This window comes from Taudactylus pleione, unplaced genomic scaffold (genome assembly GCF_031769625.1).
Source record: "Taudactylus pleione unplaced genomic scaffold, aTauple2 ptg000959l, whole genome shotgun sequence".
Taxonomy (NCBI): domain Eukaryota; kingdom Metazoa; phylum Chordata; class Amphibia; order Anura; family Myobatrachidae; genus Taudactylus; species Taudactylus pleione.
Window position 1 is genome coordinate 3,298,137 of NW_028285360.1, and position 144,179 is coordinate 3,442,315.

General features: G+C 45.5%; 2 protein-coding genes across 2 annotated transcripts; one reads left to right on the forward strand and one right to left on the reverse strand.

The window, feature by feature from the left end:
• Positions 1-3,486: 3,486 nt before the first annotated feature.
• Positions 3,487-67,413, reverse strand: SERINC2 (serine incorporator 2). The gene is made up of 10 exons (XM_088459969.1): positions 67,104-67,413; positions 45,516-45,677; positions 42,217-42,395; positions 33,967-34,046; positions 31,954-32,091; positions 18,097-18,266; positions 8,990-9,080; positions 8,467-8,605; positions 7,964-8,170; positions 3,487-4,827 (listed from the first exon to the last, which is right to left on the reverse strand). The coding sequence occupies exons 1-10, from the start codon at positions 67,140-67,142 to the stop codon at positions 4,689-4,691; spliced, it is 1,344 nt and encodes a 447-aa protein (XP_088316095.1). The 5' UTR covers positions 67,143-67,413; the 3' UTR covers positions 3,487-4,688.
• Positions 67,414-129,626: 62,213 nt separating this feature from the next.
• On the forward strand, positions 129,627-143,275 carry LOC148473175 (cAMP-dependent protein kinase inhibitor beta-like). Its single transcript, XM_088459987.1, has 2 exons — positions 129,627-129,771; positions 143,193-143,275. The coding sequence occupies exons 1-2, from the start codon at positions 129,627-129,629 to the stop codon at positions 143,273-143,275; spliced, it is 228 nt and encodes a 75-aa protein (XP_088316113.1).
• Positions 143,276-144,179: the final 904 nt, after the last annotated feature.

The window sequence follows — 144,179 nt, forward strand, 5'->3', positions numbered from 1 at the left end:
CACCTCCCCTGCTCTTCTATCACCCCCAGCCCAGTCTGCCCCCCCTACCAGCACGGCGCCCGTTCCCCCACCTCCTATTCTTATGCCTGTTCCCACCTCTGAGGTTCTGTCTAGCGGTACTCAGTCGCCTATGGCTCCTGAAGAAGTAGTTCAGTGCAAGAGACGGACGGTCGGTGAAGAAGGGATGCCAGCGATTGGCGCCCCTGCTGTAGCCCTGACAGACTGAACAGGCGACTCTGAGCTTCCAGGTCCGTCAGGATCCGCTAAGCATGCTGTTTCACAAGATTTATATGATAGTTCCTCATCTGACTCTTCTGCTAGTAGCAAATTCTCGGGATCCCTCAGGTGCCCGCGGAAATTGGCTAAATTAATTGCGAATCGCATTGCTAAAAGAACGGTGAAAGGCAAGGGACCGGAGGGCGTTTCAAGAAAGGAGGGGCCCAGTGTGCAGTCTCTATTCAGGGCTCCCTCGTTTCTCTCCTGCGGCCGGCTGCAGTGTGCCCAGAGTCTACACGCAAGCGCAGGTCCTCAGGAAAATGGCGCTGCAGCCATTTTCCCTACTGCACATAACACCGGGAAAATGGCCACCCTGCACCCATTATAGAAACCCCCCTGGACTGGATAGGTCAGTTGCGTCTGCGGAGACTGTTCAGTTCTCACATATGGTGCACTGCGCTAATACAGCAATAACTAGGGGTCTGAGAAAAAAGAAAATTAAGGAGAAAATTAAAAAGGGGAAGTTTGTTCATGTGTTCACCCTTACAGGGGATATGAGGCAGGCCTTTGATAAAGCTAAAAAGACAGGGGGTGTGGGTGAGAATTCTTTCCGTAGTTACTATCAATGGATTTGGGGAATTTTGATTTTTGCGGTTTCCTATTTAGAAAACAGACCTGGAGAGTACATGAACATGCTAAGTAGATTTACTTAGTTCACGAAATGTTCCTGGGCTCTCGGGGTACGTGTGGAGGGATTATGACGAGAAGTTCCGTTGGAAGCACGACGGGAATTCAGTCATGCCTTTTTAAGGATGTTGAGGTGTGGTTAGAAGTCACGCAGCAAAGTAAAAGTTTAGGAATCCTAATACATCTGTGAAGGGTGACCCTGGTTATGCGGCCAAGAGAAAATGTTTTAACTTTTGCCAAGGGGCTCAAGCTGCCGCTTTCAACACTCGTATCGTATTGCGAAGTCGGACATTCAGCCAAAGGGCAGAATTCAATTGTTTCGCCTATCTACACGCACAACAGGAGCTATTCAATTGTTGCTCCTGTTGGGCGGTATCTGCCGGCGCACCATTTCAGCTCGCACCCCTCAGGGCCGCCCAAACAGCACTTTTTGTGATCGCACCAAGCTCTTTGGTCGGGGGTAGCCATTTTACGCAGCTAAACCCGACCACTATGGGCGCGATCAGTGTGCAAATGGGCATCAATTGAATAGCACCCCTCTATCTCCTGTCACTTTAGACAGGAGATTGGGCGCGCTTAAACAATTGAATACCGCCCAAAGAATGTTGGTTCAGTGGAGGGGGTGCTCAGTCAGATCCGGGCGACAAGGGAGTTGCAGTCGGTGGTAAGACAGAAGGTGGAAGCAGAGATTAAACTGATGCATGTGTGGTCCTTTTGATAGGGAACCCGTGCTTGGCTTGTGCATTTCCCCTCTGGGGATGTTGCTTAAGAAAGTACCAGACAAGTTCTGCTTGATCCAGCATTTGTCTCACAGGGCAACCTGACGATATTGTCAGGTTCTGCAAGTACTGGGATGAGGGAGGGTGACTTATCATTCAGTGACTGCACCCTCCCTCATCCCAGTACTTGCAGAACCTGACAATATCGTCTGGTTGCCCTGCAAGTACGGGCGATATAATGAATAACAATAGGTTGCGCATATTGAAAGGGAAAGGATTTTTAGTCGACTCCATTTTTTGTTAAGCGGTATTTGGCTAGAGCTGGGTTCTGGTAGCGCCTTCGACACTCGTTATTTAAATAAGGGCTTGCAATTAATAAATACATTTCATTTGAACCAAAGCTATGGTGGTCAGTGTTTATTTTTTGAGGTTAACTTAGAAGTAAGATGGCTGTTAAGGTTTCGCAATAAATGTATGGACGCCTTATTAAATTGTCAGTGTTATTACCAGGATCGAATTGGCAGTAGACTTCACCGTGATTTTCCCCAGTGGTCCGGACCATTTTGGGGCCACTAAAAATCTTTTTTTTTTTCTATTTTATTATTTAAAAAAAAAAAAAAAAGATATAAAAAAAAACAATGTGTCCCGGCCAGCGCTGATCGGGAGGTGGCCCGGCCTCAGCTCATGTTCATTGTGCTGGAGATAGGCCCCGCCTCCAATCAGTTCAGCAGCCTCTGTTCAGGCAGCTGCTTGAGACTGACGGCCCGGCAGTCCCACCCAACTGGGCCACGCCATGCACCACACCACTCTCAACCCTGCTCCTGATCCTCAGCGCCTGCCTCCCAGATCCCAGCAGCAGCCGGCACCGGGAGGTGCTGCTGTGGCTTTGGACACTGGCACTACAACAATCCCAGGCAAGTGCTCCAATTCCTGTGTCTCCCCCTTCAAGCCCAGTGTCCCCCCCCCAAAGCCCCACAATCTCACTGACTCCATCCCTCCACAACCAGCCCCCTTATCACTGCCCAACCTCTTAAAAAACCAGCCAGCCCAGTAACAGTGCCCAACCCATTAGGCCCAGTGTTCCCCCTTCCCACCCCAATCTCACTGCATTCCCATCCATCCCAGTGCACCCCCATCTCACTGTATCTAGCCCTGTGTCCCTCTCATATATCACTCTTCTCCCCTTCCCCCACTCCTCCCATCCAGCCTAGTGTCCTCCCTCCCTGTGAACAATGCGGCCACCACTTTCAAAATCCTGATGCCAGCATCCCGAAAGGGTTAGGATACCGACCAACAGTTGTCAGTATCCTAACCCCCTCCCCCCTCCCTCTCAGTTCCTGGTGCCTAAACCTTACCTCTCCCCCTAGTATCTAAAGCTAACCCTACTACTTACCTGACAGGTGTCGGGATTCCGGCGCCGAAATTCTGACAGCCAGAATACCACATCCCGGACCGCTGGTAGGATTAGAAGAAAAGGTGCTGGGGGGCAGTAATCCTCAGCAAAACACCAATTCTAGAAACCATATGATTGACACAAATGGTACCAACTTAGCAAATATATTTTATTAATATAAAATTGTTAGACCAGAGAAGCTCACATTTTGCCCTGCCCCAAAACTTGTTACTATGTATTATCTGGTTGAATCCCTATTGCATGATGACACCATTGGCTTTATTGCTAGGCAATCAAGCGGCTTCCTGACCATGTGATCTGATAGGAACCATAAGGCCTGGTGCGACCACTTCTTGAAGTGTCACAAGTTCACAACTGTACACATCGTACTTCAAGATGTTTAATTATAAATGTATTCACTGTGGTTAGATTTTGCACTGGCTTGGAAAATTTAATATTGAAATTAAAATATGCCAAAACATTTACAGTTTATTTATAATGTTACAGACATCACAAAGCAATATAAAATATATTTTACAAAAGTAGATAAAAGCAGGAAAAATAATTTCTGTAAGGCTTCTGGTAGTTTAATTCTTCTACAGTTACACAATTGTGCATGTCAGTGTATCCTAGGGGCGGGCTGCAGCGAAGTGAGGGCCAAACTATAAATAAGTATGACAATATTATATAAAACGGATATTAACAAAAAAATACATAGCCATGTGCCTTGATTACAAAACAGGTGGTATGGGTGACTGGGTCAACAGGATGACCTAATCCATAGGTTTTCAAACTTGGTCCTCAGGACCCTAAACAGTTCATGTTTTCCATGTATCCTCACAGAATTACAAGTGAATATTTAGCACTACCTGTGGATCTTTTAAAACATGTTAAAGGCCCATTTAACATTGTATATTTGAGGTATAATCCCCGAAAACACCCATTTTCAGGGGGTTAACCACATATATTAAGATTCCCCCGGATGTTTGGAGGAGAGACCACAGCAGGTACCTCCGATACCTGCTGTGATCCCTCCATTCCCTCAGGCAGCCACATCCCCCATAGGTTTCTACGGGGGATGCTATGCTGCCAAATGTATCAACATCCAGAATGCGATGCATTCCAGATATTGGCCCCGGTAGCTAACGCCATCTGTACTACACTGCGCATTAATAGCCGTGGGAGGTTTCCTCCAGAACCCTTCCCTGCAATGGCGGCCATGCATGTGCAGTCAAGCATGACTGCGCATGCACAGCAGTCCCGGCAGATCTCCGGGACGAGCTCCTTTCGGAGCCAGTGTCCCTGCATGTGCCGGATGATACATTCGGGGAGCTATGATCGTATATTGCAATACGATCGTGGGCAATAAGGTCATGCCCAGATCGCATTGCAATAGTGATCATTAATAAATGGGGGCCTAAGTGAGTAATGAATACATCTGTGCACCTGCAAGGTGACCTGGAAAACATGAACTGTTTGGGATCCTGAGGACAGAGTTTGAGACTTAATCTAAACAGGACATGTAAGCAGCAGCTGCAAGAGCATAATGTTATCCAGGCCAGGAAAAAAAATTATACAAATGGTGAAGAATGAGGTATTTAGAGTGAAAAAAAACTAAACAAAAGAAAACAAAAACAAGCAGATAGATGTGAAGGGTTAGTTGCTTTATTAGATCAGCTGAAGTCCCTGTCAGAGAGAATCACGGGAGCAACCAATGTCCACAGGTAAAGGAGGAGTCCAACCCAGCTGGAAGTAATCTTCACCCACACCGCTGACCAAGGGCTGGACATGGAATAATCAGAGGACCCTGGCCTGGGGACAATAAACAAAAAGTGCTTGATCATTAAAATATAATAGGTATTAGTTTATCGGACTCAGAATATGCTGGGCCACCTCAATCTACGCCACCCCCAACCTCATCACTGGCTGGACAGACAACTTAAATTTCAGTTTGGACACACCCCTCTCACATATAAATCTCTCTGCACATTTTACATTTGCCAAACCTGTAGTGCAGCATGGTCTTACCAGTGCTACTTGCTAATTTTTACCTCAACTCAAAATCAGCCCCTTAGTACAAACAGACTACAGTAAATTAACAGTACCTGATTGATGGCCTTGTTCATCCTGCGAAATTTCATAAGCCACCAAGTTACACTGCCCTGTTAACAGTGTACACGCCGCTAGCATAAGTTATGGAAATATATTGTATGGTGTTTATTTGGGAATTATTGTTTCTATATGAGAACACTTACAACAGTCAATTTTGTGATTACCTCTAACTTCCTTTGTGGACTTCCCAAAAGAAAGTATACCCTTTGGCAGGGCGGCAACTAGGGGGGGGGGGCTAGAGGTGAACGTGCACCGGGTGGGGATTGCGCGGGGGGGTGGGTGAAAAAAGCTGACAGCCACCCGGCTGGCCGTCCGCATGGACTCTGCTGAAAACGGCCATCCAAAAATGGCCACCGCCAAGGAAGAGACAGATGCTAGAGGTCCTACGGGAACTCTAGTGTGTTAGCAGAGCGCAGAAGTGCCCGGAACGCTGGCCCTGCCGGGAGAAGATGCTGAAAGCTGTATCTTCTCCCATGAAATCCCCCGGCAACGAGCATGGCACCCCCCCCGGCAACGAGCATGGCACCCCCCCAGCAACGAGCATAAATCCCCTGACATCGAGCATGAAACCTCCAAGGCAATGAGCATGAAACCCCTGGCAACGACCATAAACCCCCTGGCAACGAGCAGGTAATTTTACAGTATTTAGAAGCCTTACTGTGGGATATAAAATGGTGTCGGGCAAATATGTAAGTGGCACTTTGGTAATAGGCATTAGAGTGCGTACACACTGGGCGATTAAAGTGGACGACTGAACGATATCGTTATCGTTCAGTCGTCCACTTTATCGGCCATTTTTAACACAAAAAAGATGAACGATGACGACGACGCGCGTTCCCGCAGGTCGTTCGTCATCCTCGTTCATCGGGCTGACATGCAGGCCAACCTGACGACCTCGTCAGGTTGCTGCATGTCAGGGAATGGGTGAGAGAGCCCGGCGCTGAACGATATCGCTAATGATATCGTTCAGCGGCTGTGCTCAATGTCATGAACGACATTGAGCACAGCCTGCCGGGGACACACTAGACGATATCGCTCAGGGAGCATATCGTCTAGTGTGTATGCACCTTTACAGTGTGTGGCATAATGTGCAATGGGCATTATGGTGTGTGGAATAATGTAAGTCACTATACCAGGAACATCTGAGTAGTGCACTGCCTTGTGGAGGAGCAAGGACAAAATCCAGGTACCGGAAGGGAGGGGGCGCAAAATTGCTGCCTTGCACCATGTGACGGATAGCCTAGTTTCGGCCCTGCCTTTGGCGCCACCCATATCCCCTAAATATCAATAAAGCAGGTAAGGTGTATTCTGCCAGACTTGAATTGAACATTTCCGATACCCCCCCCCCAAAAAATGGTGGTGTTTTATACCTCCCAAGTTTTGAAACTGTGGAATTAGAACAAAAAGTATACAGGCTGAGTCTCCCATATCCAAAATGCTTGGGACCAAGGGTATTTTGGAATAATTGCATACCATATTGAAATGTCTTAGGAATAGGGCCCAAATCTAAACAGAGAATGCATTTTTGATTCATATACACCTTATACACACAGCCTGAAGGTAATTTTATGCAATACTTTCAATAATTTTGTGGCTCAAACAAAGTTTGTGTACAAACATTCATTTATGTTTCTTATACACACAGCCTATAGGTCATTTTATACTTTTTTTTTTTATAATTTTGTGCCTTAAACATAGTTTGTGTACATTGATCCATCAAAAATCAAAGATTTCACCATCTCAGTCATGCCAAAAATATTCCGTATTTCGGAATATTTGGATATGGGAGACTCAACCTGTACTTGCCTACTATCGGGAGACTTTTGAATTTGAATGAGAGAAGACATCCCTCCCGGATTATGTCCAATTCTCCTGTGAAGTGGGCAGGGCTAAGGCCAGATGAAGTGGTTCGCTGTGAATCACATCATGGCCCCACGCCCTTAATGTATTGCCACAAATTGAAGCATTACATAATAGGGCCACCAGGATGAGATTGGCCATACTCCTCACACCTGAACTTCCCAGAGCTCCCGGAAAACAAAGTAGGTAAGTCTTCACATTTGATCTTCCAAGTCCATAAGCACATGAGACGGCGGCATGGTCACATTTCAGGGCTGTGACCAGTATACCACATTTCCCCTCCCTAAACCCGCCTCTTGAATACCATTCCATGTATACAATGGCAAGGGCATGCTGCGCGCAGCGTGCAGCAATGGTTTACTGCTCCTAAGCAGAGCAGTGATGGAGGGAATATACCCCCCATCCTTCCATATGAAGCCCACAATAATCTTGGCAACACACTTGCTAATTACTGGACAAATTGCATCAAATTGAACCCCCTCCCCCCATTCTCCCCTAAATTATCTGATAGCCAGGTGATGTTGGCAAATCAATTAATAGAGGACATTCATGTGCTTGTGTGGCCATTTGTTTCCAGCTTAGACAAGCCCACAGCTCTGTAATGACTTGCGCCAGCATCGGATATATTGAATGTGTCCACCTACAATTGGTCTGTGTGTCCACCTTTTACGACAGAATTTAAATAGAATTCAAAAAATATATAATCATAAGATTATGCGAAAATGGAGCAAAATTTTTTTTCCAGATTTTGTAATTAGTAGACTGTTAATTACATCTAACTCACAACAAAAAAACACATTTATTTCTCTTTGTTCACTGGATAACAATATATTTGTTTAAAAACCTGTAGACAGTCATATATTTACCTCTATTATCAACAAGCAATTCCATTTTCAACTTTGTTTCAGCACAGTTTTACCACATCACCTTTCAGTATAGTTTATAATATATCGGATGAGAAAAGGGATGTACTTACAGATACCAATTTGTTAGCGTCATCATGATGTAGAGGGAGGCGAGGAAAAGGCAGAAATGGAAGAAGCTGTAACTGTAGCACACACTGTCCTCTTCATTATCATATGCACGGTGCACTCCATCTTCAGTACTGTGGACCCCGCCATCTCCAGAGCTTTCCTCCGTTTGCATCAGCTTGTTCACTTGTTGGTTGTTGGAGGAGCGGAGGCTGTAAGCATATGAGAGATTGCACAATCAGAGAGAGTGGCGACATCACCCGAGGATTTGGCCAAGGACTGGCAATAGTGCATATGGATCCCACAAATATTTAGTGGTGTTCATGGTCTGGAGGGAATGGCCTACAATGCAACAGAATTAGGTGCAAAGGAGTCCTGGAATTTGGAAGAACATGTTAGTAACTTGGGTACCACCCAAAGTAATCTTATTCTAGCATTGGTCATTTCCTTCCTAGAAAGACAAGGTAGATAATACATGGGTCAGACTGATTTTTCCTATACAACTCACCTAATGAATAGAGTGCATATAATGAAGATCACAAGTCCAACAATGCTTGAAGCATCCCACCACTGAGCCACAGATGAAGAGCTAACTGCCGCTGTTCCGTTGTTCACAATAGCCAGCAATGTGGGATTGCAATATTTTTCTGAGATAGCAAACAGAGGAAAGCATCTGATAACTGTACATATTGCTTCAACATCTCTCTCAAAAATATTAAGTAACAATTGCTGCACTTCTTTCCCTTTTTTATGTAATGCATGCTTAGAAAACGTGGATCTCTGACACTACAGGAACTGAACGTCGCAGCCATTAGTGTGCCAGTAGTTGTACTTCAGCATCTGATCATTTGCCCCAAATTGCATACTACTATTCCTAATGGATTTCTAGTCACTTAAAGTAATGTAAATAAACAAAAGAAAAAAAAAAACTGACCAGTTCTAAATGTTCATTTCAATCGCTATCCCCAACACGTGTCTGCGTGTGTATTTTTGTTTGTGCCTTTGCTTTCATATAATGGGTTGTTGCTTACCAGGAACATTCGCCATAGCAGACCAAGTGACAAACATAGTGTACAAGGTTATAACCGATGCCTGTAACAATCCAGAGTGTGGCTGAACTTCCTAGAATAAGAAAGAGAACAGAAAGGCTAATTTAAGAATAAAAGACTGAAAAATAGTCTGTATATAATGGCTGAAAAATACTTTAAGAATGGCTGAAAAGTATTGGAAGAATAGTAGTGGTATAGATATGAAATTGGCACCTTGCATCTCATTATAATATAATATATATATATATATATATATATATATACATACACATACATACATACATACACACACACACACACACACATACATACACACATACATATATATACACACACACACACACGCGATCTGACACTCACAGCTACTACAAGTACCAGTAACGAGGATACACTGTCACACAGTAAAACACACGTCGGCACTCAGTCTGAAAAAATGCTAAGTACACATAGCTATAATAGCGACGTTTCAGCGCCTTTAATTAGCGCTTTTATCAAGCGTATTATACAAAGTGAATAAAAATTGCTAAGCCTAAATAGCTTACCCCATGCAGGCCAAACCTCCGGTGTGCCTCGTGTGCGCTGCCAAACAGAAGTCGCACAGGAAACACGTCATGCTAGGCCCCGTATGTAACCATGGTGATAATAATAACAACAATAAAGATGCAGCTGCAAATTTGTCAAAGACCATGTTAAAACACAGCGTGTGTAATCACACTTAGTAAGAGCAAATAAATGCATATAAAACGTGATAATAGCAGCTAATAAGAACAAAATAGCACACTTATAATAAATACAACGGTGCCAGTGTCCAAAACTATAAATACTAATACACATACTTACTACACATATAAAAAGACAAACCTATGAGACTACACACAACTTCAACACAAACAAATGCACGAGCGGAGATAACAACAATGTGAATTACATTTACATCATACGGATAGTACCATACAGCCTGAAGTCAAGATTAGAGAGACACCTTTACTGTAGGGTCCATCAGAAGCTCAAATCTATAATTAATTTCAAGGACAGAGTAAGTAGAATCATATGTTTGTCTTTTTATATGTGTAGTAAGTATGTGTATGAGTTCTTTATAGTTTTGCACAGTGGCACCGTTGTATTTATTATAAGTGTGCTATTATCACGTTTTATATGCATTTATTTGCTCTTATTAAGTGTGATTACACACACTGTGTTTTAACATGGTCTTTGACAAATTTGCAGCTGCATCTTTATTGTTATTATTGTTGTTATCACCATGGTTATATACGGGGCCTAGCATGACTTGTTTCCTGTGCGACTGCTGTTTGGCAGCACACACGAGGCACACCGGAGGTTTGGCCTGCATGGGGTAAGCTATTTAGCTTGTTAATTTTTATTCAGTTTGTGTTATACGCTTGATAAAAGCGCTGATTAAAGGCCCTGAAACGTCGCTATTATAGTATTATAACGATGTGTACTTAGCTATATATATATATATATATATATATATATATAAAATTTTGTTGGAAGCGGCACTCAACGTTTTACATAAAGCACAAAAATGGTAGCAAATAGGCGCCCTCCAAGGTCTCCCACGAAGTTGATCGTGTAGCCCAAATACAAGATCCAGCCGGCAGCGCTCAGAAAGAATGAGAATCATGGGTAAATTTACTAAAGTGAGAGTTTTTAGAAGTGAGTTTTAGAAGAGATGTTGCCCATAGCCACCAGATTCTACTTAACATTTAACTAACACCTTCTAGAACAGGGATGGGGAACCTCAGGCCCTGGGGCCGTATAAGGCCCCTGGAATAGTTTGGTCTGGTCCTCTGAGCTTTTTTTCTGCTAGCCTCATCTGACTAGCAGGGGCCTAGAATGGTACCCTGCAGCCAGAATCTATGCAGAAGTGCTGCCTGGGGTGTCCTTAGGATGCTTCAGACGGTCACACCGCTGCTCTTACAGCTCACCGGAGCATCCTCAGGATGCTCCAGGCATTGCTATAATCACTGCTGATTGTGGCCCCACCCCTATGTGACATCACACGGAGGGGGCGTGGCCTGCATCCAGCCCGCAAATAATGTTATATAGATCACATTGGCCCTCGGCAGAAAAAAAGGTTCCCACCCCTGTTCTAGAAGATAATAGCTAGAATCTGATTGGTTTCTATGGGCAACATCTCTTCTAAAACTCACTTCTAAAAACTCTCACTTTACTAAATATAGCCCTCATTCTTTGCCAGAATAGAGCATTGAAACGTTGGTTTATGCATTTTCGTCAGGATGCAAGAGCAACCTGACGAAAATGCCAGAATAAAGCATTGAAACGTTGGTTTCTTCAAAAGACTGAGTCTCATTCTTTCTAAGTGCCGCCAGCTGGATCATTAATATATATATATATATATATATATATACACACACACACACACGCACACACACACATACTGCTCAAAAAAATACAGGGAACACTTAAACAACACAATGTAACTCCAAGTCATTCACACTTCTGTGAAATCAAACTGTCCACTTAGGAAGCAACATTGATTGACAATCAATTTCACATGCTGTTGTGCAAATGGAATAGACAACAGGTGGAAATTATAGGCAATTAGCAAGACACCCCCAATAAAGGAGTGGTTCTGCAGGTGGTGACCACAGACCACTTCTCAGTTCCTATGCTTTTTGGCTGATGTTTTGGTTACTTTTGAATGCTGGTGGTGCTTTCACTCTAGTGGTAGCATGAGACGGAGTCTACAACCCACACAAGTGGCTCAGGTAGTGCAACTCATCCAGGATGGCACATCAATGGGAGCTGTGGCAAGAAGGTTTGCTGTGTCTGTCAGCGGTAGTGTCCAGAGCATGGAGGCGCTACCAAGAGACAGGCCAGTACATCAGGAGATGTGGAGGAGGAACAGGAGGAGCACTGCCAGAGCCCTGCAAAATGGCCTCCAGCAGACCACAAATGTGCATGTGTCTGCTCAAACAGTCAGAAACAGACTCCATGAGGGTGGTATAAGGGCCTGACGTCCACAGGTGGGGGTTGTGCCTACAGCCCAACACCGTGCCGGAAGTTTGGCATTTGCCAAAGAACACCAAGATTGACAAATTCGCCACTGGCGCCGTGTGCTCTTCACAGATGAAAGCAGGTTCACACTGAGCACATGTGACAGGCGTGACAGAGTCTGGAGACATCAAGGAGAACGTTCTGCTGCCTGCAACATCCTCCAGCATGACCGGTTTGGCAGTGGGTCAGTAATGGTGTGGGGTGGCATTTCTTTGGGGGGCCGCACAGCCCTCCATGTGCTCGCTAGAGGTAGCCTGACTGCCATTAGGTACAGAGATCCTCAGACCCCTTGTGAGACCATATGCTGGTGCGGTTGGCCTGGGTTCCTCCTAATGCAAGACAATGCTAGACCACATGTGACTCGAGTGTGTGAACAGTTCCTGCAAGATGAAGGCATTGATGCTATGGACTGGCCCGCCCGTTCCCCAGACCTGAATCCAATTGAGCACATCTGGGACGTCATGTCTCGCTCCATCCACCAACGCCACGTTGCACCACAGACTGTCCAGGAGTTGGCAGATGCTTTAGTCCAGGTCTGGGAGGAGATCCCTCAGGAGTCCATCCGCCACCTCATCAGGAGCATGCCCAGGCGTTGTAGGGAGGTCATACAGGCACGTGGAGGCCACACACACTACTGAGCCTCAGTTTGACTTGTTTTAAGGACATTACATCAAAGTTGGAGCAGCCTGTAGTGTGTTTTTCCACTTTAATTTTGAGCGTGGCTCCAAAACCAGACCTCCATGGGTTAAAAAATTTGATTTCCAATCATAATTTAGTGTGATTTTGGTGTCAGCACATTCAACTATGTAAAGAACAAAGTATTTAATAAGAATATTTCATTCATTCAGATCTAGGATGTGTTATTTTAGTCTTCCCCTTATTTTTTTGAGATAGAGATATATATATATATATATATATATATATATTCTCCAAATAGGTCCACACTCTCGTCTTCAATAATAAATTGCTGGGGTGACACACCCATATGGCATCACAATAATCCTCTTCATGCAAAAGTAGAAAAAAACAGAAGAAAAAGGGAGGGGGGGTAGCACTCACCAGTCTTCTTAAAAACATCTCTTTATTGCATCTCAGTAAAAATGTTACAACATTTCAAAATCCGACGTTTCGTCCTGTGCCATGGACCTTTGTCAACCTTGACAAAGGTCCTTGCACAGGAACGAAACGTCGGATTTTGAAATGTTGTAACATTTTTACTGAGATGCAATAAAGAGATGTTTTTAAGACAACTGGTGATCGATCTCTCTCGATCTCTCACTCGATCTCTCCACACTATGGACAAAGGTACGAAAGTATTTGGACAGCTGACCATTACACCAACAGGGACTGTAATGACATTGTATTCAAATACATATACATTAATATGGAGTTTGTCCCCCTTTTGCAGCTATAACAGCTTCCACTCTTCTTGGAAGGCTTTCCACAAGATTTTGGAGTGTTTCTGTGGGAATTTTTACCCATTCATTCTATAGAACAGGGGTCTTCAACCTTTGGCCCTCCAGCTGCTGTGGAACTACACATCCCAGCATGCCCTGCCACCATTTTGGTATAACATGCTAAAACTGTGGCAGGGCATCCTGGGATCTGTAGTTCCACAGCAGCTGGAGGGCCAAAGGTTGAAGACCCATGCTGTAGAGCATTTATGAGGTCAGGTACTGATGTTGGACGAGAAGGCCTGGCTTGCAATCTCCGTTCCAGTTCATCCCAAAGGCGCTCGATGGGGTTAAGGTCAGGACTCTTTGCGGGCCAGTCAAGTTCTACTACACCAAACCATGTCTGTATAGTCCTTGCTTTGTGCACTGGGGCACAGTCATGTTGGAATAGAAAAGGGTCTTCCCCAAACTGATTGCCCTTCACTGGAGAGAAGGGGCCTAGCCCAAACCCTGAAAGCCCCTTACCATTATCACTCCACCAAACTTCACAGTTGGCACAATGAAGTCAGGCAGGTAACACCCTCCAGACATCCGCCAAACCCAGACTTGCCCATCTTACTGCCAAACAGAAGTGTGATTTGTCACTCCACAGAACAAGTTTCTACTGCTTCACAGTCCAGTGTCGGTGTGCTTTACACCACTCCATCCGACGCTTGGCATTGGACTTGGTAATGTGAGGCTTGCATGCAGCTGCTCGGCCATGGAAACCCATTCCATTAAGCTCCCACTGCACAGTGGCTGTGCTTACATTAATGCCAGTGGAAGTTTTGAACTCTTCAGTTATGGAACCAGCAGAGCGTTGGCAACTTTTACACACCATGCGCCTTAGCAGTTGTTGACCCTGTTGTCTGAGTTTACATGGTCCACCACTTCGAGGCTAAGTTGCTGTTGTTCCTAAACACTTCCACTTTCTAATAATATCACAGTTGACCATGGAATATCCAGCAGGGATGAAATTTCACAAACTGTCTTATTGTAAAGGTGGCATCCTATCACAGTACCACGCTTGAAGTCACTGAGCTCTTCAGCGACCCATTTTGTATCACAAATGTTTGCAAATGGAGACTGCATGGCTAGGTGCTTGATTTTATACACCTGTGGCAATGGGGCTGATTGAAACGCCTCAATTCAATCATTAACAGGTGTGGCCAATTACTTTTGTGTATTATAATATATAGAGTATAATTAGTATAAATATATATTTTTTTTTTATAGTCTTTTGTTAAGCACCAGATGAACCATAAGTGATGTTTGCAGTGTTATTAATCTGCTCCACATTTGCAGAGCCGGCCCTAGGCATAGGCATTTTAAGCAAATGCCTAGGGCATTTGGAATGCCTAGGGGCATTTCACGGCTCTGCCGCTCCCCCTGCCGCCGCGATCGGAACTCTGCTACGATCAGACAGGGCAGCGGTCAGCTGGTCCAGAATGAGCTTCTGCACAGAAGCTCATTCTGGCTACATGAGACGAGGAAGAAGGCCGCGGCCACTTCCATGGTCCTTTGCTGAGCCGTGAGTCACCCACGGCTCCGTCTTCATGCATCAGAAGGTGCTGTGTGAAGGCGCAGGAGTGAGGACGGCACCAGCGACTCCCAGTAAGTTAGCTCAGGCAGTGCTGGGGCACTCAATGGGCAGAGAGGTGCCGGGCGCCCGCTGAGATTGGGTTACCAGCGGGTGCCCGGCGGTTCTCATACTGCTGCAGCCGGAGGATGGAGCTCACTACGGAGCTCAGACTCCTGCAGTGGGCGTTGGGAGAGGTGTCATGACGTTTCTCCCACAGTGCAGAGCGTGAGGAGCAGGGCTTCAGGTAAGGTAAGTATTGTTTGTGTGTGTCTGTGTGTGTTTATTTGTAAGGGACACTACTACAGTATAGGGGGCACTGCCAGTGCTACAAGGGCACTACTACACTATAGGGGACACTGCTACAAGGGGCACTACTACAGTATAGGGGTACTACTACAAGGGGCACTACTACTATGGAAAATGTATAGGGGGCACTTCTACAAAGGCTACTACTACTGTGGACAATGTATATGGGCACTACTACTGAGGGCATTGTATAGGGAGCACTACTACTGTGGGCAATGTACAGGGAGCACTACTACAAGGGACACTACTACTGTGGTCAATGTATAGTGGGCACTAATAATGGTGGCATTGTATTATGGGCACTTCTATTGTGTGGCATAATGTGTATAACTCCTGAGAGGGTTAGGGAGAGATATAGGTGTGGTATAGAAAAAAAAAAAAATTTATATATATATATATATATATATATATATATATATATATATATATGGCACAGGCTCCATTGGTATGCGTTCCCCACTGTGGAGCGCACTGGTGCACATGAGCGGTAGCCCATGGTTGATTTTTGACCATAGATTTCCTGTGAACCTTTGTGCTGCCTTGTCTCTCACACATGCCTTAGAGTGTGTCCTGATGAGGTTTCTGCAATTAGAGGTTAGTTCCGTAGTGACGAAGTGATGTCATCAGTGCAGCTCTTTTGATTGCCTGATTAACTGAGAGGGTGTGTGTGTGTGTGTGTATGTTTTTTTATATATATATATGCGCCTGGGAGACAACGTGTGTATAGTATATGCGGCTGCCTGTTTGTTTTTCCTTCAGAAAACTGTTGTACAGATGTCCCCTTGACAGAGGGTCCTGGAGGGTCCGAAATGTTGTAATGCCTTTCATGCAGTCTCGTGGACATTAAACTTTCTGGCATCATTTATCTACTGTACAGATTGGCGAGTGCCTTTCTCCCATTTGGGAACCTCTGGATTAGATACACAGTATCTATAGATATATCTTTTGGTATCCGCGTATAAACACTTCTGCCAGGTACACACTAGACGATATGTCCTCATCAGCAACATAGCAGGTACACACAGATATGTCGTCCAATCAAGCCAGATCGGACGACATATATTCTAGTGTGTACCCGGCGTAAGATTGGTGGTTGGATTATCTGCTAGGGGGGCACCAGCCAAAATCTTGCCTAGGGCACCAAATTGGCTAGGAGCGCCTCTGCACATTTGCTAGATACATAGTAAATCCTTTTAAAAGTATTTACTGAACACCATTTTAAACAAGTACATGATATGAAACAGCATCAGGACAATGTACCTGAATGGGGTGGTTTCATTTTTTTTACTCCCACCTTTACGGAACTTGATTTTCAAGTAAAATCAAGTGAGAGCTTCCTGTCATAATATCCCGTGCAGTGCAGGACTATATTAATATGACCAAATGAGTACTTTGGATGCTGAATCTGTAGATATTCTGTGTACACATTTTATGTATGACATTATCAATTATTATGTATGCTATCCATAGACAAATTTATAATGGGTGCAGAGTGTGCGGTGCTCACAACCTGCACCCAAAGGTTACTTCCCTCACTCTGGCAAGAGAGTCCCTCTTCCTCTGTGGCACCATCTTTCCAGTGACAGATTCAGGAAGCCAGAAAAGACTGGCACTGTGCCAGAGCTTTTGCACTGGAATGCGCATGAGCCATCTACATGAATAACATGAAGATGGCGCCGCGGAGGAGGGACCTGCTTGTCGGAGTGAGGTAAGCTGCCTGGTTGGGGGGGAGCCTCTGCTCAGATGAGGCGGGTCTGCTGCACACGAGCCCTCTTGGGTGTTACAACGCCCCTGCTGCTATCCCATGTTTGCTAATCCCATCTCTCTCTTACTGCAGCAGCAGAACTATGGAATATTATGGATTACTTTCTGTTATTTACTTAATCTTTCTGGTTGGCTGTCACACATACACTGGCTGTTCACTCTCTCTACAGCACCTTCCACCCCACCTGATGACCTCATCAGCTGGGATGTCTTCCTCCTGATGTTTGCCATGCCACAGAACCCGGCTCTCTCCCTCTCTCCCACAAGACCCTGCATACATTGGACTGCCATCATACTTTCCTGTGAGGGTACTGTAGGGGTTCCCTTCTAACACCATCATGGTGGTGGTATGAGCTCCTTGCTTTCCACTGCGCGTGTCAGATATCGGACAGACCTTCTACAATTATTATATAGCACCTGCTTGTAAAGCACATGTCCAACTTTAATTGCAGTGAGGAGAATAAGTGGCGATATAGAATACCTTCATATACTGGCCAACCAAGATCACTGTGTCTGTGTATTATTTATCTTATAAACACCTTGACTGATCTGCGCATCCTCCCTTGTTTTTGCGCAATAAAGAAACAATTATTGACAGGAGGCCTTTCCCCAAAATTAATGCTACTACCGAAGGCAATTTCAGCTGCACACAGTGCTCCCTAAATTGCACAACACAGTAGGGGGAAGGAGATGTCTCTTTTGATCAATTGCTTTGCACAACATTCTGTATCGCTAAGGTAAACAGTGATAGTGAAGTATTGTTGAAAACAGGAGAACAGTTAAATAAAATTATATGCACATTCAAAATGAGATATGCTTGTGCCACTTTTAAAGTCCCTTATGCTGATAATCACTGTATAAATGCTAGACATTTATCAATAATCTAGGAGTTGTCTCTTGTTCACATTGCTCATGATTCCATGTCAAAGAGGACAAATGTCCACTTACTAGGAGTTTCTTACCTGGACTTTTGGTAGAATTGATACTATAGAAACAATGACACAGAATATCAGGTTCAAACTAATAAACACTTTGTTGGGGGCACAAGCATCTGGTTTGGTGTAGTAAATATATAGGAAAACAATAGCCGTGATTGAGGCAGCATAGAACAGCACGGTACAGATCAGGAGACCTAGAGGCATTACAAAAAAAAAATAATAAAAAAATAAAAAAAGTAGTTATTTCATGATCAGTTAGACAGACAAATGATTACAAAAAGTGAAATCTATTCTTTCATCAATACAATGACTATGGAGGTGTGAGGTCAATTTTCCAACCTTTCAATTAAAATCAGTAGAAACAGCCATTCAAAATTAAAAAAAAATTAAAAATAAAAAGGTCCCAATTCTCAAAATCTGTGTAAAAACTGTTTTAGTAGATGCAGAGTCTGTAAACGAGTGGTTAATTCATTTCAAGACTGTGATTATGCTGAATATTAAAAAAAAAAAAAAAGTTTCCACTGCAATTAAAGTAATACAATTGTTTATGCTCAATATTAGAGTTTACAACTGAGTATCAATAAACTAACTTAAATCAAAACTCTAATGAAGGGGGAGGGGACTGGCCATTAGTTAATACTGCACGAGGTCTCCAGGAACATGAAATATAAATAATCAACTCACATCCCAAAGTGTCCATATGCAGGGTACATCCACACAACCATAGACATAGTCAATTATAAATCCATCAGTTTTTTTCCCAAACATGGTTAAAAAGAAAGGCACTCTTGGTGTGATGGATACTAATAATTCTGAGCACAAAGTGGTGCTCTTTGATAGGTAAAGTGTTGACTAGATTTGCATATTAATCAGATGACGCTGTTTGGTGCAATTTGAAGTTAAGGGGGGTATAAATGAGGGTTTGACTCAGCATGTATGTATATTGCCTGGGATATTGGAGTGTCATACAGTATGTACACAGACTGATGACTTTTGCTGTTATGTTGGAGTCTTGAGAAACATCGACAGACAATTACCTGGTCTTATCTTTGGTGAGTGCCCTCTCTTTACCCATGTTAGGGAAAAAAAACTGCTGGATATTAATTTATTTTATACAAAAAAAAAAAAATTATATTATATATATATATATATATATATATATATTTCTATCAATTTTGACACAGTCGGGATAGGGATCCCCTCCTGGGGTAGACGGACTCCCTCTTTACACACACCACAGCCGGAGAAACAGGACACAATAAAAATCTGGGGTTCTCGTACAAGCTGGTCAGAGTCAGTCTTTATTGTGCCAGGTACATAAATAAAACAAAACATAAACAAAACCCTAACCCATCTGGGTTCTAACTAGACAGTAAGTTCCCTCACTATCAGGACACTAAACAAAATCCCCACAGTACCTTCTGGTTTACAGCCAAGAGTGTCTCAGAGCAAGGTAATGGAGCATACACATGGTCAGATTATATATATTCCCCTGGAGGAATATATATATTCCCCTGGAGGAAGGATGCACTCTCCTGGAATACAAGAAGTCAATTTTATTTGCATTTAAGCACTCTGCTTGGGTGAACACGAACTTGAACAGGTTGCGGTCGGTCGACATTTCGGTTCTCACTTGAACCTTTATCAAGACCTCAATATTCAGATGCAACTGATGACAACAGTGTACAATGGTGAACAATGATCTGTGTGGTAAACAGAAAAAACCTGTGACTTGTCTAACAGGCTACAAAAGACACTTACAAGGGGATGCTATGCAAAGGTCAAGTGACTGAATAAACATTATGTCATCAAGTGACCTGATGCCTGTGAACTGAGTATTGTTTCCAGTACCTTCATTAGGTACTGGAAACAATAAGTCAAATTACATAATCAGAATCAAAATAGGCAATGCGGTCCATGCTGGAAGACCTGTGGGTAAATGCACGCATACCGTTATAATGTTCACAATGGCCAGAAAACACCCTCTAGCTTCCGAATAAGCAGGGCCAGATTAACAATGGGGCGGATGGAGCTACAGCTCCGGGCCTCCACATAAAATAGGCCCATCAACATGACAGCATGATTACCAGGTGCCTAACTGGCCATACATTCTAAGTAAGTAGTTTTTCTAGTTTTCCCCCTTAAAAAATAATTATGCAATTTTTCTATATCTATGTAGTTAGGGAGACATTGTGTCTAATAGTGTAGGGGGGTACACACCAATTTTGACTTTGTCCACACCAACACAGCATCGATCACAGCTCTTCCCCTTCTCAGTATAGGCCTTTGAACATTTTCAGCTCCAGGCCCATGTGGGCCTTAATCCGGCCCTGCGAATAAGCCTACCTTATCCCAGTTGAGGGCTGTGGAGCGTCTAGTCCAGTCTGGTCCAGTCTGGCCGTCAGTGTCAGGAAGCCGCTGCCGCAAGATGTGAGAGAACCGGCAGCGCTCCTGCTTAAATGTCATGTTCCCGGAAGTTGTCATACTTCCGGGCATGACGTGTCACCATGGAGACTGGAGGTGCCGGAGGTGATGCACCTCAGGTTGGGACGCAAACATAGTGCGTCGATGGAAACTGGGGGTGGCCGGAAGTGGTGCGCCTAGGCTTGGAACACAGGCCTGGCTGATGAAGTGGAACCTACTGGACGCTATCTATTGCCATGGCAGTCGGAGCACTGGCTGATGCCTCAAGTTTATGAGACATGCCGTAGGCTGAACAAATCCTTACAGTTTAATATTTAAGTGACTGAATGCATTAAAATAACTAATATGAAGTACAAAAAATAGATATATACAAAATGGATAAACATTAACATAGGACAAAAACAAATTACATACATCTGTATGATAAACATCAATGTATATAATGCATATAACATGATCGGGCGTCAGCCAGTGCTCCGACTGCCATGGAAATAGATAGCGTCCAGTAGCTTCCACTTCATCACCTCCGGTCTCCATGGTGACATCAGTCACTACAAGTCACGCCCGGAACTATGACCACTTCCGGGAACATGACATTTAAGCAGGAGCGCTGCTGGCTCTCACACATCTTGCGGCAGCGGCTTCCTGACACCGACGGCCAGACTGGACCAGATGCTCCACAGCCCTCAACTGGGATAAGGCTTATTCGGAAGCTAGAGGGTATTTTTTGGCCATTGTGAACATTATAACGGTATGCGTGCATTTACCCACAGGCCTGCCAGCATGGACCACATTGCCAATTTTGATTCTGATGTAATTTGACTTATTGTTTCCAGTACCTATGAAGGTATTGGTTTTCATTCAGTTTGCATTAGCACTTCATGCAGTGTTTTCACTTGTTGGCTAGAGATCAGTCACCATTACACACATACTCAGTTCACAGGCATCAGGTCACTTGATGACAATGTTTATTCAGTCACTTGACCTTTGCATAGCATCCCCTTGAAAGTGTCTTTTGGAGCCTGTTAGACAAGTCACAGGTTTTTTCTGTTTACCTCACAGATCATTGTTCACCATTGTACACTGTTGTCATCAGTTGCATCTGAATATTGAGGTCTTGAAAAAGGTTCAAGTGAGAACCGAAATGTCGACCGACCGCAACCTGTTCAAGTTCGTGTTCACCCAAGCAGAGTGCTTAAATGCAAATAAAATTGACTTATTGTATTCTAGGAGAGTGCATCCTTCCTCTAGGGGAAATCTTCGTTTAATTATGTGGCCCTTCCAGCCAATGGAAGCACCCCGACTTGTATATGATGAGAGTGCAGGACTTGTTTGTGAGATTGAGAGATATAGATAGAGATATATAGCTCAAATGAAGATGAACACACTTGTGAGATAAATTAAAAAACACTTTACTTATATTCAAGCTCACGTACATCAAGGTTAAAATCAGAAAACTTAGCCCAGATAGGTCACTTGGCCACCAGCAAATAGATATAGTAGCAGCATTGGATGTTATCCACAAACCAACACTGGAGGCAGCAGGTGAAGTCACAGCGTCCACGTCATAGGCCATGGCAAATGCATTTTGTCATTGAAGACACTGTCAGGGGGTGTGCCCATCTCTGTTGGTAATGCCTTATATACCCACACTGGGTATTAACTCCTTAATCAATTACATATGTAAATTAAGGCTTGATTGTATATCTGTAATTCAGTTAATCAATTACATAGCTCCTAGAGATGAAAACAACAGATACAAGTTGCTTGGATACAATTTTGATTCAATAGTGACAAGTTCTAACACTTCTATCCTTCTGTGTCATGCAGCCGTTTCAGACACAAAAATCAGGATTTTGGTACTTACCGATAAATCCCTTTCTCCGATTCCACAGTTGACACTGGAGTCTCAGTACAATGGGTATAGATGTGGGATAACCGGGAGCTGGCACTTTAATAAATGTGAATAGTAACTAGCTCCTCCCCCTCTATACCCCCCTACAGGTCAGTCTAAATAAACTGTGCCCGAGGGGAGCTGGAACAAAAGGAGAAAGATAGAAAAGCTACAGCATTCATGTAAAGAGAAGTAAATAGTGTTATAAAAGAAACAACAACATTCCAATCAGACCCTGGATAAAAAACAACCATCTGAACCTGGAAAACAATAAACTTATGCAGGTGGAACAGCACAGGGTGGGCCGTCCAGTGTCCCCTGTGGAATCGGAGAAAGGGATTTATCGGTAAGTACCAAAATCCTGATTTCTCCTTCATCCACTAGGGGACACTGGAGTCTTAGTACAATGGGGACGTCCCAGAGCTCACAACCCGGGTGGGAGAGCGCTGAGAACCCTGCAAAACTGCACGGCCAAACTCTGAAGCAGAGGCCGCAAAAGTATCAAAACAATAAAAGTATGTCTGCCTGACCAAAAGGCAACTCGACAAAGATGGTTTAAGGAGACTTCACGAGCAGCCGCCCATGAAGGACCTACCGAGCACATTGAATGCGCTGTAATGGAAAAAGGTGGTCATCTTGAAGCAGCCATATAAGCATGTCTGATAGTCAGACGAATCAATCTGAATGGTTTGTTTTGAAGCCGGCCAACCTGGTCGTGCCAGATCAAACGGAACCAAAAGTGCATCCGACTTTCGGAGAGAAGCAGTTCTGTCGACATAAATCCGGAGTGCTCTAACAATATCTAAGGATAGAGCCCCCAGCTCAGACAAGCGCCTCGCTGAAGCAAGCGCCAAAAGTAGAACAACCTTCCATGTTAAATACTTTATATCTACCCTCTGTAACGGCTCAGAGGAATCAGACAGTAGAAAAAAAACAGGACCAAATCCAAGTCCCATGGTGCCGTAGGAGGCACAAAAGGAGGCTGAATTCTGACTACTCCCTGTAGAAAGGTCTTTAATATCCGGCAATAAGCCTAAATTCCTCTGAAAGAAAAAGGACAGCACCGAAACCTGTACCTTTAAAGGAACCAAGACGAAGGCCTGCTGATAAGCCGGCCTGAAGAAAAAGAAGGAGGGGTGATATTGTAAATTCTGACTGAGGTGAACTGCAGCGTTCACACCAAGCTACGTACGTCTTCCATATCCTGTAGTAATGTTTAGACGTAACCTCCCTCCGAGCCCGAATCCTTGTAGGACTCACGCTGGACGGGATACCCTTCTACCTGAGGATGGGCCTTACAATAGCCACACAGTCAAACGACGCCACCTTAAGTCCCGATAAACAGATCCTGAAGAAGGAGGTCTGCTTGTAGAGGAAGTGGCCCCAGCTTGTCTATCTACAGACTCTGTATGTGGGAGTACCACGCTCGTCTGGGCTACTAGTAGCACCCTGACGTTTTTACGCTTGATTCTTAGAAGCACTCCAGGGATGAGCGGAAAAGGAGGTAACAGGTACACGTAGTGAAACGGCCACGGTGTTGTCAGCGCATACACTGTGGCAGCCTGCGGTTCCCTCGATCTGGAGCAGTAACTGGCAATTGGTTTATTAATCTCAAGGCCATGAGGTCGGCCTGATGTAGACGCCAATGCAGAGTCAGTTGGTGAAATACTTGTGGATATAGTGACCATTCTCCCGGATGAATGTCATGCCGACTGAGGTAATCTGCCTCCCAATTTTCTACTCCTGGGATGAAAATCGCAGAAATCGCCCCTGTAATTCCTCTGCCCAAAGCAGAATTCGGCTTACCTCCCTCATGGCGGACCGACTTTAGGGTTCCGCCTTGTCAGTTTATGAACGCCGCCGCCGTGGCATTGTCGGGCCGCACTCCGATTGCATGGCCCTTCAACAGGGGCTGAGCCATCTGAAGAGCATATAATACGACCCTCTCCAGAATCTTTATGGGCAGTACCGCCTCCAGTCGAGTCCAGCGGCCCTAAAAGTGTCTACCCTGACACACTGCCCCCATCCTCTCAGACTGGAATCTGTGGTGAAGAGAATCCATTCCCACATTGCAAACCTCTTGCCTGCCAGTAGGTATGAGGAATTCAGCCACCAAAGGAGAGACGTTCGAGCCTTGGGTGACAGTTGAACTCGCTGGTGAAGAAAAAAGGTGGGATCCTGACCCCCGAGAGATGAGGTCCAGTTGGAAAGGACGGGTATGGAACTCCCGTCTTGGATGGACTCTAAAGGTCGCAAACATATTCCCCAGAGGAGGAATACACAGGAGTACTGACACCCTGCGATAGCGCAGTATCAATCACACCATGTGTTGGATGGAGGTGACTTTTTTCCAGCGGAAGAAACACCCTCTGCTCCACCGTGTCCAAAAACATCCCTAGGAAGGCAGAAGTTGAGAAGGCTGTTTGAAATTCAGGATCCATCCCTGTTGTAACAGTAGATTCCGTGTTATCCGTCTGTCCTGCCATAATTGAATGACTGACGGAGCCTTGAGAAGTAGGTCGTCCAAGTATGGATAGTGACACCCTGAATCCGAAGAAAGGCCATCATTACAGCCCTGACCTTCGTGAACACTCTTGGTGCTGTTGAAAGACCAAAGGGTGAAATTGAGAGTCCCGCACTGCGTGCGTGAGGAAACCAAATAGGAATGTGGAGATAGGCATGGTGCCGTGACTCAGATGCGAACAGAGGTTGCTGCGGACACAACACAGAGTACGATCATGGTCTCCCTCTCGAGACCTGCCATGACAGACTGCAGGGATTCTATCTTGAACCTGAAGTTCATCAATTAAGGTTGAGATGTTTGTGGTTCAGAATGAACCGTCCGGCTTGGGAATTACAACCAAGCTGGCCCCCCGTCCTCTCAATAGAAGCATTGACCCTGCTTGTATAACAATCAGATTGTCCGTTGACGCTTGAAATTGTGAAAGCTAGCCCCCACCTTGGGGTCCCCCAGGAGAGATGGGAGCGCGTCATGCCGGAGGCTTAACTGCTGGGAGGATGTAGTGGCTCTACCCCTGCCTCTGGAATGACAGTCCGAAGAGGAGGAGCAGCAGCTGTGAGATAAGTGGACTTACCACCTGTGGCTTGAAAGATCCACTTGTTCCGATCCAAACAGTTTCCTCTGGGAATGGAAAAGCTTCCACAGCTCTTTTAGATTCAGCATCCGTCTGCCATTGCCTCTGCCACAGGGCTCTGCAGCTGAGAAAGCCAAAGCTGAGGATCTAGAGAAAAGATTACAAATATTTTTTGAAATCTCCCTGAGAAAGGAAGCAGACTCTGTAATCTGTTTCGCTAAAGGAACCAGATCCTCCACCGGAACACTAGTTTTAAGGCCCTCGTCAAGCTGCGTAGCCCAAGCTTCCACAGCCTTGTTGACCCAACAACTGACTAGTGCGGGTCAAGTTACAGTGTACATAGACCCTTGAACTCAGGTTGTCTGGGAGCCAGACAGATGTGCCCTGAGTTATTCCCTAGGTACGCTAAAATATGGCAGTGGCGAGAACCGCTCCTGCTCCCACCTGTACAGGGAGCACAGTCTCTTTAAAAGACGTGACATCGCATAATTTCCTGCACTCTGCAGGAAAGGGATAGTATGATAAAAGTTTACGTGTTCAGGGTGGTGTGGGCGTAGGCTTTTAAGCCTACAGCACCTGGTATTCCCAGGCAGTCTCCAAGTACTAACCAGGCCTGACCCTGCTTAGCTTCGGAGATCAGTCATATACTATAAAGGTGGCTGCTAATCTTTGCTTCTTAACAAAGATAGACAGCCTAACATTTGCAGGGTCCATTCTGAGACACAGGCTTTTGTCACCTGTCCCCCTCCTCTGTTGCAGGCATGTCGTCCTTTTCCGGAACAACTATGCCATGGGAGGGACCTGGGCTAACATATAGTGAGCCTTTCTACAGACCTGGCTAAAGACCCCGCCCAGTCTGGTTCAGAGAAGACAGACGTCTGAGATTTGGCAACCTTTCTTCTCTGTGAGAAGCTTCCAGCACTGCTGACGGGGCTGGGCATTAACTGATTAGGCTACAAGCTCCTGCTGTAACATGGCTGAGGTAAATTGATCAGCCCAAGTGTGCTGAGGTGATTACAGGAGTCTGTGCTCAACCTGTAACACATGGCATGTGTTTCTGCAATCGGCACTGAAGCATACTTTTCACACAACAGGGCAGTAGCTAACTGTCCCTGTATCAATTTCTCTGCACAATTTTGCAGGAAAAAACTTTTGTGCAGCCTAAAGTCATGCTACCAAATCACTGGCCACACACAGAGTACAGAGTGAAGGGACAGTGAGACACACAGAGACTGTTAGTGAGAAGAGATAAGGGCATAGAGGGATATGCTTTTACCCAGCCCAACCAGTGCTGATACAATGACCAGCACACTGTGTAAACACAATGTAAATGTGCTATACAGTTTTAATGACTCTTCAGTAGCCTGACCCCACTTAGTACACACATCCTGGGACAGGACAGTCTCTCCGTCTTGCAGCAGCATGTAGTACTTAAAATGGCCGCCAGCCTCTGGAAAAGCTGGGGTTGCTGGAAGGCAGGAGCAGAACTCAGCATTAGGCTCTGCCCCCCCCCCGCTATGGCACCCGTTTACAGCGCTGAGCGGGCTGCATTAATCATGCCCACCTTACAGTCTTCCTGGCCGCCCTGCTATTCATGGTGTCAGGAGTTACTAACCTTACCACTGCCAGGGCGGGTCCGCTAGTGGGTGACCGCGTCATACGCCGCATGCAGCGCATCTAGGTTCCCCCCAGAGACAGTGGTATCTGTAGCTGAAGACCCCAGCGCACACCGCAAGCAGCTGCGGTGGGGTCTCTCGGCAGCTCCAACGATGCAGGCAGGCAGGGAGCTGCCTGTCTTGTCCTCATATGCTGATCGAGGAATCGTTCATTAAAACAGAGAGCTCTGTATAGTGCAACCATCTCCCTAGGCACAAAATTTAGACTGACCTGTAGGGGGGTATAGAGGGGGAGGAGCTAGCTACTATTCAAATTTATTAAAGTGCCAGCTCCCGGTTATCCCACATCTATACCCATTGTACTGAGACTCCAGTGTCCCCTAGTGGATGAAGGAGAAATAAGGGAGTGGAAGAACTATTAATAGTCATAAAGGAAGATTTTAGAGACATGTCTCTACTGTTCTATCTGTTGGTAGGAGGTCACTGTTGCTATCAGCATTACAGGGAAACTCAACTCCTCCAGGTTAGCTGAGAGAGTCATGAATTGAAATGAACAATGATGGATCAAAAGGAAAAGAAAGTTAGAGGATAGTACTCATTGGAAAAAATACAATTAAGAGTCGTTAGATATATATAACCCGGCCACTTCTGCTTTCTGACGTCATGCATTCAAGTATGCATCTGCAGTCAGATAAGAGAGCGTCTAGGAAGTCTACCGGACAGAAATTCTAGACAAAAATGCATTTCTACTGTCCACTGAAGAACACAAAACTCCCCCGCTACCACAGTATTAGAAGGGGGCTTGAAAAATCAATCGGATGAGAATATGCACTTTCCACTCCGTACCTCCTGGTGTGCCATGACCAAGACTCTCCACTCTGGTACTGTGAGTACCTGCACCTCGTGGCATAATGTGCATATGCCTATGATTGCAGATATCATTTTGATCTTATGCTCACAGCACACCACTAATAACTGCAGTTTAATTAATAAATGCATGAATGGACATTTATTCTGCCAGCACTATGCTGGATTGGCAGCTGCAGAATTAGCCGATGATAAAACTATACATATCTTATATAATTATGTTAATTACTGGAGAGTTTCTCTAATTTATAACCATGATACCATCCATACTGTGTATACACTTACTGCAAGGGTCATATAGATATGTGCAGCTGTTGGTAGCAATTATAGGTACAGAGACATTACTGATATGTTTATTGGTGCATTAAGCATTGTAATTGAATTTATATCTTTGCCTGTGGTGAAAACTGTCACATAGTATATTGATAAATAAAGCACAGATTTATACTAAGTGGTGTTATACACAGTTTGTTACAAATCTTTGTCTCCTATCACAGATTATACTGCTTTTTGATGCTGCCCAAAAACAGTACTCTATTTTGATAAGAATAATTCATTACAGTGACCAAATTTATGATATACTTCTCTAATTTATTCTATACATATTCTCATCCGATTGATTTTCCAAACCCCTTTGTAATACTGTGGTAGGGGGGGAGTTTTGTGTGCTTCAATGGACAGTAGAAATGCATTTTTGTCTATAATTTCTGTCAGGTAGACTTTCTAGACACTCTCTTATCTGACTGCAGATACATACTTGAATGCATGACGTCAGAAGGCAGACATGATAGGGTTATATATATCTACCGACCAGTGGCGTAACTAGGGTCTTTGGAGCCCAGGGCAAATGTAAGATTTGCGCCCCCCCCCCCCTCCCCTTCGGCGCTTGCCAAAAAAATGGGCATGGTCAAACGAAAGCGGCGTGGCAACTGAAAATGGGGCAGGCCAACATGACACGCCACCAATTTCTTGTTAGTCTGGGAACATTCCTTTCTATTCCAAATGCACCTTACCTTTACAGTGGTTTCTCACAATGTGGAACCTCTGAAGAAATACATCCTCCCTGGGATGATGGCGTCTTCAGTCGGTATTCACTATTCATGCAGGTCACATCGTCCGGAAGATGCCCGTTTGTGTAGGAATACTAAGAAGGTCATCATCTACAATAGCTGTTCAACCAGACTCATTCCCCCTGTGTAACTTCCTTCCCCCTGCGTCTCTCAGCCACACCATCCTGTCACTGCATCATCTCTTAGCCACACCATCATCTCCATCCGAGTCATCTTAGCTACACCATCGCCTCCCCCCAGCGTCGTCTCTCAGCACACCATCACCGCCCCCCCCCTCCCCAAGTCGTCTCTCGGCACACCATCACCACCCCCCTCCCTGCGTCATCTTGCGGCATACCATCACCGAGGCACACCGCCCCCCCGTGTAGTCTCTCGGCACATCATCACCGGGGCACACCGCCCCCCCTGCGTAGTCTCTCGGCACACCATCACCGGGGCACACTGCCCCACCCTGCATAGTCTCTCGGCACACCGTCACCACTCCCCCCTGCTTTGTCTCTCGGCACACCATCACTGCCCCCCCTACGTCAACTCTCGGCACACCATCACTGCCCCCCCTGCGTCAACTCTCGGCACACCATCACTGCCCCCCCTGCTTCAACTCTCGGCACACCATCACTGCCCCCCCTGCGTCAACTCTCGGCACACCATCACTGCCCCCCCTGCGTCAACTCTCGGCACACCATCACTGCCCCCCCTGCGTCAACTCTCGGCACACCATCACTGCCCCCCCTGCGTCAACTCTCGGCACACCATCACTGCCCCCCCTGCGTCAACTCTCGGCACACCATCACTGCCCCCCCTGCGTCAACTCTCGGCACACCATCACTGCCCCCCCTGCGTCAACTCTCGGCACACCATCACTGCCCCCCCTGCGTCAACTCTCGGCACACCATCACTGCCCCCCCTGCGTCAACTCTCGGCACACCATCACTGCCCCCCCTGCGTCAACTCTCGGCACACCATCACTGCCCCCCCTGCGTCAACTCTCGGCACACCATCACTGCCCCCCCTGCGTCAACTCTCGGTACACCATCACAGTCACCGCCGGCAGCACCCGCAGCTCTCAGTATAGAGAGAATGGGGAGACTGCCTGGGACGGGCTGCGTGCTTCTGCTGCAGCACCAACAGGCACACTTGCCTGTTTGTTCTATTTTTAGTCCGAGAGCAATGGAGGTGCGGGGGGCATGATGTCCTGCCTGCTGGTGCCCCCCTTTGCTGGGCCTGCCACGGCGCCCAGGGCACGTGCCCCACTCGCCCTGCCCTGGTTACGCCACTGCTACAGACTCTAATTGTATTTTTTCCAAAGAGTACTGTTCTCTAACATTCTTTTCCTTTTGATCCATAATTGTTCATTTCAATACACAACTCTCTCAGCTAACCTAGAGAAGTGGAGTTTCCCTGTAATGCTTATAGCAACAGGGACCTCCTACCAACAGATAGAACAGTAGAGACGCATCTCTAAAATCTTCCTTATGACAATTAATAGTTCTTCCCCTCCTTTATTTTGTGTCTGAAGCGGCTGCATGACACGGAAGGATAGAAGTGTTAGAACTTGACACTGTTCTCTCTATTGTATCAAAATTGTATCCAAGCAGTTTGTATCTGTTGTTTTCATTTCTAGGAGCTAAGACATTTGTCATACAAAGTGTAGAATATACTCTGTCCTATATTAATATATGTTTTGCACATTTATGTATCCGAATCACGGTACCAAAGAGGAATGACATCTCTTGATGCTTACTGCTTAATTCCTTCTTTTTTCATATTGATTGATATTAAATCCACTCCCCTTTTTTCATGGATGATTGTACATAAGATATAGTGGATGAACACCAAATAGAATTATTGAAGGAGGTACTCCTGGGTGGAATTTTGAGATTTCCCTTTTTAGGTAGAGCATAGGTGATAAGTGTTAAAATGAACATTCAGGACTTATTTTTGTCGTCGCACACCTACTGCAAATAGCCTAATTGAATACATACAACCCAGACTCTTTTGGGTATCAGAAGGGAATTTGATATTTTGTATTACCCTCAATATTTAATACTTGTTTTAAAAATATTTTCTTTGATATACCCCCATTTTGAACACGGGAATATTTTAAAGGGGTAGTATCCAATAAAATTTCTGTTTTAATAAATATACTCATCATATTGTTTGAATTACTATGTTTGTGTGCCCCCTAAACGCAGTTTTTTTTTTTGTCTTCTTGTTTTCTGGCAAGAATAGAAAAAAAAAAAAAAAATTTAGATACTTAAAATTTGGGAGCACCACCAACCAAGAGCTGCACTATATGTATTGTGTCAAAACAGCTAATATGTTGGGATCTATTATATAAATTATGTCCTATTTGATCTTGTGCGGAATCAAGTTGTATATAGGAGCTTGGATATAAGTAAAGTGTTTTTTTTCATTTATCTCACGAGTGCGCTCTCTTTCATTTGCTATGTTTCTAGATCACTGACTCTTGTGGCTAAGAGACTGGAAGCAGCAGCACTGCATCAAATCATATAGTTCTGGACATTGATCTAAGACTGCACAATACTGATGTATATATTAAGAATAAATGATGACATCTACTGTATATATAGTATTTAGAAAAGAAGACACTCAAAAAGGGACATTGAAATATAACTTATCTTAGAGTTCCTGCTGTGTGTGTCATTTTTTTTTTAATTATTATTATACAAATCCACACAAAAACGAGGGGTGTGCGATTTGGGCAACATTGTAGACTTATAAATGTTAAAAATTTTCAGCAAATTTCTGTTAATAGAACTGGTAATTGCAAGAATCAATTTGCAAATCATAAATAAAATAGCAGTTTTTATCACAGTTTCTGCAAATTATCCTTATTTAGATGACCGCCATGTACTTTCCTTTGTAATTTAATAGCAAGTTTCTAGCCTTACCAGCATACCAGCACTTGGTGTTGCCATCTTCAGCCCGCTGAAGCCAGGACTCACTCCAGGAGTGGGCAAGGTCAATAATAAGTATGAGCTGTACAAGGATGAATAGGAAACCACCAACCGTGCCAAAATAATACCACACTGCATGGGAGCAAATGACACAAAAAGGAGAAAAGAAAAGGAGATTAAAAGAGATCAGCATGGGTGGGTAGGTACTGTATGTAGGTAAAAAGCTTGTCAAAAGTATGATGATTGGTCAGTGGGATGACTATTAAATGTAAAGGGTAGCCATCAAGGAGATAAATAGCTGCTTGTGAAAAAAGAACAGGTGGCTAAAAAGAAAAAAAAAAAAAAAAAAAATCATCATATAGGAGGGGAATGAGTAAAATAATCAAACACAAGGGGGCATATCCAATTAGCCCCAGTAATTTTTCTGGACGAAAAACAAGGATTTTTCACAGATTTTTTTTTCCCACCTTATCCTATTTGTTTAGGGTGAACAAATAGGATAATTCGCCCGAAACAATGTTGAATCCGTGAGAAGTTCACAAACCTATGTGCTTTTGCCATTGTAACCCAGGTTAAGGGTTAGAGAAATATACTGCAGTAATAAGAATGTATATATGGGTGTTTCATATATTTACACTTGAGGTTATTTATATAGTTAAAGTTGGTAAAAGTATTTTGCATATATTAGTAAAAATGTATGATACAGCTGAGAGTGAATTGGTTTCTGTCAGAAAGAGTCCAGTTTCAGAAGGGATGTAAAAGCTGACAGGGGAGACTGCATATCTCTCCCCCTAGTGTCAGCTCAAGCTGCATATGCCATCGTAGTGGCCAATTTATACACGCCCCTGCAACAGCGTTCAAAAGCACTGGCACGCCTGCGTTTCTCCGACTACCCCCCCCCCCCCCCCCCATTTACATCAAACGGTACTTCCTGTCAATCACTCTGCGATGGGTCTGCATACTCAATGCAATCGCAGTCCCGATTGCAGTGAGGCATTTGCGCACGCGCTTTGCGATGCAATCGACAGTCTGCGTACGCTTTAGCAGTTGCGATCCTTGATGAATCAGGTCCAGAGTATTGAGGATTTCAGATCCACAAGTCAGCACATAAAATTATTCTATGGGACATACTCAATTGGGGGTGAGAATAGCATAAATCCCGCACCTGCTAGGTTTTTCCTGCAACGGCAGGGTTTTTGCTATTCAATCAGATGCTGTATTTTTGCTATTCAATCAGTTGTGGGTTTTTTTTTCCGACTTTGAGCGCTGGGAGGTTTTACTTGCATATCCAGATAATTTTAGGAAAAATCAGTGGGTCTTGCTCTGGGACCCTGGCGGCACCCCGCCTGAAGACTAATTAGTCCTTAATTAGTTACCTTCCGCATCGCTGTCTTCTTCCTCCAGCAGCGGTAAGTACCTGTATTGTCAGTGTTTGTGAGTGTGTATTCGTGTGAGCATGAACTACAACTCCCAGCAGCCCTTGCTCCACCCACCAATCCCCAGAGCCTCCCAGCAGCCCCCAGGACTCCCAGAAGCCCCCTCCCCAGTGAAAGATAGAGGGGAAGCCACCGGAGACCCCCGGACAGGTAAAAGTTTTTTTGGCGTTTTTTTTTTTTTTTTAGAGGTGAAAACCCAGCGTCCACTTTCTTTATTGGATACTACGGGTATCGAAAACGTGCATGCCTGCGGTAATCCAAAATTAGGCCAAGGTTTTTTTACTTCGCTAAACCTCACGCCCAATTGAATATGCCCCTATGACTTCTTCCTCTGCTGGCTTTATGATACGTCATTATTGTACATAATGTATTGTACAGTTAAAATTTATGAATTGTTTTTCAGGACACATTAGGTTCTGAAAAAAAAATCAGATAAGTGGCGGCGTCGGGCAAGACTTCGGGGCTGATTGGATAGCCATGGGGGATTCATTAGCACCTGAATAATGTACGGAGTTAATTGGATACTGCCCAAGGTGAGATGACTGCCATACATAAAAGAATTAGATGTTACCTGTGGTAAATACTCCACTAGGTATAAAGAATGCCCCAACGGTGATTCCCACCAATATCAGGAACTTAAAAAACCAAAACCTGAAATAAAAAATAAAATAAAAAAAACAGCATATTAAATATATACAACAACTACAACAACAAAAAAAAGAATTAACAGCATTGAGTATGAACCATTCAAATTGGAGAGTGGAGCGGCTTTCAAATAAATTTAAGTTAGTACTACATAACTGAGAGCGAGACCTCAAGGTTCACAGGGAATAGTTCTTATGAAAATGTTGTTTATTCATTTTCATTGTGCATTATTGTTTACATGTGTTCTGTACATTTCATGTGAGCATAGGAGATTTATTTTTTTTACTTTTAGTCAACTCTTTTTCCATAGAGCCCCTTTAGAGCATTGGCTGGTTCACCCTAGAACACCACCTTTAACCATTTGTAGCCACTGATACTGATGAGTAGGTCAGGCTGCTGGATTATAACAGCCACATATTCTTGCTCATTTTGGTGCCAAATTACACACCTTTAAACCAAGCTTGTGTGGACCATACTTTTGGTTTAAGAGGAGAAAGAGGCTTAAAAAGTGTGGGCAAAATCACATAAAATGTACATATAAAAAAGGTAGGTGTTATCAGAAGAGGTATTGAACAAAAGTAGTCAATAGTCCAGAGGTTCCCAAACTCAGTCCTCAGGGCACCCTAACGGATCAGGTTTTAAGAATATCCATGGTTGAGCACAGATGGTTACATCAAAAGACTGAGGTACTAATTAAGTCACCTGTGCCCTAGCATGGTTATCCTTAAAACCTGGACTATTGGGGTGCCTTGAGGACAGAGTTTGGGAACCTCTGCAATAGTCCAAACTTTGAACTGGGAACAATAGGGTGTGTATATTAATGGCTGAAGTGGAAACCAATAAAGAATAATTCTAAAATAATAAAAAAAAAAAAAAAAAAAAAATATATGAGATATGGTAAGAACTTACCCTTGTTATCTCTATTTCTACGAAGTCCATAGGGTTCCACAGGATACCTTGGGGTATTGGTGTGACGTCAGTCGCTGGGCACCATAGAGTTAAGCTTTTCAGCCTCCCAGGATGCACTAGGGTCCCCCTCCTATACCCCGCCCCCGAGCCAAGGCACCTCAGTTAGTTATCAAGCCATAGGCCGGAGGAGGAGAAGGAAGAGAGAGAAAAAAAGATCTGGACACATACAAGAATCACATTCTCACCAGAGGGAGACGGAAAACCGGTGACCAGAGCAAAGCCCATTTGCAGAACAGGTGCGTCAGGGCGGGAGTCCTGTGGAACCCTATGGACTTCGTAGAAATAGAGATAACAAGGGTAAGTTCTTACCATCTCTCATATTTTCTACTTCAGGGTCCATAGGGTATCCACAGGATACCTTGGGGATGTCCCAAAGCAGTATCCTTTAAGGGTGGGGACGCTCCTGTGCAGAAAGGAGAATCCGCCGCCCGTATGAAGCATCCTGAGAGGCGAAGGTGTCAAACGCGTAATACCTCACGAAGGTATGGACAGAAGACCACGTAGCAGCCTTGCAGATCTGGACTGCAGAGGCACCACGTCGAGCTGCCCACGAAGGACCCACAGACCTAGTGGAATGAGCCTTCACAGAAGGAGGAACCGGTAGGCCTTCATGAAGATAAGCTTCAGAAATAGCCATACGGATCCAGGCTGCCAAAGTTTGCTTTGAAGCAGGCCAACCCTTTTTACGGAAGCCATAGAGGACAAACAAAGCGTCCGACTTCCTAAACGAAGAAGTGCGGTCAACATAAGTCCTTAAGGCCCGCACAACATCCAAAGAGGCCTCACCCACGGAAAGACCCGGTGAGTTAAAGGCCGGAACAACGATTTCCTCGTTAACATGAAACTGGGAAACAACTTTGGGAAGAAACTCAGGCCGAGTGCGGAGCACTGCCCTGTTCCCATGAAAAACCAAGAAAGGGGGTTTACAAGAAAGAGCCCCTAAATCAGAAACACGTCTGGCCGAAGCAATAGCCAGAAGGAAAACAGTCTTAGCTGTTAGCCATTTAAGATCCACTGAGCCCAGTGGTTCAAACGGCGGTCCTTGGAGAGCCCTCAGGACCACAGCCAAATCCCAAGGCGCCACAGGTGGAACAAAAGGGCGGCTGAATGCGGAGAACACCTTGCATAAAGGTGCGCACATCCGGGATTGTAGCAATCCTACGGTGAAACCAGACAGACAGGGCCGAAACCTGTACCTTCAAAAGAAGCAAGGCGAAGCCCATGATCTAGTCCCGCTTGCAGGAAGGCGAGAATCCGAGACAGACGAAACTCCCGCGGTGCATAACCTCTCGGTCGACACCACTGGAAGAACGTATGCCACACGCGATGGTATATCCTCGCGGAAGACGGTTTCCGAGCTCGCAACATGGTATGCACCACAGAGCTGGAAAACCCCCCGGACCTCAGCATGGCCGTCTCAACAGCCACGCCGTCAAAGACAGCAGAGTCAGGTCCGGGTGAAGACAAGGACCCTGAGACAGAAGGTCCGGTCGTAGCGGCAACTGCAGAGGACTGTCCACGGACAGACCCTGAAGGTCTGAGAACCAGTGCCGTCTGGGCCACGCGGGAGCTATCAACAGGAGCGTCCCTCCTTCCTGTTTGAATTTCCGGATTACCCGTGGAAGATGGGAGACCGGAGGGAACCGGTATGCGAACCGGAACATCCACTGGACGGACAGAGCATCCACCAGAGATGCCCCTTCGTCTCTTGTGCGAGACCCGTACACCGGCAACTTGTTGTTGTGCTGGGACGCCATGAGGTCGATCTCTGGAAGACCCCACCTGTCCACCAGCAGTTGAAAAACGTCCGGGTGCAGAGACCATTCCCTCGGATGAACGTCCTGGTGACTTAGAAAGTCCGCCTCCCAATTTAGCACTCCCGGGATGAAGACCGCTGATATGGCCGGAAGATTGCGCTCCGCCCAAACCAGGATCAGAGAGACCTCTACGAGAGTCGCCCGACTGCGAGTTCCTCCTTGCCTGTTTATGTAGGCCACAGTGGTAGCGTTGTCCGACTGGACCTGCACCGGGTGACCCTGGAGAAACCGATGTGCCTGCTGGAGAGCATTGAAGACCGCACGGAGTTCCAAGATATTTATTGGAAGCTCCGCTTCTGTCGGCGTCCACCTGCCCTGGAACAAGTGTGGACCCGAAACTGCGCCCCAGCCCCGAAGACTGGCGTCCGTTGTCAACAGGACCCAATTTGGAACCCAGAACGGACGTCCCTTGTTGAGGTGAGTCGTCTGTAACCACCAAGCAAGGGACAGGCGAACCTCCGGGGTGATCACAATCGTCTGGGACTTCAGAGACTGAGGCAGCCCGTTCCACTTGGACAGGATCAGGTGCTGCAGAGGTCTGGAGTGAAACTGGGCGAATTCCACCATGTCGAACACCGACACCATGGAGCCCAGTAACCTCATCGCCGAGTGTAGGGACACCCAGCGGCTGTGCAGACAACTGCGCATCCTTGACTGTAAAGCAGAGATCTTGTCCTCCGTCACGAAGATCTTTTGCTGTCCCGAGTCCAATAAGGCTCCAAGATGCAGAATCCTCCGAGACGGGATTAGAGTGGACTTCTGCCAGTTGATTAGCCAGCCGTGCCGTTGCAGCAGTGCAATGGTCAGGTCCAAGTGGCGTAACAGGAGCTCTGGAGATCCTGCCACCAATAACAGGTCGTCCAAGTACGGCAACATGCGAACTCCCTGCAGCCGCAGAGAAGCCGCCATGACCGCCATCACCTTGGTGAAAACACGTGGTGCTGTCACTAGGCCAAAAGGTAACGCCCGAAACTGGAAGTGGTCACTGCGGATTGCAAACCTGAGGAACTGTTGATGGGGCAAAAGAATAGGGACATGCAGGTAAGCGTCCTGTATGTCCAATGACACCATGTAGTCCCCAGGTTCCAGCGCCAGAATGATGGACCGTAGGGTCTCCATCCGAAACCCGCAAAGACTTGTTGAGTGTTTTGAGGTTGAGAATCGGACGATACGACCCATTGGGTTTCTGTACCAAAAAAAATTTGAATAGAAACCCTGGCCCCTCTGGGAGAATGGAACAGGCACTATAACTCCAGCCTGGAGCATAGTGTGCAATACCTTCCGCAGCTCCGTAGCCTTGTTCCGGTCTGATGGTAGACCCGTGGTGAAGAATCGAGCCGGGGGTCTGTGCCGGAAGGAGAGGGCGTACCCGTGAGAGACCACCTCGAGAACCCAAGTGTCTGTCGTAGTGGCCGACCAACACTGGGCGAACTGCAGCAGGCGGCCTCCCACCCTGGGATCCCCCAAAGGGAGGCCCGGACCGTCAGGCCGCAGGCTTGTCATCTGACTTGGGGGCCAGACGTCTGGTACTCCATGCCTGCTTCTGAGGCTTGGCCGATTTCTTAGGGCCAGCCTGTCGAGGAAACAACTGTGGTTTGGGCCTGCCCTGGGCCCTAGATGACCGAAAGGATGATGAAGGAACCAGAAGGAGCAGCGGCCGACGGGAGACAAGCCGATTTGGCTGCCGCCAGCGTGGCCACAATCTTATCCAGATCCGGACCGAAGAGAACTTCTCCGGTAAACGGCAACGCCTCCAGACCCTTTTTGGAATCTGCGTCCGCCTTCCAGGATCGCAGCCACAAGGTGCGACGAGCAGCCACCACAGCTGAAGAAATTCTAGACACCAGAGTACTAATGTCTAGGACCGCCTCGTTGATATAAGTGGCCGAATCACGGAGATTACCAATCAACTCCGCCTGTTCGGCCGGACAGTCGGAATCAAAAGAAGCCTCTAATGAATCCGCCCAGCGCTCCATCGCTCTGGCAACCCAGCAAATGGCCAAAGCCGGCCGTGCTGCCCCCCCCCGCAAGGGAATAAGCGGACTTCAGGCAGATTTCCACCTTGCGGTCCGTAGCATCCTTAAGGGAGGACATGGATGGCATCGGCAATGTGGCACTACGGACAAGACGGGTCATGTGAGAATCCACCTGTGGAGGGGATTCCCACTTAGCAAAATAATTATCCGCGAACGGATAAGCCACCGCCAGACGTCTCTGCGGCTGGTATCGTTTGCCAGGCTGTTTCCACGCCTCCTCTAAATGGTCCACTAACTGACCTGAAAGAGGAAAGACTGTGGCATCGCCCTTCACATCTTTGAAAAAGGCATACTTAGATTTAGCCGCTGGGGGAACTTCGTCCTCAATCACCAAGGCTGTGCGGACCGCCCGAATAAGTCCAGGAATATACACTTTGGACTTAGCATCAGCGTCCTTAGTATGGAGAGGTTCCTGATCGTAAGGATCCAGAATCTCCCCATCATCAGACGTCCCCTCGTCATCCTCATAAGGAGCCGACAGACGCCACCGGCCGTTTATGCGGCCGCATCACAGACTCCCCTTGCAACACATCCGACAAGTGCTGTACAGAACTCGTCAGGGAGTTAACCCACGATGGCTCCTGAGAAACCGGGAGCGGGGAAATAGGGAGACTGTGGGGTACCACCAATTGTCGTGGGAAACCCTGCATGGGTGACGACACCACTGACTGCTGGGACAAACCCATCGGTGTAAACGCGGGCTGCAGAGCTAACTGGCCCACTAAGGCTGTAAGCGCTTGAGCGAAACAAGCCCAGGGCGGCTCCTGTACCGGTGCTGTAACCGTAAGAGGCCGCGCCATGGACAAACACTGCCGGCAAAGGCCCTCCGCGCTACCCTCCCCCTCCGCTAACGGTACTTTACACGTAGTACACTGTAGCCGGAGAGGAAAATCACTTTCAGACATGATGGCACCAAGTATGTGACCCCTCTCACCAATTATATAGTAAATAGGCGAGAGACCACCCTGCAGCACCGCACCACAAGGGCTTAGCAGAAAGAACAGGGACAGTAATAAAGCTGACAGTTAGAAGAAAAGTTACAGGCAGCAGCGCTAGCACAGTCACATACAATGCAAAGAAAATCAATTCCTGCACTAACAGCGCTGATCACTCAACTACGCAGACACAGGGCCTGGTAGGACACAGCGCTACATACACAGACCTGACCACAGCGGAGGAGAGGTATGCGGGGGGACCCAGACCACTCTGCTTCCGTCCAGGGCATCCAGCAGCGTTCACCATGCGTCCAGAAGAAGATGGCCGCCGAGGAGCAGAGAGGAGGCTGGCCTGGGGGAGGAGCGCTGCCACAGGACCAGTCGGCAGCGTGCAGAGAGGGCTGTGTGCAGCGGGGGAGGTGCCGGCTGTGAGACAGGGAAGGCGCGCTCCCCTGGCATGCATTTAACCCCTGGGACGCCGCAGCGCTACCGCTCTGCTGCGGTCCGCTGTCCCAGGGGGTAGTGGAAGCGCAGGTTGGTCGCCTGGCTCCACGCTGCAGCCAGTCCCCAGGGAGCCCCCTGCCTGGGGACTTAGGACCATGTGACCAGCGGGGACCCACCGCGGGACCCCGCTGCTTACCTTTGTCCTCCTTGAATCCGGCCATGGTCCGGAACATCTGGGGTCACCGCTAGCTGTGACCCCAGATGCTCACCAGCATCCCCGGATCGGTACCGGCGTTCTGGTACCGGCGGGGGTGTAGGGAAGACAGCATGGACGTCAGGACTGACTGTCCATGCTGTACATCCAGATGTGCAGCCACAGCTGCATAAGAGAAAGCTTCAGGGGCTCTTCTAGCCCCCACTCCGACAGGTGCACCCGACTCCAGCCGGGCACCAAACTAAACTGAGGTGCCTTGGCTCGGGGGCGGGGTATAGGAGGGGGACCCTAGTGCATCCTGGGAGGCTGAAAAGCTTAACTCTATGGTGCCCAGCGACTGACGTCACACCAATACCCCAAGGTATCCTGTGGATACCTATGGACCCTGAAGTAGAAAAAGATAAATAATTGAGGTTCTAAATACCTGTGCTCAAGCATATATACATACTTTAAAAATGGACTAATAGTGTGCCCTGAGGACAGAGTTTGAAAGCACTGCTCTACTTAAATAATGGATAAGAATTGGTTACATTAGTTAGATTCTTACAGTTGATAGAGTTAGCTCGCTGGTGTGTCCCACAACACATTATAGATCACTCACTTTAGGGAAAATCTGCTAAAAGGGCGATTTTGTTTAAAAATGGAAACTGCCCAAGCTTGCCATAAGTAAATTGTTAATTAACTCACTAAAATCTACAAAAATAGGCTTTAAAAATTAGATTTGGGATGACTGTACTGTTCTCTGCTAAGCCAAACTGTTGCTTTTCCTATTCGAATAGGCAATGCATTATTGATCGACACAAAGCCTATTCAAATGCATTGTCTATTGAAATGAATGGGAGAAGCTCAACCAATCACAAACAATGTTTACATGCTTTGCTGCTAGAGACTAACCGAACTTCAGCCTCACTGATAAATTGGCATTGGCACAAAGCTTAAAATACTAATTTGGACCTGTTCCAGTGGGTACTTGGCTGCCAAGCTTTCTAGGGCATGAACATCTACTTTTCTCCCATTGTTTAATTGAGCATTTCTGGATTTAATTTCAATCAGCAATACCTTATTATGGACTTTCTGCCTTCAATGAAATTAATGGGAAATCTTACAGTTTTTCTGGCGATTTCCATAGTGAATTTAGACTTTCCTATTTAGTAAATTATCCGGCTGTATTTTTTATGTAGATTTGATTTAAAAACAATACAATTTGATCAACTCTCCAATTTGTAAGTAACTACATATCAATTTTAGGCAAGTATAAAAAATTTTTTTTAAAAAGTAGGAGTAGATTTAAGTCATTTATAACAAAGTTACTTCTTCTCCCAAAATATTGCTGTCAATCGCACTGTCAGAGAGCACGTTGATAAGCAGATTTAGCAAGCCAGGAGTGTGAAGAATATCAAGCTTATTTAATAACATTTGTCTAAATTTATGTTTATAAAGTTGGACATACAGGACACCTGGAAGTGGTGTGTACAAGGTGTCAGATGTAAGTCACTGCATTTCTAGCCTCTACGCTCACAAATGTGTAATTTGAAGTTCTGCTTTTATTAAATCTTTCATTGTCCGAGTCTTGTTTTGTGCTGTAAACCAAGCAGATTGCAGGATGAAGCAATAAATCATGAAATGAAAAACAAAATGTTACGCTACTGCGAAACCACCAATGTGTGTGTCATTTACAGTAGTTTATAAAAAGGAACTGAAACATACATAGTTAACACGATCTCAGACCACTGTACCTTAAGTTTTAGAATGAACACTCACCCATTCTGTATGTATGCTCTGGGGTCCCGGCTACTCCGTACACAAATCATTATTATGACAAAGAGGAAAAAAAAAGCAGCCAGTGCAAAACACATACGGTAAACAGCTTGGTGACCAACAATAATGTCACAATGCACATTTCCAGCTATGGATGTAGATGAGGTACAAAACCACGGAAGCTGAGGGTAGAAGAGAAACCATGACATACAGAAGGCAATATTTTTATCTATTTAAAAATATATCAAAGTAATACCTAAAAATGAAGCAAATAGGACTATAAATTGTCCAGCAGAGTGAGTTCCCAAGACAGAAGGGAACTTAAGGCATAGAATAAACTGTTTGATTAAATAGACAGACAATGTTTTAGGGTTCAAATTAAGATCGCAGATTTGCAAGGAGCCACAGTGCTGCGCAGAGGAGAACAGTGGGAAAACCAGGACATACTTAAAACAGACACACAAGCTAGACCAAATAAATGCAGGCATAAACACAAAAGCTTATATTCTAACTGGAAGAGGACACAGATGAAACAAGAAGAGCTTGTTGAAAAATGATGCCCAAAAAAAAAAAAAAAAACCACAAATCCCACTGGAAGCATATTCACAAGCCTTTGTGCAGTATAATGTGCTCTGTATTTTAATTAGCATTCCCATAGAATTACATTTTATTGTGCTAAACATTTACGATTGTGATTGAGTCAGGCAATGTTAAAATTAATAGCGTGCCAACATGCAGCTAAACAAGGACTTAAAAAATAAAAAACACAACTACTAAAAAAAAAAAAAAAAGTAAAATAAAATAAAGTGTGTGGACAACATGGAAATGTATTAGAGGAGATTGAAGCAGTTCATTGAGCTTTGTTGCCAAGAGAAATACTGTAGATGCAATCTTTGTTATTGCTCTTCCAAGTGTCAGTATTGTGAGAACCAGACTCTTAAGCTGACCATACACCAGACCAACTTTCCTCCAACCATCCAACTAGTTGATTGGTTGGAATGAAAATCTGGTAATGCATGGGAGCAAATGACAATCAGCAATTTGCTCCCAAACACCAGAAGAAAATATGAAAAAGGTCGTTCAGGCAGGTTGGTTAAATCTGTTTAAGTTAAAAAACGTATCTGAACAACAGCTTTCGTCCGTTTTTCAGGGTATGGGAGCAAATTGCTAATTGCCATCTGCTCCCGAACATTACCGGAATTTCATTCCAACCAACCAACTAGTTGAATGGTTGGAGGAAAGTTGGTCTTGTGTATGGCCAGCTTTAAGCTGGCCATACACTAGATCAACTTTTATTACATTACACCCATATGTGCTTGTTGAACATCTCATTACAAAACCACGGCCTTAATATGGAGTTGGACCACATTTGCGGCTATAACAACCGCCACTTTTCTGGTATGGTTTTCCACTAGATTTTAGAACATAATTGCTTGGGATTAACATCTATTCAGCCACAATAACAGTAATATCTGATACTTATTGTATGTTGGGTGATGAGTCCTAGCTCACAGTTGGTGTTCCAATTCATTCCAAAGGTGTTTGATGGGGTTGAGGTCAGGCCCCTGTGTGGACCAGTCAAGCTCGACACCAAGCTTGTAAACTATGTGTTGATGGACCTCGCTTTGCGAACTAGGGCATTGTAATGGTGGTCCACAGGAAAGAGTTGATATGTCCTATTAGTATATAACCTAGAAGGTTGCTAATAAGCACCAGTGGTATTGTAAAAGGAGTTTAAGCCACACATTGATCCTTAGCCAGGCTTCCAAGTTCATTAGGGAACAGCGGTAAATACACAGCTGTGCAAGAGACCTACAGCGGTGGCGATATTAGCCGTATATAAGGACGTACAGCACATATATATAGTCCCAACTCTATAGGAGCTAAGCAGAACTGTGACACTCAAAACAGTAATGGCACGGGGGGTAACGCATGCACACTAGTGTACTGGCAGCTATCTTGGCAAAGGTGCACAGTCGGAGTCACTGTAGGGTGGAAGCAGACTGCAAGGAGTGCACTTATCTCTAACAGAAAGATTATTCCACAAACTGCTGTTACAAAGTTGATAGCAAACAAACACCTTTGGGATTTCATTTTATGCTGTAGCATTAAGACTTCCTTTCATTGGAACCAAGGGGCCCAGGCTAAACCATAAAAATGCTCTAAAACCAATATTCCTCCTGCAACACCAAATAAGCCAACATTTTACACGGTGCGTTCAAGCTTATGTGCAACTACTCAGGAATGGAAACGCAATCCATGAAACGCACAATGAAAAGTTATTTGGCACAAGTTGCTTCCAAAGGCAGTCTGGAACTCAGTAATGAGTGTTGCAACAGAAGACAGCTCTACCAGTTGCTTGGGCAGCGATAGCAGGGCAGAAATTTGCCATACTGACTTGTTGGAAAATTGGCATCCTATGACAGTGCCTCATGGAGATCGCATGGCTTTATGCTTCTTTATATGCACCCATTAGCAATATGTGTGGCTGAAATGGGCAAACACACTAACTAGCAGAGGTGTCTAGGAGCACCAAAAGGGATGGCGGGACTAGTACTATTTATCCGCACCCCCCACTACTACGGGCAGGGAGAGAGGCTGCGAGCTGGGCCAGAGAGAGACTGCTGCGGCAGTCAGTTCCCTCTCTCCCTGCATTATATACATGGGGGAACCGGACACTGGCACCCCCCTCTGCTGCATGTTTTTTATTTTTGTAAGAAGGGGGTCTGGCCACACCTCCCTGGCGGCAGCCCTGGGGATGGCCACGTACTTTTAGTTTATTTTTGTGTATATATAAACCCCCTTCCAAGATAAAATCTGTGTAAAGCTATCTAAAATAAGCATGGGGTCACAATATCCAATTGCTCTATGGTAAACTAATCTTTAATAAGAGATTCCATCTATTTAAGGCAAATTATAGATTTTGAAATGCCTCAGGTGACCTATAAATGCCATGGCAAATACTTGGTGCTGGCTGTAGAAGACTCTGAGCACCGCCCCCCGACTCATTAGCATTTACATAACATACAGGAAAAAATAAATAATAATATACAGTATATTTGGTATAAAATAAGGGTACCATGGTATATTTCCATTGGTATGTTAAGTACCATCAGGTACACTGAAGTTTCAAGTACATATCTTCTTTGTCACCCGTCCATATATGATACTGTATATGGCTGATTGCAAGTGGCATGTACTGTACATGAGCATGCTGGAAATTTAGAAGGTAAAAGCTACACTCTAAAGGAGTCCATTACTGTTGGCCATAGCAGCTACCTTACACCGTCCTGTATATGTACCTTTTTAAGTCCATTTTCCACTCCAGGTATGATCATAATGCAGGCCACAAGCGTTCCAAGGAGTAGAAAGATGGAGAAGGTCAGACGGGTAATAGTCGAATTCTTGGTAGATGGGCAACATCCACAGAGGAGGCATGGTGCTGTACTACAGAGACAAGAAGCCTGCAGAATGAGACAATAGTGCAAGAAATACTTAGTGGGATAGATTGTGATGCATGTATGTTGGTAGAAAAATAAATAAAGGTACTAGATTAAACAATGCTTAATAAGCTTAGCACTAGGGTATTTAGACACATAACTTTCTGTAGTAGAAATCTGACACTTCCACAGTATTGAATAGGTAATGATGGTGAATGGGGGCCAGTTGAAGCACATGCATGGGAGGCCCCCAGAAGGAGAAAGGATACAATGATACAGGGAAAAAATAAATAAAAAAAAAGTGTGTGTGAAACTGTGAATCAATGTTAAGAGACTTTCAGGCAGAATGAAAACTAAAGCATAGAGCAGAGCAATGTTGGACTGGGGCATAAAGGGCATAAAGGGCCTACCCCGGGCTTGCAGTGATAGGGGCCCATACTTAGGGTGTGGCCAGCCTCCAGAGGGGGTGTGGCTAGCGTCCACATAGGCGGCTTGGCTAACCAATAGAGAGTGGATGGTCTGGGGCCTTTAAAAATAGAGATTATATATATATTTTAATTAAATACTGCTAGTGCATGCATGATAATGTACCAGATTAATAACAGCAATGCATTATGGAAAATACACCATAGTCCTGTTCAGTATAATGAAAGAGAAGTATAATTCAAGTGCACAGTCTGGAACCTGATCTCTAGAGGAGGGGGTTTGTCCTCAGGCAGTAGGGCCCACCAGGGGTTTCCCCTGTACCCCTGTGGGCCAGTCTGACCCTGGAGCAGAGTTTCTCCAATTTGCCAAGTTTGTGCATCTATCACTGAGTCAATTCATATATTATACCGTCAGATATATAGCAAGAAATCATAAGGAAATTCTTTACAGGAGGGGAAAGCTGCATATCCACTAGCAGATAGTGGAACAACAGTACGATTATAACATTGTAATCGTACAGTTGTTACTCTTCCCCTGCAGTGCATATGTCGTTCAGTGTAGGCACCAGAGGTGTATCTATGATGGGTGCATGGTGTGCGGTGCACACAGGTCCAGGGGGGCCCGCACCGCACACCCTGCACCCATATTACTCCCACACCGGGTGTCAGCACTATACAAAAAGCCAGAAAAATGGGGCCATTTTTCCGGCGTTTTGCACATGCGAAGTAGACTCCGGGCACACACTAGTGCCCAGAGTCTACTAATACTGCGGTGGCTGGCCAGCCACGTTAGTCGGCTGCTGGGAAGAGAGGAGGGGGCCCCGGACGGGGAATGCATACAGGCCCCCTCCTCTCTAAAGATGCCCCTGGTAGGCACCCTCCCTCATCCCTGAACATGGTCAACCTGTCATTATCAGCAGATTGACCAGCATGTTCTGGCGATGATTGATGTCAAACGACACCCGGGATTTTGTTCACGCGTCGGTACTGGGTGCGACCCGACTGAAACCCCTTTCAGACTGGAAGCCCGACACAGCACTAATGCTGGGTCGATAAAATCACTGCCATCATGTGGTGAGACGCTGCTTGGAGATGATCTCCAAGCGCCGGCTTTTCCTATGCAGTGAACGGAACCCGGATCGCATCGACTAAGGGTACCCGTTCACACTACACAGCCAGCCGGGTTGAACAAGCGCTCAACCCTTCTCATGACCAGAGTTGAACCTGTCCCTTTCACACTGCACAGTAACCCGGGTTGCTGAACGTTCACGTGCAATAACCCGGGATATTGTTGGTCTTGAGAAAGGGGTATTACTGGGAATTTGTGTTTTCTTATTTATGGTGCCCACACACTGGGGGGGCAGGGACGTATTTATAATGGGTGCAGGGTGTGTGGGGCCCGCACCGCACACCCTGCAAACTTACCTCTCCGGAGTCCCGCGTTGGCTTTAGTGTCTGCGGCTGGAAAATGGCCACCGCGGCCATTTCCCCGATGCATGCGCAGTACAGGGAAAGCGGCCACCGCGCCCATTTTCCCGGTGGCCTGTGTATACGCTAGAGACTCCGGGCACACTCTAGTGCCCAGAGTCTATAAGTGCGGCACTGGCATTGCACCGCTCAGTGCACAGCCGGCCCCCGGAGAGGAGGGGGCCCGTGTCGGAGACTGCACACGGACCCCCTCCCCTCTACGTAACGACCCTGCTGGGGGGGGGGATTCAATTAGCCACAGGGTTTACCCCGAGGCTACTTACCCGCGTAACACAGGGTAAGGTTATTCAATTAAATAGCATTTTCCCCATGCGGTAAACACATTCTAACCCATTGATTCCACGTAAACTGCTTTATCAATGGGTTTTCCCCACACGTTACCCCTAGAGAATGCCTTATCTCAGACTTTTTCCATCCAGCTCCGGAAGCTGTGAGGAAAAGTCCACCTATGTAGTTTAACAGGATAAAACCAGCTAATTCAATCGCCCAGCGCAGGTGATTAGCCACAGGGTAAACCCTAATTGGACTCCCCAGAATTACTGATCCTTTGGTCAATATAGTCAAATAATCCAATAACTGTGCAGTTTGAATGGCATTCTAAATAAAAAAAATCTTAAAAGACTGGATTTAAAAAAAAAAAAATTAAAAGTATAGTGTGCATCCAATTTCCATTACGCCTCAACTGTATTGTATAATGGCAACCTCATAATATATTTGCCATTAAGCTTTCATGCATGTCCAAACTGCTCAAAAATACCATTAAATTGTAATGTGTGACCAGTTTTAATAGGCCCGTAGAGAGCTGTGCCAAGCTCCAATACTTTTTGGGGGGCATGGAAGGCGTGACCATACCCCCTTAGAAAAAAAAAAAAAAAGGATTTTCTGCACCGCAAAGCTGAACAGGAGGGTGTTGTGAGTACCTCTGCCAGCAGCACATCCAAGTGTGATCGCTCCCCACCACCACCGCACAGACAGAGGAGACTGCTGCTGCTACTCAGCAGCAGCAGCCTCCGATGGCCCACTGTAGCTGGGCTGGGGAGAGAGGCTGCCGACAAGTAAGAGGGGGGGGGGCAGCGGCGGCAGCAACTTGGGCCCCCCACCGGACCCCTCCAACAAGCATCCCCCATCTCAGCTCCCCTGATTTTTACTATCAGCTTTAAAGCAGGTAGTAACAAGTACAGCTTGTTCTTTTGATACGCTTCTTTCTCTCAGGCACTTTAGAATCATCACACGGACCACACATGACTGTGGATTCATGTCAATAATTAACATGGTTAGAGATTCTGTGCCATCCATACAGAAATTCAGTTTCTAAACAATAGTGTTCTGCAGAATTATAAAACTGCCAAGAGGCAAAGTAAAAAATTTCAGCCTGGGTCATTAGGATGAGGGAAAACGTGTGCAAAAACAAACTACGGACCTATGCAAAACCTACAAAGGGCTCCATTTTATACAGTTAGTTAAATGTTGGCATATTATAATTGAAATACAAAATAACCAAACACAAACATTATCAGACACACAGCTGTATTCTTTGATTATTAGATAAGTATAGCCTTTAGACTCCTCACAAAAGTCTTAATTAACTACCAATATGATTAATACCACTTTCAGACCTAAATTCTCAGCTTTAACCCGACTCGGACCCGGGACACCCATTTTACACTTAGGGGAACGACCCAGGTTATTCCCAGGTCGTCACCCATCACAACGGACCCAGGTCTTGCAGTAGTCGGGGGTCTTCCAGCATCAGATCTCATCTGCAAGCTCCACTGTCTCCTGGTCAGTTTGTTTTAGGTGTGACCTGGGTCATCAAGACATGGGTCGCACCTTTTACACTTGAACCGGGTCGTTGATCCAGGTTGCAAGTCCTGGGAAAAGCCCTGCTAGCAAACAGGGACGCAGACCTTTCAGATTTATGCGAGATCCGGGTTGATGAACGTTAATGTGCAAACACCCATGTTTTCGGCTTAAGTCTAAAAGGGGTATAAACGATACAGCATATACTGTACTCAGATGTTTTTCTTGAGCATGACAAGAAGACACCTGCAATGTCCATGTAAAAACTTTTCATGGATGTAGAGTAGAACATCATGAATAGCAAGGGGCCAGGGCATAAGAAATGTATAGTAGTTTGCTCACTTATTATAAGGAATGTCTTTAGATTTGTTTGTAAAAGCTAGTCTGTCACAATATGCGCTTTCTTCCCTGAGATACTGGGAATATTTCCGGGACCTTAACTTGTGATTATATGAATCAGCCATTATATAGTACTAATTATCAGGTTTCAGGGTGTGGTGAACAGAGCTGGAAATAGGATACCTTCCATCACTAATACACCAAGGTAATAAAACACATATAGAGCCACATTTAAAACAGAGAACTAATTTTTCAGGAGAATGGGAGTATCACAAACATGGTTACCACTACTGCTCACTGACTCAAACTCATGACGGACAATACCTCCAATAGTTTAATGCCGGGTACTTGGCACCTTCTAATATGCGCACTGAGGCAGATGAAGGTTAAGGGTCTATTGGGTGTTATCCACACCCACAAGAATTTAGACAGAGAATAAAAAAAAAGAAGGAGACCCTCCCTTCTGCGCCACACAAAGAATATATCAAACAGAGAAGGAACTTATCTTAATTCTGTGAGTTCTTTAGATTCCCTATCAGATGGGACTCCTTCTAAACTCTTGCAACATTAGACACAAGTTCCAGATGGTGGTACATGTTAAAATACAAATGAACACAACCTAGTGCAGCACATTCATAGAAAGTATCATTTGTAGATGAAGCAGCATAAATAAATAACAAACATTACTGTAATAAACGACTGTAATATAGTCCAGAAAAAAAAAATCCAATTTAAAAAAGTATTTTTAATCCAAGGATTCCAGAAAAGGGAATCCGTATGATAACACAATAAAATATTTGCAAACAGCAAATCCCAAATTGATGAGGGTGGCTTCCTACCAGATTATGGAGTATAGGGATGCACATAGAAACTGAATAGATGTTGCAGATTCCCGGGAAAGCATCGGCTCCAAATGGGCAGTCCGTCTCCTCCTGGTCTGGTCAGGTACGCCAATCTTCCTCCTTTTCAAACCACTGCGTTTCGATCAGTCCTGTGATCTTTATCAAGGCATGGGATTAGGTCTCTCCCTCCCAGATATTTATACCCACTAAAATAATGGTCCTAATTACTGGGAGGAGCCATCTTCATTTACAAAATTTGTATAAATACATCAAACAAAGCAAAATAACATCCTAATAAATAGATAAAAAAGCCACCATGGCTTCAAGTTATAATGAATATGTTTATAAAGCTTTAAATAAAATTCATAAAACCGGAAGTGCCCAACATCCTTTTACTGTCCCCGCAGTTACTTGATGACTTTGTTCCACCCTTTGTATAGAAAACAGATGGTGATCCTTTATCACATGGGTCTTCAACCTTTGGCCCTCCAGCTGCTGTGGAACTACAGATCCCATGATGCCCTGCCACAGTAATAGCATGCTGTTATATCAAACAATGGCATATATATGCTACATGCATGAAGAAAACATTTGTAATGCATGCCTACTTTCACATTGTGCTCTCTGGTAAATCCAGATGTGGAGGTAAAAGGTGGGAGGTGTAAGACAATTGCATCATCTGTGCCAGGGCCGGCTCTAGGGGTGTTTGACCTGAGCGGTCGTAAAAGGGTGCCACCCATAGAGGGCGCACCCCTCCCCAATATCCCGAATTCAGCGGGACATTACTGTCGCGCTGCTCCACCTGTGGGCCGAAGTGGCCCGCGGGTGTTTAAATCGGGAGGTTGGGGACTCCCGATTTAACCACCCCGGAGACTCTGAATAGATGCTGCGCGTATGCGCGCGGCATCCATTCAGTGACAGGAGAGGGCTGGGGGAAGCCCACCTAGTGAGGCTCCCCCAAGCCTGACGTTATTTGGAGGCAGACACGCCTCCTAATAACGTCAAATAGAGGGCGTGGCCTATGGTAATTAGGCCATGCCCCCATTTTCGGTTGCACACACGAAGATAGGGCGCTCTGGAGGGGGCCGGCACAGGGTGCTCCTACCTCTGGAGTCGGCCCTGATCTCTGCGGCTGCAGGTCCAGATTAACAAAGGGGTGGATGGAGCTACAGCCCCAGGCCTCCACATAAAAATAGGGTAGAGCTTATTTCCCCTTCGTACTAGGGACCTGGAAGTGACATGAGAGGGTAGAAATGCGGTTCTATGCCCATAAAGGCCATCTAAAGAAGAAAGTTGTCCGCTCGCCAGGCTTCGGGCTCGGTGCGTATATTCCCCCTCTATGCCTACATGGATGGTAGGGAATGACGTTTGACAGTAGCTGAGGACGTCATAGTCCTCTCCGCGAAGGGAATCTAGACACTACCTAAAAATAGGCCCATCATCATGGCAGCATGATGATGACCAGCTGCCTAGATGGCCACACAATCAGCCATAAATCATAAGTATTAAAATTGTATTGCTATTTTTCTTCCATAATTATGCAAATCTTCTATTTTTATGTATTTACGGAGACATTGGGGATGATCTTGTAGGGGGCGTACATGCCCACATGGCACTGGTTACACCTACACAGCAATGGTCATGGCCCCACCCCATCTCAGAATAGGGCATTGATCATTTTCAGCCCCAGGCCCTTGTTACCCTTAATCTGGCCCTTCTCTCTTCCCGGTGTGGAATGCTGCGATTTGCGCAATAAAGCAACAGTTGTTTCTACTGTGGGATGGTATTTATATAAATTCTGACTAATGGGTAAGATTGCGGTTATATTGCAAATCTGCCAAGCTCAAAGCATACTATGTACGAACTGTAAACTATAGTCTGGACAGGTTTTTTTTTATCCTGACTAATGGTGCTTTTCACACGGTCAGACGTTTATCGTTATATCGTTATCAACCAGGTTACTATAGGGACGATCACGGGTCGTTATAGTTGTTTGGGGGTTGGTGGTGTGCTGGATGATCGAGCATCCAGCACGATCAGACGATATCGTTATCTGATCTGACCGTGTGTATGCACTATAAGAAAGATCTCCACAGCTCACAGCCAAATTGTAGAACGTATACAATTTTGTAAAAGTTATCAGTTTATCCCTTTCAAAGAAATAAATTGAAGCTTCCAAGGAGCTTACTCACACTTCTATTTGTGAGTCCTGTTTTGAGTTTTGATGCATATGGATTATTATGCAGATATAAGCCATATCATGCAAGAGCTACCCCTATGCATTAGTCATGGTGTGAAGGATGCATAACATCTGAATATTCCTGACTGTGGAACAAAAAAAAAAAAAAAGTACTGAATGTGCCTCTCCAGTAAAAAGAAGACTGCATTTTAAAAGGCTTTAATAAGTATACTGTATTAGTATTTGCTATTAAATTATTTACACAAGAAGGATATCAAAAATTCTCTCAGTAGTGACTGAGTAACTATTAACTGCAACTAATCAATATTCCATTAAACTTGTTACATAGTGGAATATAAGATAGAGTGTGTGGGACATTTTGAGGGCATCAGTTTGTGGTACATTCATGTGAACAGGTGAAAGTAATGTGTGGCATAACCATGTGTAATGGGGGCATCAATTTGTGGTATAACTATGTGAACCAGGGGCAGGAATAGTATCTGTAAAAGGTAAGCACTCATGTGAGTAAACTGATGCTGTAAATTGCTATTCAGCTAAATGTGGTGACCGATATTCTCTTACCTTTAATAATAATAATAATACCAGTTTTATTTTTTGATCCACAGATAGCTGCAGATGAGATGTATAAGGAGATGAAAATGGATGCAGTACTCAAGCGTTTGAAAACAATCTGTTAGGCACTAGATGAACCTTTTGGTAATGCATTAAAGAAAATGTATATCACTCTTTTAATGGGTAGTGGGTGCCACCCTCTCTTCATACTTGGGGCTCTATTTACTACAATCTGCATTTGTAATGTGATATTACCAACTGAACGCGAAAAAATACTGTGACAAGTGCCCTGCGCATGCGCCAACCGGCCGCCGCTACCCCCCTCTATTAATTACACTTACCGGGCCTCCTGTGATGTCCCTCTGTTTACTTTTTTCTTGCAGTGTATCAGCGTGTGGTCTGTGTAGACCACACAGCTGATCACTGGGGCCGGCTCCCGGCTCTGCTCTCCCCGTCAGAGCGGAGCAGGACCACACAATGATACACTGCAAAAAAAAAAAAAAAAAAAAGAGTCTTACCTGACTCCAGGGGCTGGAGTTCGGGGCTCCAGTGATGTCCTCTCTCCGGTCAGCTGGTCTCCCATGCTGCACTGCGGCCCGGTCGTCACCTGACAGGGTCCCAGTGCAGTATGGGATGTCAGCTGACAGGAGAACATCACCGGAGCCCGGATCATGCAGGTATGTGTAATTAAGGGAGAGGGGGGGAGGGGGGGGGTCGCAGGAGTGGCGAGGGTGGGTCCGGCACTTGTCATGGCATTTGTTTGCGAAAATACCGTGACTAGTGTGCGAAGGGGATTCACAGGAACAGAGCTTTCTAGCAAGCTATGTCCCTGAAGGGATTTGTAGTAAATCCCTGTGATATTGCCTGAATTCGCAATGTGAATTCAGTCGGTAATATCACACTACAATCTGCATTACAAATGCGGATTGTAGTAAATAGAGGCCTTGGATAGAGATTCCAGGCCTTGGCAGAGGTTAATGGCAAATTTGCAGTGTCCCTCAACAGTGTTCTTTTAGAACTGCTCAAACCATTGGCAAGCAGCCAGATACTAATGACAGGCAACTTGCAATGGAAATTCAAATATTTCCCACATTTGCCATAAAATAAAATATATATGATAGCTATGGAACTCTTAGCTTTTATTTGAGAATAAGCCCACACAAAATGTACCCAAACATGTGAGTAGCTAAGAGAATCTCTTCCTGCTGAAAGGAGTTTCTCCAAGCTCAAACTGATGAAAACCTGAGATCTACCCTACTATGGAGCATGAACGAATCAGTGGACTCTCCACTGGTAAACTGAGTACACACCGATATGATTGTATTAGGTGCTTGCGCTGTACCGTTGCAGGAGCGTTAGCTGATTATCAGCTTATAACACTCCTGCAATGGTCAGGAGGTGCTGTTTATTATTTGTCAGCCCGACCATCCTGATCCCATAGAAGCCTGTACACACTGTGCTATGTCTGCACAGTGTGTACGGTGCTCGCAGGCAGTTGACAGGGGGTCATGCTGGGGACACACTTCATGGCTGATTGAAAGAGTTTTACCCGATCAGCCCCTGATCAAAAAGGTGTGCACCCAACTGTAGTGTTAAGCATGTGATCTCACAACTGCTGTCATATGATGATGTATTGATGACTTTGCTGCAGAAAAGTCAAGGCCAGTAAAGCTGGGTATATACTTGTCTAATCCTCTAGTGATCCAACTCCAGACCAGATTGTTGACCTAATCACACTGGGGGTTGTATCTGCGACCAGGTCTGCAATCTATGCGGACACACGAGTCCAATTTTGCTGCAGATATCCAATATGCATCTGCTGAAACCATCTGCCAAAAGGATTGTATCACAAGTACACACACTTCCAATCTTTGGCAGACGGCCTGCCACTCAAAGGGATGACTTGGGAGAAGAATTGGACAAACCAGTCTAAGGAGTGTACACACTTCTAAATTGGTCTGGTGATTGGCGATTTATCATCAGGTGTAAAAACCTTTTGACAAGACCAGAAGACCAAGATTGGATAAAACCAGAGGTGTAAACATATACACACACACACACTACCAATGTCTGACCAACTGGTAGGTCGGAGGGTGTATTGGATGAGAATTGGACAAGTCTGTACCCAGTTTAAAAGTGGAAAGTCCACTAATTCATATAGGCTGCATTTAGGACCCAATTCAGACTATTTTTACTACGGTGCAAGTGTCCCTTACAACTCCTATGGCGCATACGTTACACAGAGTGTATGCACAAAGGCGCTGTTGCGATTGAGATGCACAGTAGCAGAAGTCTCTTGGAAAACTGATGCTCATTCCTGGGTGGTGTGAGTGACTGCATGTAGATGGTCTGTCTTATGGGCGTGTTATGGGAGTGTCGCTGGCGTGTCGGTGAAATTGCCGCTCACATAGGAGGCCATACACAGATAGAGAAACTGCACCTGCCACTGTTCACAATTGGTTCCACCCTGACCCAGGTAGAGCTCATTTCAGTAGCCTCCCACAACAGATATTACACACTACTCTTAAAACAGCAGCTATTACGGAGCTTGCTATTGCCACCTCTGCTCCTATTGTGGCTTGTTACAATTTGAAAGCAGATTATTATTACATTCCCTACAAGTGTGTGACTACTATCAGACATTGGAATTAAATGCACTGAACTTAAACGGAGAATATTTGTACATAATTATTTTGTATCTCTGATTTGGCTCCACTTTGTGACAGTTCCCTTTTTTTGGTCCATTATTGTTTTTTTATATGATAGAAAAATGTAATTATAATTCCATAAACCGAACCCACTGCCCATCCTGAACTAGGTGCGGTGTCTGAGCCAGTGCCCCGTGCTCGGGGCCAATAGCTGGGCTGAACCCGTGGCCTAGATTTACAGGCTGCGGAGGTCGCGATAGGCTCCAGGCCTAGGATTACAACCGTGGACCCTGAAGACCTCGTGGGGCAGTTCGCGGGACAGTCACTGCCGGAACTCTGCAGCGGCCTTTACCGGGCGCGAAACCGCGACATTAGAGTGGCACTTCTGGCTAGCCACAGCCGCCGGCATACACGCAGCCTTACCTCCTACCCCGGCTCCTGCTCCATTCCGTCCGGAGGTCCCCTCCTGCGGTGGTGAGATCCCCACTGATGGCAGTCTGCGGTAGGTGTCTCCTTGTGGAGTCTCCTACGTCCTGACTAAGAGGCAGCCGCGCTCATCACCTGACAGTCACCCGGTGCCCAGGCAGCCATGACTGAACAACTGAGGCTGCTGCTCATAATCTCCCCTCCTGGTTAACCAGTTGACTGCCCTCTTCTATGTGACTGTCCTGATTTGAGACCCGCAATCTCCCCCCAGGTACCTTGCTCCCTGTTTCGGGCCCTGGATCCGCTTATTGCCAGTGCTGACTTACGGAGCTGGAGATTGTCCGACGTCTTGGTCCCCTCTGCTGTGCTGAGCTTCGGTGTGTCTGCCGGGGTCCAAATCTGGGGCTTGTTTAATGCAGGTTGGCCCGTGCCTGCTGCTCTCAGTGCAGCTCTGCCCTAAGGCACTGTCAGAGGCTTAAGTCCTATCTCTGCCCTGCGTGCAATTGTCAGGTCCATAACCCTGACTATTTCAGTACAATGACACACTAAGTGGGCATGCCTCCCATCCCCTGGGTGCTTTGACCCCCTATATATTTTAATTTTTTTTATTTTATTTTTTTCTCTCTAGCCTATTTGTTCCCTGACATATTTACTGGCACTGGGTCTTTTTTCTCCGGCAACCCTGACACTGGTGGCCCACACATGCAGAAATCTACTACCAAAACTCCTAAACAAGGGGGAAGTGATATTTCGCAGCACTTCACGAGAGGCACGAAATCTTCTCAACAAAGGGGTCCCCCTTCCCCCCCTTCCATTGCCATGGGTAAGGATGGCTCTCACTCACCCGCTCCATCCACTAAAGAAGACATTCTAGCTCTTCGCTCCCTCATCACGGATTTTAAGGACTCTCTTGAAACCAAACTCGACAAAGCAGTTGCCTCTATCAAAGCTGAAGTTTAAACTCTAGCTGCAAGAACCACTAAACTTGAATCTCGCCAGGACGGCTTCCAAAAAGCCTTAAATGAGACCAGCAGAGACCTTGATCATATTGTTGCTGAACTTTCTGACCTACGTTCTAAAAACGAGGATCTGGAAAATCGGGAACGTAGGAATAATATCCGCATTCGTAACATCCCAGAATCAGTCTCTCCTGATGCTTTGGAATCATATATCTTTATAGACTTTTCTCTTTCCTACTCCCCGACCTTGGCTCACGTTCACTACCACTTGAAAGAGCTCACCGCGCTCTTCGGCCGAAACCCAAGGATAGCGACCCTCCTCGTGACGTCATTATGAGGTTCCTTAGTTATAAGGACAAAGAACTCGTTCTTAATCCTGCAAAGGGTAAACCATACATCCTATTCGAATCAGCCAAGCTCCAATTCTATCAGGATCTTACACCCCTGACGATTGCCAAGAGGAGAGATTTGCGAGACTTAACCAAGGCTCTTCGTGATAGAAGAATCAGATATCTTTGGGGGTTCCCCTTTAAGCTTATTGTTGACCTGAACGGCAAGACTGTTATCATCCGAGATCTTCGTGAATGTAAGGACTTGCTTCACTACCTAGAAGAATCGGGCCCCTTCCCGGAAGGGAACCCCGAAGTTTCGTGAGTGCCTTACCCACCAACGACTGTGCCTCGTTCCTGCTCTACTATTCTCCACACTTAAGTCTTAATTTTTTACTAACTTACAACCGTGATCTGATTACTGGTTTCCGCTCTGTATTCACCCTACCCCCTGTCTCTCCCACTTTCTTGCTCATCTCTCTTCTGGGTAATATAGTTGAGATGTAGATTGTTTATTTACGTCTTAGATATGGTTACTGTTTGTTACTAATATCTGGACAAATCTGTATTATGTTCTATATCTATTTTTCATACACATATCTAGCTGCTCCCTTCGTTAAGGTACTAGCTCATACTGCTCTGTTAGTATATTTACTGTCTATTTTTTACGAATACTAGAGTATTGAGATATAGTAGTGATTTCCTGTCTTTTTTCTCTTTGTAATGATAGTAACTTTTATGGTTATAATCTGTCGCTATTATTGGGACAGTTCTGTATTATGTCATGTATCCATTTTCTATATATATATATATATATATATATATATATATATATATATATATAATTAGCTGTTCTCTCAGTTTTGGTACTAGCTAATATTGATCTGTTATGCTACCTTACTGTTTATTGTTTCTATGTCTTGTTTTCTTTTTTATGATATTTAGAGCATTGAGATCTTGTAGTGATTCTCGGCCTTTTTCTCCTTACTACAATTGTAATCTATAACTTTACCCTATATAATGTCTCTTAGTTTTTTTTCTCTCTCTCCTTTTTCTTTTGTATGTCTCTCTAAGTCATGCTCCTTTTGTGATTATAACTACCAACCTGTCACTTCTTTCCCATCCCCGCTCCCTTTTGCACCCAGGGGATGCTCCTGCTCTCATACGAGTCTTTTTCTGTTCTTTTCCTCTCCTCTCTTTTAGGAGATTTATATATTTCCCTTACTGTGACGCTGTTAACATTTTTATATTTTATTTTTGTTGTGTTTTTACTTTCTTAGAGGTTCATCTGGCATTTTTTTTAGCCTGCTCCTCTTTGGATTTCTAAGTCCAACCTATTGAGTACATTCACCTCCTTCTTTGTAGGTAAGGTTTTCGTACTCAATCCCTGCTGTTGTTGCTGGCTTCCCTTTTTCTTTTTTTTTTCCTCACTTTTTTTTTTTTTTTCCCCTTCTCCCTTCCCTATCTTCCCTTGCGAGCTGGGACTCTTTTCTCCATTCTTCTGCTACTTCCCAGTCTAACCAGAGTTAACCTGACATGCCTCTCACTATCGCTTCAATGAATGTTCGCGGCCTCAATACTCCCCAGAAGCGTTCCCACCTATTTCGTACTATTCGGTCAATAAAAGCCGACATTGTCCTTTTGCAGGAAACCCACTTTCGTTCACCAAACCACCCTTCTCTTATCTCCAGAAACTTCTCCACCGTGTTTTATTCCTCCAGCACGTCTAAACATAATAGTGTGGCCATTCTCATTAAAAATAATTTACCTTTCTCTCAAGAATCTGTATACACCGATGCGGATGGTCGATACATTATTCTCACTGGCAGGCTTGGACACACAGGAGGTGACTATCGCTGCGGTATATGCTCCTAATGTAGGCCAATGTCGTTTCTTTAATTCATTTTTTAAAATATTGCATAAACGTCGTACTGGCCACTTGATTCTTGGTGGCGACTTTAACTCTGTTTTGGATCCGACCCTGGATAAGTCTTTTTCTAGGACCCGCCTCTCTACTTGTCCTATATCTAAAATTCTCAATAAACATATGAAAACGGCTGGTCTTTTTGACACGTGGCGTTCTCTCAATCCCTCTTTTAAGGATTACACATTCTATTCCAATCCCCATCATACTTACTCCAGAATCGATTTTATTTTATGTAGTCTCCCTATCTCTAAACACCTTATAGATGCGAGTATCATTCCTAACTCCTGGTCTGATCACTCTATCGTTACTTCCTCCCTCGATCTCTCAGACATCCTGGTCACTAGGCCCACTTGGCGGTTAAATGAGACCCTTCTTAAAATCCCTCATTTCCAAACTAAAATTACAGATGTTTTAAAGGATTACTTTGTTTCCGGCTCCGGATGTTCTCCCATGGAGTGGGAGGCTCACAAATCTGTCCTTCGTGGGCACATTATCAGCTTTGCTTCTCACAGAAATAAAGAACACAAGCGTCTTCTTCAATCTCTCACAGATCAGGTTCACTGTTTGGAGTCTCTCCATAAGCGCACGCCCACTGATGCTCTCTACAAACAACTCACTACTGCAAAATCTGCCCTTAACTCCATTCTCTCTGAAAAAATTGAAAAATCTCTTAGATGGCTGAATCAGCGATTCTATGAAAAGAGCAATAAGGTGGACACTCTTCTTGCCAATCGTCTAAAGGCTCGCAAGGTGGCTATGGCGATTCCTGCGATTAAGGATCATTCTGGATCTCTACAATACAGCCCTGCCAAAATCAACTCTATCTTTAAAGATTACTATTCTTATCTTTATAACCTTACGGATCACGATCCGTCTCCACCCCCCCTCCCTATTTCCATTACTGATTACTTGACCTCTTGTGATCTACCCCACATCGACGCATCCACCTCGGAATCACTTAATCTCCCTATAACTGAGGAAGAGGTTTCCTGTGCGCTTAAACATCAGAAACCTTCGAAGGCACCTGGTCCGGACGGTCTCCCCTTTTCTTACTATAAAACATTCCAGAGCTCTCTAATCCCCCATCTCACAAACTCTTTTAATCAAATTTTTGAAGGTAACTTTTTTTCCACTGATACCACCAGGGCTAAAATAACAGTTATCCCGAAACCGGGTAAGGACCCCCATATGGTAACTAACTATCGACCAATTTCCCTTTTAAATACGGACCTTAAACTTTTTGCCAAAATTTTGGCAAATCGACTAAACCCCATTCTTTCCTCTCTCATCCACCCGGACCAGGTAGGCTTTGTCCCCTCCCGCCAAGCCCTTGATAACACTAGGCGTACAGTAGACCTTATACACCACGTAAACTCTATTAGTCTTCCCTCTCTCCTTCTTGCTCTTGATGCCGAAAAGGCCTTTGATAGGGTCTCTTGGCCCTTTATGATTAATACTCTCCTTGGCTTCGGTTTTCAGGGTAGATTTCTCCAGGCCATTAGGGCCCTTTATCACAATCCATCCACTTTGGTTCTTGCAGGAGGTCTTCTTTCTGACTCCTTCCCTATCTCCAATGGCACTAGGCAGGGGTGTCCACTCTCGCTGCTGATCTTCGCTCTAATTATTGAACCCCTGGCTTGTAAGATCCGAGGGAACCCAGACATTTCCGGTATTCATGTAGGTGGTTCCTCTTATAAAATTTCTCTATTTGCCGACGATGTCCTGCTTACTCTTACCAATCCCTTGATCTCCCTCCCAAATCTGTTCCAAGAAATCTCCCTTTATGGACAATTTTCTGGTTATAAAATCAACAACGACAAATCGGAAGCTTTGCCCCTCCATATTCCGAGGTCATCTCTAGATCTCCTCCGTCTCAATTTTAATTTTAAATGGCGCTCGGAATCCATTAAATATCTAGGTGTCAATCTGACAAAATCTTATCATTGTCTCTACAAGGCAAACTATCTTCCTCTGTTTAAGGCCATAGAACAAGACCTCTCTCATTGGCGCTCTTTATTTATCTCTTGGACAGGCCGTATAGCCGTGATTAAAATGAATGTCCTTCCCAAACTCCTCTACCTTTTCCAAACCCTCCCTGTGGCAGTCCCTTCCCGCGTTCTATCTTCTTTACAGGCAAGTTACGGCAAATTTATTTGGAATCACAGAAGACCTCGTATACGTAGAGCAGTCCTTTTCAAGACCACTTCGGCTGGTGGCCTAGGTCTCCCCTCGTTATCCAAATACTACCAAGCCTCTAGACTTAGTCAACTAGTCACCTGGCACTCTCCCAAGGGAACCAAACGTTGGGTTGATCTTGAATCTGCACTCACCGAAACCCCATCGGTCTCAAACCTACCGTGGCTCACCAGAAAACTTAGACCTCTCTCTATCTCGCTGGTCCCATCAGTTACTCTAACTTTATCTGTATGGGACTCTCTCAATACTAAGTTCTCTCTGTCTACTCACCCCTCGCCTCAGACACCTCTCTGGTTTCACCCTTTTCTCCCTGGCCATTCGCCCCTCATGATCTCTACATGGTCGGCAGCAGGCATCACCCGATTTCACCACATCCTGGGAGATTTTGCCCCCCAATCTTTTACAGAGATGCGGGAGATACATTCTTTACCGCAATCTTGTTTCTACCAATATCTTCAGATCCGTCACTTTGTCTATTCGTCCCTTTCTTCGCTAGACGAATTACGAAACCCCACGGCTATGGAACGCCTTTGTATTTATAGACCCACGGAAAAGGGCTTAATCTCTCAGATCTACCATTCTATACTAGATCAGGATTGCCCACTCCTAGAGACCCATGAGCGTTGTTGGGAGATGGACTTTGGTACCTCTTTGGGAGAAGACACTTGGGAGGCTATACGCCTTAATATATCGAAATGCTCAATTAGTGTCTCCATTAAGGAAAACTCTTATAAAGGTATACACCCGCTGGTACCTTGTCCCGGAGCGTCTTCACCAAATATACCCCAACTCTTCCAACCTTTGCTGGAGACATTGTGGACAGGTCGGCTCCTTCTACCATATTTGGTGGTCCTGTCCATATATTGTCCCTTATTGGTCCATGGTCCAATCTACTATATCGTCAATGATTCCTCATGCTCTCCCTCTTTCTGCAGCTTCGTTGCTCCTGTGTGCCCCGGTCTGTCAACTATCCAATCATGAGAATAAGTTGGCCCTACACATCTCCTGTGCCGCCAAATATCAGATTGCCAGTTCTTGGAAACAACCACTCCCTCCCACTCATCAACAGTTTCTCAACCGCGTCTGGTTTGTGGCCAAAATGGAATACATCACGAGTCTCCAACACAACACGGTGGACAAGTTTAACGCAATATGGTCCCCCTGGTACGGTTCCCAAGGTGCGACCCCTCCTGGTTCCTCATAATTTTCTGCCTTTTGCTCTCTTTTCTTTTTCTTTCTTCTTCCCTCTATTCCTCAGTACCTCATCCTCAAATTTTTTATTCTATTCCCCCAGCTCGCTCTCTCTCTCTCTCTTCACCGCGCCTTGATTTTTTTTTTTCTCTTTTCTCTTCCCTAATATCCCCCTTTACATCATTCCCAAGCCTTTAATCTGTATTTATTTATTTACTTATAATTGTTTTTCTTTTTTCTTTTCTTATTATTATTTTGTTAAGGTTTCGCGGAAAAAGGGGAAACAACAAAAAGAAAAGTTCAATTTCAATGTCATTATATCGTTATACCTGTTGTTTATCTATTTGTATGACGATTATTTACTGTTTATTTTGTTCCTTAATCCCCCTTGGGGATTGATTTCTGCATTTCTTTTTTGCTGTTTCTCTGGTACTGACACCCCAATAAAATTATATGATTAAATAAATAATTCCATAAACCTTATATCGGTTTTATTTTTGGCTAGATGTTAAAATATTTATTAGAGCTCAAGCATATTTGATCTTTATTTACCGAAATGCCTTCTATATCTTTGTTATTTGCACCTGCCATAGGGCTGGTGCAAGTTTCCATGGTGTGTCTAAAGATACACCAATCGGTATTTCAGCGCCTACGGACGCTGACAATGGGCGTCTTACTCCTTGCTCATTTGGACGCACAGATGTACACCAAGCAAGTGCGACCGCCAATGGATGCAGTCATGTCACCAACCACCCTTAATGTTAAGGTTTTGAGGTTTTCAGTTTGCACAATATCTTTATTTACAGTATATTATACAGTCACTTATTTATATTTCTGTATTTACCATGATGTTTATATTATAGTTCTGTATTTTGTGCACTTTAACAATATACAATTTCAAAAACAGAAAGCTACATAGTAGTTTCTGTGTGCGTTTATGGGCACAATTCTTGATGGTGGGATTGGCTCCAATTTATGGGTCAGCTAAAATGCAATAAAATTACCCTGCAATTGGACTAGGGACTTCAAACAGGAGTATGCAAAAAAAAAAAAAAATACAGTTAAAATACCTGGTTTACATGCATTTGGTTAGATTTAGGTTTAGAGTTACATTGGAGGTTGGAGGGCAGTAAGACGCAAGCTCAAAGGTGCTAAACTATCCAATGCAACAAGCGAGTCTAATATACTTTGTGATGCGGGACCATCAACTGGTCTGTGTATGTGGCAGATATAGATTAGATCTTCTAAAAGGTGAGTGTCTCTAGTTAAAACCTGTGCGGTTCCTCTATCCTGCCTGGGGTGTTGCCCTCTGCTCTGGTGCTTCTAACACACAAACTGCTGTATACTGAGTGTGCTAGAAGCACCAGAGCAGAGAGCAACAGCCCAGGCAGGATAGAGGAACTGCATTGGTTGCAACAGGTGTAGGATAGTACCCACTGTACAAAGTACACACTGCAACAGGTGTAGGATAGTACCCACTGTACATAGTAAATAGGTACCCACTGGTAGTCTACCAGTGGGTACCTTTGTACTATGTACTAAGCCTTGGAGATAAAGTATCAACCAATAAGCTCCTGTCATTTTTGAAACAGCCTGTAAAGTGACAGTTAGGAGCTGATTGGTTGGTTGGTACTTTATCTCTCTCCCCCGACGGCAAGTGCTGCCCATCCACTAGAAGACAGTCAAAAGATTGCACGATTACGACATTGTAATCGTGCAGTCGTTTGTCAGTCTGTGATGTGCCTACACTGAACGAGCAGTGTAGGCACATCAATCACCTGCAAACATGCTCAACCTGATGACAGATGTCTAAAACGACAAGCGGGATTGCGCATCGCAGGTCGTTTTAGACATTTTTGCAGACAATTGAACGATAACGTTATCGTTCAATCTCTCATTTTAATCTTCTAGAGGATGGGCATTTAGTGCATAGACCTCTGAGACAGAGCTTAATTTTATTATTATATGGTCAGATTTACATGTATGGTATTCCACTAAACTTAATTTCACCTTGCAGACACCAACTCGCACCTAATTGAACTGACCAGAATATGGCCCTATTTATGAATTTTTTTACTAAAATAATGTGAAAACAGGTGTTTTCCTACCCATTTCACTGACTGTATTCGTGAAAACTACTCCTCCAAGTCCTTTAATTCACATATTTTAAGTTAGCAGATCGCATTTCCCATACTTGTAATGGGAAATGCGTTCTGCTTAAAATATGCCAAGGGGAATTGTGAAAAAATACCAGGGGGAGCCCTGCGATAACAACGCCATCTGGAGATGGCATTAAGCAGGGTTTTCCCCCCAGTTTCCCCGACTCCTGCTCTGCTCTCACAGGCGAAACAGAGCTTGCCCCTGTGATCACTAAAAAAAAAAAAAATTTTTTTAAAAACCATACACTTAGGCTGGATACACACTAGGACGATGGATGGGTCACTTAATCATCAGGCCGATGCATTGTGATTAACATCACAACTGGGCAGGCATATATATCTGCAGATATATTGGGCATCGGCTGTGCTGCACAGCCCACGCGATATATGTCTGAACTACATCATTCACAGACAGTCTGTATAATACACATCGGAGCTCTGTTCCTGTATGCAAATCTTCAAACATTCCTGTGAGATTTCCTAAAATTCACAATGCGAATTTAGGTGAAAATATCACGCTAGGGGCGGGATGTACTAAGCTGAAGACTATGGTAAAACCACCGAAAATGCAGTTTTGGGAGTTTTACAGCATTTTTCACATGCACTTGGGCTTCTTTTTTGGGACTCCCTCCTGAGAGAAAGGGATCCAATCGGATCCCTCACAGCCGTACCCGCAACGCGCGTATTCCTTCTGGGTCACACGCTGGAAGTCCCTCTATCTCAAAAGGACAGATCTTGCCGAAAGAGTAGTCTTTTGCGATTTTCTAGGTACTTACCAGCAATATTATCGCCGGTACGTACCCGATAATTGGCAGTATGTACGGCATCAATTACTACATCTCACCGCATTTGTAGTAAATAGGGGTCCATTTTAAATGTGGTGTGAATGTGATATTTTAAAATAAATTTGCAAAGCGAAAGAAAACATTTTTGCACTCAAAAATATCAAAATACTCTCGTCGGGACATGAGCCCAGATAAGATCCCATCCCAGCGAAGAGCTGGAGGCAGTGATAGCCTATGCATTCTAGAGCTTGGTACAATCAGACCGCTTATCAGCCCCTATAGAACCTTATGGGGACTGCTTTGCATTTGGAAATGGAGGGACCGTGACAAATATCAGAGATCTGCTGTGGTCCCTCCTTATTACAGTCAGTCTATCCCTAATATTTGCAGGTAACCTTGAAGACAGCGGTTTTCAGAGGATATCCCGCAAAGAAAGTGATGATACTGAACTTACATTAATGCAGTCATCACAAACAATCATATTCAAATCTAATGATATTAAGTATATATTACAACCACACTACAATGGGTTACCCAAGTTTCCTATTACATACAACCTGATTGCACAACAACATGTTGTAGACTGCCTCCAGGGTAAAAATAAACTAAGTAAAATAAATTAAATATTTGAGAGAATTGTTCACATTGCAGAGAGAACGGCTAATAAAATAAGTTTAATAATCAGTATTAGAGCTACATACAGCTTCTTTTTACAGTAAAATGTCCTAATACACTCATTTTAATCATTAAGCGCACATGTTTAAGTTGTATATAAGACTGCAATACTAAAATTAACATTTACATTATTAGTCAAATCAATGTTATGATTTGAAAGTCATTTCACCAACACACGAGTAACTGTAGAAAAATTTACATATACATTTGGAATGAACATGAAAGTTTATCATGTTATCTGATACATGCAGTTTTAACGGAGACAGAGGTATTTTTACATTCCATTTACAATCATGATTAAGTACAGAAACCACATGAAATATATATAAGGGAACATGTCTTATACAGACTCTGAAGTCAGAGTTGGGTATTATTGCAATGAAACTTGAGTCCATTCACAATGACAAGGCGAAACAAGAATACAGTCAGGAGAAAAAAACAAAATAAACCGAAGGGCTAAATTATTATTTGTTAAAAAGAGGGATGACAAAAGAAGATACATTACTTACACAGCTCAGCAATGAGCACACTCCCAGACACGCTCCCATGTTGGTGGTAACAAGTACTCAGCCCCAGTGTTTCCACTCCAAAATCTCGGATTTCCCTGTTTTAACCTGTTCCCTCCTTGTTTTTGCTGGTCAAAGTCTCAAATTTCCTGGTTTTCGTCCCTGTCCATATTTCTTGGTTAAAACACTGCACCTAATGTCAGATCTTACAATTTCCTTTGTTGGTACAGTGATCAGTGTACAGAAAAAGCTAGAGTTACTAGCCTCCTGCTGCTGCTTGTACTAACGACTCCACCCCTCCCTTCTCCATTGCCTTCCCCTTTTGGCACCAGTCTCAACTCTCCACCCCCTCCCCTGTGCTAAATGGCCATATAGAATGGATTAGAGCAGTGGTTCTCAAACTCAGTCCTCAGGACCCTACACAGTTCACGTTTTACAGGTCACCCAGCAAGTGTACAGGTGTAGTCATTCATTTTGAAAGATCCACAGGTGGAGCTAATTATTTCACTTGTGATTGGGAGCCCCATTTATTAATGATCACATTTGCAATGCGATCAGGGCATGTCAGCAAAATGCGATTATAGCGCCTAGATGTCTCCGGAGACCTGCCGGGGCTGCTGCGCATGCGCAGTCACGCTGACTGCACATGTGCGGCGGCCATTGTCGTGGGAGGGTTCTGGGGGAACCCTTTGCCGGCTAATGCAGCGTTGTGTAGCCATAGGCTACAGCGGCTAACGCCTTTTTCAAATGGCGTTAGCGGAAGGGGCCAATATCGGGAATGCATCGCATTTTCGGATATGGGTACATTTGGCAGCATCGCATCCCCCATAGAAACCTATGGGGGATGCAGCTGCCTGTGGGAACGGAGGGATCACAGCGGTCCCTCCTTCATGCATCCGGGGAACACTTAATATTTGATGTAAACCCACGAAAATGGGTGTTTTCTGGGATTATACCTCAAATATTCAATGATAAATGGGCTTATCTGTGAGGAGACCTGGAAAACATGCACTGTTTGGGGTCCTGAGGACCGAGTTTGAGAACTTGTGGATTAGAGAAGAGACGTACCCTCTCAAAATCCCAGAATTTAGTGATTTTAAAAAGAAATGCAGATTTTGGTACAACTGACATTTAGTTTTCATGGGTTTGCACTTTGCAGAGCAGTAGCAAATGCAATGAATGCAGGCATATTCTCTTGGAGGATAATACACAACTAGTCAAGAGCACATAAGAGAATACTATTGCACTGGCATTAAAGGGTCACTGAGTGAATACAATTTAGTTACCAGTTTGTTTAACATGTCAGTGTTTGGTAAACGCAACTGCATTGGCATAACAGTTTAGTACTTTCTAAAGGCCCCCATACATCTGCAATGTTTTGGGGACAATTCCCCAATCCCCAGACGCCATGTACTGGGCATCGGTGAAATACCACATTCTAAGCTAAATATTAATGGGATCAACAAATCAGCGATTTTTAAGATGAAGAATTGCACCGATTCCCCAACGAATCGGCGAACACCGATGGTTGCCAGTAGGCAATTTCGACTGGCTGTCCCAGTCCGATCAGGGAATTGGGGAAACGGACAAATAACTCGTGGGGTCCTTCCTACTTGAAAATACAATTCTAACAGTTGCACAAGCATGATCAATTAGCTTAAGGTACCAGAGGGAGGGCAGAGAACCACCACATGTTGACTCCTAGGGGTAAATTTACTAACCGTTGGTTTCGAGTCTATTTAAAAACCAACAGTCAATGATGGCTATCAACGTCGGATTGCAGTCTAAAATAAAACGTCATTTACTACAGATGTGTCCTCAAACATTCTTACTGCAGTCACACCAACTAGCCCCTTTTGGTGTGCCAGGTCCCGTGCTAATCTGCTAGCGCTGGGTATCTTCTTCACCTGAAAATGCATATAAGTCACAATGGGATGTACTAGCACGCACCAGGAGACTGCACTGATTAATTTAATATGACACTTGTATATACAGTATATGTGTCTGAATCTATATACAAAATGCTATGATGCAGCTGCCGCGCTCTTTTTTCCACGCCATGTTCTGTTATGCTTTGTACAGTATACAGACTAAGGTGCACACAGATATACAAGTGTTGCATTTTAAATCAGCACAGTCTCCTGGTGTGTCCTAGTCGCATCACTTTGTGACTAAGATGCATTTTCGGGCAAAAAATATCCAAAGAAGACGCCCAGATCTAGCAGAGTCACGCGGGACCTGGCAGCTCACTCGTGCCACATGGCGTATTGATACTAGATGTATGCACCAGTTTTGACTGCCATTTGAAATCCGAAGTTGACAGCTGTCGGATTTCAAATCCCTATGCTGCAGCAGATCATAGTTTCCAACTTTTAAAATCTCCTCTCCCGGATAAGCCTGGACAGGAGACGCAGCCTGTCATTGCAGGGACGACACCGGGCTCCTATGTCATTTAGGCCCAGTCACGGCAAGCTGCAGCGAATTGCGGGACCTTGAGGAGGGGCGGGACTAAATATGTGTTTTCGCTTCATTTAGCCCTGTCCCGCCAGACAGAGCCGTGACTGCCTGGAAATTATCCCCCAATCCTACCCCCCCCCCACTTGGAAGTGATTGGGATGTGGGAGACTACCCGAAAATTTGAGAGTCTCCTGCAACTTCTGAGAGAGTAGCTGAGTTTGCAGCAGATCTGACGGCAGTGAAGCACTATGCTTGGTTAAAATGTAAAGAAAAAAAAAAAAAGGGTTCACATTTTTTCAAAAAAATGCTTGAGGTTCCCCCTAAATCAGTAACAAGTCTCGGACCTCGAATGGTATTGGAAAATCAGGGTAAAAACATCATGGGGTTCCACATGTCCGACTTCCTGGGGCTGGCTGCTTGGGACTTGTTGGTCTGTAACAAACAATATTATTGTCCATTTTATTACTATTAACCCCAAATGCAGCGCCACTTGGGATGCAGGGAATAGTGGCTGGTTGTTCCTAAGGATAGTGGACCCCATTTTATTTTTAAGGTGCCCACTTTTCGAGTAATTCAAGCCCTGAATTGAACAGTCTGGAGCTGATTAATGGTATTGCAGGAGGAGCCCACATTGTGTGTCTCCTTGCAATGACATCAGCCTGGTGTTGGTCATTGGAAAATAGGGGGATCCCACACCATTATGTTCCCTGATTTTTCAGGTCTGGGGTTGGTTATTTATTTGGGGGGAAAGGAGCCCACACATTTTATTTTTTTTTAAGTTTAACCCTGTTTTAGATTTTAACCGTAGACACTCAACCAGTCAATCGTGTTGGCCCACCCAGCTACAGTTAGCAGCGTACAATAAGAATCAGTTTGATTCTTATTGGCTGCTGTGCCGAACTGAAGCCACAGCTAGCTGAAGCCGTGGCTGCCTCTGGCGACTGTCACTGTGACAATAGCCAATAAGATCAGGCTGATTCTAATTGGCTATGGCCAGGGGTGGGCTGGGCCGGGCGACAGAATGCAGGCATGGTGGGGGCTGTGTTGTGGGCTTATGGTAAGCTGAGACCATGCTGTCAGTGGCGTAACTAGGACAGGGCTGCCGGGCCACGGTACAGGCCTGCCCTAGCGGGGATTCAGGTAAGTCAGTGTCAGTGTTTTCTGTCTGTCTATCTTTGTCTGTCACTACATAGGGGGGACCACTACTGGCCGGGGGCACTGCATAGGGGGACCACTACTGGCTGGGGGCACTGTATAAGGGGGACAACTACTGGCAGGGGGCACTGTATATGGGGCACGGCATAGGGGGGACCACTACTGGCCGGGGGCACTTTATAAGTGGCCCTGTGTGAGGATACCGGGTGACCTGGGTATCCTGGGGTTCAGGGATCACACAGTGGAGCAGGTTATAATGAAGGAATGATGAATTCCTGTTGCTGACAAGCTTCCTGTATGAGACATGCAGACTGAGGGCTTCAATTTAAGAACACAGAAATGGGTCATGGGGTTAACTCTTTTCAACATGCAGGCAAGCAGTGGCGGGCTGGGCCGGGGGGCAGGGTGCTATGTGGCCCCCGGGCCGCAGCGTCATGGGGGGGCCGGTGCAGTCTGTGTCACTGTGACACAGACTGCACCGCGTGTGTAGCGCTGACCGGACGGAGTTCGGTCAGCGCTACACTGACAAACACACAGCCGCCGGCTCCGGCAGCTGTGTGTTTGTTGTAAGCAGCAGCCAATGAGAGTCTGTCAGACTCTCATTAGCTGCTGCTGCGCCCACTGCAGGAGCCGATTCTTCTTCCGGCTCCCCGGGCAGTGGGCAATGGGAGAGACGTCATGATGTCATATGACATCTCTCCCATAATGCAGAGCCGGCCCGGGAGGACAGACGGCGGAACAGATGGCGGCGGCGGGAGCGGGGATTCAGGTAAGTGTTTTTTTTTATTTTGTTTTTTATATTATGTGTGTATACTGGGGGGGGTCTGGCACTACTGGGGGCACTACAAAGGGGGGGACTACTACTACTGGGGGCATTACAAGGGGGAGGGGACTACTACTACTGGGGGCACTATAAGGGGACTACTACTACTACTGGGGGCACTACAAGAGGGGTGGGGGACTACTACTACTGGGGACACTACAAGGGGGGTGGGGGACTACTAGGGACTACTACTACTGGGGACACTACAAGGGGGGTGGGGGACTACTACTACTGGGGACACTACAAGGGGGGGCACTACAGGGGGGGACTACTACTACTGGGGCCACTAGAAGGGGGGGACTACTACTAATGGGGGCACTACAAAGGGGGGGACCACTACTACTGGGGGCACTGCAAAGGGGGGGACTACTACTACTGGGGGCGCTAGAAGGGGAGGGACTACTACTGGGGGCACTACTGGAGGCCTGCATAAGGGTGTTCTCTCCTGTGGCACAAGGGGGCACTGCATATGGGCACTACGACAGGGGGCTGCCCTAATCTTTATTAATACCTTACATTAATCCCATATGGACCCGCCTCCTCCCTGGAACACTTGAGGGGGGGGGGCACCATAGCACGCATATTCTTCGGACACCCTGGCTACACGCTACTCCTCTGCCAGGGCCGCCTGCATGCATTTGCCCCCCAGGCTAAAAGTTGCCAGCCAGCCCCTGCAGACAAGTCCTAGAAGTCCTTTTCCTTTGTCTCCTCACACCCTGCATAGGGGGGACCACTACTGGCCGGGGGCACTGTATAAGGGTGCACTACTGAGGGCACTGTGTAAAGGGCACTACTAACTGGGGCATTGCTACTGGGGACATTGCATAAGGGGCACTACTACTCAGAGCATTAAGGTGCATTTGTAATGGAAAGGAATGTTCCAAGAGTGACGAGAAAGGGGTGTGTGTCATGTTGACATGCCCCATTTTTCAGTGACCACGTCCCTTGTGGCATGTGACCATGCCCAATTTTCGGGCGCACATAGGAGTGGGGGGGCTCCATTTTTCATTTTGCCCTGGGCTCCAAATACCCTAGTTACGTCACTGCATGCTGTACAGGAAGAAGAGGCCTTGGAGATGTGCAGAGCAACCAGTGGATGCCGATAGCTACAGGTACTGCTCCTGGGATGTTACCATAACCTGTCCCACTATCCTACTGTCATGTACTGTCATGTAACACATCTATCTCCGGATAGTGTCCCATGCCAATACATAGTTGCAAGTCACAAATGGATTTTCATTGCCAGCACACTGGCCTTCATTCAGAGGCGGCCATACGGTCTACGACCGCCTCGATGTTTGTCAAGTGCGCATGCGCACGAGGGAGCCGGCTCCTTCGTGCGCATGCGTGAGACCCGCTATGACCGACAGCGCCAGTCGTAGCGGGTCTCTTTCCAAAGGGGGCGAGCTGTCGATGTTGATTGACAGCTCGCCCCATTTGGAAGGCGGGCCGGGGGGGTGGTAGCCCAAACGGAACGCCTACCGTTTGGGGGAGGTCCCACTGACATCACTGCCTAACGACTAAAACAGAGGCGGGCGGTCAGGATGCAAGCGGCCGCCCAGTTTCTGAGCGACCGCTTGCATCCTCCGACCGCCTCTGAATGAGGCCCACAGTGTGAATGGTAATGCTTTGTTATTTTATCTATTTTGAATAAAAAGTAGCAAGCTGGCAACAAAGTACCTGCTAGTAGGGTAAAAAGTCCCACAGTTCTCTAGCAGCTTGTTAAAGTTATATAAACAGTACCTATATTAAAGTGTCATCCCTCATTCCCCCTCCAGCTATATTCATATTATAGTCTGTGACCTGCACTGTATTGAAGAAAGCCTCATATATTTTTTTTCCTATGGGGGGCAATGTATTTAAGTTCTTTTAATGTGGGGGCCAATGTGTTATTTCTGCAGGACAATCCCCACGCCCCTTGCTGCAAGGTCACGTCCCTTTTGCATGCCACACCCCATTTTTTGGACTCGTGCCTACGGTGCGAGCAAATGTACATACTCGGTAGATCATGAAAGATTTTTTAGCTTTATAAGTAGATCACAAAGTCCACAAGTCTGGCCACCCTTGTTCTAACATGTTCTAAAGTCAAGCAATTGGTCATTTTTCCATCAGTTTTGCCTTTAGTAACTGGTCATGTTGCAAAAACACCAAAACCGACCTTATGTAAATTTAAACTAGTGAATATTCATACAAAATACAGCTTCATACTAAGGGCCTGATTCAGCTGAGGACACAGGAGAAGAAATCACGCAGATTCCTGATGGTTGGTAACCTGCGAATGTGCAGTATGGCAGAGCCGTAACTAGACTTTTTGGTGCCCTGTGCCAGAAAGAGCATTGGTGCCCCCCTATTTTTCAAATGGGGACAAATCGCACCTGAAAAAGGGGCAGGGCCTCATGGGGAAGGGCCAAGGAAAAGACGGGGATGCAGGGGTAAAATAAGAGGAAGCTACAAGTGAGAATAATTATAAACAGAAAATTGAAAGGCTCGAACCCCCTGCCCTGCGGTGCCCTGTGCGGTGGCACAGTTCGCACTACCCTAGTTACAGCCCTGCAGAATGGGTCTGCGATGTCGCACAGAGGGCCCAATTCAGACCCAGACGCAATGCAGCGATCGCACGCTATGCCCGATTGTTGCCCGTCTGCGTATGCGTCAATATGCGCATGCACGAACCACTCTGTCCGAATGGGAAGTGATCGTTCAAAGCCCGCAGACGGAGCACTACTTTGAGTGATAGATAGTGCAGGTTGTGGGTGGTAAGAGGGGAAGGTCCTTGAAAACGGGGAAGTGGATATGTGAACGCAGGCACGTCTGAGCATCAAAACGCCGTTCTTTGGGCATGCATAATTAACATGGAAGCGTCATAGTACACGTCACCTGGTTGTATTTCAGCCTGCAGTGATCGCAGTGGTTGCGGCGGGGTACGGTCTACCTCAAGGGCTGGGAGCAGCTCCGATAGCTCTCGATGTTACTGATTAATCATACACTTCCTGGAGATGACGTTTGCTTAGATTGAAAAGAGAGCGTCATTACACCGGCGTGCAATCACTCTACCATTGCTCTCTAAGACATAGAGGGCGTCCTTAAGCCTGGCCGTGCGATCATGGAATTTGCATATCCGCCCCCTGATGGCTGTGGGAGAGAGAACAGCATAGCGAACTGGGGGCCTGATTCTGACCCGCTCGCGAGCGCTGAGCGCTCACAAGCGGGTCGATGGTGCCCAAGTGCGCATGCGCAAGACGGAGGCGGCTCCGTCGCGCACATTCGCACGACGGAGGTGGCTCCGTCGTGTGCATGCGCGAGACCCGAATAACGATGGCCAAGCCGTCGTTAAGGGTATCCCACCAAAGGGGGCGTGCTGTTGATGGTGATAGACAGCACGCCCCCTTTGGTGGGCGTGCCCGGGGCGTGGCTGCCCAGACGGAGGCGTTCCCATGGGAACGCCTACCGTCTGGGTCCGGCCCCACTGAGATCACTAGTGATGTCCACAAGTCTGGCCACCCTTGTTCTAATATGTTCTAAAGTCAGGCATTTGGTAATTTTTCCATCAGTTTTGCCTTTAGTAACTGGTCATGTTGCAAAAACACCAAAACCGACCTTTTGTAAATTTAAACTAGTGAATATACATACAAAATACAGCTTCAAACTAAGGGCCTGATTCAGCTGAGGACACAGGAGAAGAAATCACGCAGATTCCTGATGGTTGGTAACCTGCGAATGTGCAGTATGGCAGAGCCGTAACTAGACTTTTTGGTGTCCTGTGCCAGAAAGAGCATTGGTGCCCCCCTATTTTTCAAATGGGGACAAATCGCACCCGAAAAAGGGGCAGGGCCTCATTGGGAAGGGCCAAGGAAAAGACGGGGATGCAGGGATAAAATAAGAGGAAGCTACAAGTGAGAATAATTATAAACAGGAAATTGAAAGGCTCGAACACCCCTGCGGTGCCCTGTGCGGTGGCACAGTTCGCACTACCCTAGTTACGGCCCTGCAGAATGGGTCTGCGATGTCGCACAGAGGGCCCGATTCAGACCCTGACGCAACGCAGCGATCGCACGCTATGGCCAATTGTTGCCCGTCTGCGCATGCGTATGCGTCAATATGCGCATGCACGAACCAGTCTGTGCGATTGGGAAGTGATCGTTCGAAGCCCGCAGATGGAGCACTACTTTGAGTGATAGGTAGTGCAGGTTGTGGGTGGTAAGAGGGGAAGGTCCTTGAAAACGGGGAAGTGGATAGGTGAACGCAGGCGCGTCTGAGCATCAAAACGCCGTTCTTTGGGCATGCATAATTAACATGGAAGCGTCATAGTACACGTCAACTGGTTGTATTTCAGGCTGCAGTGATCGCAGTGTTTGCGGCGTGATGTCAGTGGGAGTGCTTTTGGCTCTGATAGAGCCAAAAGCACTCCAGGGCTTGCGGCAGCGAGACCCTACCGCAGGGTCTCGTCGCAAGACCGATGGTCGCAATGGTCTTGACCATCGCGACCATCATTTTGGCCGCTCGCTATAGCAGGGACGGCCCTGATTCAGAGCGAGCACTCTGTCAGAGCGTCCGGCTCTGAATCAGGGCCTGGGTCTGAATGAGCTCCAGAGTCCGGTAGAAAACTGTCAGTGATTGACAGTCTGGTAACAACCAACTGGTTTGCGTACAGCTCTGAATCAACCCACTGCATGCTAAATTGGGCATGAATCATTTAAACATGAATGCATTAGGTCTAGGGCCCTCATTCAGAGCCGTACGCTCTGAGCAGAGCGCACGCTCTGAATGAGGGCCGGCCTCCATGAAAATGGAGCGTCCTCCTGGACGCTCGTATAGCTGTGGGTCACCACCCACAGGCTATACGAGCGTGCATTTTGATGGCCGCGATGGTCGTGACCATCGCGACCATCGAATCTGCGAGCCGGAGCCTGCGGTTAAGGTTTTCAACCGCAAGCTCCGGAGTGATTTTGGCTCTATCAGAGCCAAAATCACTCCCACTGACATCACTAGTGATGTCAGTGGGCCGGCTTCTGACGGGAGGCGTTCCCGTGGGAACGCCCCCGTCAGGGAGGCACGCCCCCGGCACGCCTACCAAAGGGGGCGTGCTGTCAATCAACATCGACAGCACGCCCCCTTTGATCAGACACAACGAGCGAAGGAAAGTCCTTCGCTCGTCGCGTCTGGCGCATGCGCACGACGGAGCTCCCTCCGTCGTGCGCATGCTCAGTCCAGAACATCGACCCACTTGCGAGCGGACAGCCGCTCGCGAGTGGGTCTGAATCAGGCCCTAGGTTTGGATAGTAAACTAAACTCTGTACTGTACCCTGTCAGAGCATCTGCCACTGCCAATGACACTGATTCTGCTGAACACTTGTCAGAGTCTGGCTGATTATCACCACAATGATACCAGGGCAGGCAGTCCATGAGAAAGGTATCATTGTGGCACTAACTCTGACGATAAAATATCTGATAAAAACAATTAAAACTTCATTTTATGGCTCAAAAATTCAGACCGCTTATTCTCAATCGGGAAAAAACTACAAACTGCCCTGGCTTCTAACTACCCTCTGGTACCATTATATTTTCCCACCAAGCATTTTAAAGAGGTTTTATTATTCTTTTGATGAGCTAAGGATCAATACATCTGTACACCAACTTACTGTATCCAACACAATGCCTTAATTCGCCAAGCTCACAAGCAATATTTAACCTACAGCTCCATATTGATTCAGTTTTGCGGGTGAGACATTTGCTCAGAAAAACCTTCACAAAGGCCTTGTAAGACATTTGAGATCCTCTGTGCTGATCACCTACAGAAACAATGTTCCACTACTACCTAAAACACTCCCATCTGACTGAAACTACTGTATCCCCTGAATTACTGTACAGGTACTGTGTGGTATTGTGGCCTAACCACAGCAATTGATAATAAAGAATGGGAAAATGCCAGATGCAGGACTGCAACATGTTATTTCAGTATAGTCGTAAGAAAACCATATACATTTTATAACAGTTCCCTGTCAGGTACCAAATATCACGTCACTGGAAAAAATTTATATCCTGCTCCCAACAAGCAGCATTTGATACTGGACATATATGGAATATTTGTCAAACTTGGGGTTTTATGTAACATGCAGTGAAAAGCTGTCACAAGCCGCCACACTGCGAATGCGGGGCAAGTTTTAGCCTACCTCCTGTCCATCATTCTGAGGATCAATTCAGATTGGCTCTACATCTATATCCTGCTGGTGCTAACGCTGCTGTTATAGAGTTCTCGTGTTTCCGATTCTGGCTATGTCTCCTGTCTTCCAGTTGAGCTCCAGTATTCCTGCCTCCTACATTATTGTGTATTGTCGTTTGTGTCATCTAGGCGGCACAGTTTTGCACATCATCTACCTGCCGTTTGAGTCATCCAGGCGGCACGGACTGTGTACTGGTCCCCTGCCATTCGTGTCATCCACGCGGCATGGACTGTACTCTGTGTTCATAGTGCGTATTACAGAGTCAGCTGCTTGTGTCAACACAGCGGCACAGGCCGCGCTACTGCATCAGCTGCTTGTGTTAACCTGGCGGCACAGGTCGCACTACAGCGTCAGCTGCTTGTGTCAACCCGGTGGCACTGGCCGCACTACAGCGTCAGCTGCTTGTGTCAACCTGGCGGCACAGGCCGCGCTACTGCATCAGCTGCTTGTGTTAACCTGGCGGCACAGGTCGCACTACAGCGTCAGCTGCTTGTGTCAACCCGGTGGCACTGGCCGCACTACAGCGTCAGCTGCTTGTGTCAACCTGGCGGCACAGGCCGCACTACAGCGTCAGCTGCTTGTGTCAACCCGGCGGCACAGGCAGCACTACAGCGTCAGCTGCTTGTGTCAACACAGCGGCACAGGCCGCACTACAGCGTCAGCTGCTTGTGTCAACCTGGCGGCACAGGCCGCACTACAGCGTCAGCTGCTTGTGTCAACCTGGCGGCACAGGCTGCACTACAGCGTCAGCTGCTTGTGTCAACTTGGCGGCATGGGCCGCACTCCAGTGAATGGGTGGTCGATTCCGGCTGGAATGACTCAGTCATGAGGGGTCTGAGGAGATTAAGGATATCTTAGTCCAGTATCCTACCCCTAGTTCTCTGGAAGACCTCATGAACCTGGTTATTTGCGTCGACCAGCGGCTCCGTGAACGCCGAGTGAAGAAGAAATTGCCTTCTATGCCTCGACGATTTCCATTATGGTTAGCTCCGCCCGAGTCTGAGGAACCAATGCAACTGGGAGCGTTTCATCTTCCGGCTGAGGAGAAATGGAGGTGACATTAGTTGGGTCTGTGCCTGTACTGCGGTGGTAGAGGACATATGGATCAGCTTTACCCACTGAAGTCGGGAAAAGGCAAGGTCTAGATGAGCTAGGGGAGGTACATCTAGGCCTTGCATCCGTCTTCCCGGAAAATTCTGTCCTTATTGCCTGCAGTCATCTCTCTTTCTAACAATCAAGTCTCCATTCCAGCGTTCATTGATAGCGGAGCTGCTGAGAATTTCATGGACGTAACCTTTTTCAAGACCTTGGGCCTGGAACCTGAGCCCTTATTCACACCTGTGTCGGTTATTTGTCTAGATAGGTCAAATCTCTCCAAGCTTCCAGTCGTCTGGATATTAGAGATGGCAAGCTTCATCCATGTGCGTTCTTTTCCAGAAAATTTGACTCTGCAGAGAGGAATTATGACGTTGGCAACTGGGAACTTTTGGCCATTAAGTGGGCCTTTGAGGAGTGGAGGCATTGCTTAGAGGGGGCTAACCATGTAGTGACGGTGCTCACAGACCCCATGAATCTGGCCTACATTGAGACGGCGAAGAGATTGAATGCGAGGCAGGCTCGTTGGACTCTATTCTTCACCCAATTCAATTATGTCATGTCATTCCAACTGGGGTCTAAGAATATTAAGGCGGATGCTCTTTCCCGAAGTTTCTCTATCAGTCTTCCCTCAAGAGCCTCAGAGGAGACCATCATTCCAACCTCCAGGATCCAGGACTCTGGTAGATTATTTTAGGGCTTGTCAGACCGAAGCCCCTCTTGAGAAGCCGTCAGGTGTGCTCTTCGTCCCTGAGAGGCTTCGCAAGGATGTGTTGAAGGACTTCCATTCTTCTAAGGTGGTGGGTCATCCAGGCATCAATAGAACTTTAGAACTTCTGTCTCGTTCTATCTGGTGGTAGTCCATGTCTCAAGACACTCGTAAATTTGTCCTGGCATGCGATATCTGTTCTAGAAATAAGACCCTCCGAACCACTCCTCAAGGTCTTCTGTGCTCTCTTCCTATATCCGTTAAGCCATGGATCCATATTGCTATGGACTTTGTTGCAGATCTCCCAATATCTCCCCGTTGTTCTGTCATCTGACCATTGTGGACCGGGTCTCCAAGATGGTACATTTTATTCCTCTTGCCAAATTACCATCTGCTAAGAAACTGTCAGTACTATTTCTGCAACATGTCTTCAGGCTTCATGGCCTTCCCATGGATATCGTCTCGGATCGTGGAACACAATTTGTGGCCCGGTTTTGGAGATGTTTCTGTGCTGAGCTGGGCATCAATGTGAGCTTATGCTCGGGTTACCATCCACAGTCCAGATGGAGCGGGCCAATCAGTCCTTGGAACAATACCTCTGTTGTTTCATTTCTAAGTGCCAGGACAATTGGAATCCACTTCTGCCCTTTGCAGAATTAGCATATAATAACTCTTGCCATTCTGCTTCCACCGTCTCTCCTTTTTATTGCAACTCTGGGCCGCATCCTAGGAGTATATCCTTTGAGTCCCCTACTACCAGTACCTCTCCTTCTTCATCCGTTTCTAGGCTACGGGCAGTCTGGAGGAAGGTGCATCATGCTCTCCGTCAAGCATCTGGGCGGTGCAAGGTGTGGGCTGACAAGCACCGTAGGCCCTGTAATTTTAGAGTTGAAGACCTAGTATGGCTGTTATCCAGAAATATTAATCTGCGTTAGATGTCACAAAAGTTGGGGCCTAAATTCATCGGCCCATTTTGCATCATTGCCCAGGTTAATCCCGTAGCCTTTCGACTGAAGTTACCAAGGACTCTTAGGGTCAACAGTACCTTTCATTGTTCCCTCCTGAAGCCAGTGTTCCTTTCTTCCAGTTTTACTCCTAGTCATTCAATCAGGCCTCCACCAGTACTCATCCAGGGGCACCAGGAGTTTGTTGTGGAGAAGATCCTGGACTCCAGAATATCTCATGGATGTTTTCAATTTCTTGTCCACTGGAAAGGGTATGGTCCAGAGGAGCATTCCTGGGTTCCAGAAAGATCTTTGCATGCTCTGATGCTGCAGAGAAGATTCTTTGAGAACTTTCCAGACAAGCCAGGGTATAGGGGGGGGGGTACTGTAACAAGCTGCTGAACTGTGAATGCTGTGCGAGGTGAGTGCCGGGCAAGTGTTCGCTGAAACTCCGCCTACCTCCTGTCCATCATACTGAGGATCAGTCCGGATTGGCTCCTACATCTATATCCTGCTGGCGCTAATGCTGCTCCGATGCCGGTGATAGAGTTCTTGTGTTTCCGGTTCTGGCTTTGTCTCCTGTCTTCCAGTTGAGCTCCAGTTTTCCTGGCTCCTATATTGTTGTTTTGCCGTTTGTGTCATCTAGACGGCACAGTTTCGCACATCATCTATCTGCCGTTTGAGTCATCCAGGCGGCACGGTCTGCGTACTGGTCCTCTGCCATTCGTGCCATCCAGGCAGCACGGACTGTACTCTGGGCCTGATTCAGAGCCGGACGCTATTTGTGGACGGTCATTTCAAAAAAGGGTCTGGCTATTTAAATTGAGCGCTTGCTCTTTGCGGTTTGTTGACGCCTCTATGTCTGAGCGAGCAAATGAAAAATGCGCTCGCTATTTTGTAAAGACGCCCATTTGCCGTTCACATCACACGTCATCTCCGGTATTTACTAGATTAATCGGGAACATCAAAAGGCATCAGAACTGCTCGCAGTGGTTGTGGTAGGATCTTCCTGCCGCAATCACTGCATGCAGTTCAGGCTAAAAGACAACCAAGTGACGTGGTCGATGATGCTCCTTTACTAATTATGCACTCCCATTAAACGCCCTTTTTACCGTTAGGCACACTCCCCCGGGCATCGGGCTTGCGACGAGACCCTTGTGGTAGGGTCTTGTGGCCGCAAGCCCCAGAGAGATTTCGGCTCCAACAGAGCCGGAATCTCTCCACTGACATCACTCGTGATGTCAGTGGGGCCGCCCCCAAATGGCAGGCGTTCTCATGGGAATGCCTCTGTTTGGGCAGCGACCCCCCTAGCCCGCCCACCAAAGGGGGCGAGCTGTCACTCAACATCGACAGCTCGCCCCCTTTGGTGCGAGACCTGGAGCGACGGATTGCCCGTCGCTAGCCGGGTCTCGCGCATGCGCCTGACCGAGCCGGCTCCATCGTGCGTATGCGCTGTGGGCCACCATCGGCCCGGTTGCGAGTGCCCAGCGCTTGCGACCGGGTCTGAATCAGGCCCTAATTTCTAAATTTACATCGCTTTATACATTGTTAGAACCCCTGTAGAGCTTTGAAATATTGAGCAATACGAAGTTGGGTAAGCGTTCTAGAATAAATATTAATAGTGTAGTGGTAACAAGAAGTAGAACACCTGCATCCCACAGTTAAGCCAGTCATGTGTTTACTTTGTTTTAGACAGTGGAATTATTTACAGTACTTGAAATGTTCTTTCCAGGTATCGATAGTGAGGGCCGGCGCTACCACTAGGCAAACATAGGCAGCTGCCTAAGAGCGCCGGCCCTGCAGGGCGGTAGTGTGGACCGCACATAAGTGCTGTCCGCACTACCTACTAGGAACAAACACACAGCCGCCGGCGCTGGCAACTGTGTGTTTGTTTCAGCAGCCGATGAGAGTCAAACAGACTTTCATTGGCTGCTGCGCTCACTGCCGGAGCCGGGCTGGAGCTCTGCCTCCCGCAGTGGGTGATGGGAGAGACATCATGACGTTTTTCCCATCATGCAGAGCGGGCCCGCCCGGGGGACAGAGAAGCAGACGCCAGAGCGGGGATTAAGGTAAGTGGAGTTTTTTAAATTTTTTACATGTGTGATTGGCTGGAACTACTGCTGGGGGGGAGATCACTACTGGGGGCACTGCTGGGGGGGAGATCACTACTGGGGGTACTGCTGGGGAGAGGCTACTACTGGGGACACTGCATGACTACTACTGGGGGCACTGATGGGGGGGCTACTACTGGGGGCACAATTACTATGGGGGCATTGCTGGGGGGAGGCTACTACTGTGGACACGACTACTACTGGGGGCACTGCTGGGGGGAGGCTACTACTGGGGACACCGCACGACTACTACTGGGGGCACTGCTGGGGGGGAGCACTACTGGGGGCACTGTTGGGGGGGAGATCACTGCTGGGGGGGCTACTACTGGGGGCACGATTAGTATGGGGGCATTGCTGGGGGGAGGCTACTACTGTGGACACGACTACTACTGGGAGCACTGCTGGGGGGAGACTACTTCTGGGGACACTGAATGACTACTACTGGGTGCACTGCTGGGGGGGGATCACTACTGGGGGCATTGCTGGGGGGAGGCTACTACTGTGGGCACTGCTGGGTGGAAGCTACTATTGGGGGCACTATTACTACTGGGGGCATTGCTGGGGGGAGGCTACTACTGGGGGCATGATTACTATGGGGGCATTGCTGGGTGGAGGCTACTACTGGGGGCACGACTACTGCTGGGGGGAGGCTACTACTGGGGGCACGATTACTATGGGGGCATTGCTGGGGGGAGGCGACTACTGGGGACACCGCATGACTACTATTGGGGGCACTGCTGGGGGGGCTACTACTGGGGGCACGATTACTATGGGGGCATTGCTGGGGGGAGGCTACTACTATGGACATGACTACTACTGGGGGTACTGCTGGGGGGAGGCTACTACTGGGGACACTGCACGACTACTGGGGGCACTGCTGGGGGGGAGCACTGCTGGGGGGGAGATCACTGCTGGGGGCTACTACTGGGGGCACGATTACCATGGGGGCATTGCTGGGGGGAGGCTACTACTGTGGACACGACTACTACTGGGGGCACTGCTGGGAGGAGGCTACTACTGGGGACACCGAATGACTACTGCTGGGGGCACTGCTGGGGGGGGGGAGATCACTACTGGGGGCACTGCTGGAGGGGAGCACTACTGGGGGCACTGTTGGGGGGGAGATCACAGCTGTGGGGGTACTACTGGGGGCACGATTACTATGGGGGCATTGCTGGGGGGAGGCTACTACTGTGGACACAACTACTACTGGGAGCACTGCTGGGGGGAGACTACTTCTGGGGACACCGAATGACTACTACTGGGGGCACTGCTGGGGGGGGATCACTACTGGGGGCATTGCTGGGGGGAGGCTACTACTGTGGGCACTGCTGGGTGGAGGCTACTGTTGGGGCACTATTACTACTGGGGGCATTGCTGGGGGGGAGGCTACTACTGGGGGCATGATTACTATGGGGGCATTGCTGGGGGGAGGCTACTACTGGGGGCACGACTACTGCTGGGAGGAGGCTACTACTGGGGGCATGATTACTATGGGGGCATTGCCGGGGGGAGGCGACTACTGGGGACACCGCACGACTACTACTGGGGGCACTGCTGGGGGGGCTACTACTGGGGGCACGATTACTATGGGGGCATTGCTGGGGGGAGGCTACTACTATGGACACGACTACTACTGGGGGTACTGCTGGGGGGAGGCTACTACTGGGGACACCGCACAACTACTACTGGGGGCACTGCTGGGGGGGAGCACTACTGGGGGCACTGCTGGGGGAGAGATCACTGCTGGGGGCTACTATTGGGGGCATGATTACCATGGGGGCATTGCTGGGGGGAGGCTACTACTGTGGACACGACTACTGCTGGGGGGAGACTACTACTGGGGACACTGAATGACTACTGCTGGGGGCACTGCTGGGGGGGAGATCACTACTGGGGGCACTGCTGGGGGAGGCTACTACTGGGGGCATGATTACTATGGGGGCATTGCTGGGGGGAGGCTACTACTGTGGGTACTGCTGGGGGGAGGCTACTATTGGGGGCACGATTACTACTGGGGGCATTGGTGGGGGGGAGGCTATTACTGGGGGCACGATTACTATGGGGGCACTGCTGGGGGAGGCTACTACTGGGGGCATGACTACTGCTGGGGGGAGGCTACTACTGGGGGCATGATTACTATGGGGGCATTGCTGGGGGAGGCTACTACTGGGGACACCGCACGACTACTACTGGGGGCACTTCTGGGGGGGCAGATCACTACTGGGGGCACTGCTGGGGGAAGGCTTCTACTGGTGGCACGATTACTATGGGGACATTGCTGGGGGGAGGCTACTACTGTGGGCACTGCTGGGGGGAGGCTACTATTGGGGGCACTATTACTACTGGGGGCATTGCTGGAGGGGAGGCTACTACTGTGGGCATGATTACTATGGGGGCATTGCTGGGAGGAGGCTACTACTGGGGGCATGATTACTATGGGGGCATTGCTGGGGCGAGGCTACTACTGTGGGTATGACTACTGCTGGGAGGAGGCTACTAATGGGGGCACTGCTGGGGGAGGCTACTATTGGGGGCACTATTACTACTGGGGGCATTGCTGGGGGGGAGGCTACTACTGGGGGCATGACTACTACTGGGGGCACTCATGGGGGGCTACTACTGGGGCACTGCACAGGGGGGATGAGAACTGGGGGCACTATATAAGGGGCACTGCACAGGGGGGACTAGTACTGGGGGCACTATATTAGGGGCACTGCACAGTGGGGACTACTACTGGGGGTATTATATAAGGGGAACTGCATAGGGGGACCACTACCTGGGGCAATGCGTAGGTGAGACTACTACTGGAGGCATTATATAAGGGGCACTGCATAGGGGGCCACTACTGTGGGCACTGTATAAGGGCTTGTGTAGCTATCCGAGGGTGGGGGGCGCAAGGCTGAAGAAATGCCTAGGGTGCCAAGAAACCTTGCACCGGCCCTGTCCATAGTTCTGATAAACCTAGACTACAGTTTACTGATATTGATTCCTATAATAGTTTGAATACATCTGGTATGGGAAGGAAGTTATGGGACAGCATCTTTGGTCTGACAATGTACTAAATTAAGGTAATTTAGTGAATATTTGAGCCCTTTGTTTACAGGATCACTCCTGCTCCTGCTGTCAGGTTGGGTGTGTTATAAAATAGAGTAGACACACACAAGAGACTCATTCACCTGAGCAGTGTGAGTCACTGGAAAACCAGTTATACTGGTTGGTGCACAACTAAATGTTAATCATGGTTAATCAGCATAGCAGGCAATGCCATTGGAGATATAAACATACATACCCTGATACTGAATGACGTGCACATCATGTGAGCAAATGACAGTTTTATTTAAAGGAAACAAAATACACTTAGGTAATGTTAGTGACTTCCTACCCAGTGCGTATTGCAGGGATGGTCCATACTGTGACCTGAGTCACACACAGCCTTTTTCTGTCCCCATATCCATATGCAAATGGTACATTCATTTTAAAATAAGATATAATGTGCAGATGTATTTACAGTTTATAAAGTTATGCCCATTGAATTCTTGGAAAGCAAAATGCTCTAGAGCAGCGGTTACCAAACTTGGGCCCTCATTCAGAGCCGTACGCTCTGAGCAGAGCGCACGCTCTGAATGAGGGCCGCCCTCCATAATTATGGAGCGTCCTCCTGGACGCTCATATAGCTGTGGGTCACCACCCACAGCCTATACGAGCGTGCAGTTTGATGGCCGCGATGGTCTTGACCATCGCGACCATCGCCACTGCGAGCCGGAGCCTGCGGTTGAGTTTTTCAACCGCAAGGCCCGGAGTGATTTTGGCTCTATCAGAGCCAAAATCACTCCCACTGACATCACTAGTGATGTCAGTGGGCCGGCTTCTGACGGTAGGCGTTCCCTTGGGAACGCCCCCGTCAAGGGAGGCACGCCCCCGGCACGCCCACCAAAGGGGGCGTGCTGTCAATCAACATCGACAGCACGCCCCCTTTGATCAGACACAACGATCGAAGGATGCACATGCGCAGTGCACAACATCGACCCACTTGCGAGCGGACAGCCGCTTGCGAGTGGGTCTGAAACAGGCCCTTGGTCCTCAAGGCACCCTAACGGTCCAGGTTTTAAGGATATCCATGCTTGACCACAGGTGACGTAATTGTATTGTAGTCAATTTTATTTAACCACCTTTGCTCAACTATAGAAATCTCTAAAACCTGAACTGTTGGGGTGCCTTGAGGACTGTGGCCCTGATTCAGAGCCGGACGCTCTGGCAGAGCGCTCGCTCTGAATCAGGGCCGTCCCTGCTCCTTTTTGGAGCGGCCTCCTGGCCGCCCGCATAGCTGTGGGTGACCACAGCTATAGCAAGCGGCCAAAATGATGGTCGCTATGGTCAAGACCATCGCGACCATCGGGCTTGCGACGAGACCCTTGCAGTAGGGTCTCGCTGCCGCAAGCCCTGGAGTGCTTTTGGCTCTATCAGAGCCAAAAGCACTCCCACTGACATCACTTGTGATGTCAGTGGGGCCGGTCCCAGACGGTAGGCATTCCCATGGGAACGCCTCCGTCTGGGCAGCCACGCCCCGGCACGCCCACCAAAGGGGGCGTGCTGTCAATCACCATCGACAGCACGCCCCCTTTGCTGCGAGACCCATAACGACGGCTTGGCCGTCGTTATTCGGGTCTCGCGCATGTGCACGACGGAGCCGGCTCCCTCGTGCACATGCGCACTTGGGCAACATCGAGCCGCTTTCGAGCGCTAAGCACTCACGAGCGGGTCTGAATCAGGCCGTGTGTTTGGAAACCTCGGCTTTAGGGAAACAACAGTTGAACAAGCAAGCATTAATTTAGACTAGGGCTCCTGTGGTAACAGAAAAATAGCCAAACTCTTCCTGAAAGACATTTCACAGGCTGGTGGCATGGATGTTCCTGGTCTTTACACCTCTTGAGGCAGTTGCTGCGGCCATTTTATTTTACTTATTAGCTTGTAAATGCTTGTGCATAAATATACCATCTTCTCTTCCCCCATGCTTTATGTTCCCGGTCATTGGTACACTCCTCTGTAATTGTAATTGTATTGAGGTGTGCATCAGTGACCATTAGGGCAGGTATGCTGAGGTTCTACCATTTATACACCAGTTTCATAAATATGTCTCACCTTTACTTAGATACTGTATTTACTTAATTGCTGCCTTCTATCATCCCCCATAGGAAAATTACTCAAAACCTCTTGGTGGACCCAGGGCTGGTTCTAGACCTTGTGGAGCTCAGGGCAAAAGTTCCCTGTGGCGCCCCAAGACCCCCCCCCCCCCAATACTTACAAAAAAAAAACATGCAGAGAAAAAAAAGGTGTTTTTCTGCGCACGTGCTCCCAAAAAGGCGGAGTGGCCTTGTGACACACCCCCTGTAAATCATTCTAGAGAACACGCCCAGCAGAAAGTGGATGCACTACTGCTCCAACTTCTCTCACCCAGCACCACCAGCATTCTGGGAGACTGGGAGGCATTGGGAACAGCAGCACAGTTTGTGCATATGGCACCACCAGAGTTTGTATTTCATGCCTCACAGTAGTAAACTGTATACACATTTTGCCACACTGTATTAGTGCTCCTTATAACACATTATGCCACTCAGTACTGCCCCTTACACATTATGCTGCACGTGGTAATGCCCCTTACACATTATGCTTGCACGTGGTAATGCCCCTTACACATGCTGCATGTGGTAATGCCCCTTACACATTATGCCATGCTGTATTAGTGCCCCACGTGGTAATGCCCCTTACCCATTATGCTGCACGTGGTAATGCCCCTTGCCTATTATGCAGCACGTGGTAATGCCCCTTACACATTATGCTGCATACAGTAATGCCCTTTACACATTATGCTGCATGCAGTACTGCCCTTTATAATACATTAGCTAATATAGTGTGCCATGCTTATTTCATTACGTTTTTAAAGACATTACTACAGACATTAAACACTTGTCAAATTCTAGAAAAACACATTACTGGTAACTTATACTTACTGGACTTTATTATCACCCAAAAAATATTTGCCCACTAGATAGAGAAAATGATATTAATGCTGCGCTTCTATGTTTGGAAGCAGCTCAAATAAATAAAGGATATCTTGAATACAAAAAATGAAATTGAGCGCTAAGAAATGGAATTGAGAGATAGATAAGAAAAATGCAGTATCTAGATTAATGAGGAAAAAGAAAATGAATAAAGGAATGAAGCACTAATGTGAAAAGAGATGAATATGTAAATAATACAATAGTACAATAAATAAAAAGTCTGATAGAGAATTAAATAAATATGAAAACAGAAAATAAAAATAAAAAATAAATAAAAAAAATAAAATAAAAAAAATATATATAAATATATAAAAAATTAATATAAATGAATATGTAAATGAATCTAAAACCTAAGTGAATCTGCTGATAAAATTTAAGCAATTAAAACCATTGATTTTGCACTTGTAGTGCTGTTATATGTTTATAGCCTTTTAGCAATGTGGGGAGTGGGCTTCGGGAGATAAATAGGCAGTCCTGCAAGTAACAGCCATTACACAAGAGCTCTGTCCCTATCTTACCCTGTTCCAGGTCTCTTCTTTAGTTGCCGCAGCCTCCGGCCGATATGCTGAAAACGTGGCGCCATGCCTAGTGATGATGTCAGACGCCATGCGGCTGCTGTCGCGGGGGTCTCTCGGACTTGGACTTGTCTCCGCTTGTGGTACCGCTCTCAACCCAATGCGTTTCGCACCGCTCAGGGTGCTTTGTCAAGGATAGTGCTTTGATGTGCTATTGCTCTTTAAATAGGGTAAAAACTTTATTGAAAACCGGAAGTTCAATTCCAGAAATAGTCATTGTAGAGCGGTAAGCACATGGGTAAAAATTGTGTTTAAAAAGGTATTGCTTCAATAATTTATTTGTATAAATATAAATGTTGATGGTAAGTTCATGAATGAATATTATTTTTTTATATATTTATATATATATATATTTTTTTATTTATTTTTTATTTTCTGTTTTCATATTTATTTAATTCTCTATCAGACTTTTTTATTTATTGTACTGATTATTTACATATTCATCTCTTTTCACATTATTGCTTCATTCCTTTTCTTTTTCCTCATTAACCTAGATACTGCATTTTTCTTATCTATCTCTCAATTCCATTTCTTAGCACTCAATTTCATATTTGCCCACTACCCAGAGAGACAGATGCGGCTGCGGGCAGTACCTTGATGCTACAAGTAGAAAACCATCATCCTTCTCCCACTCTTACAGTAAAAGGACCTAAGAGCAGTCACTGGGTATGGCAGCCTCAGCAGAACGAAGAATTAGAAATCCATTACCTGCTCAGCGCACAGTAACCCGCCCCAGTGTGAGCCATGGAAGAAATAAGCAGCATTGGCAACGGGACAACAAATGCATAGGAGCATACAGACAGCACTGCCCTCCCCGTACCTGCACTGCCACCCACTGTCTCGCAGGTCTGTCCCCACAGGTGGCTGTCAGTGGTCCCAATTATTCTTTGTCAGTGTCCGTACACCCTGCGCTCCGAGCCTTGCCCAGCTGGTCGCCACATAGTGGAAGCCCGCACCGAGTGGCATGCCGACGGTAGTGCCCAACCAGTGCAGTGGGATGTTTCTCCCCTGCGTGCTGTGATGTGGTTGCGGCTGATGGCCACGTCTTGCATTCCGAGACTCCCAGTATGCCGCAGGGGGTGCTGCACTATGGGATTTAAGTGGGAGGGAAAGTGGCGGCACTGTGGTGGTCTCAGGTCTAATTAGACGGCGCCGGCGGGGACACCTCGGCTGCACCTTTAGACTGCAGCGCCCTGGGCAATAGCCCTGCTTGCCCGCCCCTAGAACCGCCACTGGGTAGACCTATTCTTTGACTCCCCATATTACGGTCATTCCAAAAGAGTCATTCCAACTTTTTGCTTCAGTTACCGCCCAATCTCGCTATTTAATTTGGATATTAAACTATATGCAAAAATAATTCTGCTCCTGGTACTGATTTATTCTGATCAGGTGGGTTTTATACCCGGGAGAGAGGCAAAGGACAACACCACAAAGCTTATACATCTTATATTTATAATGCCCAACTTTTCCATACCTACAGTTCTCTTATCCACTGATTTCTAGAAAGCACTCGACTGTGTGAACCAAGCTTTATGAGAGGGGTTCTGTAGCATATAAGTTTGGGTGAGACATGTCTACTTAAGATGCTCACACTCTATAAAGCTCCCTCCGCTCATGTGAAGGTGAATGGTGTCTTGTCTAGTGCAATTCCCATTTCCAATGTTACCTGCCAAGGAGACCCCCGTCAACTTTGATCATCATGGTTTGTATGGAGGCTCTGGTGAGAGCTGTAAGGTTAAATGTTAATATCTCAGGTGTGCACTACTATTTCTTGTTTGGCTTTGTTTGCTGATTACTTGTTAGCCATTTTCACCAACTCCATTACAACATTTCCGTGCTTAATGCATGAGATCAAAAAATGTATTTACCTTTCTAATTTTCTAATTAATTATGCAAAATATATAGCCCTCAATATCTTGGCCTCTGATGACATGGTAGACAATCCAAAACAGTTATTTTCCTTTAAATTACACCTCGAGCATTTGAAATACTTAGGGGTTCTGCTTTCAAAGAATATTAATCAAGTTGTTACCATATCCCTCTCTTAAAAAAGATACGCAGGGAACTGGAGGACTGGTCTTCCCAGAAATTATCCTGGCTCAGTAAAATGAACATCATTAAGATGAACATTCTTCCCTATGCATTATATTTGTTCTGTCTGACTTACATTGGTCCATTTGTCCTGTTGTGTGGAGTGTGGAGTGGGAGGAAGCCAAGATATAAGCATACAGTATTGTTTAGACTGAAGTATCAGGATGAAAAACAGCTTCTAATGATAACCGCATATAATCAGGTGATTGCTTTTGGCAGAAAATACCTCCCCTGATGTCAGAGTATTCTGAATGTAGTACACCCTACCATAGACCCTACTTTGGATCTTTGGCGCCATTGGTTTCCAAGGTTTTTTCTCCCATTACTCCCCTTCTCCATAACACTCTTTTTCAACATGTTACCCAGCGGGAGTACTTTCACTCCTGGTGTTCTGCGAGAGTGGTTAGATTGGGACATCTCAATTTAAAGGGCACATATAAAACTTTTGAATATCTCAGATCTAAATTCTCATGGCAGGGAATATGGTTGCTTTCTGCAGGTTACATCACTTCATGACCGCAGTAGGTGTCATGGTTGTATATGATACAATGTGTGTTCAGAGCTCTTCCCTGACACATGTTATCTGGGATAGATATTTAGCTACACCGTGTGATACAGCTGTATGAAATAAGGTCTTTCGGATTATTGATGCCTGTTCCCCTAGTTTGGAAGTCTTGGAAATGCAGTAAAAGGTTTTAACAAGATGGTGTAGATGTCCTAATACTCTCCATAAGTACATATTTCTTTAATGTTTCCTCTCTGCCGGAGATGCAATAAGGAGAGAGGTTCTCTATTCCATATTTGGTGGGATTGCTCTCTTATAAGATCATTTATCTAACTAAAGAAATATTGAGATCCTCTGCGCCCACGGGCACTGTTATGGCACCTTTCCTCCCAGTAGCATAAAATATTTCTTCTCAAGTATATCAATAATGCAGCAACAGAGGTTCTACCTTGTCCATTGGCATTCCTACCTACTCCGACTGTATCTGAATGGTGGCAGGGGATGGATTTTTACATGTCCATTGAAGACATCACATTTTCAGCTGTAGATAAGTATGCACAGCGACCTGGTTCACCTGATCGGACTTCAAGACATCTTCCACAAATACCTCACTTTTGCCCCCTACTTTTACTACAGCGTTTTTATTTCTCATTTCTTATGGCCAGTTAATCTTTACTGTGAATTATGTTTCACCTCCTTTTGTGGCGGTAAACTGGTACTTTCTTCCCCCTCATCCCCCCTCCCCTTCTTCCTTCTTCTTGTCTCTCTCCTCTTTTTATTTCCTTCCCCTTCTATTGCTTCTGATTACTATGATGTGATCTGTCCCACAGAAAGAAAAGAAAATACAACAGGAGGCCGTATCACAGGCTCATATACCTCTATATAGTATTAGTATACATCATTCGCCGGGTTGCTAGCTATTGTGCACAGCATTGCAAGTTATTTTTTTTTTCCGTCTTCCCCCACCTTACCATCTCTGTGTTGTTGCGCCCTCCCCAACTGACTCTCTCTAATTTCTGTACTCTGTATTTCTTTTTCATCTCTCTCCCATTTTCTCTATGTAATTTCTGCCCCCCCCCGCCCACCCTTCTGTCTGTTTTGCTCTCTCCTCTGTCCCTACTCACCCAGTCAATCTTTCTAATCTCTATCTGCCAACCCCAGTTTGTCTCTACTTCTCTTTCATCTATGCCCTCTCCCATTTCCCTAATCTCTGCCCCTCACACACACACACCTCCCAGTAGGTGTAGGGAGAGGGGTGGAGTCAGAAAGGGAGGGGCCCTAGTTGGACAATACGTGCTTGTTCACGATTTATAGATCTTGTTGGATTCGACAGACCCGCTGGACTCAATGATCTGATTGGCATGACGTTGCCGTGTGCTATCTATAGACACACACATTTGTTGCACACTTACACATACTTTCAGAACACTCCAAGCAAGGAGTTACAACACCATACCTCCTATACCATATCCATACACTATAGTGTGATTTTTGTGCACTGTGTCATTCAGCTATATCCCCCTTTATTTAAAACACATATTTCTCAGCATGCAACATACCTAGGCACTAAACACATGTAGCTATTTGCTCATGCATAGGAAGCCTGGTAATTCTAACTATATGAGGCTATGTGCAATTGTCAGTTTAAACAATTGCAGCTAAGCAGATCTATGTAGTCTGCAGCCACACACTATACATCCAGCCACACATAGCTTTTTATACTGACAATTACCAATAGATTCTGTTTATGAGCCGTAGACACATACACCTCCTTCATGACTCTAGCCCCGTCACCTGATCTGACCACACTCTGGTTTCTTTGATATTAGAGATTCCTTCCTCCATCCCTCAGCACTGGTCGTGGAGAACTGCCTCGCAAACTAGAACTAAAATAGGCCCTTGATGCTTTCATTTCTGCTAACAATACCCAGGATATTTCCCTAACTTACTTAAATGTGTTATATGGGACAAATGTATCCAACTGGGCTCATGCCTTAAGAGACCACTTGAGTATTCATCTATACTCAAGTGGTAGATCTCCTTGACAAAATGAAATCCCTTAAAATCGCTTAGAAACAGTCTCTTGCAATTGAAGTGCAGGATGAGGAGCATCTGCAAATGTGATTAGCTCTTAATAAATTGACTTACAGCAATTGTTGGTGCACATTTTTATGCGGAGTAATAAACCCGGCATGCTTCTGGAGGAGCATCTCTTGTATCCAGAACATTAGAAATAACATTATAGGTGACATACTGTAGCTGACATTTTTCAGAAATACTATGCTGACCTAGGCAATCTAAATCCTCCCACTTCTTCATGAGCACCTCTAGCTGATATATTGACTCTTACACGGAGGAGGATTTCTCCATAGACTCGGAATGGAGGCTGCTAGCCATTTGGATAGGCCATTCACTATGCAGGAAATTGAAGAGGCAATTTAATCTTCCATCGTTAAGTAATAGTAATAACGAAGGATAAGCTAGCCCCCCTAATGTTGTGGATGTTTAATGACATCTCAGATGATAAACTCTTCTACCATCAGAGTCCAAAGGCTCATATCACTGTTCTCCTGAAGGAGGCCAAGCAAGGACTGTACCCAGTGCTCCAGTTACAGGCCCATCTCATCATGCCTCTTCCTCTAAATTACCTGTTGTCCTCCTCTCCACCGATGTATAGGAAGCATCATTCAATCAAATATATTGCAATAATCTGTCCAAAATACTGGAGCGCATGGGTTTGGGTTAGGTATGTAATACTTTCTCATTATAAATGTCCATCTTTCCAGGTATTGGTCAATGGGGTCCTATCTGGTCCATTAAGATTTCCAATGGCACTCAGCAGGATGTCCTCTGTCCGCTATAATATTCATCTTTCCAGAGCCATTAGTGCCAACCCTGTCATCACTGGTATACCCATGGGTGGTGGGGATCATAGATGAGCTTTATTTGCAGATTATCTGATGGCCATAATTTTCAATCCCAAGGTTTCACTTCCAAAAATGTTCTGGGAGATTTAGTTCCTTGTCGAATTTAAACATCCAAATTTCTAATTCAGCTGCTTTAGACCTCATGGCGCCCACACATGTTTGTAATGGTTTAAAGTAAGCATTCCAGTACACATGGCATCCTTCACAGTTGAAGTGTTTGTGAGTTACTCTCACAAAATTGACCTCCTGTCTTTTCCAAGCCAACTTCAAATCAACCCGACAGAAAATCAAAACAGACTTGAAAGGTTGGCCGGACCTTAGACTGTATGCAATCACTACACCAGAATGCCGAATGTTATGATGTTGACATGGTTAAAATGTCGACACCTAACATGTTGCCAACTAGAAAATGTCAACATGGACAAAACATCAGCCTTCAACATGCCGACATTATGGTTATGTTTAGTGGCTAGGATTAGCACTTGATGTCGACATTGTGAATATGTTGTCATGCACTCTGTCGATATTGTGAATGACGACATAAAGTATGTATTCCCTATAGACTCTCTTAGTTTGGTAGGATTAATGTTATTAAAATTAACCCCCTTCCCAAAAATCTACTATTACTATTAATACTACTACAGGTTGAGTCTCCCATATCCAAATATTCCGAAATACGGAATATTCCGAAATACAGAATTTTTTTTAGCATGACTGAGATAGTGAAATCTTTGCTTTTTGATGGTTCAATGTACACAAACTTTGTTTAGGGCGCAGACTTATTAAACATATTGTATAAAATGGCCTTCAGGCTCTGTGTATAAGGTGTATATGAAACATAAATGAATTTCATGTATGTACACAAACTTTGTTTGATGAAGTAAAGTATTGAAAATATTGTATAAAATTACCTGCAGGCAGGGCCGCCAAGAGCCAAGGCGGGCCCCGGTAATAGGGGGCGTGGCCTAATCTCGGGAGGTGTGGTCACGCCCCCTTGCCGAAAAAATAAAATAAAAATGATTTGCAGCGCCGCGAAGCCCGGCGCAAAGCCAGGGGGGGCGCGATCAGTGTGATCGCTCCCCCGCACAGGCATAGGAGACTGCTGTGGCTGCTGCTCAGCAGCCACGAGCAGTCTCCAACTGCAGCTCAGTACACGCTGTGTGCTGGGCTGCTGTGAGGGAGGGGGGGCGGCGTCGGACCCGGGCCCCCGCCGGGCCCCTCAGGAAGCCCGGGCCCGGGTAATCTGTACCCGCTCCCCCCCCCTCTCGGCGCCCCTGCCTGCAGGCTGTGTATATATGGTGTATATAAAACATAAATGCATTCTGTGTTTAGATTTGGGTCCCATTCCATGGATATCTCATTATGATATACAAATATTCCAAAATACGTAATATTCCGATATCCAAAATACCCCTGGTCCCAAGCATTTTGGATATGGGAGACTCAACTTGTACTAATTATCCAGGCCCTGGCTTGTTGGAGGGGTCCGGCGGTGGCCCTGGTCAGCTGCTAAGGGGGACAAATTGTACAGCTGCCGGTGCCCCCCTTTCCTGTGCGGCCATCGGTTACCCCTGTATGCCAGGAAAATTCTTGTTTTTCTTTTCTTTCGGATTTGGCCACGTCCCCCTCAGTACCTGGGCCCGTGACAGCTCCCGGCGTCCCTGCAAATAGTTAATTCCATTTCACTGATCTGTAAGTTGCTGGGTGAACATCAACATTGTAGTCTTTCCCATTTAGTCCACCATTGACAGCGGGAATGTAACCTTGCTTTTGTTGCGGCCGACTGGATAAGTGTCTTCCAGCACACTAATATCAGCTCGCAGAGAACCACTATTCTTGAAACTCAGTATAATTTTCTGTCTTGGTGGTACCGATGTCGTAGAATATTACACAAAACACAGGTTTGCTGAACACCTCCTTGAGATGTTTCCTGGCTCACCTTTCCACAATTAGTGGCAATGGCCTGGCATTGCCACCTTTTGGCAACAGGTGTTAAAGTCTCTCAAACCTTAACTGACTTGGAAACAGATTTCAGATTTTTGCTTTTCAATTGCACTAACATGCCACTAACTCCAATGATAAGAAATCATCATTGAAGTATCTAAATAATGTAGCTAAGGTGGTTATTCCAGTTTAGTGGAGGACCACCAATTCTCCTCCCTTTAGGGATTGGTTTTCTTGTATATGGAGATGAAGGATATTGCCATAGATAAAAATGCTGAATTTACCTCTACATGTTTTACTGGTTAGAAGAATATAAATTATCTGATTATTATCTGTGATATGTCAAACCCCCATTAAAGTACTATAATGCCCTTATCCCTCCTTTTGTTCTTCCCTTTGTCTTGTTCCTCATTTTTACATATTGTGCTGTGATATAGATACGGATATGGATATCTGAGTTTTATGTTCTTTTGCTAGTATTACATAGAGGGATGTATGTCTGTCTCTTTATCAGTTTTGGTTATTTGTTGAAAATTGGACCACTGTTTCTTTTATCTGTGTTATGTATATCACTGTAATCATTGTCTTCAGTACTCAATAAATATAGATTGCAAAATAAAATAAAACTGGAGTTTGCATGTATAGAGTAAATGTAAGGAATATTGGGCCTGAGGACCTGATTCAGCAAGGAACATACGCTAGCAGACGCATGCACCCAGCCACTGCGAGAATATGCTAATCATTGCATACGCACGAAGACCACAGCACAAGATGCAGATGCCCAGCCCCATATTAAACCGCCCATCTCCCTTTACTCAAAGCCTGATCAGTACGCAAGATAGCGTAAACATCGAGAACCATCAACCACATTTGCATAACAGTGGTTGACCAGACCAGGCAACTTCCTGTATGCATGGAGTCTCATCACTGCATCCGTCGTCGCACTGGCTTAATTATGGATGCCCCTAAAATGGCATCCCAACGCACAGGCACACCTGCGTTTGCACGTCCACCCCACATCACCATCCACAAACGGCACTTTCTGTCAGTCACCATCAGAAGGGGTCTGCGTACTCGCTGCGTGTAGTCTGCATACACTTACCAGCTTGCACCGGATAGTTCGTGCACACGCAGTGCGATGCATATGCATGCGCAGTACGGAAGCATCGGCCAAGTGCGTGCATTTTCTCCTGTGTGTTCCTTGCTGAATCAGGTCCTGAGTCAGAGTTGTATGCTAATGTAAATCAATTTGAAAATTTTGGCGCTTAGCAATTGCTAAAATATGCTAATGCATCAGCCGGTGGAGCATGTATTGAGACGCCCACCGGAGCCTTCACAGCTGCCCACAACTGCGAGCAGAAATGCAGCATTGGATGCAGATCCTCAAAACAGCGACTCCTCTGGTGAGTCTATGGTCACTCAGAATCGCTGCAGTAACTGAGACTTTGGAGCTTTGTTCTCTGCGTGCACGATCGCAGGCGCTGGCTAGTACATGCCCAGGAACGGCCCTACACGCCTGAGTTTTGGCCGGAGCTTCCAGTAACCACCCATCGGATAATCTGCGGAACATCGGCCGGCTAAGGTGACCCATGGGGCCACTCAGCCGGCCACCGCAGATGAGAGGAAGAAGCCAGAAAATCTCCGTCAGCTGACAGAGATCCTGGTCTCTTCCCTGCCCCTCAACAGTGGCTACACGCCTCCATTTCTGGAAACGGAGGCCATCGCAGCCCTCTCCCCACCCACAAACGGCAGCAGACTGTCAATCAATGACAGTCTGCTGCCAGTCTACGTGCGGGATCGCGGACCTGTTCTGCCATGCACAGAATGGGTCAGGCGCCTGCGCAGATTCCCGATCATGAGGGCCATAGTTTGAAAAGGGGATAGTATGAAGAAGAAGGGCACATTAATGCCTTCCTACCTTCTATGGAAAACATATTTTCTGTAGTCCAGGGTATTACTGTGATCAGCTAAGGGCCTTCATCATTCAGTGGCTGCTCATGAATTAATGGAAGCCAACATAGGGGATACCTTTGCCCACTCTTGGACAGCCTTAGGTCCCTTACGTGTTGACACCTGTCATTATCTTCTATGGGTCACCTATACAGGAGACACACATTTTTCAAATAGAGGTGCCCATAGCTTTGCATGTACCAGAATGGAGGCGATGGGAACTGACATTCTTCCCAATTCCCTGCTTTACATTTATTTATTTTTTTGCCTTGGCCATGGCAATGTCACTTCCATATGCCCTCCCACCTGGCTCCCCACAGGTAATCAGTATTGTTGGGGGAGGGGTTTATATTCTTGGGGCAAAGTGCTGTGGACACCAAGTGGGACTTGGCTTCGGCATCTAAGGGGTTAAAAATGCTTCTGAAAGACAAAACTATCCTAAATCTGGAAAAATGCTAAAGATCATGTAAAGTCTAAGGATTATAGAAATAAAAGATCACATTTGATGGGCCAAATGTGCCATACATTTCTTTGTTTCTATCTGCGATTAGTTTGATAACAGTTCTTCTATTTTACAACTTAAAGTAAAAAAATAATTCTAGGTTCCAGCTGGAAGTCAATCTTACAACATTAATAGGTTTGTATTTTTCAAATGTATATGTAACATGAGCAAAACCTATGGGAAACACACCCAATAGGGCTGCATCGAGGATTGGCCGTCGGTCACATGACTACATCCCCTGTGCAACATGTGTTTTTCCTAGCAGACTTTTAACAGTTTTCCAGGTAGCTCAGTTCAGTCCAAGGGGTCATGGTGGACAGAACCACACTAATGGCAAGATTGTGCATATTTTGTAGTGTAATATTTTGAAATTAATAACATTTTGTTTGGAAAACACAGTAAAAAAGCAACATGAGGAGATTTAATTTGTCATTCATATAACCATAGTTATTCTCGGCAAATTTAAACAATATTGTATTTTAGTTCTATGAAATGGACTTAGAAAAAGGCTACAGTGTTGTATGCATACTGTCCTGCTGCCTGACATTGCAGTAATAGAATAAAGTAATTCAGGCTTAGTGTCTAAGCCTGCCCAGCACTGTACAGTCCGTGTTGTAGTTATATGTGGAACACCTATTAATAGTTATCTACAGCCGTACGAAGGGTTACATGTGTACTCCCATATGTTCTTCCACAATCCACTAGCCTAAGTACTGTTCCTGTCTTAAAACGTGGGGTTCACTTCAAACCTTCTACTGAGAGTTATGATGAACAAATATCCTGTGAGTAACAGCCTATCAGCTGCACACAAACCATGAACTGAACATACTGGATGCTGCTGGTCTAATAAAGGGCAGAACGGATGAAACCAATCTGCAGAACAGAAGGGGAGGAACGCAAATATTATCATAAAGATTGGCTTATACTCAGCAGTTATCTTGGCATGGGGAATAATATTAAAAGGGAATTGGCAGCAATATTTCACATGTCATGGATAGGGGAGGTGTTGAATGGTCATATGGCTTCTTAACCCCTGCTCCCCTATTGTTAGTTTTGGTATGTTCCCCATTTTGCTACCCAAAGGAGAGATACAGGGTGGAAGGAAGGATGCTCTATTGTCAGTGAGTGGCAGGGTGTGTGTTCGGCATCTGCTCAATCTGACCACAGCAGGGGGGGTCATTGACACCCAGGTAAGATGGGGTCTCCGCTTTAGGAGGTGATGTGTAGTGTGCGGTGTGGTTTGTTATCTTTGTTGCACAGCATGTCTGTTTCTGGATGTCACATTGTGTGAAAAGAGCTTTCCATAAAACAGTAGGGAACATTCCTTACTCCCTTACCAAGTATTTATCTACACATACAAATCTGAGTTTTTGTGCCTAAGAAATTGGCACAAGTGTGGTCATATGTATCCTACTGTAAGACTGTAGCATTTCAACCTGGGAAAGTATAGTGGTAACATGCAGGCAAAGTACATACAGTATGTGAGGTGTATTACTATCTATTCAGATTTGCCACATGTGTCTTCTTTATACTAATGGTCCTAAGCGTACATGTATGGCATTAGGTACATAACCCAAATATAATAATATAGATATATGTATACTGCTGAATATACTACACCCATAAACTCCTTAAAGAGAGATATACTTTCATATAATAAAGATGCATTGTTCATAGCACAGAAAACCATCACCATCTACTTAAAGCTATGATCTACAATTGGTTTACATGAATGCTGCAAGTCTACATAGTAGGCGCCCACAGCCAATAAGTATGTATGATATGTGTTCAGATATACCTGGCTAATAACTTTTGTTCGACTTTCCTCAAAAGCCTAGCTTTAACCATATCAGTCCAGGCAGCTGCTGTGGGGCCTGCAGCACCAGAGGAAAAATGTGCCTTAACATTAATATGGCTTCATAACATATATAGCCAGGCAGTTATATGATTTGAAAAGTAAATTGGTAAAGTATATATAATTCACACAATGGGCAAAATTTACTAAGTGGCGGGTTCTAAACCTCGGCGGTTTGGTGGTGGTTTCTATTCTAAACCCCGGCGGTTTGGTGGCAGGTTCTATTCTGTTCTAAACCCCGAGGGTTTGGTGGCGGTTTTGCAGCAGTTTCTAAATGACAGCCCTGTTCTATTCTATTCTAAAATGTGTTTTGAAGGCGGTTTTGCAGCGGTTTTGGCCTTAGTAAATCTACAGATAGCAAAACCACCGCTAAACCACAGTCAAAACACATTTTAGAATAGAATAGAACAGGGCTGTCATTTAGAAACCACTGCAAAACCGCCACCAAACCCCCGGGGTTTAGAACAGAATAGAACCCGCCACCAAACCCCCAAGGTTTAGAACCCCCCGCTTAGTAAATTTTGCCCGATATGTGAGATTGCTATTAATCAGAACAATGCACTGTTACCTGCTGACTGATATACGAGCAGCCATCCTGGTGGGCGTGACTTTATAATAGTGTGTAGGGAATCCGATCACAGTTTTGTTATAAGGCCCTAATATTTCTGGTTGTTCCCACTGGCTATGAGACCGGTTACTTTATAGCTTCAATTCATAATAGTGCTGTGATGCACGATTGTATTAATGCTTCCTTTATGTCACACCATCTCTTTGTTACACTCTAATTACACAGTGACAAGGGCAGAACTATGGGAGACAATGGAGGCGCCTGCCACCGGGCTCCAGCTCTGAAGGGGCACCTCCTCCATTGTCCACAACATATTCACCCCACTTAGGGCTGTAACTACAGTATGTACCCGGAGTATACCGTCACAGCCGCCCAATACATGGCACCTCTTCCCGTCACCTGAGAAGCCACCATACACTAGTGGAGTGCTCCATGTCAGACCATCACCTGCTGCCTTCATCTATCTATACCCTGTCTGCATGCAAATTGCTACATTACAGTGTCAGTGGCTGTGACGGGGGGGCACCAAATTATAACTTGCCTCCGGGCGTCTGGGATGAATTTACGCCACTGCACAGTGATACCTCTTTTCCATCTGACTGCCGGGTTTGCACACGGGATTATATTCACGCGCCCATTCCGGTTGAGACCTCATACTGACAGGCAGCCCGACCCGATACTAATGCTGGGTTGATGACATAATCCGCATCACGTGATGAGCCAGTGCTTGGAGATTATCTCATCTCCAAGCGCGGGCTTTTCCTATGCACATGCAGGGTTGAACACGCGTTCTACCCTTCTCATGACCAGGGTTGAGATACCGTGTCACTCGACCCGGTTTATTTTAACCTGGCCATTACACGCTGCACAGTAACCTGGGTTACTGCGCGCTCATGTGCAATATCTCGGGTTATTGCTGCTAGTGTAAAAGGGGTATGAGTAAGCCTCACCTGGGAGTGCTATACCGAGAATAGAAGGTCCAGTGTTTTTTTCTATGAATAAAGGTACATTGATACATTTATCAACCTCCACCTAATGGTAGGAGTTGTTACGAGATTTATAGTGACTTCCACACTCTGAGCAAGTCTTCAGACATTATTTTATCTTCTGAAATTATTTCATTGATATTTTCCGGGCAAAAGCTACGAGAATTAAAAATGATACTAAACGCCGAGTAACATTAGGAAAAAACGCTGCGTAAGTCTGATTATGTGCCTTAAGGCTGGGGAAAACCTTACCAACTATTGGAAGAACTGCTACACAGAGGTGCTCACCTAGGCCTGCCTCAACGTGTCAATGAACTTATTGGTCAGGGAATCCCTCATATTTACTGTCATACTTAGGGGCCTATTCATTATGTTAATTATCAGGGTCCAAACGGACCCCGAAAATTAACATTCTAACTCGCCGCGGAATCCAGAGCAATTCATCATTGCTCCGGCGCAATCAATGCGAAATTTTCGGAGCAGTGAATCTTTTCACTGCTCCTTTTGGAGCAGTGACAGGAGTGCGCATGCATGACCTACAGGTCACACATGTGCACAAGAGCCCTGACATCCGGCGGAAGGAGCCTGACAGACGGAGGGACCCAAAAGGATCTCGTTTCGCAACCCGGGACTCCTTCCCATAGAGAAGGAGCGGGTAGCGGGAGCACTTGCCATCTGAAGATGGCGAATGCTACCGCACTCAAGCTCCGAAAATATAATATTTTCGGAGCTTGATGAATTCTGTCCCCATACTAGTGTATGGGGACAGTGGGCCATTCCGCAAAAGGAAGGTAAGTAGGAGATACAGTCAGGTGCATAAATATTGGGACATTGGACAGAATTTTCATATTTTGGCCTCTATTCACCACCACATTGGCTTTGAAATGAAACAAACAATATGTGCTTTAACTGCAGACTTTCAGATTTAATTTGAGGGTAATTACATCCATATCGGGTGAACGGTGTAGGAATTACAACGGTTTCTATATGTGCCTCACACTTTTTAAGGGGCCAAAAGTAATGGGACAAACTAAACAATCCTAAATCTAACTTTCACTTTTTAATACTTTGTTGCAAATCCTTTGCAGGCAATTACAGCCTGAAGTCTGGAACGCATAGACATCACCAGACACTGGGTTTCATCCCTGGTGATGCTCTGCCAGGCCTCTACTGCAAATGTCTTCAGTTCCTGCTTGTTCTTGGGGCATTTTCCCTTCAGTTTTGTCTTCATCAAGTGAAATGCATGCTCAATCGGAGTCAGGTCAAGGGATTGACTTGGCCATTGCATAACATTCCATTTTTTAGCCTTAAAAAACTTTGGTTGCTTTTGCAGTATGCTTCGGGTCATTGTCCATCTGCACTGTGAAGCGCCGTCCAATGAGTTCTGAAGCATTTGACTGAATATGAGCATATAATATTGGCCGAAACACTTCAGAATTCATTCTGCTGCTTTTGTCAGCAGTCACATCATCAATAAATACAAGGGAACCAGTTCCATTGGCAGCCATACATGCCCACGCCATGACACTACCACCACCATGCTTCACTGATGAGGTGATATGTTTTGGATCATGAGCAGTTCCTTTCCTTCTCCAAACTCTTCTCTTCCCATCACTTTGGTACAAGTTGATCTTTGTCTCATCTGTCCATAGGATGTTGTTCCAGAACTGTAATGGCTTTTTTAGATGTTGTTTGGCAAACTCTAATCTTGTCTTCCTGTTTTTGTGGCTCACCAATGGTTTACATCTTGTGGTGAACCCTCTATATTCACTCTTGTGAAGTCTTCTCTTGATTGTTGACTTTGACACATATACACCTACCTCCTGGAGAGTGTTCTTGATTTGGCCAACTGTTGTGAAGGGGTTTTTCTTCACCAGGGAAATAATTCTTCTGTCATCCACCACAGTTGTTTTCCGTGGTCTTCCGGTCTTTTGGTGTTGCTGAGCTCTCCGGTGCGTTCTTTCTTTTTAAGAATGCTCCAAACAGTTGATTTGGCCACACCTAATGTTTTTGCTATCTCTCTGATGGGTTTGTTTTGATTTTTCAGCCTAATGATGGCTTGCTTCACTGATAGTGACAGCTCTTTGGATCTCATATTGAGAGTCGACAGCAACTGATTCGAAATGCAAATGTCACACCTAGAATCAACTCCAGACCTTTTACCTGCTTAATTGATAATGAAATAACGAGGGAATAGCCCACACCTGTCCATGAAATAGCTTTTGAGTTGATAGTCCCATTACTTTTGGCCCCTTAAAAAGTGGGAGGCACATATAGAAACTGTTGTAATTCCTACACCGTTCACCTGATTTGGATGTAATTACCCTCAAATTAAATCTGAAAGTCTGCAGCTAAAGCACATCTTGTTTGTTTCATTTCAAAACCATTGTGGTGGCGAATAGAGGCCAAAATATGAAAATTCTGTCAATGTCCCAATATTTATGCACCTGACTGTATATGTGATATCTATCTCCTGCTTTACCTTCTTGATGAATGGCCTGATAACTCATTGTTTACAATTGCAGGTGAAAATGTTAATTTTCACCTGCTTTTGTAAAAATGAAGTGATGATGAATAAGCCCCTTGGTCTAGTCTGTGTAATCTGCTGCATATAGTTGTTCTATACATTCCAATGCTTTACATCTTTACCTAGGATCCTCAGTAATGGGGTTACATACAAGGTTTGTTTGCTTCATTATCATAGTACATGCTGCTAATATCAGAAGAGTTGCTGGCTCATCTCATTAGGAAGCTGTGTGAAAGCAGGATGTGATGGCAATGTGCACATTATGAGTTAGTTATGGAGAGATAACTGAGGAGACAGATAGGATAAATGCATGGATTTATGTCTGCATATACAGGGTGTTTCACTCACTATTGGCCCCAAAGTTTTTCTTATAACTTTTAAAGTAATTGACGTAATTTAGTGATATTTGACACAGACATACCTTGGTCTATGAGAAACATGAGGAATTTATAGCAAGTGTTGAAAGTGTTCTTCATCCAATAATAATTGTTATGAAAAGTACTGTATCTGCCACCTTCAAAGTGGTGTACACTTCTGGTAACTTTGCATGACTTAAACAACCTGTGGCACCATGTCAAATTAGAAAGGCCTACATCTATGCACAGTGGAGCTCATTTAGACCCACTCGCAAGATGCGATCGCTCGCTTGCCAAAAGGGGCCGGATATTTAAATTAAGCGCTCGCACTGCGTCGCATAAGGACGCCCACTGTGTGTTGGCGAGCTACGGCAAAGTGCTCTCGCAAGTGTCTGAAGATGCCCCCTTGCCTCTCGCAACACACGTCATCTCCGGGAAATGTATGATTATTCGGGACCATCGCGAGCCATCGGAGCAGCTCGCTGTCCTCGGGGTTGCCTATCCCCGCCGCAAGCACAGCGATCAGTGCGGGCTGAAATACATGCAGGTGACGTGTACAATGACGCTACTTTGCTAATTATGCATGCCCTTTAAACAGCGTTTTGGGGGACTGACACGCCTGCGTTCGCAACACTCCCCAGTTCACAAGTTACCACCCACAAACGGTACTATCTGTGACTCAAAGCAGCGACCTGATAGCGGCTTGCGATCTACCAAAAGCAAATCGCAACGAATGGCTTGAGCACGTGCACTGCGAATTATATGCGTGCACAGATGGGCGACAATCGCTCACAGCGAGCGATCGCGCCTTAGCAAGCGGGTCTGAATCAGGTACTGTGTCTTCCCCTGCTGCTTCACAGGTAAAGGAGTGTATTTATTAGGCTAAAACCATATAGCTGATTCCACGTGGTTTAGATACTGTATCAGGCAATTTACTGATCCCTCCCAGCAGCCTCCATGCATCTCCCCTCCATTTTGTACTGCGCATGAAGGGTAAAGTGATAGTGATCACTTTAGGTGCATACACACACAACGATTTTTTTGAACAATTATCGTTTAACGATAATCGTTTGAAAAAATCGTTCACTTTCTGAGTCAAACGATGAACGATTATTGTTCATGCGCGTTCACGTTTGTAGTTTGTAGTTTGTAGTTCAGTCAGACTTGTCAACTCAACGATTTTCATTAAGTTAATATGCAAAAATCGTTTGTAGTTCATAAAAATCGTTCATTACATTTAAATGAACATAGTAAATGAACAACTTTAGTAAACGATTTTAGTTAATTTTTTCAAGGTAGAAAATCGTTTACTAAAATCGTTCATTAACTCAATCGTTGTGTGTGTATGCAGCTTTACACTTTATTTCAGAGCCCGTAGTTGGGACAAGTTCTTATCAATGTATGAAATTATACTTTTCAGGGCCCCACTGCCACCAATGACAAATATACCACATATAGGCCCTGATTCAGAGCCGGACGCTCTGACTAGAGCGCTCGCTCTGAATCAGGGCCCTCCTCCATTAAAATGGAGCGTCCTCCTGGACGCTCGTATAGCTGTGGGTTACTACGAGCGTCCAAAAAGATGGTCGCGATGGTCTTGACCATCGCGACTATCGGACTTGCGAGGGAACCCTGCGGTCGGGTTTCCCAGCCACAAGCTCTGGAGTGATTTTGGCTCTATCAGAGCCAAAATCACTCCCACTGACATCACTAGTGATGTCAATGGGGCCGGCTTCAGACGGTAGGCGTTCCCATGGGAATGCCTCCGTCTGGCCGCCACGCCCCTGGCACGCCCACCAAAGGGGGCGTGCTGTCAGTCACCATCGACAGCATGCCCCCTTTGGTGCGAGACCCCGAGCGACGGATTCACCGTCGCTCACCAGGTCTCGCGCATGCGCACGATGGAGCTCCCTCCGTCGTGCGCATGCGCAGTGGGGACCATCTACCCACTTGCGAGCATACTGCCGCTTGCGAGTGGGTCTGAATGACCCCCATAGTTTTACACCATGACAGAGAGGCATATGGCAAAGGAAAATAAAAAGCTTAACAGCTTATGCAACAGAAGGTATTAAAGAATACATCAGATCAGCAATGACAGTATAAAACATAACTGGTCCCCTCAGTGCATGCAGAAGGGATATCCAGTCTAATGTAGACATGGTCTCAATATTGGCATTCAGAGTGTCGACATGGACCAAATGGCGACAAACATATTGCTGACATTGTCATACTGTCAACACTGCAAATGTCGACAGTCCGCTTTAGTGTGAAGGTGCATACACATAACGATTTTGTAACAAACGATTTTCTGTCAGATTTTCCCTTGAAAAAGTGAAAGATTTTTTGAAGTGTAATGAACGATGAACGAAAAATGTTCCTTCCCTTAATGAAAATCGTTATGTTGGACAGTCTGAAATGGACGATGAACGACAACTACAAACTACAAACAGGAGCGCGCTTTAACGATTATCGCTCATCGTTATAACTCAATAACTGATTTTTTGAACAATTCAACGATAACTACGTCGTTAACGACAAATCGTTCAAGAAATCGTTACGTGTGTATGCACCTTTAGGGTTAAGCTGCGATGAGGGTTAGGGCTAGAATTGTCTGCAAACGCTATGCGGACTGTTGACATTCTGGCAATGTCAACATGTCAATGTCGACATTGTGAATGTCAACATTTGGCATGTCGGTATAATGTTGATATTATGTTGAAATGGTCGACATTTTGTATTACCACCCTGCAGAAAGAAATGTAAGCAGAAGAATAACTATTAGCCCCACCTCCACCATTGTATGGCTATGTGCAAACTAGCATTAAAAATGGTGTCCTTTAAAAGCGCATATAATAGATGTCAAAATAAAAGTAATACAGGTTGAGTCTCCCATATCCAAAATGCTTGGGACGGGAAGTATTTTGGATATCGGAATATTCCGTATTTTGGAATATTTGCATAACATAATGAGAGATATTGGGAATGGGACCTAAATCTAAACACAGAATGCATTTATGTTTTATATACACCTTATACACACAGCCTGCAGGTAGTTTTATACAATATATTTAATAATTTTGTGCATTAAACAAAGTTTGTGTACACTGAACCATCAGAAAGCAAAGGGGACACTATTTCAGTCGCATTCAAATAATTCTATATTTCGGAATACAGTAATTGCATATGGGAGACTCCCTAAGCCCTAAGCCTGTCCGAGCCACCTCTCTCTCACATATACACCCCAGCCACCTCACTCTCACATATATATATACCCTAGGCAGTGGCGTAACTATAAATTTTGCTCCCCCATGCCAAAAAAGTTTCAGGCGCTCCCCCCCCACCCAAATATCAAACACACCCAAAGACTTCGTTTAAAGTGTGTGGTTACATGATACAGCAACGTGCCTTACACATTATGACACACTAAGTAATGCCACTTATAACACAGTGTGCCACACTGGAATGCCCCTTACAACACATTATGCCACACCGGAGTGCCCCTTACAACACATTATGCCACACAGCAATGCCCCTTACACGTCCCACACAATAATGCCACATATAACACATAATGACATACAGTAAAGCGCTTATAACTAATTTATGCCATGCTGTAATGCCCCTATTTCACATTATGCCACACTGTAATGCCACATACAACACATTATGCCACACAGTAATGCCCCTTACACATTATGCCACACAGTAATGCCCCTAATAGCACATTGTGCACACAGTAATGCCAAATACACATTATGCCAAACAGTAATGCCCATTACATCCCACCCTGACAAATCTACTTCACCAACCCTCCTTTCTGCTCCTGCCAGTCCGTCACCTCAGCTCAAGACAGGTTGCACAGTTTTTATGTCTTTGTAGAACCAGATTATTGGGAACATAGTTTATAACCTGTAAACTGTGTATCAAATTAGTGCCCCTTATACAGTGCCCCCTGTAGTTGTGCCCCAAAATGCAATGCCTCCTATACTAGTGCCCCTTATGCAATGCCCCCTGTAGTAGTGCCCCTTATACAATGCCTGCTGTAGTAGTGCCCCTTTTGCAATGTCCCCTGTAGTAGTGCCCATTATGCAATGTCCCCTGTAGTAGTGCCCATTATGCAATGCCCCCTGTAGTAGTGCCCCTTATGCAATGTCCCCTGTAGTAGTGCCCATTATGCAATGTCCCCTGTAGTAGTGCCCCTTATGCAATGCCCCCTGTAGTAGTGCCCCTTATGCAATGCCCCCTGTAGTAGTGCCCATTATGCAGGGCCCCCTGTAGTAGTGCCCATTATGCAGGGCCCCCTGTAGTAGTGCCCATTAAAGTAGTGCCCCCTGTAGTAGTGCCCATTATGCAGGGCTCCCTGTAGTGCCCCTTCTAGTAGTTAGCCCCCTGTAGTGCCCCTTCTAGTAGTTAGCCGCCTGTAGTTAGCCCCCTGTAGTTAGCCCCCTGTAGTTAGCCTCCTGTAGTGCCCCTTCTAGTAGTTAGCCCCCTGTAGTTAGCCCCCTGTAGTTAGCCTCCTGTAGTTAGCCGCCTATAGTTGCTCCCCCCCTCCGCGCGCAAACAAACAAACACACATACACCAAAGAAAAAAACACAAACACTTACCTTTATCCCCGCTCCAGTGCTGCTGCCGTCCATACCCCGGCGTCCGCTCCTCGGCACTATGGGAGTGACGTCATTACGTCACTCCCATAGTGCTCTGCGAGACCTGGAAGACGGAGGGAGCTCCTGAGCTCCGTCCCCGGCGTCCGCTCCTCGGCACTATGGGAGTGACGTCATTACGTCACTCCCATAGTGCCCTGCGGGACCCGGAAGACGGAGGGAGCTCCGTCCTCCGGCGTCCGCCAGGGGTTTGAATAGGAGCTGGGCGCCCGCTGGTAACACACTCAGCGGGTGCCCGGCAGATGGAGGGTGCAGGGAGTGCGACCGCACCCCCTGCACCCTCCGTAGTTACTACTACTGCCCCCGTCGCCCCCAAGCTACCCAGCGCCTCCAAGCCACCGCGGGGGCTGCAGTGGCAGTAGTTACGCCACTGACCCTAGGCCTGTTCCATCCACCTCCCTCTCACATATATACCCCGTCACCTCACTCTCACATATACAGTATACACTAGGCCTGTCCCAGCCACCTCACTCTCACATATATACCCCAGCCACCTCACTTTCACATATATACCCTAGGCCTGTCCCAGCCTCCTCACTCTCGCATATATACCCCAGCCACCTCACTCTCACATATATACCCTAGGCCTGTCCCATCCACCTCCCTCCCACATATATACCCCTGCCCTGCACTGCCCCAGCCATCTCCCTCTCACATATATACCTTAGGCCTGTCCCAACCACCTCACTCTCACATATATACCCCAGCCACCTCACTCTCACATATATACCCTAGGCCTGTCCCATCCACCTCCCTCCCACACATATACCCCAGCCCTGCCCCAACCACCTCACTCTCACATATATACCCCTGCCCTGCACTGCCCCAGCCATCTCCCTCTCACATATATACCCCAGCCATCTCCCTCTCACACATATACCCCAGCACTGCCCCATCCACCTCCCTCTCACACACATATACCACAGCACTGCCCCATCCACCCCCTGCTCATACACATTAACCCCAGCCCTGCCCCAGCCACCTACCCCACCCATATATGCTCCTCACCCAGCCACTTCATTCTCACATATATACCCTAGTCTTGCCCCATTCACCTACCGCTCTTACACATTTATACTCCAGCCACCTCCTTGTCAAACATACAGCACAGCCCTGCATCCTCCGTAGTTACTACTACTGCCCCCGTCGCCCCCAAGCTACCCAGCGCCTCCAAGCCACCGCGGGGGCTGCAGTGGCAGTAGTTACGCCACTAACCCTAGGCCTGTTCCATCCACCTCCCTCTCACATATATACCCCGTCACCTCACTCTCACATATACAGTATACACTAGGCCTGTCCCAGCCACCTCACTCTCACATATATACCCCAGCCACCTCACTCTCACATATATACCCTACGCCTGTCCCAGCCTCCTCACTCTCACATATATACCCCAGCCACCTCACTCTCACATATATACCCTAGGCCTGTCCCATCCACCTCCCTCCCACACATATACCCCAGCCCTGCCCCAACCACCTCACTCTCACATATATACCCCTGCCCTGCACTGCCCCAGCCATCTCCCTCTCACATATATACCTTAGGCCTGTCCCAACCACCTCACTCTCACATATATACCCCAGCCACCTCACTCTCACATATATACCCTAGGCCTGTCCCATCCACCTCCCTCCCACACATATACCCCAGCCCTGCCCCAACCACCTCACTCTCACATATATACCCCTGCCCTGCACTGCCCCAGCCATCTCCCTCTCACATATATACCCCAGCCATCTCCCTCTCACACATATACCCCAGCACTGCCCCATCCACCTCCCTCTCACACACATATACCACAGCACTGCCCCATCCACCCCCTGCTCATACACATTAACCCCAGCCCTGCCCCAGCCACCTACCCCACCCATATATGCTCCTCACCCAGCCACTTCATTCTCACATATATACCCTAGTCTTGCCCCATTCACCTACCTCTCTTAAACATTTATACTCCAGCCACCTCCTTGTCAAACATACAGCACAACCCTGCATCTGACCCCAGTCACCTCGCTCTCTCTGCCCTGGTAGTGCAGTGCAGCAGCAGGTGGGGTCTGCCTGGCCCCAGTGCTATCAGCGTCTATGTTGAAGGCTTGAAGCCGGAGGTGCATGTGAGTCCGGGGGCGGGGCTGCCGGCCGGTCTGAGAGGCGAGCAGCAGCACTGCAGTGTCAGGTGCACTAGGACTTAGTGCACCGAGGATGATCTGAAGAAATGCTACTACACAGGAAGCTGGCCCCGCACTGGCACCCAGGGGAGGAGCTGTCACTGTAATGATGCACACTCTTCTCTCTGCTGGCTGCTATTGTGCGATAGCTTCCGCCCCCATCCCACCTGGACACGCACATGCGCAGTCCAGATTTTGGGCATTGAGGACTGGGAAATCCGGGGGATTTATTTAGCTTTGTGGGGCAATGGGAGCCTCCACAGCGACCCTGGAGTCTCTAGCAGTAATCGGAAGGGTAGGCAACTATGGGTTAAAGCTAATTGGGGCGTGCAGCAAGTCACAGGAGCCTGGCCTCGCGGCACGCCCGTCTTTCAGTATGGCCAGGAGGCGGAACTGCTCAACCGAGTTTCAGACCGGACCTGCCCATCAAGCCATCGCCTCTTTTGGCATTTGCTGCACAAAAGTAATTATTTAAATGATCTTCTATTTCTTTGTCTCCCTCAATCATGTACTCACTCTGGGCCTGATTCTGACCCACTTGCGAGCGCTGAGCGCTCTCACAAGCGGGTCGATGGTGCCCAAGTGCGCATGCGCACGACGGAGGCGGCTCTGTCGTGCGCATGCGCGAGACCCGAATTACGACGGCCAAGCCATCATTAAGGGTCTCGCACCAAAGGGGGCGTGCTGTCGATGGTGATTGACAGCACGCCCCCTTTGGTGGGCGTGACAGGGGCGTGGCTGCCCAGACGGAGGCATTCCTATGGGAGAGCCTACTGTCTTGGTCCGGCCCCAGTGACATCACTAGTGATGTCAGTGGGAGTGCTTTTGGCTCTGATAGAGCCAAAAGCACTCCTGGGCTTGCGGCAGCGAGACACTACCGCAGGGTCTCGTTGCAAGCCTGATGGTCGCGATGGTCTTGACCATCGCGACCATCATTTTGGCCGCTCGCTATAGCTGTGGGTGGTCACCCACAGCTATGCGAGCGGCCAGGAGGCCGCTCCAAAAAGGAGCAGGGACGGCCCTGATTCAGAGCGAGCGCTCTGTCAGAGCATCCAGCTCTGAATCAGCGCCTCTGTGTCTTAAGTCTTATTATTCCTCCATTTGACTTCCTCCTTTCACTTATATACTTAAAAAAAAAATTGCTCCCTTTATCTACTGACTGGGCAATTTTCTCCTCAGCTTCTGCCTTTGCACTCCTAATCACCTTCTTAGCCTCCTTCCTTCTGACAAGATACACCTCTTTGTCATTATTATTTTGGGTCTGCTTATATTTCCTAAAAGCCATCTTTTCTAATTTCACACTAGTTAATACTTAATACCTGTTTTGTAAACCACACTGGCTTCCTTTTCTTGGTGCTTTTCCTAACCTTTTTAATACAAAGGTCTGTAGCCTTTAGTATTGCATTTTTTATTTTTTCCCACCTCTCCTGTACTCCTTCCAAGTCCTCCAATCTGCCACTGACACAGTAACACATCTTTCCATCTCTGCAAAGTGAGCCTTCCAAAAATCTAACACTTTTGTTTGTGTATGGCAGGGGTGGGGAACCTTTTTTCTGCGGGCCAGTTTGATATAACATTATTAGCAGGCCAGTGCGGGCCACGCCCCCTCCGTGTGACGACACACATGGGTGTAGCCACAATCGCCGGTGATTACAGCAAGGCCCGAAGCAGGATAGCTGTAAGGGCAGTGGTGTGACCAGGGGCGGATTGGCCGTTACCTACAGCGGGAAGATTCCCTGTGGGCCGATTGGTGTGTGGGGACGCTTGTCACCTGTGGCCCCGCTCCCTTAGCACGTCCCCACTCCCCGGTTATGGCTTTCTTTCTTGACAGGCAGCCCGCTCCAAGTCCCTCCCAGCTGACACAGAGCTACGCGCACCACAAACGCAGGACGGTGACGTCACGTACCCTGGAGGCAGAGCGGGTCAGCGTCTGGGACCGACATCAAAGGTAAGGTCACATCGTCTTACTTCCGGGGGGGGGGGGGGGAACAGTGCTGATAATGCCCACTCTCCATCTGCACTACACTTCCCAGGCTGACAGCTGCCCCCTGCTAGCCGGACTGTAGACAGGGGTTGGTAGGACCACTGGTTCTATTGGAAGAAAAGACTGGGGGACAGTAATCTTCAGTAAGACAACAATTCTAATAAAACCATATTACTGATACAAATGGTACCATATGAGCAAATATATTTTATTAATATAAAATTGTTTGATATGAGAAAGATATGAGAAAGTCACATTTTGTCCTCCCCCAAAACTTCTGTTACTATGTATTATCTGGTTGAACCTCTGTTACATGATGATGACATTGGCTTTACTGCTACACAAACAGGTGGCTTCCAGACTATGTGATCTCCTGCATGAATAGTGAATACAGACTCAAGACACTGACTGACCAGAAAGGATCAATTACTTCAGAGGTTCCCTGTTGCAAAGAAATCATATAGGTAAGAAAATACTCATTCACATGCTCGCTGTGCTTATTCACTGCAGAGGGGGACTGTGGACATGCCCATCTACTCCTCGAGCGGTTGGCATGCCCCCAGCATGACGCAATGGGAGTTGTCGATTGCTTGCATGGCATTTCACATTAGACCACACCCCTTGAAGCAAGGCCACGCCCACTTTTTCGGCCCGCACTTGCGGCGCGCGCACATAGGGCCTCTTTTATACTTCTTTCCAGGGCCACTTTCAATTCCCAATCGACCACTGGGTGTGACCATCTGAAGCGTCCTAAGGATGCTCCAGGTGGCACTGCTGCATAGATTCTGGCTGTAGAGTGCCATTCTAGGTACCCTGCTAGCCAGATGAGGCTAGCAGAAAAAAGCTCAGAGGGCCAGGCCAAATGATTCCGCGGGTCTTATACGGCCCCCGGGCCTGAGGTTCTCCATCCTTGGTGTATGGCATGAAGAGGACCCTGTCTTTATACTAAACAATACTGTTTGGAGATCACTGGATCCTAGGTTCTCACCCACATTTACATCCGATATTCTGTCACAATTTGTGAGTATCAAGTCCAGAATAGCAATTGTTTGAGAGATGCTCCCTGAATGGAATTTAGAAAGTCGCCACTTCTAGAGGAACTTGCAGCAGACACCTCCCAGCTTACATCAGGTAAATCAAAGTCTCCCATGAATGTGACGGGAAGCAGTCGGGAAGCCGACGGACGTAATCCCAACCGCCGGCTTCCCAACTGCTTAATCCCGGCAAGGCACTAATGACAGCCGTTGAAATCCCGACACCTGTCATTAGACCTACGCCGGGAGCCCGACACCCGGCTTACTGATCGAAGGCCGGCGGTAAATCATACTGATTCCAATTATGACCTCTCCTTTTAAAGCCATTCTAGTAATGTCCTGCAATAGTTACTTATCCAGTTCCCGTCCCTGTCCATGTAGTCTATAGATCACCCCAGTGCGAATTATGTCCTTGTCCACAATTTCTATAGTCACCCAAAGGGCCTCAATTGCTGCTTCAACATTTTTAATTATAGTAGCATTTATGACAAGTGGTAATGTTGCCCATAGCAACCAATCAGATTCTAGCAGGGGCATATCTATAATGGGTGCAGGGTGTGCGGGGAACACGGGTCCCTGGGTCCAGGGGGGCCCCGCAACGCACACCCTGCACCCATGAATTACTTACCTCTCTAGAGTCCCACATCAGCGCGGGGGTCCTGCGCTGTAAAGATGACTGGAAAATGGCCGCCGTGGCCATTTTCCAGTCATTTGCGCATGCGCAGTACAGGGAAAATGGCCACCGCAGCCATTTTCCCGGTGACTTGCACATACTTTATAGACTCTGGGCACACTCTAGTGCCCAGAGTCTATAACTCCGCCGCTGGCCGCGCGCAGCTCAGTGCGCTGCCGGGCACCGGACAGAGAGGAGGGAGCCCATGTCCGAGACTGCACACAGGCCCGCTCCTCTCTAGAAATGCCCCTGGATTCTAGCTAGCATTTCTCTATTGCATTCTAGAAAATTATACACAGAATCTGCTTAGTTGTTATGGGCAACATCACCACTTGTCTGTTTTAGAAGCTTTAGTAAATATACCTCTAAGAGTAAACCAAGAGTACAAGAAGATGTGGTCACATCTTAAGAAATGTATGGGCGAAATATACACTTGCTACTTTTAGAAAATTACACCCAATTTATTCCAGCTCTGCATCAGGCCCATAGTGATTACAAACAAAATTCAGAGACAGGATCAGGGACAGTGATGTCACACTGGCTCAAATGACTGTGGGGGTCATTCAGACCCGCTCACGAGCGCAGGACGCTCGCAAGCGGGTCGATGTTGCCCCACTGCGCATGCGCACGACGGAGGGAGCTCCGTCGTGCGCATGCGCGAGACCCAGACAGCAACGGGCTCTCCGTCGCTCCGGATCTCGCACCAAATGGGGCGTGCTGATTGACAGCATGCCCCCTTTGGTGTGCGTGCCGGGGGCGTGGCTGCCAGACGGAGGTGTTCCAATGGGAACGCCTACCGTCTGAAGCCAGCCCCACTGACATCACTCCCACTGACAACACTAGTGATGTCAGTGGGAGTGATTTTGGCTCTGATAGAGCCAAAATCACTCCAGGGCTTGCGGCAGCGAGACTCTACCGCAGGGTCTCCGTCGCAAGCCCGATGGTCGCGATGGTCAACCACAGCTATGCGAGCGTCCAGGAGGACGCTCCATTTTTATGGAGGAGGGCCCTGATTCAGAGCGAGCGCTCTGGTCAGAGCGTTCGGCTCTGAATCAGGCCCTGTACTCACTGGTTTATATTATATTATATTACGACACTGTAATGAAAGTGTGGGTAACGCTTCAACTCTGTAATGGAGTTGGGAGGTAATACTGCAATGGAATCTAAAAACAATGGGGTTTATGTACTATGCTTTGGAAAGAGATGACAGGGGCTGATTGTTTGGTACTTTGGGGTATATTTACTAAGCCTCGAATGGAGATAAACTGAATGGAGATAAGGTACCAGCCAATCAGCTCCTAACTGCCATTTTTCAAACACACCCTGTGATATGGCAGTTAGGTGCTGATTGGCTGGTACCTTTATATACGTTCGCTTTATGTCCATCCAAGGCTTAGTAAATAGACTCCTTTATCTCCATCCACCTTATCTCTCTCCAAGGCTTAGTAAATAGACCCCCCTACATTCATGGTTTATATTTAAAACAAGGAATTTAAGTGATCCCTTAATAAACATTTGATTCAATATTTTGCAATTTCTACTCACTTTATTAATTTAACTGCTTTAACTTAATTACATTGAATTTAATATTATACCAATAGAAAGATCCTGTTCCAACAAAAAAAAAATACTTACGTAAAACGATGAATACAATTACAGCAATTTGTTTTCACTAGCAGTTTTACCTTATCTTAACTAAATATATAATGACAGTCCCAATACTTTCATACTTAAAAAGATACTAGACTAAAGACTTCTCCATCACATAGCTTTGATGTTACTGTGTGAGATGTTGGTATTCTGCTGCCACATATAAAAAAGCTGCTGTTGCCATGGTGACTAACCTCTAATACCTGTGGACTTAAGTTTTAACATTCTCCCAAAATGCATTTCTTTTCTCAGTGCTGGGCTCTAACTGCCTCACACTATAATGATCCATACTGCAGTTTGGGCATGCTGAGTGTTACCAGCTTTGATGAAAAGGCCTTAGGAATCGATAATACTGTAGTCATCTGTGTTGTTAAAGGAATGTATGTTCATGTTTTTAAATGGATATTTTATGAGGGAAAAACTTGCACAATTTGATATCATTACATGCACTGCCATCAAGTAAAATATTATTAGAGTCAAAGGCATGTTATTAAATAACTTCTATGTACTTTGGTATTATACATAGGTCAAAATACAAATGTTGCTTTTGGTAGTCTTAAAAATTGCCTTCAAATGTTTTAAATGAAGGTTAGTGTTCAGTTACATCATTTTTTAGTAATCTTTGATGATGAAGATGATAAATAATTATACCACATCAACAGTCTGATTTGTGTTAATCTTATATGATGATTGAAGATATATTAGACTACTGTGTAATGCTTAAATTTAGATTATGGCCCGTATTCAATTAGAGGAGAAAAGTCAGAAAGGTTTCGCCTGTCCGACTTTCCACCTCCTTCGCCTATTTCAGAGGCGAAAACTTTTGGCGCGTTTCCCCACTTTTCACCCTATTCAATTCCAAACCACGCGAAAACGGAAAGGGCTAATGCGGAACAGGCGCAAAGTACCGTCAGAAGTGGGAAAAACAGTCTGTACCCCCAAAAAAGGTGCAGAAACATAGGGAATCAATGTACATGTGTACTAATAGCCCTAATAAAAGTGTTTGGGGTACTTAAGTAGTTTAAATAGCTTCTTATTAGCGTCTATGCGAAAGAATGGCATAAAGCAGTATTTTTTGGTGAAAATAAGTAGTCCTGTAAAATTTGGGGAACTTGAAAATGGGTGCTGGCATATTTAAATGTTTCTAAAGTTAACTTTTTTAAAATTTCAAAAACTCACCTGCTACATGCACCTGCAATCCCAAAAACCCTGACCCATCCTCGCAGACACCCCCAGTGGCAAACGCAGGATTTCTAGATTTTAGAGTGAGTGTGGCCAGTCCATGAAGAGGGCATAATTACCATTTACCCAGCTTTAATATGCGTCATACATAGTGTATTGTGTGTCATAATTCCAGCATATACAGGACCAGAGATCACAGTAAAGCTGCATACACACACAACGATTTTGTTATCAACGATTTTATGAATGATTTTCTGTCAGATTATCTGTCAGATTTTTTAAAGTGTAATGACCAATTTTTTTGAACTACAAACGATTTTTGCATATTAACTTAATGAAAATCGTTGAGTTGACAAGTCTGACTGAACTACAAACTACAAACGTGAACGCGCATGAACGATAATCGTTCATCGTTTGACTCAGAAAGTGAACGATTTTTTTCAAACGATTATTGTTAAACGATATAATTTAACGATAATCGTTCAAAAAATCGTTGTGTGGGTATGCAGCTTAAGCCACTAAATGCGGCAGTAGGGCCTTCCTGCCTGAGCTGAATGTTTTTAGATGTGAGCACCATTCCAGGGCATGGGAGCAAGTCCGGGAGTCTGGGGGAGCAGCAGAAGAACCTAGCACTGTCCTGGACATATATGTAAATATTGGGCTCTATAGCAGTGCATCCCTAACTGTGTATGTTTTCCAAATCTCCTAATTGATGCACAGGTTATTTATTACTGGCTGATACACGTTAAAAGATCCACAGGTGGTGCTATTTATTTCATTTATGATACTGAGAAGAACATGCAGTGCTAGTAAAATTCCATTATATTACTATTTCTATTGTCGTCATGGTGTGGGCTGGGGAGGGGGGTTTCCAGGCAGACGGAAACCCCCCCTGCATTTGCCTCTGCCCCCAGAAGTCTATTTAGCTTCTTTTATGCTTGACCCCCACTTTTTCGCCCCATAAATTAAAGTACTTTTTTGGGGTGTTCTTAGGGGTTTTTATCCTATAAAGCACTATAACAATTGTTACATCTTGTAGGAGAATAAGAAATCTAACTCTGGCTTAATAATCTTAAACCTGTTTCATATAAACTGCTTTATATTAAATTAAGATTACAACAAACGTGTTGCGTGTTGCTAACTCTTGATTGCTGTAACAGATGTGAAATGATATATAAAAATTACATTTGATGTTAATACTGATAATGCCCACTTTTGTCAATTGATTTGTTCATTTATCATCTAAAATGTTTTCTATAGTACAAATTTTGTATATCTAGTTTGCTTTTTATCTCTTCTTATCTGCATAGTTGTCTTGTTTTCTAGTTTCTAGGGACACTCCAATGTTTGTTCCTCATTTTTGTCTCTGGATGTGCTTGTATATTTTAGTATTGACTAAGTAACTACAAAACTCAATATTTTTTGCTGCTGGCACAAATTGTCTGTTGCAGTTGGGCATAGGAAAATTTAAATAATTTGAATCACCTATTTATTAATATAGTATTTCACTGTAAGAGAGAATTTTGGTCACAAATAATATAGATTATATTACAGTACCTTGCCAAATCGTATAATGTAAATCACTTGTAGAGAGCTATTATACTCCAATAAACATATTACATACATATGTAAAATGAAAAACAGTATAAATACTTTTTGTAAATGATCAGATAGTAATATATTGGATACCTGCGCACTGGACTTGTATCGTAAAACTCTAGTTGTTTGGGAGTGCTGCTGGTAAAGAAAGAGAGTTTGCCTTTCCTCTTGTGATAATTATATAAAGAACAGGAAGTACTTTACTGTGCTCACCCTTGGTGAATGGTGTACGTCTAGTGTATAAATTCCAGTCCCTATGTACAACAAACACTGTCTAGGTATAGACCAAGAGAAGCATAATTATGTTCAATCTTTTACTTTTATGATGACATAGTAAAAGATTGAACATAATTATGCTTCTCTTGGTGTATACCTAGACAGTGTTTGTTGTACATAGGGACTGGAATTTATATACTAGACGTACACCATTCACCAAGGGTGAGCACGGTAAAGTACTTCCTGTTCTTTTTGTAAATGAGTACATTGTATATAGAGATTGAGCAGCGAGTAGAGAGAACTGTAGGTGTGGCAGTACAATATGTAGAGGTGTGTAGAAGAGTCATGCTCAGGGCCTGATGCAGAGTTGAATGTACACCTGTATGCGGAGCGTTTCTTGTATGTTTTTGCACTGTTCCAGAGCAGAGCATACACATGTACAGATGAAGTAGGGTCATATATTTAAATTGCATCTAAGCTTGCAACAGCTAGAGTGGAATTGGGTTGTAATGGAGTGTTCTAACTTCTCACCAGTGTCGGACTGGGGCATGAAGGACACACCGGGGGAATACTCTCTCCCTCATTTACAAGTTAGGGTCTTTCTTTCAGCTCTCCAGTGGTACCTCCTGCCACAGAGTTGCTCCACTGCTCAACTTGTGTTTTTCCCGCCCCCCAAGTGCCTATATATCACCTCCTCTTGGTTTCTCCCCTTGAGTGATCCACTGTTCAGTTTTGTCTCTACCATTTTCTTGGAGCCCATGATGGGCGCCGCCATTTTGGGTGAGGCCTGCAACTATTTCAGATCCTTCTAGTACATCGCCAGAAGATGTTACATGTGTAAAAGCATGCAAAATCATAAAGAGTATTGTGTGTATTCCTAATCTTATATACATTGCTGGTTCTTCCATCTCCCACTGACAATGAATGCAGGTTCCATCACCATGTTTAGTAGCTCTAACACTGGGTGATTATCTGTCACCTGTGTATATTCAGAGATACCTACCTACAACAAAAGCACAATGGATACTGGTCTTGGGTGCATGTTCACATGGTCTTGAAAGAAAAGCAATACCTGGAACATTCCATTAAAGTGGTCATTATGACATTATTGGTGGTTTAATAGATGGTGGTGTGTGTGGGCATAAAAGTGTGGAAAGCTAATTTATACATGTTTACAAATGCATGAAAAAGTGAGTAATTTTACGACAACTCTTAAATCTATATCTATATCTATAACCCTTATTTCTTGCATAAAACTATCATTTCCTGAGTAGATTGCTTCATTATTTAATTATTTAATACAGCAAATAGAAGCTTAAAAATAAATAAAATACACAGCGACCTCTGACAAAGGGAACCTTTTCCACATAACCAATTTGGTTTATATGCTGTTCATTTACTGGTTGTTGTTTTTTTTGAAGACCATTTTAAAAAATGGATTGAATACAAATACTATAAATTTCACTATATTTCCATTATTCCCAAATTTTCATACAATAAAGGTTTTTTTTTTTAAATAGTTTATTTTTATTTAAAATACATAAAATAGTCACATCATAAACTTTTAGATGAGAATAAGAAAACATTGTGAATTGGATATACATCTGGAAAATGTGTTAGATATATCGCAAAAAATAAAAACTTATTACAGATAACCGTTCAATATTAGCTTCAGTAAAGAGGGTACAAGAAAAGAAAGAAAAAAATAGTATAGGGTGAGGAAAGGGCGAGAAGGTAGAAATGGAGAGGGGGGGGGAGGACATTGCTGGTATAACACCTCGACAAAATATAGAGCAATAATATATGGTACTAAAATAGGTTTAAGAGAGCATTTATAAGCACACGTAAAGAAAAATAAATGACAAAAACAAACGGTCAGAGCAGAAGGGCTGAAAGTCCACCCAACAAATGGGAGTTATGTGAGGGGTTTTGAAAATAGTACCATGGGTTCCAAACCTGTAGGAAACTAGAGGATCTATCATTAAGATATGCAATGATCTTCTCCATACTCGCCAGGTACCAGATTTTATCAATAACCAGGCGGAGAGGAGGAGTTTCTAAACGTTTCCAATATAGAGCAACAAGGCATCTGGCTGCATTCAATATTTGAACCACCAACTTACTAGTGATTGTGTCTAGTGTTGTAATTGGTAGACCCAAAAGAAAAGACCATATGGACATTAATCACTTTACTTATGAAATTTGCAACCATACCCCAATATAGCGTAATTTTGGGGCATGTCCACCAGATTTGAATAAAGAACCTAGGGTGCCACAGCCTCTCCAGCACTGAGGGGGGACAGAAGGAAACATTTTGTGTAATCTAGTAGAGACCAAGGACCTTATTCAGAGGCGGCTGTACGGTCTACGACCGCACGGCCACCTCGATGTTTGGCCAGTGCGCATGCGCACGAGGGAGCCGGCTCCCTCCTGCGCATGCGTGAGACCCGCTACGACCGACAGCGCTGGTCGTAGCGGGTCTCTTTCCAAAGGGGGCAAGCTGTCGATGTTGATTGACAGCTCACCCCGTTTGGAAGGTGGGCCGGGGGGGTGGCAGCCCAAACGGAGGCGTTCCCATGGGAACGCCTACCATTTGGGGGAGGCCCCACTGACATCACTAGTGATGTCAGTGGAGAGCTTCCGGCTCTGACAGAGCCAGAAGCTCTCGGGGGCTTACGACAAGTGAGACCCTACGCTAGGGTCTCGTCGTAAGCCCCGATGGTCGCGATGGTCTCTGACCATCGCGACCATCACCCGAGTGGTCGTTAGAGCTGTGGGTGTAAACCCACAGCCTAACAACCGAAACAGAGGCGGGCGGTCAGGATGCAAGCGGCCGCCCAGTTTCTGAGCGACCGCTTGCATCCTCCGACCGCCTCTGAATGAGGTCCCAAGTACCATCTGTAAAAGATCTTATAGGCGTTCTCCTTAACAAAAGTTGATGACTTCGAAACAGACATATAAATATCGGACCATGCTTGCTCATCAGGCGGTGGACCCAGGTATCTTTCCCACTGAATTACAAACGATGGGGAAGGAGACTGCCAATATGATAGAAGGAGAGAATAAGTGGCAGATATAATGCCCTGAACTAGGGGTCTGTGATAACATAGAGATTCTAGGGCTGACAGCGAGCAAAGTGGTATAGGACTCGTTAGAGAGATCACAAAATGCCTTTTTTGAAAACATATAAATGAGTTCACCTCCGGGAAATAAAATTTAGCTATAATATCCGATAGCGACATACAAATACCATTATCCAAAACATCTATAGCAAAACGTATATTTCTACAAATCCAGGGACGAGCACGTATCGAAGATTGGCCTGATGGGAAGAGATGATTATCCCATAAAGGGGTAAGGGGAGAGGGAGATGAGATGAGTTTGAAGTGGCAGGTACAGTAGTCCCTGGTCTGGCAGGTAAAATGAAGGACAGGATGTAAGTCAATGGGGGCGATTCAATTCAAAGCGAATTGAATAGCGCCTGGAGCGAGCTCACGGAGCTATTCAATTCAGTGCGCTGTGTGGTCGGAGAATACCGGTTATCGCGCTTATCTCGCCTTAACAAGGGTGTTAAGGAGCGTTAATCGGCATTCTCTGACCAAGGTGCCAGGCGCGCGGCTGTTAGCGGCACACTATGCAGAAAAACAGCTGCGCGCCCGGCACTTTGGTCGGATTTCCCCTGGGGATGCGAGAAAATATCCTTAGCGCGCCCAAACAGCACGGTATACTGAATAGCATCGGGAGCTACTTCCTGCGGCTATTCAACATCGCATTGAATTGAATCGCCCTCAATGTAAGGAGATCTGGACTTGGAAGGTATCAGTAGTTGGGAGGCCAGTGAATTAGTATGACTTAGATCCGACTCCAGTTGGAGCCGCCTAAGAGTGGAGATGGAAGCGAACCAGGCAATAGCTTGACTTAAATGAGAGGCAAAATAGTATAGGCGAATATCTGGAAAACCCCTCCCTTACTCCACCACAGGTCTTCGTAGGATCAAAAATCCTGTTCTAGGTACTTTATTCCTCCAGACAAATCGGAGAAACCATGTGTGTAGTTGAGCTAAAACTGATCCTGGAACCTAAACCGGCAAGGTTTGAAATGGGTATAAAAGACGTGGAAGTATATTCATTTTAAGGACCACTATACGACCTAACCAGGAGGTAGAAAGAAAGTTATCCTTATAAAGAGTACTATAGTGGTTGGTAATAGAGATGCCCAGGTATCGGATCTTAGTAAGTCGCCAAGAGAATTTATAGTTGGATTGTAAGAGTGACAGACAGCCCGGAGTAATGTGGAGGGGCAAGGCTTCAGTTTAAAGGTGCCTACACACTAGGCGATGTGCTCACGATCCGACATCGTATACAACTTCTCCCCGGCAGCTCCCCGGCAGTCCTGCACATGATTTGGTGTAAAAATGTTTCCAATGTGACAAACGATCTATTGTGCATCCTTCTTTTTCCAGTGCATCGTGTCCCAGATTGGCAGATCTGCCCTACAGCACGGCAGATCTGAAGATGCGATGTATGACCAGCTAAGACGCACATCGGCATAGTGAGTGGAGACTTACGATTAGGACATATTTTACATTATCTGTCGTTCCGATGCATCAGAATCGGGCAGATCATGTAAAAAATCGCTAAATGTGTAGGCACCTTTAGACTAGTTAATTTTATAGACTGACAAACGGCCATATTCGGTTAGAAGTTGGAACAAATTTGGCAGGGAAGTGTGGGGTGAGGAAAGAGAAAGCAGAACGTTATCGGCAAACAATGAGATCTTATAATCGGACCCACCACTGCAATCCCCATGATATCATTCAAAGCGCGAATCCAGGCCGCCAAGGTTCGATGGTTAAGGCAAAGATCAAGGGTGACAAAGGGCACCCCTGTCTAGTGCCATTCGTAATACCCAATGGACAAGAAGCTAGACCATTTACAGAAACCCTAGCTGATTATTTATTTATTTTTTAAATTGCAACTCTGCAGTCCGTATAGGGTTGCAGAGCAAGAAGGCCTCATTTTCAGAGGAGAAGAAGGAGTGAAGGTGTTTTTAGTGAAGATTGGAGTAGACAAAAACAACAAATTTTGCAAAGTACAGAAAAAAAATAATTGTGTGAAGTTAAATTATTGTAATAAAAAAAGGATGCATCACAAGCTTATTGTTGAGGTTGGGTCTTGTTCCATAGTAAATGTGAGACAACAGTTTCCATACACTTTGAGATGCTCTCTGTCTGTTTTTTTTATTTATGTTTTTATTACAAAAAAGCTTTGCTCATACAAAAGTGAAAAACATAATAAAATCAGTCTGATGTTCCCTTAAGTCCCCTACACACTAGACGCATCGGAATGACAAATCGTTCATAACGTCCAGTGTGTACACTCTATCACGATCCCGATGCCTGTTCCCACGGGTCGTTGGTTGAATCTTCAGATCTTTAGTACATTCAGGAAAATCTGTCAAATTTGTTAACGATTCCCCTTTTATAATGCAGCGTGAACACACTACCGAATGGCGAATGATATGTCGTTCAGACCTGCATTATGTGGTCAATACTTGACAGGTATTCCCACTCCCATTCCTGCTTCAGACACAGATGCATTCACAGATCAATGAGATCCACACATGTATCTGTATGAAAAGCTTGTAATATGTCAAAATTAAAAAAATTACGTGCCCCCCCCCCAAGAGCACAACCAGCCCCGAACTTTCAGAGCCAGTCCTGGTTGTGTAAATACAGGGGACAAAAGACAAAGGTGTCCCCTGTATTTAGCACAACCAGCACTGGGCTCAGTAAGTTGGTCCTGGTTTTGGAAGTACAGGGGACAAAATGAGTAGGGGTCCCCTGTATTTTCCATAACCAGCACCGGACTCTTTCTAGCGGGGGTGTAATGCTACAGCCAGGGGAAACCTTTCATGGGTCCCCTGGGCAAAGTTTTACACGTGACCGCTAGTCAGTCCAGGCCGGGGATCCCTGGGGAGGTGGGGACCTCCCAATAAAGTTCACTGCAGGCCTGGGTTTATAGCCCGGGGCTATCCCCTGTGCCCCTGGCCAGTGGGTGCCTGGTTGATTGTGTAAAGTGTGGTATCAAAGATAGATAAACTAATATTGTCTTTTGTTGGAGAACTACAGGTCCCAGCAAGCCTCCCCCACATGCTGGTACTTGGAGAACCACAAGTACCAGCATGCGGGGCATTAAGGCCTGCTGGTTCCTCTAATTCACCTGAAAAAGAAATATTAAAATAAACACACAAACCGTGACAGTATAATTTTATTAAAATATACATGCAGACTCACATTCATCTCTGCATGCATCTGTGTCTCATAGTACAGCCCCCTATTTAAATTTATCAGAAGATGGCGGTCAGGTGTTTTGGCAAGCAAATGATATATCGTTACTGATCTAACAATTTTGAAATATGATACATCGCAACTTTTGCAAGTCATTTAATGTGTACCCAGCTTTACTATCATCATTTTTTAAGTTAGTAAAAAGAAGTAAAACTTACACATGGGTATATTATTATGTTGGTCTATGCCAGTGGTTCCCAAACTTTTTTGAATCACGGCGCTCTAGTGCATTGGCATTGTTTTCACTACACCCCTAAGCCAAAAGTTTATTATTGAGAAATTCAGAAAAAAATTTAGTGAAGTAGTACAGTGAAGTAAATTGTGCTTAACTGTCATCCTTAGGTTTGGTTATATAGTGGTGGACAGGTTTGTACTTCTGTTTGTGCACATATTTACATTACATTGACCATAAAGAATTTGATTTGGTGCTGGACCACCAACCTGAGGCACCCCTGCAAGTGTCCCGAGGCACCCCAGGGTGCCGCGGCGCACAGTTTGGGGACCACTGGTCTATACACAATATCGCTCTTTACATTTTTTTGTTATATAAACTTTAGCCAGTAGATGGCGATATTGTACTTAAATACGAACATTTATTTTGAAAGGATCTGCTGGCACAGAATGTTAAAAAAGGTTTATTTCTCATGTTGTTAATATCTCATTTTGATAACTTTTGCCATTATTATTATCCTTTATTTATATGGCGCCACAAGGGTTCCGCAGAGCCTTACAAAGTACATAAACAAATGCACACACAAAGACAAGTACATAGACAAATGAGCACACAAGAAAAACAGTTATTAACAGTACAACCAACACAGGAGAAATACATGATTTATACATTGCTGCATAACACTTAAATAAGCAGCATGGTGTCAGCAACCAAGGGTTAGGTGCTGTTGTAAATTAAGTAGGAGTAAGTGAGGGAGAAGCACATGAGGGAAGAGGGCCTTGCTTGTGAGGGGAGGGGGCAGACAAACAGTGGTGTCACAGTTGGGCTGGATTGTGAGGAAGGAACATGGAGTAGTGGGTTAGGATGAGAGCTGGAAAGCTTTGAGGAAGAAAGGGGTCTTGAGAGCCCATTTCAAGGTTAGAAGCCAAGAAGCAAAGTTAACATGGAATTTTGAGTTAAGGCCAGGGGGACGAGGAAAGGCAGCTACTCGAGGAAGTTGGAAAAGGCAACTGATATGAGCATTGAATGCAAATAATGAAGTGGAGAGTTTAGAAGGTAAGAGTTGGTGGGAGTGACCAGATGACAGAAGTACCCCAACACCAACGCTGTGGCAACCTCCAGGCCAGGGAGTGTGAAAGAATGTGAGGCTCACAAAGGAGATAGCTGCAGGAGAAGTGGTGTCAGATGGGTAAGTCCAGGATTTGGTGATGGTTAGGAGATTGAAGGAGTTGAATATGAAGCCGTAATGGACAGGGACCAGTAGATTATAGACAGGACTGGCATTCCAGAGGAGACAGGAGAGAGGGACAGAGTTGGGAGGAGAGGGAAGGAGGTAGTTAGGGTTGCTGAAGCGTGGGGTTGAGATTGATTTAGAGCAGGGGGATAAGGAGAGTGTGGGTACGTGGTGGGCTTCTGAGTGAGGAAGGGTGACAGCAGGTGGTGGGCAAAGTGGAGGTTTAGTATGGTGTGGGTTGAGAAGAAGAGCTGTAACTTGGAGAAAAGGTAGGGTGCAGGACTTATGAGTTATGGGAGATGTTAATTATCGGGGTCCGTTCAGCCCCTGTATGTGTAGTTCTCACACCTGGTGGCCAATCAAAGTTGGCATGGAGCTGATTTAATAAGTCTGGTGGGCAATATTGTAGGCAGGGTGTTCGTCCGTAATGAGGGCTAATGTTCTGTCCCAATAAAATGTCCAACTGTTGGCAGGATGTTGGGATATACTATTTAACTGTCATTAATGGGTTTGATGTTGTTTTTCCTCCTCTGTGTACTCCTCATGTGCATCCCTGGGAATAATTAGTGCAGTATCAGGGTGGATTCAGACACTATTGTGCGAATATTGGATAAGTTAGATGCTACTCACCAAATAACTCCTGCTGGTCCTCCGGTTCCCGCTGTTCTGCACCCCCGTCGGTATATGCATGCATAGAAGAGGGGTGGCAATGGTTAAAATTTAGGTTATAGTACCTAATGTGCGCACATGAGTGCTGATCACCGTATTATATTTTCTAAATAGTTAAACAATTCAGCTTTAAGACGTATATGTTAATCATAAGGAAGACAGATAATGTAAAAAAGTAGAAAATAATAACAATAACACTACTGATAGATGCAGATTATTAATAACTAGTGAAGGGACCAGGTCACCTCAGTCTGCCCCAGCTCTGCTCCACATCTGCGCTGACCAGCCCCACCCTCGCTCTTACCAGCCCCATCCCCTCCATGTTGGAGATGGGACAGACCATACACAATTATTATATAGATTTTTATTCCTAACAATTTTATCTCTAATTTACACCAGTTATGTGATAAAGAACAGTGTGTTAAAGGAGATTACTTGATCAGTCATTCTTTTTAATACAGGATATCTATACCAAATGTATTATTTGAATTATTTACAGAGCATATGTGAGGGCTGCATTATTCTGACATAAAGTACAGCTACTTTCTTTCCTTTCTGCTCTCAGGTAAAGATGACGGAGGTGGAACCTGTACTGGATTTTGCTTCTTCTGCAAGGACTGGACGTAGAAATGCTTTGCCTGATATATTAGGCTCACCAGCAGGAGTAACACCCTCTGACCTTCCTCTCAAACTAGCTGAAATGTCTCTAAATACAGGCAAGATACTATCATATGTGCACAACACTTACAGAAGTCATTACTTACAAAGGTTGTTGTCATTATGTCTTCCTTTGCATTGGAGAATCGGGCTACTGTGATCTATACAGCCACAGGACACTACATCTATACACTATGGGCCTGAGTGAGAGAAGAATGCTAATGGCACTGCAGCTGCGTCTTTGTGTATGCAGCTACTGTCACAATATATGTGAATGTCGCAGCTGCCAGGAGATGCACTGAGACACACACCTGCAGATTGTCAAATCCAAGCACCTGCGTTAAACAATGCAGCATCTGCGTACACAGATGCAGCATCGGTCGCAGATCATTCCAGTTTCACAGTCCTGATTAAGTCAAAGGTAACACATAATGGTCGCAGGAACTGAGATGCTGGAGCCATGTTTCCTGCATACGTGATTGCAGATGCAGGCAGCGATACGCCCGGAAACGGTCTCGACAGGCCTGCGTTCTTTGCCACCACTCCCCATTACCTCAAGTGCAGGTTTTTAGAAGTGGAGATGTTGCCCATAGTAGCCAATCAGATTCTAGCTATTATCTTCTAGAAGGTGCTAAATTGATGTTAAGTAGAATCTCATTGGTTGCTATGGGCAACATCTCCACTTCTAAAAACCAGCACTTTAGTAAATATACCCCTAACTGTATTCAACTTTGCTTTATCATTGAATATGATCAAAATATAATTATATTAATTAGACACTATTCACCTGTATTAGGATATTAGGGTTACAGTCATGAAATACTAGTGGAAAGAAAAACAAGACAGCTGACACAAAAGATGTAATTGGAAAATGATCCCTCTTACTGTATATTTTCTTCCCAGTGAGGAGACTAGGGCACAATGTTACCAGTTTCTGTGGTGCTAAATGGGTGTTTGGCAAAACAGCCAAAATTGTCTTGTTTTGAGTGCTGCCATTTCCCTATATTAACTATATAACTTATGTTTGAAATTCTTTGCAACGATCCAGTGTATCTCTTAGTGAGTTTGTGAGAAAAGATTATTTGTATACTACCATACTTGTTGGCCCACCAAGTATGGACGTGGTCTTGTAGGAATGTTGAGATTTCAGTAATGCCTTGTGTAAAGATTCATGGGTCTCCTGGTTAGTTTCATGGATTTATGAAATGTCAGGCAGAAATAATCCAGTCCAAGAAATAGGGTAATCCCATGGCTGAGGAAACGTCATTTGCAAAAAATTGTGTTTGACTGATAGACTGGTTTACAATATTATCTACAAGTTTTTCTATAGTTAGTAGCTGAGCCCATTTGCCTTGTTGTAAATTTATATAGGTTTAGATCCTGTTCCAGTTTTATTATTTATTTGATCTTTTGTTCTTTGGATTGTGGGTAGATGTCACTTTATTAGTAGCATGTCATAAAAAGCCTTCCAGAATCATGCAGTGCATTGGACTCAATCAAATACAATGTCCTCTTAGCACCCTGTAAGCGCAGCTGAGGAATAACTGGCTTTTCTTAGTAAACCAAGTACCCATGAGAACAGAGGTGTCATTGTAGAGAGAAGCAACTTAAAATGAAGTTAATAGAAATCGGTCTGCAAGGCCCTGACATAGAGGTAAGGGTTATAGAGGCAAGGCCCTGACATAGAGGTAAGGGTTATAGAGGCAAGGCCCTGACATAGAGGTAAGGGTTATAGAGGCAAGGCCCTGACATAGAGGTAAGGGTTATAGAGGCAAGCCCTGACATAGAGGTAAGGGTTATAGAGGCAAGGCCCTGACATAGAGGTAAGGGTTATAGAGGCAAGGCCCTGACATAGAGGTAAGGGTTAGAGAGGCAAGGCCCTGACATAGAGGTAAGGGTTATAGAGGCAAGGCCCTGACATAGAGGTAAGGGTTATAGAGGCAAGGCCCTGACATAGAGGTAAGGGTTATAGAGGCAAGGCCCTGACATAGAGGTAAGGGTTATAGAGGCAAGGCCCTGACATAGAGGTAAGGGTTATAGAGGCAAGGCCCTGACATAGAGGTAAGGGTTATAGAGGCAAGGCTCTGACATAGAGGTAAGGGTTATAGAGGCAAGGCCCTGACATAGAGGTAAGGGTTATAGAGGCAAGGCCCTGACATAGAGGTAAGGGTTATAGAGGCAAGGCCCTGACATAGAGGTAAGGGTTATAGAGGCAAGGCCCTGACATAGAGGTAAGGGTTATAGAATCCTGAGGATGAGTATGAGGGACACACACACACCTTTTATCAGATTGTTGGCCACTAGATCCAAATCTGCACAAATGTAACTGGACCAAGAAAGCTGCAGCAAATTACAATTGAGTCTATGGCTTGCTGAGTAGTGGCTGCACTGCTGCATCTCTGCAGACTCACCCTGGACACTGATGGTGTGAGAAATCCTGCATCTGCAACAGTGGAGCAGCTGCATGATTCCTAAAACAGGGCGTATGAGGTCTGAATAGCAGGGCAAGTTACGGGCTACCCTGGCATAGGACCTCACATAAACTTATTCTCACTTTTATTGTGTAATATTGTTAAATGAGTGACTTTCTCACACCCTCATAACATTACATAATATGGACATTTGCACTGTGCATAATTAGAATATTACAGCCTATACATAAATACCACAATACCTCAACATGAGCTGATTGCTGGCTATGATAATAATGCAATGCTCTTAAGCTGGTCACACACATGGCGATCTGCACATGATCAGCCGATGTGTACGATTTCCCTTGAAACTCTCCCTGGCAGCTCTGCACACAATTTGGTGTCCAATCTTCATACGATCTTTCCTGCAGTCAAACTTTCACAGTGCATCATGTCCTAGATTGTCAGATCTGCCCTACTGCACGGCAGATCTTATGATGCGATGTGCGACCAGCGGGGACGCGCATTGCATAGTGATCGTGAGTGGGGACTCACGATTTACTCAGGATTTGGCCATATTTTACACGATCTGTCGTTCCAATGTGTCAGAATCGTCCAGATTGGGTAAAATATCACTATGTGTGTGGCCAGCTTTACATCCAATATACTGTAGATACAAGGCATTAGACCTACCCAACATGACATGATCACTGGACACAATCATAAGTATATTACATGACATACAGACATACAGAACTGCACTTATCCATCATACTATGACTAGTGAATATGATCATAATACAAATAGACTCCATTTGATTATACAGTATCTACCCTACATTACGTGTTTTGATTGTTAACAGTGTCATCTGATAATTGTATTACACTAGTATAGAGGTTCTCAAACTATTTCGTTCTGGGTCCCCCTCTGACAATAAATCTTTTTACAGGACTACAGCACAGCAGAACAGTGTCATCACTTCATCATCATCATCATCATCATCATCATCATCATCATCATCATCATCATCATCATCATCATCATCAAAAGTAGCTCATTATCAACATTAATATATGGCCTATATTAATGTTTATTAGTATCTCAAGTTTATTTTGATGATATGATTTTTCTCACAGAATAACTGGACAAGTGCCAATTATAGACCCCTTCATATGCCCGTTGAATGCCATCAGACATCCTCACATTTCCTAACATGCCATCATACATCACCCTTACAAGCCATCAGACATCCCTGTGTACCACTTATATACCATCAGACATCTCCCACATGTCCCTTAAATGCCATAAGACTCCACATGTTCCTGCCATGCCATCAGATGCTCCCACATGCCCATTATATTATTATTATTATCCTTTATTTATATGGTGCCACAAAGGTTCCGCAGCGCTTACAAAGTACATAAACAAATGAGCACACAAGAAAAACAGTTATTAACAGTACAAACAATGCAGGACAAATACAGGATTTATAAAAATTGCTGCATAACAGTGCTGCACGCAGGGTGTCAGCAATTTTATTAAAACATACATGCACACTCACATTCATCTCTGCATGCATCTGTGTCTCATAGTACAGCCCCCTATTTAAATTTATCAGAAGATGGTGGTCAGGTGTTTTGGCAAGCAAACGATATATCGTTACCGATCTAACAATTTGGAAATATGATACATCGCAACTTTTGCAAGTCTAATGTGTACCCAGCTTTACTATCATAATTTTTTAAGTTAGTAAAAAGAAGTAAAACTTACACATGGGTATATTATTATGTTGGTCTATGCCAGTGGTTCCCAAACTTTTTTGAATCACGGCGCTCTAGTGCATCGGCATTGTTTTCACTACACCCCTAAGCCAAAAGTTTATTATTGAGAAATTCAGAAAAAAATTTAGTGAAGTAGTACAGTGAAGTAAATTGTGCTTAACTGTCATCCTTAGGTTTGGTTATATAGTGGTGGACAGGTTTGTACTTCTGTTTGTGCACATATTTACATTACATTGACCATAAAGAATTTGATTTGGTGCTGGACCACCAACCTGAGGCACCCCTGCAAGTGTCCCGAGGCACCCCAGGGTGCCGCGGCGCACAGTTTGGGGACCACTGGTCTATACACAATATCGCTCTTTACATTTTTTTTGTTATATAAACCTTAGCCAGTAGATGGCGAAATTGTACTTAAATACGAACATTTATTTTGAAAGGATCTGCTGGCACAGAATGTTAAAAAAGGTTTATTTCTCATGTTGTTAATATCTCATTTTGATAACTTCTGCCATTATTATTATACTTTATTTATATGGCGCCACAAGGGTTCCGCAGAGCCTTACAAAGTACATAAACAAATGCACACACAAAAGACAAGTACATGAGCACACAAGAAAAACAGTTATTAACAGTACAACCAACACAGGAGAAATACATGATTTATACATTGCTGCATAACACTTAAATAAGCAGCATGGTGTCAGCAACCAAGGGTTAGGTGCTGTTGTAAATTAAGTAGGAGTAAGTGAGGGAGAAGCACATGAGGGAAGAGGGCCCTGCTTGTGAGAGCTTACATTCTAAAGGGGAGGGGCAAACAAACAGGGGTGACACAAATGGGCTGGATTTTGAGGAAGGAACATGGAGTAGTGGGTTAGTGCTGGAAAGCTTTGAGGAAGAAAGTGGTCTTGAGAGCCCATTTGAAGATTAGGAGCCAGGGAACAAAGTTTTCAAGAAATTTTGAGCTAAGGCCAGGGGGACAAAAAAAGGTAGCTACTCAAAGAAGTTGGAAGAAGTGAATGTCATGAGCATTGAATGGAGAGAATTAAATGGAGAGTTTAGAATGTCAGAGTTGGTGGGAGTGACCAGATGATAGAGGAACCCCAACACTGTGGCAACCTCCAGGCAAGGGAGTGTGAAAGACTGTGAGGCCCCCAAAGGAGATAGCTGCAGGAGAAGTGGTGTCAGATGGGTAAATCCAGGATTTTTTGAAGGCTAGGAGATTCAAGGAGTTGGAGGTGAAGCTGTCATGGACAGGGACCAGTTGATTATAGACAGAACTGGGTTTCCAGAGGACAAAGGAGAGAGGGACAGAGTTAGGAGTAGATAGAAGAGGGAGATTGTAAGGGTTACTTAAGTGTGGGGTTAAAATTGATTTAGAGCAGGGGGATAAGGATAGTGTGCTTATGTGGTGGGCTTCAAAATGAGGAAGGGTGACAGCAGGTGGTGAGCAAGGTGGCGGTTTAGTGTGGTGTGGGTGGAGAAGAGAGGTAACTTGGAGAAAAGGGAGTGTTCAGGGCTTAGTGGTGGAATAGCAGGACCATGGTGGAATAGGAGTAAATAATAATGGTGTTGTGGGAAATATGGTGGAGAGTACTAGATGGGATGAAGGGAGACAGGAGAGGAAGGAGGTGGAGGAGACTATGGAGGGAGGAAATCAATGGGAACTGGTGGTAAAGGAGAACGTTATATAGCTGCTGAGTGAGGGGCGGAGCAGAAGAAAAGAGAGACATAGGGCTCTATTTATTAACATTATTTTGACTAAAATAAAGTGAAAAAGGGTGTTTTCACACCCTTTTCACATTATTTTAGTATGACCTATAGTTATTACAGGGCAATTGGAGTAGAATTCGTAAAATTCTACTCCAACCAAGTATCACTTATTTTTAGTAAGCAGATCGCATTTCCCATAATTGTAATGGGAAATGTGATCCGACCAGAGTTACTAAAAATAAATTGGAAAAAAATACCGGGGAAAGCCCTGTGATAATAACGCCACCTGGAGGTGGCGTTATCCAGGGTCTCCCCCCGTTACCAAACTCCTGCTCTGCTCTAAAAAGCAGAGCAGAGCCCGGAGGCGGTCCCAGTGATCAGCTGTGTGGTCTAAACAGACCGCAAGCTGATACACTGTAAAAAAAAAAAAATAGTAAAATAAAAAATTCACTTACCTGACTCCAGGGACCGGTGGTCGGAGCTCCGGTGATGTTCTCCCTCCGGTCAGCTGGTCTCCCATGCTGCACTGCAGCCCGGTCATCAGGTGATCGGGTCCCAGTGCAGTATGGGATATCAGCTGACCGGAGGTATGGAAGACATCACCGGAGCACTGATGACTGCAGGAAAGTGCTATTAAGGGAGGGGGGGTCGCAGGGGGGGGGGTTGTGGGGGGTTTTCTGCAATAGCAGGGGGTGGGGCTTAGTGTAGGGGCAGGGTTTAGCACCGGGGGGTAGCAACGGCGGCTGGTCGGTGCATACGCGGGGCACTAGTCACTGTATTGTTTTTGCAAAAATATCATGACTAGAGTGCGGAGGGGATTCGCAGGGACAGAGCTTTCTCGCAAGCTCTGCCCCTGCAAGGGATTTGTAGTAAATCCCTGTGATATTTCCTGAATTCGCAATGCGAATTTAGTCGATAATATCACACTACAATCTGCATTACAAATGCAGATTGTAGTAAATAGACCCCATAGTGTAGATGAGTGAATAGTGGGGGGAGCAGCAGTAATAGTGCTGAGAGTGAGATACAGGAACAGTACAGTTAAAATGTCTAAAACTCAGATAAAAGAAAGAACAGTGCTGGTAGATGTAAAGGCACAACTACAGTAGTTTCTAATAAACAAAATGAGTTTGGAGTTGTTAAAGTTGCAGTACTTTAAATTTAGGATAAATAATTCTTAAAGATGGTTAGGTGTTAAACAATGGTAGATACTACAGTGGTATAGAGATAAATTGACAGTGGTACAGGAATGATTTAAACATACATACAAAAACTGTGCAGATTTAAACATCCATACAAAAACTGTGCAGTGCAGCAAACTAACTGGTAGTTGCTTGCAATGCTGAAGCAGGGTGTTGGATAAAGGTGTGTCCAGGTTATAATGAAAGCTGGTGGCTGAGTTGCAGGGTATCCAGAAGCTCATTTTAAATTGTTTCAAAGTTGTAAAGAGTTCTTTTTTAACTATCTTCCTGTATAACTCCTGGCTAACTCTTTAAATTATGCTGTGCATGTAATACCATACTTGCCTACCCTCCCGACGTAGTCGGGAGCCTCTCGAAAATCGGGTGCCGCTCCGGACCTCCCGGGAAGGCAGGCAATCCTCCCGGCTGCCGCCCTCCCCTCCTATCCCCCCCCCACAATAACCCTTGCAACCCCCGCAGTAAAGGGGGCCGGTGACGCGAATCGCGTAATTTTGGCCCCGCCCCCTGCTTTACAATGCCAATATTACCGGCATTGTGTAGCGGGGGCGGGGCCGAACTGACACGATCGCGTGGCTCCACCCCACCCCGCCCCTAAGTGTGTGTCACCAGCCCGGCCACTCCCCCTTGTCACGGACACGCCCCCCGTCCTGCCGATCTGGCTGCTTCCTCCCGGAAGGAGCAGCCAGAGAGTAGGCAGGTATGTGTAATACCCCTTAGAAAAAAAAACACTGAAATAAAACCTATGCAGCCTTGTAATAGGCCTGCAGCCTGTACCCTACTAAATATATAGTGCAGATACCCCACAGATCTTCAGATCCCACCACATGCCACTAATCAGTAATCCCCCCATATAACCCTTATACTGTATGCCATCAAATCACTCCACATGCCTCTTATATGCCATTAGACCTCTCTACATGCCCCTAACCAGATTTGGAGCATGGATCCATGGCATCAAGCGGAAGCACAGTCCATGCGCCTCCACCCCAAGTACTGAAGTATGTCTGTGTAGGAGTATAGACATGTGGGGGCAAACTTTAGTGAAAATGGAAAAAAGGCAGAAGTGTCAAACAGGGGCATTAAGGACCCAATGGGGATGCATGGTATGTCACCATACCTCTCTACATGTCCTTTAAATGCCATAAGACACTACTACATGCCCCTATATGCCATCAGACCCCTCTATTTGCTCATTATATAACACAAGACCCCCTTTCCTTCCCCAACACATATTACCAGATCTTGACACATATGCCTTAGATGCTCATTAGAACACTCTCTTCCACTGACTGTTGCCACTGGAGCACTGAAAGGGAGGTGGAAGTTGGAACACAGCACACTTTCCTTTTTTCTACAGCCCTTATTAGATGTGCACTGACTGCTTCCAGCTATAAGCCAGATTTAGTAATACAGTAACATTAGTGATGTAATGGTCATGCAACCCCATCATGAGGTGGTTGCAGCATACACTTTGAGAACCGCTGCACTAGTAACAATAACCCAACTTGACCTAGGCACTGGACATAAATCATAATACAATTCTGTTACATTACATACAGAATTAGTAAACCCAAAGTAACCTGATCACTGCTAATGAGGATGATGTCATTGAATTTAATTCTATGCAGAAATAGAAATCTACCCCTTTCCAACAAGACATCACCACTGGACACTATGATAATACAATTAAATTACAGTAGATAAAGACTTTACACCTTCCCAATATGACCTAACATCTGCATACAGGGCCATAGAGAGCGTTGGTTGGCCTGGGTACTGCCCCTTACAAAAAAGTATGAAAAATATGATTTGTGGTCCTTGGATCTGCCAGTGGGATCACTACTCCCTCTCCCCCCCCCCCCCCTTCATTCCCAGCACATCAGGTGCAGGCAGAGGAGACTGCTGCTGAGCATTCCTGGATCCACTGCAGCACAGCACAGCACACAGCAACATGTGCTGGGCTGGGGAGGGAGGCTGCTGCTGCTGTTGACAAATAAGAGGGGGTGGCGGACCCGGTCCCCACCAGGTCCCTCCAACAATCCCGGGAAATTAGTACCTGCTCCCCCTCCTCTCTCAGCTATATGATCATAACAGGTCCAGGTCCCTCCAAAAATCCCGGGTAATTAGTAGCTGCTCCCCCTCCTCTCTCAGCTATATGATCATAACAGGTCCAGGTCCCTCCAACAATCCCGGGTAATTAGTACCTGCTCCCCCTCCCCTCTTGGCTATATGATCATAACAGGTCCAGGTCCCTCCAACAATCCCGGGTAATTGGTACCTGCTCCTCCTCCCCTCTTGGCTATATGATCATAACAGAATTCTCTTCAATAAAATAATAATTTTAATACAGAATTATCAAATTTAATATATTGTTTACCTGATAAAACAGATTCTGAGATCTGTGTGTGCCAACCAAAACAAGGACTTTGGGAAATAAAACCTTGATTTGATGAGTTTGACAAATTGTTGTTAGAAGGCGTATAACAAAGATTTGTTGTTTTCTGTTTCATGTAAAACTTTTTTCTTGTATAGAATGTTTTTTTTCCAGATTGTCATGAGACAGTCTCAGAATAACATAACCTGTTAACTCTGGTGACTCTTAAAACAGGCAACACACCAGGGAATCTTCAAAACTTGGGACTATCCCTGGAAATCATTGCCAGTTGGCAACTCTCTTCTATTGCTGGCAGGGAATACCAAATACTTTTTTTTTATTAACTTTAATTAATAACAAGACGGCTTGTACATTGTTATCAAAGTGTAATTCTATTTAAAATTATATTTTAAACTAACATCCACCTTTACTAGCAGAATTGTCTTTGTGTTTCCATTAATTTTTTGTAGAACTCACCCATATCAGTAGAATAACAGCTCTTGCCCAGATATGGACAAAAGTGAAAAAGGGATGTTCAGATAACGCTAAGTTATTAGTTTCTAACCAGGGCCGGATTAAGAGGGGGGCGACAGGGGCGGTCGTCCCTGCACCGCGGTCCGCTGTCTGCACCCGCCGCTAGTGTCCCCGCCGCTAGTGTAGTGTAGACCGCAGTGAGTCAGACAGACTCTCATTGGCTGCTTCATCAACTGAGGGAGCCGGCTGGAGCTCACTCGTGAGCTTTCGGCCCCTCCCCCGCAGCGGGTGATGATGGGACAGACATCATGACGCTGACGTCTCTCCCATAGTGCAAGAGAAGAGCCGGGACTCGAGTGGAGAGCGTCAGAAGCGGGTATTCAGGTAAGTTGTGGGGTTTTATTTGTGTTTGTATAAGGGGCACTAGCACTGCATAGGGGGGAGCCGCTACAGGGGTCACTATAGGGAGGCCGCTTCATGGGGCGCTGTATAGGGTGGGGCGCTACTATTAGCAATGCATAGAAAGGACTACTACTGGGGCCAATGCATAGGGACGACAACTACTGGGAGCATTGTATAGGGGAGGACTACTACTGGGGGCAATGCATAGGGGGGCTACTACTGGGGGTACAATAAATGCATAGAAGGGACTAATACTGGGGGCAAAGCATAGGGAGGACAACTACTAGGGGCACTGCATAGGAGGGACCACTACTGGGAGCACTTTATAAGGGGCATTACTGGGGGCACTGTATACGGGGGACCACTACTGGGGACACTGTATAGGGGGGACCACTACTGGGGGCATTATATAAGGGGCATTGCATGGGGGGACCACTACTGGGGGCACTGCATAAGGGGCATAAGTACAGGGACACTGCATAGGGGGGACTACTACAAGGGACACTGCATAGGGGGGGATCATTACTGAGGGCACTGCATAAGGGGCACTGCTACTGGGGACATTGCATAAGGGGCACTGCTACAGTGGGCATTGCAAGAGGGGCATTACTACTGGGGGCATTAAGGTGAATAGAAAGAAAAAAATGTTTTCCTAGGATGACAAGAAACGTTGGTATATAGGTGCACCCACAAGTTTGTTGCCCAGGGCCCCCACAGACTTTAATCCGGCCCTGTTTCTAACACAGATATTGACTGGACCAAGCTCGGAATCTATTTAATCAGTGCCTGTATCACACACTGGTACAACTCTGTTTCAATTTGACCTGCTTCCAGGTGTTTACATCAACATAAGAACTGCTTAGCTTGGGGGATTATTTCCCCCTAACTAGGCATGCCAGAAAAATGGTTTGCCTCCTGACCTTTCTGCCCAACCTTATACGTAAACCTCTAGCACCGAGGGGTTTATGCATCAAGCAGTGTAAAGCATGGAGTGGTTGCCCATAGCAACCAATCAGGTCCTACCTTTTATTCTACAGACTGTACTAGATAAATGCTACACTATGTAGACAAAAGTAAATGGACATCCCCACGCAAGCGAAATGCATACCATGCATACCTTTGCACTCGAGTTTCAAATGGCCACTAATGTGGCGGTTTCAACAAGAACACTTTATAGGGAGGCCCATGCACTTGTAGTTCTACGGAAACAACAAATGTTTTTTTCAGGGCCACAATGCCAACTGTCATGTTTTGAGGGCGACGCTGGACTGGTATACAGAAAATTCTGTAACCCGGATGGACTGGCCAGCTCAGAGTCCAGATATTAACCCTATTGAGAACCTCTGGGACGAATTGTAACGTCAGGTGGATTCTAGGCTGACTCCACCTTCTTCAGTGTCACAGTTGGTCACTGTACTTAAGGCGGAATGGCAAAACATACTGCCTGTTGTTGTCCAGGAACTTGTGGACAGTTTGCCAAGAAGGTTTTCTGCAGTAATCACTGCACGTGGTGGACCTACAAAGTACTGATGTCAATAAAATCTTGTTGATCTATTAGCTGTCATTGTCCAATCACTTTTGTCTACATAGTGTATTGCAAAGCTGGTTGGTTGCTATGTGCACAGTTGGTTAGGCACAGTTGGTTAGAAGCACAAACAAGCTTTATTACACACACTGATTGTTCTACAAAACAAATGCCAGGTTGTTCACACACTACTGCCTAATCTACAACCCTACTTGATGGAGCTATAGCCACTAATAATTACCTACTGTAGCCTATAGCAGGAGTAGGCAACATTTTTCACAGCCCCACATCAATTAATTGCCCCCAATGCACCCATAAATAGAAAGTCTCATTCACCCCACTTTAAGTGAACAGACACCACCATTACTTCATTATTAAGTTAAATTACCCCCACCATCAAATAAATTAATATACCTCCCTGTCCTTCCTGCAACAGTTGCATATGTGCCCTCCCTCCACACTTACCATCTTACCTTGGGCTCTCTGCATTGGAGAGGTAACTCTTCTGTCTGTCTCTCTTGCTCATGCGTGTCATCCCACAGATATCAGCTAGATGGAGAAGAGAGGGGGGGTTGCACTTAGATTAGGTATGGTCATCGGTGGGTTAACCAATCATGGAGTGCGGGCAGGGCTTTGCGGGTAATGTTGGGGGGCAGAGCACATGAGAAGAAAAAAAATAACATTGAGTTGCTCTGTGCCATCGATAACATTGGATATGCGCTTTTGATGGCAAAACTGTCGACCACTGGTGATTAACCATTGATGATTGTTAACCATCGATGGTTGATGGCCATCCCTATTTAGATAGTGTAGAATTTAAGTGAGGAACGAACCCAGAGATCTGTTCCTCCATTCGCCAGCAGAATCGGACTGAAACATTCAGCAACATATTGTAAGTAGGCTACACACAGGGGAGGCCCCACCAGGTGCCTGATAAACATACTTGCATGCCATCCTGTGACACATATGCCAAGGTTTGAAAACCCCTTATCTATCATCCCTCTCTGGCAGCCTACATGCACATGCTGGGTGTATTGGCAAGGACTCTTCATATATTGTCTGAAACTATTTTTTATAGCCACAATATTCAAGAGTATGGAATGACAGTGAACAGGGCAAAATTGCGGGAGATCATACACCGGTCCCATGGTGTTCTGGACTGATCTAAAACCAGCGGTGAAAGCAACTCCTCAAGGTGCCACAGGTCAGCTCAGGCCCTAATGGCTTTCAAGTGACAGTAGCTCTTTTTGGAGATATGTTCAGACCTCTAACTAAGCATAGGATATACCCCTGGTGACATTTATGAACATTATAAAAGTGAACCTGGAAATATGTACAAAACCTGTGCAATATATTATACTACATTCCTAAATTTTCAAAAAGGGATGCCAAGCAGGCTTAATTGTCAAAATGCCCTGCACATTGCTCTCACCACATAACTCTCTATCTCTATGAGTGAGTTGTTAGGCATACCAAGAATCTGCTGCATGCAAAGCCAACGTCAGATTACACTCATGCTTTTGTATCTGGTGTTTCTTTTTACAAAAGCTCCAATATTCAAACATCCTTAAATCTATTTATCATTTCTCTTTTATCCTAGATCGGGGTCCAGACCTGCAGTCCCCTTCCAATGAATTACCTCAACAGCCATCTCATAGCCCTGAACTGAAAGGCACGTCCTAAAAGCCTGAATATTTCTACCACAATGGCCATTTTTTTCCCCGCCTAAAAGCTGGACAGGAACACAGACGTAAAGGAAGATTTGGACAAGGGAACCGTCCATTTAATGCTACAGCAAACCAGCTAGAGAACGAGGAAGTATTTCTTATGGGAGAGAGGGAAGAGGAGAAGAAATGAAGACTCTTCTTCAGTCACCTGCAGAAATCTGTGAGTGAAGCTAATTTGGCTTTTACACAGAAATATCGATGGCAGGATCTCAGCAAACAGTTTGCAGACGAAGCAAGTTGGACTTTCCTATACTTTAGGAATTATTTAGCGATGTATATCCACACTCGAGTGTGTGTGTGTGTATATATATATATATATATATATATATATGTGTGTGTGTATATATATATATATATATTTATATTTAATGTTTGTATAGTTATACATACAGTACAAATCTTGTGATCTTTTTGGTCATCCTGTATGTTTGCTTATTCTAATCTTTGTGTGTTCTCCAATGAAAACTTATGTAGCAAGAAAGCACTACATGTGTTCATTGAAACAGTCTTTCCTTACTTGAAAGTGTCCTTCTGGATACACTAATAAGGAAGAGGCAAATCCAAAGAGCTGAGGAAAATGGATGAGCAGAGGACACTAACTGCAGAGAGTGAGGGGTATACGATTAGTCATCTAGAATAGGTAGCATTTAGAATAAGCAGAATGTAATATTAGCTGAAATAAGGAAAAGGATTTATAGTTTTGAAAATGAGCCTAAAGTGTTTAAACAATTGAACTGAAATATACGTAACTGAAAAGTTACCTAAGAAGGGGAAGGCTAAAGGAGCAAATGTTAGCAGAAGAGAGCACGGTGAATAGAGTTAGGGAGAGGGTGTGATACTGACAGTAAAACTGCCATATT

Excerpts from the sequence above, each read along its gene's own strand:
- SERINC2 (XM_088459969.1), bottom strand. The coding sequence starts at position 67,142 with ATGGGAGCGTGTCTGGGAGTGTGCTCATTGCTGAGCTGT. Across the intron at positions 42,396-45,515 it reads TGGAAAATGGACTTAAAAAG|CTTCCGTGGTTTTGTACCTC; the intron begins GTACATATACAG and ends TTCTACCCTCAG. Across the intron at positions 18,267-31,953 it reads CACCAAGTGCTGGTATGCTG|GTCTCCTGATCTGTACCGTG; the intron begins GTAAGGCTAGAA and ends TAATGCCTCTAG.
- LOC148473175 (XM_088459987.1), top strand. The coding sequence starts at position 129,627 with ATGACGGAGGTGGAACCTGTACTGGATTTTGCTTCTTCTGCAAGGACT. Across the intron at positions 129,772-143,192 it reads TGAAATGTCTCTAAATACAG|ATCGGGGTCCAGACCTGCAG; the intron begins GCAAGATACTAT and ends CTTTTATCCTAG.